Here is a 144,179-nt window from a genome sequence, read left to right as displayed (position 1 = left end):
TGCTGTGGGGATAACGTTCTCACCGCGAACGACCCCGCCAGCAGTTCCAGACAATTGATATGAAGAGAAAGCTCCTCCGGGGACCATCGTCCTCCTGTGGAGATGTCTCCACAACGCGCGCCCCAGCCCCATCGGCTGGCATCGGACTCTATCGTGACCTCCGGGAGGGAACCGAAGATCGCTCGGCCATTCCAAGCGTCGACGTGTCCCAACCACCATTGCAACTCTGTCCTCACCTCTTGCGTGAGGGGAATGCTGTCTGAATACGATAGACCCTTCTGAAGATGTCTGATCTTCAATTGTTGCAGGGCCCTGTAATGAAGCGGGCCCGGGAAAATCGCCTGGACTGAAGACGCTAGAATTCCTACCATTCTCGCCAGTGCTCTCAGGGAGACAGACTGGCTGCTCAGCAGTTTCCGGATCTCTTTCTTCAGATCCCGAAGTTTGTCCTTCGGAAGGCACAACTGGGCTATCACCAAATTCACTGTGAAACCTAGAAAATCTATAACTTGTGAAGGAACCATGACCGACTTCCTGGTGTTTATAACAAAACCCAGATCCTGCAAAATAGTCGTGGTCAGCTGGAGGTGTCGCAAGAGAGTCTGCTGACACTGGTCCACTATCAGTATGTCATCAAGGTATATGATCAGACGAATACCTCGCTCTCGGAGATACGCTACTACCGGCTTCATCACCTTGGTGAAGCACCAAGGAGCCGAGGAGAGCCCGAAAGGCAGAACCAAATATTCGTACCATCGGTCTCTCCATTTGAACTGAAGAAACCTGCGATGCGGGGGAAAAATCGGAATAGAGAGATACGCGTCTTTCAGGTCCAGCCGGACCATCCAATCCCCCACCTGCAGCAGGTCCGTTAAAAGATGGATGCCTTCCATCTTGAAATGGTTGTACGTCAGGAATTGATTGAAGTCCCTGAGATTTAAAACTAGTCTGTTTCCACCCCCTTTTTTCTGAATAACAAATATGTTGCTGCAGAAACCGTGAGGGCTGCGAATACTTGGTGCAATCGCGCGCTTCTGCAGCAAGGCCGCAATCTCTTCGTCTATAAAACTGGCCTCTAGTTGGGAAAAATGGAGAATTGGGGGTACGCTTGCCTGAACAGGACGCGAGTAAAACTCCAAGTGAAAGCCCTGAACTGTCTGTAAGACCCAAGCGTCCTGTGTAAGGTCCTCCCACCGCCCCAGGCAGTGCCGAGTCCGACTCCCCAGAGGAAGAAGGGAAGTATCTGAAAGTCTCACCTGAACTCTGCTGGTGCTTGAACTTCCCCCGGCCATCTCCAGTTTGGTATCTGTTTTTGCTGAACCTCCTACGGGAGGGGTAGAAGGTTCCTCCTCGTGTTGAGTCAAAGTCATTTCTGCCCCTTCCGAAGTCGCCTCTGTGGGGGCCAGGAGGACCTCCTCGGCCTGACGAGCGACCCCCGCCTCGTCCGGCCCTGTGAAAAACACCCTGGTTGAGAGCGCGTTTGATGCCCGACTGGGCCTTGTCCAATGCCGTAAAGGTAACGACATATTTGGAGACGTCCTTGACGAACTTGTCACCAAAAAGAAGACCTTCTGCAAGGGGTCCCGGCTCTGCGTCAGCGAGCTCCGTTAAATTCGAGTCCATCTTCATGAGCAAAGGTTTCCTTCTCTTTGCCGAGACGGCGCAGTTTGCGTTGCCCAAAAAACATATGGCTCTCTGGGCTCATCCAGCCAGCACGTCAGGATTTATGATGACCGAGGTCTCCTTGGCTACAAAGGCCATCTCTAGGATCTTTGCCAAGGGGCCGATGGCATCCAGCATTTTGTCCTGACACCCCTTCCAGGCCCTGTCCAAACCCCTCTTCGGGTCCTTGGTGAACTTCTTTAGAAAGGTGAGAAGGTTGGGGTCTATCTCCGGCGTTTCCGCCACCTGATTAGGGATTTCTGGTCTAGGGCACTCTGAGCGCAAACGATTTCTCACATCCCTAGGGAAGCCCTTACGTAAATTATCATGAATATAAGCCGTGACCGCCGAAGGCGGCATCCAGTCTTGCGATCTGGGGTGTACTATTTCCAATGGGTCAAAGGTGAAAGGTGTATGTTCCGGCGCGAGGCTCTTGGGCTGCGCCACCTTTGCCTTCTTTGGAGGGTTGCGATCTTCTGAGGTGTCGGTGTCTGCATCTGTGTTTGTACCAGTGTCCGTGTCCGTATCATGGACCCTACGCTTAGCTGTGGCCTTGGCCCCTGCGTATCAATGGTCCGCCGTGTCCGGCAAGGTAGCTAAGGCCTGCGTGTGAGGCCAAGTGGCAGTGTCCCCTGAAGGAGGACCCGAGGTGGACGCCTCGCTCTTCTTCTTAAGAGGTTTGATAAAGCCATGTCTTTTGGCAAAACCTTCTAGTTGTTGTCGTATAGGACGAAGGGCTGAGGCCAGTGCCTGTTGCACTGTCTGTGGGACAGTAGTCTCCATCGCCCTGTTAACTGAGGACTGGACCGAAGCATCCAAAGCACTAACAAGGTTGTCCTCCAAGGCAGCCGTCTGCCTGTTCCCAAATTCCTCCTCCTCATAGTACCCCTCATTAAACTGCTCTTCAGACATTCTGATGCACTGGGAATTTGCTCTAGATTGTGGTCAGACAAACCAGGTACAAGGAGGGTCAGGGGCGGGGGGGGTCAGCCCACTCAGCACACTAACTTTCACCACCTTCAACCCCCTCAGCAAAGCTGTAGTCAAGGCGGGCCAGAGACCCAGGCCACTGCAATACCTTGAGCGTGTGCGCGCTTTAAATCGGCCTTTTCCAGTATTTTACAACCTCACCAGGCGATCACTAAGGCAGAGGGATCCTTCCTAACACTCTGATGCAAAAGCGCAATTGAAACTAAAAAACGCGGTTCGCGCCGCGACGTGCAGCCCAAGCGCGACTGAATCCTACCAGAAACTAGCCCAATTCAGCGCGCTTTGGGCGCCCGTCACGGCCGAGAGCCACCCGGCCTGTATAAGCGTCAGCGGCGATCAGGGAAGCCGTCTGCGCATGCGCTAGACGCGCGAACACTACGGGGAAAACACCGGGATCAAGCAGGCTCAATGAGCAAATTAAAGGCGTCCGTCTGCCTCCGGTCAACGACCGACGCTACCCTCGCGCCTATGAAGCGCGCTCTTGCCACAATGAGGAATCGATCCACAGAACGACGGGCACAAAGGTGCTCCGCCGAAGCACCGCTACTCCCCCTGAAGAGGTAACAACCTCAGCATACCAAATGTATAACAGTGCGCAATAGAAACACAGAGGGAGTAAACAAGGTGCACTTAGCTCTGTGAGCAGCAAAGAAAGAGGAAGATGGCGGCAGGCTGAGGCCTCTTATGGACTTAGAGGGCGTGTTTATGTGTAAAGCATGATGGGATATGCAGTTTAACGTTTTACTTGAATGAAAAGCAAGCATTTTCATTGGCTGCTGTGAGCTTCTAGTAAAGATTGAGAAGCATAATCAGAAGCCTCCGGTCCTGCCATAGAATTCCATGTCCGAAGACAAAGAAGAGGCGTGATCGAGGAGAAGAATGTCCATGTCCGGCTGCCAAGCTTCGCCCCACGCGTAGAAGGGCCTGTTCCCAATGCCTCAAGTCATCACATCACGTGATGTACCATCGTCATCACGTTACGTGACGTGCATCCATTTTGTCTAAAACATCACCCGACTTTGGACATTCACGTCTATTTACCCTGCCTCGAAGGGCACAAGTGCACTCAAGAGGTCCTGTCACAGGTGAAGACTTCTGCACTCGTCATTACACACAACTGTGACAGTAATTCTGGCTGTTGTTTGGACAGGGTTCCCACTTCACTCAAACAACAACCTAATTTCTCACACTTCTGGAATAAAACGCGTGATATCTGATATTTGTACATATCCACAAACCTTCAATTGGCAGGCTGAGATAGGAATCAATACTTTGCATTTCTGTGAAGCATATTAACCGACTGGGTATCACACTTCTCTCTCTTGTGCTTTTCTCCATCTGAGATGTGAATGTGAGAGTGTGCAGCGGTATATGAGGTTAGAATGATTGTGTGTGGTTGATTACACAGGGGGCATATAATATGTCACTATTGTCAATTGCTTTCCTGTATATGCATTGTTCCTAAATATGTGTACGCATGATAGGCAAAAAGTTTTGATGTATTACAATGTTGAAGAATTGCACATTTGTATTTATAAATATTCTTTGGTCTCACAAACATGTGTTTAACTTTGCATAATTAGATTATAATTTTGTACAAATATGAATGTCTTAAACATTATTAAAAAAACAACAAAATATAAACAAAGTATCAATACTGCTCATGAAATTTCAATGAAGGACAGCCCATAGAGCTCTAGTTTGGGTAGGAGTCTGTTACAGACTTTTTCTGCATCTGCTACACATAAGTTTACTTGCCGTCTTTTTTACATAATGTAGTTTGGAGAGGTAAAAAACTGTGTATTCACTAGGTCTGTATACATTTATATAAACTCATGCATGTGTGCTTTGTATGTGTTGGCACAGTAAATGACTAAATTATATTGTTCAATCCAGGGTGTGCTAACATGTTCTGATTTCAATACGTAATCAAACAAGTGGAGTGCTGACCTTTTTGTATTGTACCTCGAGTTTGGAAATTATTTTCCAGCTTGGGAAACTTGGAAATATTCAGGATATAACACCCTTTGTACAACATTGTTCCAAATAGGGCTACTGTCTACTGTATGAAATGGAATATAGTTCACCTGTGAGTGCAACAGTATCCACCACTGTTCCCCCATTTGTGACTGGAATCTCCAACACTGCCGACAATGTTATTTTATATAGATTTCTAGGGCACATTATCACCCGGGAGAGTAACCCGGCACTGAGAAGGTGTGAGTCCAATGACTCCGACGGCTTAGTGGGACTATTAAAAGAAGGTCTTCAGCTTCTTGCTTAATTGAAGAAGTGACAAGGAGGTTCTTATGTGTAGTGGCAGTTAGTTGTATGCTTTAGGAGCAACGTAGGAAAAGGCTCGACAGCTAGAAGAATTTCTGTATGCGAGGGATGTGTGCAAGCTGGAGTTCGTACAATAAGAGGTGTCTGGAAAGTTTGTTTGTGAAAGCAGATGCAATTGTAGAGGTATACCAGGCCAGTGTTATTCAGCGCATTGAAAGCATGGGCGAGGAGTTTGATTTGTGCTAGTTTCTGAACTGGAACTAGAGTAGCTCCTTCAGGTGTGGTGGGATGGGAGTGTGGCGTGGGAGGGTAAGGGTGATTAAGCCCATCGTATTCTGCATAGTCTGCAGCCTTCTACAGTGTTTTTTGCTGATCCTGGCATAGAGAGTGTTCCCGTAGTCCAGCTTGCTTGTGACTAGGACCTGTGTGATGGTTTTCCTTGTGCTTACTGGGAGTCATTTTAAAATCATTTTTAGAATCTTCAGGGTATGAAAGCATGAGGCAGTGACTACATTGATTTGGGCAATCATGTCAAGTTTGTTATCTATGATGATACCAAAGTTCTTACTGTGTGGGTGGTGGGGGTCTTTCCCAGCAATCAATCAATCAATCAATCAGAGGAATTTATATAGCGCGCTACTCACCCGTAAGGGTCTCAAGGCGCTGAAGGGAGGGGGGGGGGGGGTCGCTACTGTTCGAACAGCCAGGTCTTGAGTTGTTTCCTGAAGGAGAGATGGTCCAGGGTCAGCCGTAGGTGGGTGGGGAGGAAGTTCCATGTCTTGGCTGCCAGGTAGGAGAAGGATATTCCTCCGACGGTGGATTTGCAGATTCGTGGGACGGAGGCGAGGGCGAGGCTGGCGGAACGGAACTGGCGGGTGGGTGTGTAGAATGTGAGTCGGCTGTTGAGGTACTCTGGGCCCGTGTCGTGGAGAGCCTTGTGTGCGTGGGTGAGGAGTCTGAACGTGATCCTCTTGTTGACGGGGAGCCAGTGCAGGTCTTTCAGGTGGGCAGAGATGTGGCTGTGGCGAGGGATGTCCAGGATGAGTCGTGCTAAGGGGTTCTGAATGCGCTGGAGTCTTTTCTGGAGTTTGGCAGTGGATCCAGCATAGAGGGTGTTCCCGTAGTCCAGACGGCTGGTGACGAGGGCCTGGGTGACCGTCTTTCTGGTCTCGGTGGGGATCCAGCAGAAGATCTTTCGGAGCATGCGCAGGGTGTTGAAGCAAGATGACGAGACGACGTTGACTTGTTTGGTCATCGTGAGGGAGGAGTCCAGGATGAAGACCAGGTTGCGTGCGTGGTCCGTTGGCTTGGGTACGGTGCCCAGGGCAGGGGGCCACCAGGAGTCGTCCCAGGTGGAGTGAGAGGATCCGAGGATGAGGACTTCCATCTTGTCTGAGTTCAGTTTCAGACGGCTGATCTTCATCCATTCCGCGACGTCAGCAATGTCCAGTCATGTCTAAGAGCTACTTTTAGATTGCCTTACAGGGACGACCCCGGTCCTAAAAATACAATACATATACAGTCTGTGCACTAAACACAGATTTGACCCTACCGTATGTGCAAAGGCTACATACCTGCAGGCCAATTCGCAAAATGTAGGCATCTAAATTTTGCTATTTCTAAAATGTACTTAAATAACTAGGTCAATAATATTTTTTGCTTAATGGCGACATGGTGTACTAATTGTGAAACTATGCTTATTTTGCTGTTTTTCAGCTAATGTGCACGGTCTGATACACAGCTTGACTGGTTACAGCACATTTGACCCTTTTTTTAAATGCCTTTATCATGTGCTACATAATAAAAAACTAGATGCGTTCGGGGTCCTTCCACCACTTACACTAAGCAGGTTTGACTAATTCTTGGACTCTGTCTGCACTCATCTGACTTGTTCTAAAACATGGTCTCTCCTTTGAGAGAGGCTTGGAAAGTGAAGCTGAAAATGCAATGCCAGGCCCAGGCGATGCGTTTTAAAATGCGAACGGGAGCTCGCCACGTGTCAATGCACCTTCATTTCATGTGGAGAAATGAGCATCACGCATGTGACATTTTGTCCCCCTGCCACGACCCGCTGTATGTCCTGCTAATGCAATCAGGGAATGACATGGCAGCTCCCAACACAGGCTAAGGAGGAACAGGGTGACCCCTTTGACAGAGTTTAACCCACAATAATTTGCTGTATTATAAACTGCAGAAGACGCCGCAAAGACATCGGCCCTTAATCCTTGAAGTGATCTCTGCCTCTCGCAAGCTGCCGTGGAAGTCTTAAATGTTCTGGGAGCCCCAGACCAGATGCACGGGGTTTAATGACCCTGGTTTCACAGGAACACGGCACCTCGCTCCAGAAGGCACGGACATTACTTCTGAAAGCAAGTTGACGCATCAGCAATTATAGCGCGCGTCCCAGAAAAGAAGGGGGGATGGTGAACGCAGGTCTGAGCTTGCTTTCTAAAATTATATTGATCGCGACAAACAGCGTCAGTGGGCGCACCGCCGACTGCTCCCGGGCCATCTGTTAAGCACTATAAATATGGCTGCCTCTGTGGAATCTGTGGAACCTGTTAAATTCACTGCTCTGCTAGCAAGTCTATTTCAACCCAAACTGTTAAGAGGATATTTTTTTTGTATTTATTAATTCTATAAATAAAGCTCAGTGTCCTACATGTAACCTCGGGAAACTGGTGCTTTAAAAGGTCTGACTGGCAAAGAATGTCTGTTCGACGTCATCCACAGTTGTAGAAATCAACCCCTTGTGTGCGCGCTCCCTCGCTTGCAAAATGCAAAGGGAAAGACCATAACGCGTGCATCTATTTACTAAGGGAGGAGAGAGTCCTTATGACATTTTGTTGATAGGTGCTTTTTTTAAAAATGGAAATGAAGTGGGATTGGTGCCAGCAGTGTTACTATTTTGTGCACTGGGAACAGACACCAGTTAATTTAATAAACCACTGAAGAGTGGTTTATTGAATATAGCACAGGTCGCCAGTTCAACAGAGGTGACTGTGGATGAAGTCTTGCGAGGTGATAATGTAAATGGGTGCTATGTTCAGCGGTTGATGTGCATGAATACATGTATGGGACTAGGCTCCAGGGTACAATTAGGTGGGGTCAGCAAGTGTAGGTGTGGGATCAGGGGCATAGCTAAAAAAAAAAAAAATATTCTGTAACTTTTTTTGTGAGCCTTTCATGTACAGCTAAATGCAAATTAAATATGAAGCAGGGTCCTTAAATGGCAAATAAATGCAGCTGAAATTTATATGTTGGAAAACTGCATCTCCCTTCTCTCACTTCACAGTAGAGAGGCCCGTTCTCTCCTTCCAACCTGTATCAACTCAACCGTTCAGGAATGGTAGTTTTTTTTCAAAATAAAAATGATGGGCCCTGTTTTGATCAAATATATAAAGCTTGAGAATGTCGTTCACTGTTCCCTTGCCCACCGAATCTCTGGCTATGTTTCAAAAATATTCTTCAGACCTAGTAGGCAGAAGCAACTCCTTTATGTCAAAAGTTATTAAAATGAAGGCACATGTTTCTCTGCCAAAGAAAGTTTAGTCAGGGCTTTAAGTGGGATGAAAAAACGGGGGGGAGGGGTCTCTCAAAGGGACGTGGCCACTAATTAGGGGCGTGGCTTTTAAACACTTGCGCTAAAAACCTTTGTTTAGTATAGTGTGCCGCCCAACTTGTATTTTGCTGTTTCTGTCATTGCATCCAGATATGTAATACAATAAGTAACATCATACCTACAACAAGTAAGGACTATTGGCTTTGTCAATGGTTATTATTTGCATAAGATAAATAAGCGGCAACTATATCTTGTTACATATAATATTGAAAAAGCTTCCAATTAAAGCCTTGGTGACCCTACCACAATGTTGCTGCTCTTGCGTTTCAGAAAGAGAAGGGAAATCCAGGCCTGTGCGCATAATCCAATAATCGTAGAGCAGAGGGCATATTTGACCCTACAGGGGAAAGCAGAGAACCGCAAACTATAGGCTGCAAAGCAGAAAGTTACCCCTGCCACGTCTTATGAATGTACTTAGCTTTCTCATGAAACAGAAGGACCAGCATCACAGCAGGTGGTCTGTAAAAGTTGTGGGCCATGGTGAGTGGCAGGACACCTCCCCCAACATTAGAAAAATTCCATCCATCACAGCATTCAAAAAGGAAGCAAAATCTTTATATATGACGAAATTTCTCCACTAAATCCTTACAGCTGAACGTCTGTCTATTAACCTGTCATGTTTGTTTCTAAGTTCACGAAAGCCGCTAATTAACCATTTATGGACTTGTATGTACGTTTTCTTGTGGGTTTATGGTTTAAGCTGCTTTATGGTAATCTATCTGTTGACTGTTATATATGTTTATATGCTTTCCTGAAGTGTAACTGTCATAAACCAGTAATGTCTTGTAATATATAAGTTTCGGATTGTTGAAATGTTCTTGTGAAGCGCTCTGACACCCTATTTAGGGTCATGTTTGCGCTATAGAAAACACTAAATAAAATAAAAAAATAAAATAAATGCCTACAACAGCAACTAAACTGAAAGCCTACTCCCAACAAGTACTGCGCTGGTGACCAACTGCATCACATGGCCACCACTGGGTGGCATAACCGCAATTCTATCTCTCCATTGGTCATAAAAGAGTAAGGACACTCAAGAGGCTGAATTCCACCATGCCCTTCTACATACCGACATATTAAAATATGGGTGCTCCTTCGGGGTGCCTCAGCCTTGGGTCTTGCATTTTCACCTCCCCCAGGAGTTATCAATACTGGGGTGATCGGTAGGGGTGGATGGAATTTGGCACCACTGCGTTACTCTTGTGAGGCAAAGTTATAGATAATTTAATATATTTTTCCTAATGATTGCCTTTGGAACAGTTTATATTATAATGGCTTAATTACCCCATTCCCTTGAGATTATAGGGTTTACCCCGTTGGGATAACTCAGTGGAATCTCATAGAGTTTTTATGTTACTCCGTGAGTTCCGCCCACCCCTAGTTTTGGGTAAGGGAATTCATTGGTATTTTGAGCCGTATCCTTAGGATTCCTTCTCAAATGTGAAATTACCAGGTGAGTCTGGAATCCTGCACTTGATTCCCTATTTATGATCAATTTTACTTGGGAGCTCCTTTTAGTAAAATGCACAGAAGCCACACTGGATCTTCTGTGTAGCCACATGCCTCATAATTCAGATGGGCCGACAATTTAGATTACTGGTCTCATCGATTGCACTTGCAATGAGGCCATTCTTTTTATTGGAAGACAAGACAAGGTCATCTGCTCCTAGAATTTCCCTGATGTTCACCCCCTTATTTTACCATTATTATACCTCTACTACAATGGCTGGTTATTAGGTTCAGTGCAAACCACGGATTTTAATCTTTTCCAAAAGAGCCTTTGAAGGGGGTGGAACGTTCACCTTCCCACAGAGGCCATCTCTTAGCCCCACCCTTTTTAACCTCGGTTTGACCACAGTAGACCATTTTATTCACACACGCCTAACCTCCCACTTTTATGCTATGAGTCCTATATTTTCAAGCATTCAGATGGTAATCTTGAGCACACAATTGGCTAAATCAGTAAATGCAAAATTTCCATCGTAGCATAAATGCAATATAAAACCCTAAAAATAAAATAATACTGACTAAGCAGAAGTCTTAAGGACTAATTTAGAGTTTGGTGGAGCAGGAACCCCTCTATTAAATTAATTGAGGTTCAACCCATTGGGATAGTGGCCAGCTAGTCATAGTGACAGCTGCCTCTCTCTGTGTAGGGTGTCACCAGATTTACCCCCTGGGACTCCCATGCACAGCATTTCCTTCAGCAGGGAAGTCCATCCATGGCCTCTACACACAGGAAGAAATCTCCTTTCATGTCAGGTCCATTGATTTTCTGTTGTTCAAGAAATACTTCAACTTTGGGAATTTGTTATTTAAAAAGGAAAAGGGTTTGTTAAGCAGTCAGAACAAATATGGCACTACTTCAGAGGTTGCTTTAAAGGCTTAGAGAAAGGTTGTGTCCCCTAAGTAGTGTGACCAGTCCTCGGCTAGGGGAGCAAAAATGAAGGACACTTTTTTCTTCTCCTAACTTGGCAAACATTATCCTTCACCCATCTACCCCAGGCCCAAGGGAAGGAAGCTGGTGATTCAGGCAACCTTCATTGCATAGACACAATATTGACAAGGCCCCTATTCTAGGTTCACCTAACTTCGTTATTTCAATACTCAAATGATTCAGAATCCAGCGGCCTTGCTTAACCCTGGCCTTTATCACCAAATTGTTATTTCCCCAATTCTTGCTGAAGTTCTGTGGCTCATCATTAGACAATGAATTTCCTTTTAAGCATAATGTATTTGCCATTGTACCAATTAGATCCTTAGCCCAATTACGTTTTCTCTTCCTTTCCACTTTACTATTCTACTTGTCTTTTAAATTCCCGTTTACTCCAGCTCTTTTTGGCCACTAAAATACAGAGAGCCTGGGTTAGTAGGTGTTCTTTCTCTTGTAGATGCTGTGGTAAATTTAAATTACCTATACTTAATTTATGCGGTAAAATTCAATAAGAATAACTCAGTCAAAAATAAGAGACAGAATCCGTGGTATTTGAGGTTTTAAAAGGGGTTTTATTCCTTAAAAAGGAATTGGTTTGAACCAGGCAATTTCATTCCATCACCACGAAGGTTCAGGAAGGGAATAGACAATACTTTATTGACAGGTTATCATATATATAGTCAATGTATTACAGTAAAGACATATGCAGGAGGCGTAACAGCTGAAAGAAACGAGATAAAGACATATGTACGTAACAGAAGGCGTGCATGAAGGCGTACACGGAGGTGTGTGCTAGACAACGTCACATGAAACGTATTACAAGTGGGTGGATCCATAAGTGAATCCTGCAGTGTCAGCAGAAAATAGGTGGCAGAGATGCGCGCGCAGCAGCATGACGTGTGATTGACGTGGAACTGGAGGGTGAAGGGGACTTGACATTTAGCCCTACATGGAGGAGACAGAAGTCTGGGGTGTCAGAACAACCTAATCCCAAATCATATCTAATATCTTGTGTTTGAGGAACTGTATTATCTAGAAGGAAAGGTCTCTCGGGCAGAGGCTATTCTATACTGGCTGCTAGTGCGTGCATATGCGACTACGTGTCTACATGAGATGTGAGGGGCCATGGGCCTACCATGGTAACGGAAGCTATGAATTACTTGCATGGAGACAGTGAGGCCGGGCCCTTTGCTCTGCAGCTGGGAAGGATGTTTTCGTAAACTACTAGACAGGAATGTATTTTCGAGGAGTGGAGCAGATAACTTGAAGGTTGAATACAGTCTTGGCAGGCAAGACAGGCCGAGCCTGGCTCAGCTCGCCGCACAGGGAGTAAGTCAAGGGTCAGGAAGCAGCAGGCTGCGGCTTTCAGAGACAGAAGGCAGAAAGAGGCTCGATGGCAGAAATCAGGGCCTAACTCGCCAGAGCTAGAAATCATGAAAGTGCACCACATAAAGACGTTGGCAAGGTACACTTAGGAACGGAATATCTGACCCATTCATGGTGGATCTGAAAGAGGACATGTTAACGTTGGACGCAAATGTATTTGCGTCTTCATAGCTGGAAGTGGAGGGAACATACATGTACTTAAAGCACGTACATGGAGCCGGTGGGGTCTACGATAGGGGACACAACTGACCATAAAATTCATATTACCTCATTCCCTCCTTGTCCCCTACGGACCCTTCATGATATATTAATCCTCATTAATCTATCAATCTGTTCATGTAACATCATTTTCTCTTCTTTCTTCTTACGGCGTTTTGAATGAGGACTTGAATGAGGAATACATGATGTGGCGCACAGGCCGCAAATCGCTGGCCCACATTGCAGACATAGGCAGCAACTGAATACTATGAGAAGGCCAATACCTAGGAAGGATAGGATTTTCCATCCCCAGGCTGACAACGTGGTCCAGAACCAACCGGACCAAGTCCAGGTGCCTGGATTCTGGTGTATCAGACTTGCAATCTTGTGAAGACGAGTAATGGCTCTATATACTGATGGCGCGTTTTCTGGAATGAAAACACAGCAGCTCGACCCGATCGGCCAGGATGACGTCAAGGACGAGACGATTTTGAAGAACAACAATCCGTATAGCAGACTGCTCCTCTGTTAATTTACCTAGGGCGGAAGTAGCTTCATTCACTACTGCTTCGAGGGTTCTGGTTAATTTTCGTATCAATTTACTATTGGAGACAGTACCTAAGTAGGGAAAGAAACCTTTATTGAAGTCTGTATATTGTTCCCATGCCGTTTCAGTGTAGTCGACAATCGGGAGATCTCTCTGTGGTCTATTGTGTACCAGATGGGTGTTTCTATGATAATCAGGAGGGGCTAGGAAAACAGGTGGCAGAAGGAATGCAATGTAACAGGTGCCATCCCAATCTAGAGGTAAGCGTATATATGCGGTATGACCACAAACGAAGTAGGAATGACGTGAAGCTTTAAACGTAGACTTGCCCTTATCACTGAATTCGATCACAGTAGTACATTTACTATGACCCAGGTGTACTGAACCATTCTTTCTGACACATAATTCACCTTTTACTGGTAGTACAGACATAGCAGGCAAGACTGGTTCGGATTCGGATTCAACATTCAAAATCATGAGGTTAAGTGTAAAATTACCTAAACCATATACTTCATTTTCTAGATCAGTTCCTGTTCTTTTGGGAAGACCCTCCTTGTCAGGGAAACATATTTTATGCAGAACTGTGTTCAGATTTCCCCATACCCAGTTGCCCTGGTAAACTGCAGAATTGGAATCTAGAGAGTTCATTAAACTAAACCATGCCCCACAGGAACCATTGTGTGTAAACGGGTACGGGAAGAGGGGCAGAACTCCCTTGTATTTCTGATAGGGAGGGAGTCGGCCACATATCCAACAATTGGTAGCATTGCTGGTCTGATGGGAATGATGTAACATACTAATGAATGTGTTGTTGCGCAGCGCAAGTCGGTAAGACAATTCATGCGGGGGTAGTTCACTGAAAGAGTGCTCGGCAGTGACATTGAAGGAAGAATGTGCACGCTTGAAAATAGGGTAGTAGATGTGTAACAATATACTCGCAGCAATAATCAGAAGACTTAGAAAAAACCTAATCAATAGTGTCACGATGCAATGGCTGTGAAGAGATTTACAATATTCACGTTTCTTGAGCTGTTTCTGTCTATCTCTCTCTCTATTGGGGTCTAGGGGATACATGTCAGAAAACTCGTTCAACCGATTCACCTAGGGGAGGACTTAAACAATTAAACTGTCTGACTTGCTAGACCTCAATTTAAGTCTGTAATTCTGGGAAGAGGTTTTCTCGACCAGGGGGAGTTTTGAGTCAGTCTGTGGAGGAGGGCCGGGCGGCTGAGAGTTCAGATCTGGAAGCAGTCCATGAAATTTCTTAATATGACTCGAGTGAAGCCAGCCCTTGCGGCCCTCGACTTTCACTGCAGTCCTTGTGGTTAAAAGTACTAATTTTGGCGTCTGCCAACGGGGCTCCAGCGGACTTCTTCGGTCGAAGTTCCTGATGAACACGTAATCGCCGGGGACCACTTCATGGGGCTTCACCTCGGTGTTGTCGGGAAAGGCTGCAGCTACCTGTGAATGACAAGATTGTAGTGCAGACATCAAGGAGGCAAGGTAATCGGTCAGCATAATACAGTCAACATCAGTGATTTTTCTAGGCAAAGGCGTCCCCCACATATTCGGTGGCCTACCAAAGACCACCTCATACGGGGATAGCCCTGTTCTGGAGTGTGCGACCATTCTTATGTAAAAGAGCGCAACTGGCAAAGCTACTATCCAGTCGACTCCTTTCTCTCTACAGATCTTGGCAAGGCGAATTTTCAGAGTCTGATTATGACGCTCCACGAGGCCTGCTGCCTCGGGATGTCGGACACAATGGAACTTCCATTGGTAGCTGAGCAGGAGAGATACTTGCTTCATTAACTCGGACGAGAATGGCTGACCGTTATCGGAGTATACGACGCGGGGCAAACCATATCTGGGGAAAAATTCACGAACCAGCTGCTTGGCAGTGGTCAGAGCAGTGTAATCTGGGACTGGATATGCTTCTGTCCAACGGGAGAGTGCACATAAAACTACGAGGACATATTTGAATCCTCGACAACGTTCCATCTGAATATAATCCATCTGGAGGACTTCAAAAGGGTGATCGGGAGGATGGAATCCACCTTGCTCTACGGGAATGCTTTTACCTGGGTTGAACTGACAACAAATCATGCAAGTACGCACTTTCTGTTTGGCTGCTGCTCGTAAATGTTTATTGAACCAGATGTTTTGAATACTGTCTAACATGGCTTTTTCTCCTAAATGTGCAGGACTGTGTACTGTGTTAATGATAACTTGAACCATAGAGTCGGGGAGAAACCATGTAGATTTTCCCTTCGTCATCCATCCCTGTTCTGTCTGGACCCCTCCTAGTTCAGCCCATTTCTTTATTTCGTCTGGTGTAGCATGTGTCTGTATGTCAATTACATCTAGGGCGGGATCCTTAACTGTCATGCAATGTGTCGGTGTCTGGACTATTGTCTTTGTCAAGACAGTTACGTGAGTCTGAGCTGTATGCTTAGCTGTTCGGTCCGCCAGATCGTTACCCTGGGAAATGATATCAGTGACTTTGGTATGTGCCTTGCACTTCATGATGGATATTGCTGTAGGCAGATGTATTGCATCTAACAGAGTTTGAATGAGGGGACCGTGCTGAATTTTGGCCCCGTGAGAAGTCAGATAACCTCTCTCTCGCCACAGGACACCGAAGTCGTGTACGACTCCGAATGCATAACGTGAATCTGTGTATATGTTAACTCTCTTGTTTTTAGCTTGAATACAGGCTTGAGTCAGAGCGATGAGCTCTGCTGCTTGAGCTGACAGGGTGTCAATACAATTTGTTTCTATGACTTCAGTTTCTGTCGTGACTGCATAAGCGGCCACTAATTCTCCTGTACTTGTTCTCATGCATGAACCATCCACATAAAGTGTCAGGTCTGGATCTGGTAATGGAGTGTCTGTCAAGTCTTGTCTGGGTTTCGTCGTAATAGTAATGACTTCAATACAATCATGTGCCAATGGATCTGTCCCACCTAATGGCAAAAGTGTAGCAGGGTTTAATGTGTTGCAACGTCTGATTTCTATGTGTGGCTGAAACAATGTCAATTCATAACCTGTCAGTCGTGCTATAGTCAAGTGCTGGGTCTGTGTTCGGTTTAAAAGAACTTCCACGGAGTGTGGAACTTGTACTGTCAACTGGTGTCCTAACCCTATAGAATCACTTTGTCTGATTGCTAGAGCTGTTGCTGCTACTGATTTCAAACACGCAGGCAGAGCCTGGGCTACTGGATCTAATGTACTAGAAAAATAAGCACATGGTTTGTGTGATCCTGCTTGTTCTTGCGTCAGCACTGACAATGCAGTACCTTCGCGTTCTGTGACAAAAAGTGTAAAAGGCTTGCTGTAACATGGTGTCGCTAAAACTGGTGCTTGACATAAGGCTTTCTTTAAGTCTTCAAAAGCTTGTGTATGTTCCTGAGTCCAAGGGAGGGCAGTCGAAGACGCTGCCTCCTGGGTTGTCAACTGTATGAGTGGTTTTGCTAGAAATGCGTACTGAGGAATCCATTGTCTGCAGTAAGAAGTGAGGCCTATAAAGGCTCGTACCTCCTTTTGTGTCTTGGGCTGTGACATGTGTACAATTAACTGAATGCGGTCGGGTGTTAGCTGTCTCTCCCCTTTGGACAGCAAGTGCCCAAGGTAAACAACTTGCTGAACACAGAATTGCAGCTTTGAAGGGGACACCTTGTGTCCCTTGTCAGCCAGGAAATGTAAAACCGTCAGTGACGCTTGTTCACATTCAGGTTCGCTGCGGGCGGTGATCAACAGATCATCGACGTACTGTAACAGGGCAGTGTTATCAGGCATGTTTATACTGTCTAGTTGTCTTTTCAGTGCTTGGCTATAGATGCTGGGGCTTTCTGTGAATCCTTGAGGTGCGCGTGCAAATTTGAAGCTTCGTCCATTTAAACAGAATCCGAAAAGGTATTGGCTTTCCGAATCAATGGGGACGCTAAAGAAGGCGTTCTTCAGGTCAATTACAGTAAAGAACGTTGCTTCGGAATCAATGGCAGTCAATAGAGATGAGATATCTGGGACCACGGGGTATTGTGGTACAATGCATTTATTTAATTCGCGCAGATCGATAACTAATCGATAAACAGGAGGTGCATTTGGATCAGTACGTTTAAGAACTGGAATGATGGGGGAATTACATACATTGGAGTCGGTTTCTACAACCACTCCTTGTGCGATGAGCTCGTCAATTATTCTCAGTAAAGCCACTACAGCATCTGGAGGTAACTTGTATTGTCGAATTCGTGGCAAGACTACTCCTGGTCTGAGTGTGACTCGATACGGTGTAATGTGCATACAACCTACATCAGTGGGGCCTTGTGCCCATAAATGTGCAGGAACATTCTGTAATCTGGGATCAATATCTCTCAACACATAGTGACCTTTAAAGTCACGTAGAAACAATCTTACTCCTTCCGGAGAACAGCAAATAACAGCTCCTAGAGCTTTCAATGTCTTTATACCTAACAAGTTTTCTGGACATGATTTCGTTAGTAATAGATCTGTAGTACGTGTCAATGGACCAACTGCAAGGGGAAGTGGTTGCGATACTTCATTAATAATAGGCTTTCCTGAAAATCCAAGGGAAACATTCTGTGAGCCTGAGAGGGGAGCCCCTGGAACCTCATCGTGACTGATAGTTGTCCTGCTTGCCCCTGTATCAATTAAAAACTTCCTGTCTTTCCCTAATACTTGACTGTGTACATAAGGACCTTCTTGATCTACAGGAACCTCAATAAGAGGCAAGCCAACTTCCCTCTCTAGGCTGTTTCATGTGTATCGCTGATAGTCGGGATAATCGTTTTGTGCATACTGGTACATCTGCTGTGTCGTATTTTGTGTTGCGGCAATGGGTTGTGGCTGTGGTACGGTCTGTACTGTCTGTTGTGAAGCTTGCATAGGCTGGATATTCTGTGGTACTTGTTGTTGAACCTGGTCCTGTCCTGGAGGACGCGGTCTCTCTTTAGTTTTACCTGTAGCTATATTGTGTTTCAAAACTGCGCAATCGTTTATATAGTGACCTGGCTGTTTACAATAGTTGCATATCCCTTTAACAGGAGCTGCCGAATTATTGGATTGTGTCATACCCTTTTTCTGACCGTCAGCTGGAACTGACTGAGCAACTAGCATTTTCATTTTCGTGTCTTTCATACGTCTTTGTTCGTGATAATGTTCTTCTCTAATTCTGTTCTGGTGGTACTGTAACATTTGTAACATTTGTGAAGGGGTATTAGCTTGCCATGTGCTCTCGACTTTCAGAACACGATTCTTAACTTGGGGCAGGGAATTTTCGACCAATTTGGATACAAAAAGATGTGGATATGACTCGCTACTTGGTTTCAGGCCACTATTAATGACAAAACATTTCTCAAATCGGGAATAAAAATCACTAGTGTCTTCATCGGGTTTCTGTTTGCAGGCTGAGATTGCATCCCAGTCTTCCTTTTTCGTTGCTAACAGACGTGGCAATACTTGTACTAACAATCCTGGTAATGCTTTAGTTTTGTCCCCGAGCCCTAGGCCCGGGGTTCTAGTATTTTCTTCGTTCTCTAATACAGCCCAATCAATCTTTGCCTCTCCCACCTCCCATTCTTTTTCCTTCAGTTTCTCGTAAATACCTGCAGGCAATAATACTTTTAATATTTTCATGATGTCAGGATAGGTGTAATCACCCATGAGTAACATGTCTTTTATTTCACGGTGAAAACCTGCTGGATCTTTGTCATGGCTGGGCACTAGTTTTTTCATTTCTAATAGTTCCATCTTTGTTATGGGCGTGTACACAAACACGAGTCTAAAGGTATTATCATCATTCTTGACTGGATGTACTTCCCGCAAGGGATTCTGTCTGTCCATATAATACATTTTTCTGTCAACGGTTGGAGCTGGATCAAACTGTGGACTCAAGAAGGCACTATATCTGTGCCGATGTTCCAGAATTATTTTAATTAAGTCGGTACCTAGACCTCTCCATCTATTCATGATTAGCTCTATTAAAATATCAGGTAGGGGACCTGGATCAGAATGTTGGCTTTTATATAATATAAGGAGGTGTTGTATCATGTATATACCAGCTAACTTCTGTTAGTCTGGAGAGAGATTCAAAAATGTTTGTGCTAATGCGTCATCATTATATTTATCAGAACTGTCAGCCCATTGTACTGCTGACCTGGCTAATTCTTGTTCATCCATAGAATTGAGTACATGGTACCCCATTCGTTCTTGAAGTATTTTATCGGTAGCCTGAAATAAGTGTTCAGGCGTCTTCGGATTTGACATGGCTGCTTGAAAAAGTCTCTTACTTTCTGGACGTACCGGACGCATTGAATTATTAAAAGGTCTTCCCTTACCTACATATGCTATCATTTCTCTAGCTGGTAACTGTAATGGCCCTGTTGTCGTTTCTTGTTGTTCCTCCTCCTCCGATAATTCAGTCTTATCTGCATCTGTTTCTCTTTCAGGCCGTGGTCTTTCATGTATATGTTCTACTGCTTTTCGGATCCTTCGGTACATATTTTCTATACTACTCTGTTTATCGTGTTTTCCGTCTGCTATATTCTGACCCCATTTGTTAAGTGCTTTCATTTCTTCCTGGTCTACACCAGGCCTATCTTGTTCTCTTATCAAGCAGTTTATGAAGAAATGTAAAATCATTTTTTGAGTGTCAACTTTCTGGTATGCCATGGCCTCGCCAATACTTTCAGGACCTTCCCCCGTTTGGACAAAATGATATATTCTGTCTAGATGATCAATCATTCCAGGTAGTAACATTAAATAGTTTGTAACTCGTCGTAGACGTACTGATGATAGCATCATTCTATCGTCTTTACCGGGTACTGGATCATATCTACAGTCTGTAAGAGGCTCTTTAAGTATGTCGTAACTCGCTGTTTGAGGTGTACGTTGTTGTGCTAGATCCCTATAAGTCAATCGGTGTGCTTGTGGCGGTGTTTGAAAACCTCCTGTCGCACCTCCTGAGGTGCCAGGTCCAAAAGGATTTGTCGGGTGCATAGTAGGGAGAATGGGTGCGGGAAGGGGTGGAGGAATCGGCGGAGGATGTGGAACGGGAGGAGGAGTTTGTTGTTGCGGAAGTGGCGGTAGATTATCTCGGGGTGGAGTGCCGTCAGCAGGTGGTGTGCATGGCGGCGGAATATTAACATATTCGGGGGCTACATCGTCTAAATAGGAAGAGAGGAAAATGTCCTTTGCGGTCTTGTGGTGTAATTTTGTCGGGAGTAATGGAGGTGGCAGGTCTTTTGGTACTTCCGGGGTGGCCTTAGGTAAACCCTCGGCCAGGAGAGGATACATACCATTCATAAGTGTGTTTCGTTGTCGGTCTACTTGTTCTGCTTTTACTCGTATACCTTCCTCAACTAATACATTTTCTCGGGCTTTGTCTGAATCTTCCCTGCTTTTCTCTGCTTTTCTGAGTGCTTTCTCTGTCCGTCTGTGTGATTCTTTACGCCATAATTCAATGGCATCTTTCTGTGACTGTCTGGCTTTCTTTTTCCATAATGCTTCTTCTACTCTCATGATGCAATCGGCATCCCATGTCCCAGCAGCGGGCCATCTCTGATTCTCTGCTAAATCTTTGGTGTAATCCACCCACAAATCGAGATATAATACGGCATCTAGGCCATGTTTGTGGTACATAAAGTACCCTGGAGTGTCCCTGGGTGGAATGGGAACAGCTTCCTCTAGTATCCCTTTTCTAGTTCCTATTTGTCTCAGTTTAGAGAATAGCGGCATGTTTCAGCCGTACTACTTAATACTGGATGCTTACTTGGACTTGGACACAATTAATACAATAAACCACGATAATGCAGATCGCACAATCACTCATACCACGACATTAAAACACATTTGAAACATTTTGAAAACGAACAATAATAATTAGAATAAAACTAACTACCTTCATACTCGATATACTGCTAAACAGTACAGATACACTGCTAAACAGTGCAGACCGTGGCTGTGTACCCAACCCCGTCTTGACCGGGCACAAATTAATGCACTCGTCTAGATGCGTCCCCAGCAACGGTACTCACCGGGAAGCACGGAACGGAAGGCCTCGGAAACTCGACACTGGACTGGACCCTGGACTCGACTGGACTCGTAACGTAGGTACTTCGGAACTTTGGAACTGGTGGGCCTCTGAATACCTCGGACTTTGCTCTCTCAGCTAGGCTCTGGTCGGGATCCTCCGCACTCCTCACCGCCTCGTCTGGGTGTCGACCGCAGCCTCAGTCACCTCCGTTGGCCTGAGGGAGATACAGGAAATCCTGCGGGTACGCGTAGTTGTCCGTCCGGCTGTGGCAGGGGACCGGGCCTGCAACGCACCTCCGGCGCGTGGGGTGGGGGAGGGGTCCCTATTCGGGCGCCAATTATGTGGTAAATTTAAATTACCTATACTTAATTTATGCGGTAAAATTCAATAAGAATAACTCAGTCAAAAATAAGAGACAGAATCCGTGGTATTTGAGGTTTTAAAAGGGGTTTTATTCCTTAAAAAGGAATTGGTTCGAACCAGGCAATTTCATTCCATCACCACGAAGGTTCAGGAAGGGAATAGACAATACTTTATTGACAGGTTATCATATATATAGTCAATGTATTACAGTAAAGACATATGCAGGAGGCGTAACAGCTGAAAGAAACGAGATAAAGACATATTACGTAACAGAAGGCGTGCATGAAGGCGTACACGGAGGTGTGTGCTAGACAACGTCACATGAAACGTATTACAAGTGGGTGGATCCATAAGTGAATCCTGCAGTGTCAGCAGAAAATAGGTGGCAGAGATGCGCGCGCAGCAGCATGACGTGTGATTGACGTGGAACTGGAGGGTGAAGGGGACTTGACATTTAGCCCTACATGGAGGAGACAGAAGTCTGGGGTGTCAGAACAACCTAATCGCAAATCATATCTTATATCTTGTGTTTGAGGAACTGTATTATCTAGAAGGAAAGGTCTCTCGGGCAGAGGCTATTCTATACTGGCTGCTAGTGCGTGCATATGCGACTACGTGTCTACATGAGATGTGAGGGGCCATGGGCCTACCATGGTAACGGAAGCTATGAGTTACTTGCATGGAGACAGTGAGGCCGGGCCCTTTGCTCTGCAGCTGGGAAGGATGTTTTCGTAAACTACTAGACAGGAATGTATTTTCGAGGAGCGGAGCAGATAACTTGAAGGTTGAATACAGTCTTGGCAGGCAAGACAGGCCGAGCCTGGCTCAGCTCGCCGCACAGGGAGTAAGTCAAGGGTCAGGAAGCAGCAGGCTGCGGCTTTCAGAGACAGAAGGCAGAAAGAGGCTCGATGGCAGAAATCAGGGCCTAACTCGCCAGAGCTAGAAATCATGAAAGTGCACCACATAAAGACGTTGGCAAGGTACACTTAGGAACGGAATATCTGACACATTCATGGTGGATCTGAAAGAGGACATGTTAACGTTGGACGCAAATGTATTTGCGTCTTCATAGCTGGAAGTGGCGGGAACATACATGTACTTAAAGCACGTACATGGAGCCGGTGGGGTCTACGATAGGGGACACAACTGACCATAAAATTCATATTACCTCAATGCCCACACTGTAAAATTGTTTTCGTCTGCCATAAGACTTCCAGAATGACCTACTCACTTCCAGAAAGTAATTGAAAGGCCCTATTTTACTCTCTGCACTAAAACTGGAATTTCTCCTTTGACTTCATTCCACCAGCACTATGGCGACCATTTTGGCTAACAGGGTTCTTTCTTAAATTTAAAATCCATCAATCAATCAACAATTAAAAGTTCATGGGAATTGCATATTCCAGTGCCTTAAAAAAGACAATATAAATAAAGTTATATATTGTTCTTGAGTTTGAGAAAGAATGTTTATGGACTCGTGAACGCAAAGAAGAAAGAAGAAAATAAGATAGAAAATTAGGGGGTTGAAAAGGGAAATGTAATTGGGCATTGTAATGTGTGCTCAGGTTGCAGGCAGCCATTAATGTTGGTAAATACACATAAAAAGCGGTCATCAAGGATTATGCAGTTTATTTCTCACTCTATTATAACAACGTCTTCAATTTAACACTTTTCAGCCATCATTATGAGTGGCTACTTCATTCCAGTTGATCAGGTTACAGCAGTTCCTAGCCCTATCAGAATACAGAGTTGCTCAGTTTCCTACAGATATTTCAACTGCAAAAGCAGCTCAATCCATGGGTCAAAGACTGGGCAAGGATGAAGACGCTGGAGGTGGAATCATCATTTCCCTTGGTAATTCTTAATTTCTTAACAGACCTTCAGGATCTAATTTGTAATGGGCTGAATTTTTTCCCACCCACACCCCCGTAGGGTTACTTATAAAACTGGCATCAGTAGCTTCAGGATAGGGAAATAGTAGTGTTAGACCTGTCAGCCTGATGGCAGTGTTCTCACAAACTTTTTGCCTTTTCCCCTCCATTTTTGCTGGATTTCATTTTTGTTGCCCGTAGATATCTGTGTACCTTACTGCTGCTAACCAGTGCTAAAGTCCATATGTTCACTTCCCTAAACATGGTAAATTGGCTTACACATTACTGGCATATTTAAGTTACCTACAAGTTCATTGTAGAGTGGTATACCATGTATCCAGGGCATGTAAATTAAATTCTACTAGTAGGCCTGCAGCATTTATTGTGGCACCCACCTAAGTAGCACCCTAAAATATAACCCAGCCTGCCAGTGCAGCCTGAATGCAGTTTTAAACTGCCAATTCGACTTTTCAATATACCTTCCTTGCCAAGACGTAAATGAACTCTCCTTTTCTACATACAAGTCCCCCTTAAGGTAGGCACTAAGTAGGCCAGAGGGCAGGGTGCATTGTAATTAAAAGGTTGGACATGTAATTTTAAGTTTTTCATGTCCTGGTTGCGAATAATTCCTAAATTCATTTTCCACTACTGTGAGGCCCACTTATTCCATAGGATAACATTGGGTTGCACTATTACATTTAATAAGTGCAAACCTTAGATTGGGAACAGGTTAGCAGTTCATATTTGATATCTATGGAATTAAAAATCCTCTTCAATGGTAAAGTTGGATATTAAATTACAATTTTGAAAATGCATCTTTTAGAAAGTTGGCATTTTTTGGCTCTTTGCCATTTGGTGCCTGTCCTGGGTCACATGACAGGGTGTAGTCGTCAGTTGGACATTGAAAATACCTCCCAGACAGTCACTCAATAGAGGGATTAGGTGTGCCCGAATTGGCCATCTGCTGGCAGGACTGGAGGTCGTCACTGGTGACAGCCCCTCTTTCACACACAGGGCTTGTCACCACTGCATTGTCCTTGCAGCCAGCTTAGAGTGGAGTCAGGAAATTCCAAGAAATTCAACATGAAACCTTTAGAAAACTCTCCTACTTCAAAGAAGGTACTAGGTATAAAAATAGGGCCCTCAGACCCACTCTTCAGTTCACTTTCTGTACCTGCAGTAGGGCTCTCAGAGGACTCCCTGCTGCTGTGGCCTGCTGTGTACTCCAAATGACTGCTTTGCTGCACGTGGAATAAGGGCTTTATTGCCTAGAGCCTGCCTTAAACTCTCAAAGGCCTGTCCTGCTGCTTGAGCCCTGCTTGTTCACCTAAACTTAGGACTACTAGAGTGATTCCAAGGGCATAACAGGCTCTGACCATCTTGAACCTGCACCTGGACCCAGCTGAGTGAGTCCTAATCAATCCAATACAAATAAGCTTTATTCGACATATAGTCATAAAAGCACATTACAGAAAACATTTTAAATATGTAGACATAAAAATGTTGTAGAAAAAGAATCCTGTTGGTGGAAAAAGTTGGTTAAAACTTCAATATACAAGTATTAAAAAAAGAAATTGTACCAATTTCATACAACTCACTTAATTTCATTACACATGATTAATATCTAATCCAAGTGAAACTATAAGGATTTGAATGACATGGAAACAATTACATTGCTGATTTGATATGTTCAAACTGATCGTTTTTCACAAGACCGATTTAGCCGGGAAAAAATATCAGCCTTATTATCCAAATTCCCCCTAGGTATTTTACAACTGCCGTTGTACTTAGTGGCAGGGTACTGATGTGCATAAGTCTTTCGGCTTCTGTACGCCTTCTAGTGCCAAGTACTTTGCATATGGGGCTCAGCCAGACCCGTCTTGGGGCTGCATAGGCAGGACGGGCAAAGAGCATATGAGCGACTGTTTCTATGTGGGTCACACATGCAGGGCACTTGTTATGCTTGAGGGAGACCAACTAGAGGTGAAAGATCTTAGAGGCAGTGAGCCTGCTCTCAACTGGAAGAACAATTTCCTGTCCAGTGGTTTGGTAATGGTATCCCAGTAGGTTTCGAGGCTAGGAATACATTTTGATTCCAAGAAGATTCCTTCCAAAGAAGCAGAATCTGTATCACTCAAAACATTATGGGTAACCATCTCCCAGTACTTTTCGTTTAGGTTCTTTTTTGAGGGGAAAGAAACCTCTGTTGGGTTCTCCCATTGCGTTTCATGCCTAAGCCCACTAGGGTATTTCTAACTCCCCTCAGCCAACCGATTTTATGGAAGCCATCAGATTTTATTACATCAAGAAAACCCGCTGCATATGATGACTATCCAGGTGTTGTCCACAATCTGCGCCAATATAGGATAGGGCGCATTATGGCAATTTCCGATATGGGGTTTATACCAAGATCATACGTTAACGGCTGTAGTGGAGTACTTTGGGGGAGGTTAGTAATGCTCCACAAGAACTTATTTTCTGAAATGCTTAGATTAGATAGGTTCTCGACCCCCATAGTTCTGCAGCATAAAGGGGAGAGCTGACAACTTTCATATCATAAACTTGGAGCACAGATCTGATTGGTTTTGTAAGTGATTTTTTATGTTCAGTACTTAGCGCTCCCGAAAGATGTCGATGCTTTAATGTAGCTATGTCAGTTTGATAATTCCTCTTTAGATCCCTCTGTATATTCACCCCCAAATATGTGAAAGCCCTTACTTGTTCTAGTGGTTGATTGTTCATTAAAATACTACCTTTAAACGTTCTGTGCGGGTTAAAAGCCATACATTTAGTTTTTGTCACATTAACTTCGAGGCCACAAGCAGAGCAGAAACCTTCAAAGATTAATAAAGCTCGCTGGAGGCCACTGGGAGTCTTTGAAATTATTAATGTGTCATCCGCAAACATTAAAATCAGAATTTTTACACTTGCTAAAGTAGGGGTGTCCGTGTTCACTGGCTGCATGCGGTCAACTATACCATTGATGAACAAAGAAAATAGGGTGGGTGCCATAGCACAACCTTGACGTACCCCTCTTTCGACTGGAAACTGTATAGTGACCCTGCCCTGTGTGCCCCATCAAATTCTATGATAATTGCCCTCATGTAGCCTCATTGTGAGGGTTAGCAACTCTTTGGGGAGACCTAGTTCGTTCAACGTGGCACACAGAGTGGAGCGGGGAACGAGGTCAAAGACTGCTCTTAGATCGACAAAGGCAGCATACAGGCTGCCTTTGCCCAGGGTCACTATATTTCAATACAGAAGGATAAAATGAAACACTTGATCAATGGTGCTAGCGTATGCTTGAAAGCCTGCTTGGAAAGGGGACAGTATGCTAATGTCTTCAATCTAAACTTGGATTTTATTCAGGATCATCCTGCCCACTATCTTTTGTATTGTGTCTATAAGGCTGATGGGTCTGTAATTCCCTGGGAGGGTTTTGCCTCCTTTTTTGTATACAGGGATCATTTCAGCCCCTTTCCAGGAGTCCGGTCTGGGGGGGCACCCTGCGCCACTGCATTAGCCACCAGTAGGATATATCTACCCCATCTTGATTTATCATGGAGGAACACATCAGCGGGAACACCATCTGCCTCCTACCACTGCTCCAAGAGCTAATAAGACACCCTTTTTATTAAAAGCCTCATCCGGATAAAATACATAGCTAGGGTATTCCCTATGTTTCTCGGTTGGACTACAAGCATATTGGGGTTTAAAATGGTTGACCCAGTCTTCCTGCGAGACGTAATTTTGTGGCTGGTCCGGTTGGCCCCCTCTGCCCCATTTTATGATGCTCCAGAATAGTTTACTGTTGTTCTGTGAGCTAGCCTCTTGAAGGTCCTGCCATCTTTGCTCATCCCATAAGTTTTTAGCTTTAAGGATGATGCTTTTATATTCTTGCCTGGCAGTGCGCACAATATCCATTTTGCCACCCTTGATTGCATTCCCAAGGAAAATTCAAGCCTGCCAGCATTCTTTGTTGTACCAGCGGCAGGATTTCAGGTGGGATTGTTTCCTTGTGTCTGGAGCACTTGACAAAATGGGATCTCATGCGAGTAAAGAATCTAGCATGTGCATGTGTTAGAAGCCCCAAGTCCCAATTAGAGGACAGGATCTGCTATATCTCTAGTATAGTGCTGTCAACATCATTGTTGATGTTGCCCAAAGTCTCAGGGTTTCAATTATGCATGACCATTTGAGCCGTCTCATGTCATTGGTAGGGACTACATCCTGAGCATGTGATTCAATCTCCCCACCATGCGGTGACTCTGACTTCCCCCATCCATGGGTTACACACAAGGGATTGTGATCACTTTCAGGGTGGTCCCTTACCGCCATATCATGAATTGTATGCAAAAATTTCAAACTAGAGAGGATATAGTCTATCCTACTCTTGCTATGCCCATTATTGAACGTGACGTGTTAGCCCCCAGTCTATCTTGGGGCATCCTGCCACTTTAAGCCCTTACCGGTAGATGCATCAAAGTTGTCATTTGCGATTCCTTATTTGCGAAAAATAAGGAATCGCAAATAAGGAATCGCAAATGGCAATGCATCAATAATTTCGCAATTTTATTGAGATTCGGTAAAAATCGCAATTTTTACCGAATCCCAATAAAATTGCGAGTTTCAAATAGCGAATTCGCAATTCCCATTCATTCCTATGGGCTGAAATGCCCATAGGAATGAATGGGAATTGCGAATTCGCAATTTGAAATCGGAATGCAACAAAGCCTTTCAAGGGTGGAGAGGGGGGTCCAAAGGACCCCCCCCTGCACCCATGAAATGCACTTTTACATTTGAGTTACATACACACATGTCCTAAGGACATGTGTGTCTGTAACGTAGACGTTTAAAAAATGCATTTTTATGCGTTTTTACACATTTTTGCAAATTACCACGAAGTTCAACTTCGTGGTAATTTGCATTTGCAATTTGTAAAATCGCAAATGTTGTGAGGATGATGCATTGCATTTAAGGAATCGCAAATTTGCGATTCCTTAAAAGCAATCGCATTTTTGGAACTCGCAAAAAATAGCGAATTTCCAAAAATGCTTGATGCATCCCAGAAATCAATTTAGGAAGTGCAAACGGCCGATTTTTGCGAATCGCACCGTTTGCACTTCCTAAAAAGGTTGATGCATCTAGGCATTAGCCCCTTTTTTATACAGATAGTATTATACTGAATGACCACTTCCGTCCAGTTTTTTACTGGGTCGAGTTCTAGTTTTGGTACTCCCCATTGTGCATCTTCTTCATCAGTAAGGTGCCATTCTGGGATGGTGAGTGGTTCAAAAGTTGAGTATAGGTCGCCCGCAATGATAATGTTAGTGTTCGTTGAGTGGAGATCAAGGAGGTTGTCCAAAGCCACTAAAACTTGGGACATGCCCCCTCTGATTCCCCTCGCATAGACATTGTAAATATTTATGTTCCCTAAGGGGCCTAGGTCTACCCTTGGCACCTGAATATCATTGCTCATAGATGGTAGTTCTTTGATGCTAAGACCTAGTTCTTGTCGAATCCATATGGTTAGGCCACCTGCTGGTCGACCTTTTGCTCCTTTAGTTGCTGGGACTTGAAAATTTAAATAACATACACAAAATTGTGGTGTCAGAAGCCAGGTCGCTTGAAAAAGACACACATCAAACCCATTAACAAAAGAAAGCCATTCAGGTGTTGTTAATTTTGTACTCAGACCTGCAATGTTCCATGACATTACTGAGCCCCTTGTAGAGGCATAGCAAATATGCAGTGAGTCGTTAGTTTCCCCTCCGAGGTTAATGCTAGGCTGATACTGGAGCTCTGGACCGCGAGTATGCAAAAATTGCATTTAGGTGATTTTTATAGATATCTTTGTAATATAAGAGCTAATAGTATTAGGACCAATACGCTGGTGTCTATCATTAGGGGCAGCTACATCATCAACACTGACAGTGCATAGCCCTTGTTCGTGTTCTCCTATCAGCCAGTCGATGCATTCTAAGGTGGAGCTTCCCACCCTGCCTGCCATCTGCTGCCCATGGGAATGGTTCACCTGGCTGCCTGGCGGGGCCCTCCTTAGCTGAATGGAAAAATACTCAGGGGGGCTAGTTCTAAACTCAAGGGCAAATAGGTTTTCAGCCAACTCCTCTCTCTGGAATGTTAGTTCAATGCAATCAGATTGTTCGGTGGTGGAAGTGAGCCTGCGCGCCTTTGAGATGTCTTCCCTAATCACGGATCAACATCCCCTAACATGGCGAAGCCAGTGGATTGCTTCGTTAGCCAAGGAGTATGCACTTTCATAGCTTCTATTTGGGGCTAATTTAGGAACATTCGGCATGTAGATTTTATTATTATTATTAGGTATTTTGCCCACATTTGGGACCCCCCTTCCTTCCCCAATATTATATTGTTGGTTTGCAGGTGGGCAGGTGTTCCTTCTCTTATTCAGTGGTGGGTACTCTCTCAACATTTCCTCTGTAGGGGGCCTTTGGCTGTTTGATATAGCGTGTGGAACTCTATTTATAGTAGGTGATGATGTAATGGATTTTTTGTGTTTAGTCACCTCACTATACAAAGTGGTAGTATTATCAGTCCACCAGCCTTTGGGGCATCCGATAGTTTTGCCTGGGCACTATTGGATCTTGATAAAACAAAGTTAATGTCTCTCAGGGTAGAATTGTGTGGAGTACGGGCCAAGCCATCTGACAGGAGACTAACCATGGTAGTTAGGTTTTCGATCAGTATCCTCATGGATCCTAACTCATCCCGCAGTGAGTACACCACCTTTACTAAGTCCTGAAGGGCTAATGTATGATTTGTAGCAGGGTCAGTGATTATTTCTGATAGTTGGTCGGGTTGCTGTGTGATACTCTACCTCTGTGTGTTTGTCAGTATGGAAAACCTATTAGAGCAGGGTACTGTGGGTTCGCAAGTATGGGGGTGGCTGCTGTCATTTGGTGGGGGACTGCCAGCACTGCCAGCCAAGAGGCTCACCTTCGCTGGGTTCGCTCCTCTATCGCCGCCACTGGCTTTTCTACCTTTCTTTTTGGTAAGGAACATGGCAGGAATGGCAGGACCCTTAGGCGGACTTTCTCTCCCCATCTCAGTTGCGTTAGGGTAGGCCAAATCCCTATCTAGATACAAACTTGGCTCAGGTAGCAACATTTCCTCGCATTCCTCTATTAAAGTATCTATTCGGGCAATCACACAATTACTGCAGAATGCTTTGTTATCCTTTTGGCCTTTTTCCCTTTACCAGATCTGCTGGCATTACTAGCACCTACTCCCCCTCCTCCACCTTCCATGGTTTTTCTTTTATCCATAACAATCTAGACCACCCTACTGTATATAAAATCTTTACAGTCAACTACACTAGTTCTCAGGCAGCAAGCAAAGTTCCTCCAAATATGTGTGCAAGTTTTACAGGCAAGGTACCTTTTGAGTCCAGGGTAAACCCACACCTTTCCCCAACTCCAGCTGGTAGATGGGAGACGAAAGAGGGGTGGCCCTGCCCTGCCTATTCCTGGCAATGACGGGCAAGGACGGGCATGTCCTGCATGTGACCTGCGCCGCTGGGGGAGAGGCAGTGCTTTAGGCGCGATGTCCGGTACCTCCGCCTCACTAGCTGCAGCTGTGTGTGCTTGCACAGCACACTGGGACCTGTAGTTCCCCTGGACGCTGACTGGTGCTGGAGGAAGGAGCTGGGTAGCGTTCACTGTTGTCCTAGGACTACAGTCCCACCAGGACAAAGAGGTAGGCAGGGGGGGCTCCCGTAGGCAGAGCGAGGCTGCAGGAAGTTAGAGTTTGCAGGCAAGTGTCCCAGCCGCAGGGGAGAGGCAGCGCTTTAAGCACGATGTCAGGTGCCTCCCCCTCACTAGCGGCAGCTGTGTGTTCTCGCACAGCACACTGGAACCTGTAGTCCCCCTGGAAGCTGACTAGTGCTGGAGGAAGGAGCTGGGTAGCGTTCACTGTTGTCCTGGGACTCCGGTCCCACCAGGACAAAGAGTCAGGCAGGGGGGGCTCCCGTAGGCAGAGCAAGGCTGCAGGAAGTTATAGTTTGCAGGCAAATGTCCTAACCTTCTCAAGTGGTGTCCCGCCAGTCTTGAACCCTTGGTGGTGCTTCTAAAGGTGCCAAGATAGCCAAAATCAAAAATTAGGGACTTATAAAATGTTTGGCTAAAGACTGCTCTGAGAACAGGGTGGAGACCTGGACCAACCTGCTCATCTATTTGCCCAATGTGCTTTTTTGGTCTGCCTGATTTTTCAGCAGCCCCCGCAACGCTATTCTCTGCAGCAGCAAATCCTGTGAAGCAGTCCTTCACTTAAGGGGTATCTGGCCTCCTTGAACTTTCACTGGTTACAGCCTCCTGCCTCATCCTGCTGGAGATTTGTGGCTTCTCAAAAATGTGACTAAATCCGAACGTAGAAATCTTCACCATAACTTCATCCAGGGCCCCCTGACAATGACGCTCCTTCCTCATAAACTGACTGCAGCCTTGACCTGTGGAACTTTTCCGTTCTCTAAACATTTTTTTTCAAGAATGTTGTTCAAGTGCTGACTAGGCCAAATCCACTCTTTGTATCTGACCGCCGTTCCATCGTGGTTGGATTTTTGTTTAGATTTCGATCCGGTATCACTCAATTTTACTCAAAAATATAAAAATTCATAGCTCCAGTTTTACTGATTGGATTTTGTGTCAAATAAAATATTTCATTATACTCTATTTTTAGATCTCGCCTGAGCCAATGCAAGCGCTGTCTGGCGAGACTTATAGTAGGGGCTGCAGAAAATGCTACCACTGTAGCGAGGAGCTTGCGGTTACGCAAGCGGGCGCACGCTTCCGCCATGGTTCATTAAGTGCATCGCTCTGTAATCACTTTCACTTTGACGGGCGCACCTGAAGGCAGGATTTGCTGTTCCCTCCGAGCAGCGTCCATGGCAAAACTGGGTCGGCAGACAGTGCTGCACTCTGTCACCCCAATTTGTTAGTGAAGGTTCATAATGGCATCTCTTTCAGGCTTTTCCCACTCTGTGAAATCGTCCAGATCTGAAGGGCCATAAATCTACGGATGGCAACAGTGCGCAATTGCGATTTTGATCAGTTTCGCTTTCACGGCTGCATCAGTGCAACTGATCAACATCGCGATTGCGCGCTGTTGTCATCCGCATGTTATTCTGACTGCACTGAGAGGTTTGAGCAAATAGGTCATGGCCATGGTGCCACTTTTCTTTTTCTTATATCACTCAGATCCATCCATGCTGGCCGGGCATTGCAGTGGTCTCATCAGCTTGCTTACATTTATGTACCAAAAATACGGGGTACGTAGCAGAGTCATCATTTCGATAGGGCAGTTGTCATTGGCTGGTTTCTGCACACCGTTGCAGCATCTGCAGCACTCTGAGCCCTCTATCTTTGACGAAGTTTAAATCCTGTTTCCCCTGTTTGTGTGTCTTTTCTTTGCCGTGGGCTGTGTGCAGAATTACACTGCCATCTGATGCCGTTAAGAAAGCGGGAAGGGGGGTAAGCTGTTGTCTGCAAATTCACAAATCCACACCTTCCCATGAATAAATTGGTTCCGCTCTTTAACACAGATTTATCATAACTCTTTCTGAGACAGAGAAACTTTCCTGGTTAGGACCAAAGCTGAGATAACTGAACGAGTTCATGCTCCATAATTTCTTGATTCTCAATTAAACCAATTCATAAAAACAAACATTTTAAAAACTATACTTGACTCTGTAGAAAGTATTTAAAATAACTGGGGTAACAGACGCAGGAAGTGAATAGAAAACAAAGTACTAATGTAACGAAATGCAACAAAAAGTGGGAACTCAGTAAATGTAAATCAAAGTACATTGCCATTTAAATGAACACTTTTTAACACTTCACCCGTGCCTGGTTCTCATGTGCTCTCATTCAGGCATATACAACAAATAATAAGGAGATGCAAGGAATGCTTGAATTATTCTCAGCCACTGGCTATTGCGCAGTCACATTCCAAGCCAAGTCTTTCACCCACTATGCCACTTTAAACTGAAACCTGCCATAAGCACATCTGTCTTGGTTCTTCTTCAGGTCCCTTACAGATAGGAACAAAGCCACCACAAACTTGTTTCGACCTTTTTAGGTATTTTCAGGGAAACATAGCTTTAGTCTTGTGGCACAGTGAGGGTGGGAGCCATCGGCTGGGCATAGCTAAATTTTCACCATACACTTTGTGGTTTCCAACTCTTTTTAACAGAACCGTTAGTTTACTTTCAAAACTAATTTAAGAGTTGTTTTTTTTACAGGTAATGAGACTTCCGAAGACAACGCGTATCCGTTGCTCTTGCTGTATTTTCACTCTAAAAATCAGGCACATTGGAAGTTGGCAGTAGCTAGGTTGAGAATGAATGGCTTACATAAGGCTAGGCAATTGCATCACTGCTGTTAAGTCTTCAATAGATTGCTTGTGGAAGATTTAAGTTTTCAGCAACATCCTATTTTATGACACTACAGTTTGCTTAATACAAAATGTAACCCGGATTGGTTTACAGCAGAACCCCAATGCTCCCTTTAAATATTAAATGTAAATACGTTATTAAAGTGCAGGCGATATTTTTTAGGACATAGTTGTATCAGCACTCATGAACCTATTTCAGAGTTGAGCTTGTCCTTAGCATGTCTTAACTTGAGGCAAGCAACACCAATTGTTTAACACTCAGACACACAATAATGCATTGTTTAAATCACTCAGAGGCATATTCATCAAGCCAGTTAAAACGCTGACAATGGCAAATCACGCACTCTATGCACTATGTGGTCCAGTTATTATGAAGAGCACTGTGAACCAGTGCAGCCGACTAGCAGATTATGGAAATCAAGCCTGATATTTTCCCAGCCTTCAACGGCACATGCAATTCAACTCAAAATAGGCATATGCTCCCCCTGTGCAATTAATGTTGTCACTCTAAGGTTCTTGATCAGGAGAAAGTATGCACTTTCTAAGATTACTAAGCGAGGGCCTTCTGGAAACTTATGGTACTGTTCGGGCTAAGTGGCTGGTATGAAGGAAGAAAGACTGATAGATTGTGTGATGAATAAAAAACTACTTGACAGTGACAAATCAGCAGGTGGCACCCATATCAGGATTAAGGAATATTTTAAAGGAGGACTTCCGTGATAAGCACTTAGTGTGACTAGATTTATGGGAAAGGCAAGACTGTCTTTAGTCAGTGCCGGTTTAAGTTACCTCAGCTTTCCTTATGGAAAAAAGTTCCACTGACAAGGCCAGCTAGGGCTACCCTGGATGTACACCCGAATATTGCCATGAGATGGGAATCAAAGCAGCTTCGATATTTGGGTGTACAGGTCGCGCGCACTACACTCCAATGCAGGTTACATGGGTAAAATCTTACAGCGATTGTGGAAGTTGATTACTTTCTGGAATACCCTTCCTCTAACTATTATTGTCTATGTTGCATATATGAAACATGCAAAAAACACAGTTGATGGACAGAATGCAGAACAATGTCTTACATTCACCCCAGTACAAATATCTGGGCCTAAATCCATCGTTTTTTTGCACTCCACACCACCCTAGGTCAGACAATGGCTATATGCATATCAGCCTTGAACCTGTGCCTCATGGGAACAGTCCAGCCCGACCTACCAAGCCCTGTCTTACCTAGACCGGAATCAAGCATCCAAGGACCAGTTTCTGGCTATCAGCCTTCTTCAGCCTGGATAGCTTGACTCCAATGATGTGGAGAGCCTGGGACTCACGTCTGAGCATACCCAGCCCACTCGGGGTGAAAATTGCAAAAAACACAGTTGATGGACAGAATGCAGAACAATGTCTTACATTCACCCCAGTACAAAGATCTCGGCCTAAAGCCATCGTTTTTTTGCACTCCACACCACCCTAGGTCAGACAATGGCTATATGCCAATCAGCCTTGACCCTGTGCCTCATGGGAACAGTCCAGCCGGAAACTACCAAGCCATGTCTTTCCTAGACCGGAATCAAGCATCCAAGGACCGGTTTCTGGCTATCAGCCTTCTCCAGCCTGGATAGCTTGACTCCAGTGATGTGGAGAGCCTGGGACTCATGTCTGAGCATACCCAGCCCACTCGGGGTGAAAATTGCAAAAAACACAGTTGATGGACAGAATGTAGAACAATGTCTTACATTCACCCCAGTACAAAGATCTGGGCCTAAATCCATCGTTTTTTGCACTCCACACCACCCTAGGTCAGACAATGGCTATATGCATATCAGCCTTGACTCTGTGCCTCATGGGAACAGTCTAGCCCGAACTACCAAGCTATGTCTTTCCTAGACCAGAATCAAGCATCCAAGGACCGGTTTCTGGCTATCAGCCTTCTTCAGCCTGGATAGCTTGACTCCAATGATGTGGGGAGCCTGGGACTCACGTCTGAGCATACCCAGCCCACTCGGGGTGAAAATTGCAAAAAACACAGTTGATGGACAGAATGCAGAACAATGTCTTACATTCACCTCAGTACAAAGATCACGGCCTAAATCCATTGTTTTTTTGCACTCCACACCACCCTAGGTCAGACAATGGCTATATGCAAATCAGCCTTGACCCTGTGCCTCATGGGAACAGTCCAGTCTGAACTACCAAGCCATGTCTTTCCTAGACCGGAATCAAGCATCCATGGACCGGCTTCTGGCTATCAGCCTTCTTCAGCCTGGATAGCTTGACTCCAGTGATGTGGAGAGCCTGGGACTCACGTCTGAGCATACCCAGCCCACTCGGGGTGAAAATTGCAAAAAACACAGTTGATGAACAGAATGCAGAACAATGTCTTACATTCGCCCCAGTACAAAGATCTGGGCCTAAATCCATCGTTTTTTTGCACTCCACACCACCCTAGGTCAGACAATGGCTATATGCAAATCAGCCTTGACCCTGTGCCTCATGGGAACAGTCTAGCCCGAACTACCAAGCCATGTCTTTCCTAGACCGGAATCAAGCATCCAAGGACCGGTTTCTGGCTATCAGCCTTCTTCAGCCTGGATAGCTTGACTCCAGTGATGTGGAGAGCCTGGGACTCACGTCTGAGCATACCCAGCCCACTTGGGGTGAAAATTGCAAAAAACACAGTTGATGGACAGAATGTAGAACAATGTCTTACATTCACCCCAGTACAAAGATCTGGGCCTAAATCCATCGTTTTTTTGCACTCCATACCACCCTAGGTCAGACAATGGTTATATGCAAATCAGCCTTGACCCTGTGCCTCATGGGAACAGTCCAGCCCGAACTACCAATCCATGTATTTCCTAGACCGGAATCAAGCATCCAAGGACCGGTTTCTGGCTATCAGCCTTCTTCAGCCTGGATAGCTTGACTCCAGTGATGTGGAGAGCCTGGGACTCACGTCTGAGCATACCCAGCCCACTCGGGGTGAAAATTGCAAAAAACACAGTTGATGGACAGAATGCAGAACAATGTCTTACATTCACCCCAGTACAAAGATCTGGGCCTAAATCCATTGTTTTTTTGCACTCCACACCACCCTAGGTCAGACAATGGCTATATGCAAATCAGCCTTGACCCTGTGCCTCATGGGAACAGTCCAGCCCGAACTTCCAAGCCATGTCTTTTCTAGACCGGAATCAAGCATCCAAGGACCGGTTTCTGGCTATCAGCCTTCTTCAGCCTGGATAGCTTGACTCCAGTGATGTGGAGAGCCTGGGACTCACGTCTGAGCATACCCAGCCCACTCGGGGTGAAAATTGCAAAAAACACAGTTGATGGACAGAATGTAGAACAATGTCTTACATTCACCCCAGTACAAAGATCTGAGCCTAAATCCATCGTTTTTTTGCACTCCATACCACCCTAGGTCAGACAATGGTTATATGCAAATCAGCCTTGACCCTGTGCCTCATGGGAACAGTCCAGCCCGAACTACCAATCCATGTATTTCCTAGACCGGAATCAAGCATCCAAGGACCGGTTTCTGGCTATCAGCCTTCTTCAGCCTGGATAGCTTGACTCCAGTGATGTGGAGAGCCTGGGACTCACGTCTGAGCATACCCAGCCCACTCGGGGTGAAAATTGCAAAAAAACACAGTTGATGGACAGAATGCAGAACAATGTCTTACATTCACCCCAGTACAAAGATCTGGGCCTAAATCCATTGTTTTTTTGCACTCCACACCACCCTAGGTCAGACAATGGCTATATGCAAATCAGCCTTGACCCTGTGCCTCATGGGAACAGTTCAGTCTGAACTACCAAGCCATGTCTTTCCTAGACCGGAATCAAGCATCCAAGGACCGGCTTCTGGCTATCAGCCTTCTTCAGCCTGGATAGCTTGACTCCAGTGATGTGGAGAGCCTGGGACTCACGTCTGAGCATACCCAGCCCACTCGGGGGGAAAATTGCAAAAAACACAGTTGATGAACAGAATGCAGAACAATGTCTTACATTCGCCCCAGTACAAAGATCTGGGCCTAAATCCATCGTTTTTTTGCACTCCACACCACCCTAGGTCAGACAATGGCTATATGCAAATCAGCCTTGACCCTGTGCCTCATGGGAACAGTCTAGCCCGAACTACCAAGCCATGTCTTTCCTAGACCGGAATCAAGCATCCAAGGACCGGTTTCTGGCTATCAGCCTTCTTCAGCCTGGATAGCTTGACTCCAGTGATGTGGAGAGCCTGGGACTCACGTCTGAGCATACCCAGCCCACTCGGGGGAAAATTGCAAAAAACACAGTTGATGGACAGAATGCAGAACAATGTCTTACATTCACCCCAGTACAAAGATCTGTGGCAGGGTATGCCCAGACGTGAGTCCCTTGCTCACTTTGCCACTGGATTCAAGCAAGCCTGGCTGAAGATGGCTGGAATGCCAGAAACCGGTCCTCAGAAGCTTGTTTCCGGTCCAGGGAAGACATGGCTTGGTTTTTTTAGCTGGACTGTTCCCATGAGGCACAGGGTCAGACTGATTTGCATATAGCCATGTCTGAACTGGGGTGGTGGAGTGGGCTAAAGAACGGTGATGGATTAAACCCAGATCTTTTGACTGGGTGTGAGTGTTTGATTGATTCAGATGCTTCGTCCATCACCACCCCCTTTTGTACTGCATATATGAAACAGGCTGAAAATGTAAAGAATGCAATGATATCTTATTCGGTTTCTATGCTACAGAGCTGTAATTTAAAATTGTATTATGGCACTCACAATGACCACTGAATAATATGCAATAGTATGTGAAAAAAATAGATGACATTTTGGTTAAAGTGTACGGTTTAATGATACGTTTATTTAGATATAGCTGGGTCTTTAATCAACCTTTACACCTTTACATAACAGTAATAATAATTCTGATTACCTTTTTGATCAAATGGCTTCTGAATTTTTTACTTTGTTGTCCTAGGATTTTCTTGATCTTTGACACACGTATTGTAATGTGAATGGTAAATCACAAAAAATGCAAGAATACCCAAAACTGTTTCTGTGTAATATGTCTTGTGAAAATATGCTTAATAAACATGAATTGTTCTTTACAGTACGTTTAAAATTAACAAACAAACCACAATGAAAACCAATAAACATAGCAATGAAATTTTTGCGAAAAACATGATAAGAGGGCAGAATTACAACGCCTCTTTGGGTAATACTTGCAGCAATGACTGGATGATGTACCTGCAGTCACACCTATAACATAATAGTGCAAGTCAAAGGTGGGATGGATCTATCTTCCCCGTGGTAAAAAAAACTAGAACATATTCTTTGTGTTAATTCGGTTTTTGTTAGGGTAGCTAAGTTGTATATAATGTTTTATTGTTTATATATAGGATGACAAATAAGGTTATAGCACTTTTTTTATTATAACTTTTCAACATACTGCACAACATTCACAATTCTCTACAAAACAGCTTAAAGAAATTAACAAAGGCAATAGCTCTGTATAAATACTTATAAGGTCCCAAAGCTGAGACCTATTGGCTATACCAATGCTTGTTCTAAATTGGTGTGGGATGTTTCTTCTGTTGTGTTTTCACATTGTTACTGTTTGTTTTCTTCATGAATAATTTTTACATTGACTGACTGCTTTTGTACCAAGCTACCAGAATGTTAAGCACATGTTACTTTAGCACCTTTTGTGGTTTACCCGTACAGGGATTGTAGCAGTTGCCGCGCAGCACAGTGTTATTTCTTTGTAAACATGCCCCTTCGTCTCTCACTCTTGGAAGACTCCCCATCCCTAAATGCCTAAAATGGAATACACAATGCAATGCACTGTTTTACCACCTACACCAAAGCAACTGAGTGCAACCATCCCTGATGTAATTGATAAGGTAGAATTCTGATATTTGCAATGGTGACACTGGTCGTCGAGCTTGCCTTCCAAAATATTAAGAAATCTGTGCTGTTATAATTCTAATCTAAGTGCTATCCTCTACTTTTGTAGAACATATTGATTCTTCTATTTTGTTTTTAAATCACTAGAGCAAACACACTGCAAGTGCACTTTGTAGGATAAACACCCTTGTTTCAAGCGAGCACTCGCTTTGTACTTGACTTCCATAATACTTACAGTATAGAGGCAGACAATTCCTTTAATTTACTTTCTAAACCCCTAGCAGCAGCACTGTCACAGGTTCAGAAGTGGATAGACAGCAAGCAAGCATCTGTGGGAATCCTGTTATAGGTCTATTTCTTAAATCATAAAACAATTTTGCTGTCAGTGTGGGACTCTTTTAAGTTCACAATGCCCTGTTTCGTGGAGACCTCTTCACGTGCTTTTTCTAAATATCAAATGCCATAAACATCATTGTTTAAGTGAATCCATGAATGTTCTTTTGAGATATTGCAATGTTAGATGCAAATCTGCTAGGCAGTGGATCAGCTATGCTTTGCTCGAAAAAAGTGCCTCCTTCAAATTCAATAATCTAGGCCTTATTATGATGGCGGTCAGGCGAGTGTTCGACCACCATCGTAGTGGGATTGAGACCACCCGGCAAGTACTCGGTGGTCCCACCCACCAGATTATGATATGACAGTCATATATATATTTTTCTACAAGCCCCAAAAGTAAAAGGGAGGTTTTAAATATCCATGCACTGTGTGCCAGGCACTATACTGTGCCTGGCACACAGTGCTTGAATGTTTGGGGGCACCGCAGGTGCACCAAGTGCCGCATAGTGAAGGCCCATGAGGGCCTATCTAGGGGCCCCCAAAGTCCCTTTCTGACAGCTTTTCCATGGCGGTAGGACCGCCATGGAAAGGCTGTGAGAAATGGAATGTAATCCTACGGCAGTGCCTTGTGCTGGCCCTGCCCCAGTGTAGGGATTACGGTCACACCACTGTCCCAACAGGCTCCTTGAGTCTGTCGGAGGCAGTGGACTTTCCTCTACCCTCTGCGCTCCAACCGCGAGCATTGTAATCTGGTGGTTAGACTGCTGTCCTAGATGTTGGGCGGACCGCCACAGATGGCCTGTCAGTGGCAGTCCACCAGACATCATAATGAAGGACTGTCTGTCTCAACTTCAGACTGTCAGATGCAACTCTGCCTTGTCAAACATATGTGCTTTCATGTTCCTTCCTGCTTATAACAGAGCACCCCATCTCAATCAAATATGAAAGTCATAATCTCGCACAAACATCTCTCCCACATCACTGGTATGAAGATGGTTGCCGGTGTTCAACAATGCAGCAGTAGTTCCCTACAATCTATACAGTCATAACTTTTAGAGTGAGACAGCATTTCAATTATTAATAATGGCCATTCAATTTGAAAGGCAATATGCAGACTCTAATTTTATCACATAGTGATTTGAGACTGTGCTTTCGAATAGTTGTCTAGAAACTTGTACGGGACATGTATGTCTACACCTGGGTGTAGGAGTAGATCTACACTGGAGTAGATTTAAAAATGTGAATTTGCCTGTGAGAATCAGACCCCCATAGTTCTTCATTTGCATATTCAAAGCAGTGTTGTCATTATGGTGTTTTTGAACACCTCTTGTTGCCGTTTGATTACTTCGGAGTATTGCTAATTGCTAGTGTCTACATACACAGGAGGAAAGTTAGAATTTAATTGATGAAGTTTCTGCCACAGTCTTATCTTGGTGAGTGTAGGCTAGCTACAAAAGTTCTGTTTTTATTCCCTTCCTAAACTGTTTGTAGCTGGTGTCTTGCTCAGTGAAGCATATTTACAAAAAAATGTTGGAGCATGGTGTTACGCCAAATTTGGCAGCACTGCACTCTGACAAATTTTTGGATTTATCAATACCATTCTGGGAAGTCCTGAAATGCTATTTTTATGATTCTCCTAGCGGCATTTATAACTTAATAACTTCAGGCCATGTTAATCTATGTGGCAGGGGATTTGCAATGGGGAAAATTACTTGGGCCATTTTTCCAACACAAGTATTTCTGCCTACTGATATATCATAACTACTGACGTATCTGTAACTCCTTGCGACATGATGTGTCATACTGCAAATATGACGCATCCATCATGTCGCAAGGAGGGTGCAATGAAAAGTGACCCATCACTGATTTCACGCAGTGATGCGTCACTTTTTATAAATGAGGCCCCCTGCCTCACCCACCCTGTGGGAGATCTTCTATCCTATCTTGAGTTTTGCACCACATTAGCAATTAGCTTCTGATGAAACTGCTTCGATTGGCAATGGCAGGAATTCTCATCAGAAATAAAGAGCAGGTTGAGCGCCACAAAGGGGCTTATAAAAACATATTTTAAATAACTCAGCTTATATCGACAGGTCCCCCCACCTTTGGAACACCGAGGGGATAATTTAAGGGTTCTGAATTTATCAAAATATTGCAGATCCTCACTTCAAAGTGCCTTAGCACAAAAGTCGATTTTAGGAAGCACTTTACTACAATGTGTCAAGTGAAATGTGCAATTTCACTAATCCCAGGGCAATTAAAATCCTTTTTTTATAAGGACTCGCCTAATAAGTACCTGACCACCCCTGGAACACCAAGGGAGACCCTGGGGCTACGAAATATAACCTCCCAATGTACGAAATATAACCTCCCAATGAAGTTTATTCATTTTTATGTGTTCCAAACACCAAAGTCGAGTTTGGGCAAAATGTGCATTTTAAAAGCAGTCCTGTAACACGGCTGCTTTTAAACTGACCTCAGGCTTCAGCAGTGCACTCATGCAAGTGCAGAAAGGCTGCTAGCCTTTAAACTGCCATGCCCTATCATTTATTGGGGACTTAAAGGTAGTTCAAATCCCTGTGCCCCATTATGTACTAGGGTTATAGGGGAGGTCATGCCAATCACTGTGGTACCCTAACCACGATTGTACCCTAGAGTATGTAGGTGTTTTCTATTTGAAGTGCCTCTTTCAGCATTGCACCGGCCCGGGCCTGATGAAGCAGAGCCCAGGGTCAGTCAGATTTAGTTACCACCAGTTCCAGTCAGCAAAATGTTGGGGGTGCCCAGGGCACAGAATGTCTTTACAACAGAAACTTGCGGCCTGAGAGCTCTGCCTTCTCTCCAATCATTTCTTCACGAATGTAGAAATATTTTTTCCAACAACTGTGGTAAGGACAAGGTGGAGAGGCTGGAAAATATGGAATATTTACTATTTGGAAGTGACTTACGGAAATATGAGTAGTTTTGCGAGGGGCTAAAGGGTCATTATTATACAAACATACACCCACAAAACAGTAAGTACTGCTGTTATAAGTTATAGCTATGCTTCTTAAGTTACTACATCCCTATATACAGATGTTACAGAGTGACGGTCTCCACTGGGTAGTTATGGTTTGGACTACACTTCCATAGGAAATTGAATTTTAGGTTTACTAATAACTTTGGCGCCATTTGATGAATCTTTGCAAAACGTTCCAAAAAAAAGGTTTCACTCATCTCAGTTACTTCATAAGAAAATTAGACATAGCTCCAGCAAAAATGGCCGATCGTTAACACATCACATTTTATTCGTTCCCCGGGAAACTGGTGCTTCCTGCCCAGGCGAGTGCGGGCCGAGAATACAAACTTAATTCCCTACTGCACTCTCCCCGCCAGTGGACACAACTGTGCTCCAAAACTATTTTTGTTTTTTAAAAGCAGCCTAGGTGCCTTTGAGGATCTTGGGCTACTTTAAGAAAAATGGTTCCATTGTTTACAACAATCACAAGGCTAGTAATCTGCTGTCCTTTTTATGTCCATTTTCCTGTGATTCTAGCCAATCACAGTGGGTCGCAAGTTTCAACCTACCCGGCAAAGATTAATTAGACAGGGTGTTCTGCAGCCCCATGAGATGCAACATTCTGTGAATTCACTTATTCATACACAGGTCTTTTTGTAAAATCTGAATGCATTTGTAAAAACCTGGTGCACAGTTTGCGACCTCTTTTTGCAGATGTAATCTTTGTACAACAGCCCCTATAATTGTTATTTCCAGACACTATTGTTTGCTCTTCAAAGGGATTTGGTTAAATCTCTGTTTCGATAGCAGACATTATTTTCAACTAAATGAAATGTAATTCTTACTGAAGGTGTTAGAAAGTCTGGAGGCAAACTAGCATCTTTTATGGCGTTTTATTTCCTTTGGAATGACCGAGATTCCGAGATATCCTCATGGAAGACGATGTTTATTGGAGCCTAGAGTCAGATTATCTTCAGTAGCACTATTTTAAGCAGTGCTGAGAGAGTACTAAAAAAGTGAGACTCGCTCAGCGTGCCAGTAATTATCTATTGGGTCGAATGCAGAGCAGATGTCATAGTAGTTAGCACATTTCAGAGACACATCCTCTCAAGGACAAAAAGGAAGTCCCAAGACATATTCACGTCATCAAGAGGTGTGAAGTACAGAATGCAAAATTATTTTCTCTCGGAAAAGAGATTACTTAGACAAACACATTCAAAGAATGCATATGTTTCACAGTGATGCTTCGTCTACACATTTTCCACGAGTAAGGTAATTACCCTGTAAAGTTGTATAGCTACATAGGTTACAAGTGAACCTCTATCACGATCTTACGTCTGAGTTATTATTCCTCTCTAAATCAGGATACTGAGGACTGTGCTTAGTTGACATGTTGAACAATGTCTCATACCCTAATTGCGGAAAGAAGCTGAATAATTTCTAATTTACAGGATCATTTAGATCCCAGCAAGCAGTGTGTCGAGATTACCAATGCAGCAAAGACCATGGGGCTCATTTATGACCCTTGCATCACTTTTGCACCACCAGTGCGTCACTTTTTGTGACGCACCAGCAGGGTAAAAAATCCACCATGTAGTGTCATATTTACATCTACCTAGATGCGTCACTCTGTTACCCCCTGCGATATATTATACCTGTGCCATGTATAATGTATTGGGCGTTCTGATGCAAGTAAGCCTCGCAGAAGTAATGCAGTGAAATATGTACATCTACCTAGATGCGTCATTCTGTAACCCCCTACGATATATTATACCTGTGCCATGTATAATGTAATGGGCGTTCTGATGAATGTAAGCTTCGTAGAAGTGATGCAGTGAAATCTATGAGATTTCACTCGGTCACTTCTAGGACTCAGATGCGTCAATATCTTATGCCTTCCTCACAGCAGCCGTAAAACTGACGCAGGCACATTTGAAATGGGACTTCCCCTTATGAAATGACCCTTTGATGGAGTTGCATCACTTTCGTGACACACTTCAGCAATGCGTCATTTTGCGCCTACAGATACGTCAGAAATACTGACGTATCTGTAACTCCTTGTGAATTGATGTGTCATACTGCAAATATGACGCATCCATTATGTCACAAGGAGGGCGCAATGAAAAAAGACACATCGCTGATTGCACTCAGCGATGCGTCACTTTTCATAAATGAGGCCCCCTGGCTCAAGCCACCCTGTGGGAGACCTTCTGTCCTACCTTGAGTTTTGCATCGCATTAGCAATTAGCTTCTGATAAAACTGCTTCTATTGGCAATGGCAGGAATTCTCATCAGAAATAAAGGACAGGTTGAGCGCCACATTGGTGCATTTTTCTTTTGTTTCTCAGAAGCACCCCCAGTTTTTTTCTGAGAATTAAAAAATAACTTTGACATGCAGAGAATAGGCTCCATGAGCATGGGGACTTTTGTTGATTTTCTCTGCAATACTCTGTTATTCCTTGCATGGCAGACCTGAGCAGAGATCCTCTGCTCGCCCCTCTCACATGAAAGGCAGCAGTATTATCAATGTTGGGCCACTTTAAAAGCTCCACCAGCAGTCAGTAACCAGTTCCTCCTCTAAGAAGACAAAGGAGTTACCGTTTGGAAAAGTAGGAGCTCTCACAAATTATACTTTGACTCAATTTTTACCAAACTCTAAATCATCCCCTTAAGATGTAATTAATTTAAAAGTTGTAAATCATTTAAAATAGTTTTCCTTGTCAAAATTCACCATACCCCACTCTCACCGCATTCATGCTGATATGGCCAATGCATTAAAAGTACTAGACAAACAACTACAGGTACCATTCAATTATTCTAGATAGGCGGCCCAATGGCTCAACCCTAAATCAAAACTGATATTGACCGTAATACTGCTAATATTTGGGCATCTAAGGGAATCAGACTAATACAAGATCTGTATGATTCCAATCATGATTTGCTCCCCTTTTCAGCCCTGGCCAGGAAACTCAACCTCACCAACCTTCACTTTTACAGTTTCCTCTTAATTAAGGTCAAACTATCTTAATTTCAGTTCGCTTCTAAAATCTACAAATTTCTATCTGATCCCCCTCTACCACAAGAATCAATTATTTGTACTAAATGGGCCAAATATTTTTCGGAGGGGGTTTGAACATATCACAGCTGACACTTGGCACGTGATTGGTAAACCTTCATTGCTTAACACAATTGGACCATCTCTCATTCAGTCAAAATTCTTCACAATGAACCTTTTACATTGGACTCCAGATCCACCTAGTCTCCATCAACCCTTGCAGAACATCACATCCTATCCATAGAGGAATAAACCAGAATAATCTTCACTCTATAACCCCAATCCAAGATAACCAGGAGCCTAGTCCAAAGAATCCTCCAAACCAGATTTTCTGCCTTCTACTAAATTGCCGTTCAGCCCCAAAACACACCTCTGACATTGCTGACCTCATCCTTAGCATGAATATGGACATAATTATCCTCACGGAAACATGACTCAAGGAATCATCCTCTCCATGCCTTGACCTTCTGGTCCCCCAAGACTTCAACATCATTAGAGTAGACAGACCTCACAAAATAGGCGGAGGCGTAGCCGGCATACATCGCTCTGACCTCACCGTCTCAAAATTTCCCGCGGAACCCCTGGACTACTGTGAATACCTTGGGATCTCTGTGAACTCACCTAGTAACCACCCCCTCAAATACATATATTCTACTATCCTCCTGGGCAAAACATAACTTTCACAAAACAACTTATGGAACTCATCACGGCAAACTCGTCCCCTCACTCGGATGACATTTTTCTGGGTGACTTCAATCTCCACTGGGAGAACAAAGTGGACAAACAGGTCTACGCCCTTAAAACCTTCCTTGCGGACCACTCCCTGATCCAAGCTATCTCAGAGCCCACTCACTCAAAAGGTGCCACGCTAGACTGGCTCATCTCCAAACTAAATACTATTGAATCGATCTTGATTACCCCTTGTACTGACCATCACATTATCACATTCTAATCCCCTCTTGTAACAAGAAAATCCTCCCACAACAAAATAAACCTAAACAATGGATAAGAGACACTAACATCAACTGGATCAAGCTAGCCTCACAATGTGAGAAGGCTCTTATCCCTACCAAAAACATAGGTGACGTCACTGCCATCACTGATCACTGTAACTCCACAATGACCAAAATATTCGACCAAGCCGCACCGCCAAAACTCAAAGGAATACCTGACAAGGACAAAAATCCATGGATCAGTGAAGCCCTGAACGAGGAGAGATGCAAACTCGGATTAACGGAATGGAAATGGAGGCTTCACTCCTCCCCCCAGTTGAAACTACTCTGAAAAGCAAGAAAATCATACAACAAACGTATTCTAAGATCAAAAAAAGACTTCTTCAAATCAGAACTAGATAATGCTAAAAATAGACCTAAAAAACTCTTCGAAATTCTGAATCAACAATCGAAGAAACTGGCCAAATCTTTACTCTTAACATCAGCCTCACAATTAAGTAGTGACGAATTTTCCTCATTCTTCACGGCAAAAACAAATTTCCTCTAACTTGAACTCAAAATAGCTGCGACCAACTTAGCCACCCCTAAGATCAGTCAAGCTAATAACTTGGTACTAAATAAGCGATCTCTTCCCAAAGACAATTCTAACTGGTCCAACTTCAATGTTATGATATTGATGATATCATCAAAATTCTAACAACTACTAAACTCAACAACCACTTCAATAATCCTGTCCCAGCAAAGTGCCTATCGCACATCTATCATAGCATAGCCCCTCTCTGAATCAAGATCATAAATGCCTCGCTCTCACAAGGTCACATCCCTTCCTGCCTAAAATCTGGTCAAGTTACTCCTATCCTAAAAAAACCGACAGCTAGCAACTCTGACCCCAACAACTTCCGACCAATATCCAACATTCCTATGCTAGCAAAGGTCCTGGAAAAATGTGTTCAACAACAATTTAACTCACACATCACAAATTTCAATTTACTGAACATACACCAATCGGGCTTCAGACCTGACCATAGTACTGAAACAGCCATCCTACATATAGTAGGCGACGCCCTCTCAGCTCTTGACCGTAATGAAACATGCCTGCTAGTTTTGCTTGACGTCTCCTCAGCCTTCGATACGGCCAACAACGACAAACTGCTAAGAAGACTAGAAAACAGGATGGGCTTTTCTGGCACAGTCCTTCTATGGTTCAAATCCTTTCTGGAAATAGAACACAATCATTAATGACCAACAAGATCCTTTCATTATCCTCACCTAACCTACTAGGAGTACCTCAAGGCTTTACCTTGTCTCCCACTCTATTCAATTTATATGTTGAACCTTTCACTGACATACAGCAGCCAAGAATCTCCTACCACATGTACGCGGATGACACCCAACTTTACATCAAAATCACCTCCATGGAAGGGTAAAATACCGTCACTCCGCATTTTTTACTCCGCATTCCTTTACTCCTCATTCCATGATAACGCAAGTACCTTTACTCCGCATTTTTTTACAACGCATGCCTTTATATATTATATGCTTTTATCACGCATGCTTTTACAACGAAAATCGTTGTAAAAGCATGATTGGTAAAAGTATATGTTTTAAGGTAAGTTGTAAGGTAAGTATATGGTTTTTGTTTGGGGTTTTGGAGTATATGTTTTTTGGGTTCAGGGGTATTTTAAGGGTGGGGTTGGGTTATGGGGTGCAGGGGTATTTAAGGGTTAAGGGGTACAGGGGTATTTTTAGTGTTCAGGGGTAGGTTTGCGTTTTGGGGTACAGGGGTATTTTTAGGGTTCAGGGGTTGTTTTGGGTTTTGGGGTACAGGGGTATTTTTTGGGTTCATGGCTGGGTTTGGGTTATGGGGTACAGGGGTATTTTTAGGGTTCAGGGGTTGTTTTGGGTTTTAGGGTACAGGGGTATTTTTAGGGTTCAGGGGTTGTTTTGGGTTTTGGGGTACAGGGGTATTTTTAGGGTTCAGGGCTGGGTTTGGGTTATGGGGTACAGGGGTATTTTTAGGGTTCAGGGGTTATTTTGGGTTTTGGGGTACAGGGGTATTTTTAGGGTTCAGGGCTGGGTTTGGGTTATGGGGTACAGGGGTATCTTTAGGGTTCAGGGGTTGTTTTGGGTTTTGGGGTACAGGGGTATTTTTAGGGTTCAGGGTTTTTTTTGGGTTTTGGGGTACAGGGGTATTTTTAGGATTCAGTGCTGGGTTTGGGTTATGGGGTAAAGGGGTATTTTTAGGGTTATGGGGTTGTTTTGGGTTTTGGGGTACAGGGGTATTTTTAGGGTTCAGTGGTTGTTTTGGGTTTTGGGGTACAGGGGTATTTTTAGGGTTCAGGGGTAGGTTTGGGTTTTGGGGTACAGGGGTATTTTTAGGGTTCAGGGGTATGTTTGGGTTTTGGGGTACAAGGGTATTTTTAGGGTTCAGGGGTAGGTTTGGGTTTTGGGGTACAGGGGTATTTTTAGGGTTCAGGGGTATGTTTGGGTTTTGGGGTACAGGGGTATCTTTAGGGTCAGGATGGGTTAGTGTTTAAGGGTGATGGTGTATTTAAAGGGACTAGGGTGGGATTCGTTTTTAGGGTGTATAGAGTAAATATTAATTAATAAAAATTAAATATATCTATATTTTTATATATATATATGTGTGTGTAATATTAATATAGATCTAAATATAATGTAATTTTAAAGAAATAATGTTTCATTTTAATTAAAAATATATATATGTGTATATATATATATAATACATATATATATATATATATATATATATATATATATATATATATATATATATATATTTTTTTTAAATAATGTACTTTTACAAAGTATATGACTTCACCACACATGCATTTGCGTTGTAATTGCATGCATAGTAAAGTCATATGCGTTGTAAAAATTTGCGGAGTTATGGCTTGAGGAGTAATGGTTTTTGTGGACTAAAAAATGCGGAGTGATGGTATGCGGGATTTTTGTTTGCGGAATGGAATCATATATTCCCCTGGAAGAGATAAAGTTAATGAATCTAGCTCTTGAAAAAAACATAGAATGGCTAACGACCAACTTCCTCAAGTTAAATGCACAAAAAACGGAATTTCTCCTAATCTCCCCCCAACAACTCCCAATAAATAAAGGAATGGACCAAAATGATCACTGCCTTGAAATGCACCCCAACGTTGGTGGACTCCACAATATCACTTGGGGGTCACACTGGATAAGAATCTTAACATGCAAGCGCATATTAACTTGATGGCTAAAAATGCCCACTTTCTCCTCAATTATATAAGAAAAATGAAGCCATTTATTGAGATCCCTGACCTCAAAACTGCAGTTCAGGCCTTAGTCATCTCAAGGCTGGAGTACCGTTGCTCCGCCCTCGCTGGACTTCTCAAAACCTCTACCGCACCTCTAAAAGCCTGTCTCAACGCCACAGCTAGACTCATTTCAGGATCAAGGAAATTCAACCACATATCGCCACACCTGAAGGCACTAAACTGGCTACCCTATGAAGCCCATATTCCCTTAAAGATTGCTTGTATTACTCATAAGGTGTTACACCGCAATACCCCGCAGTTCCTAGCCCAAAAACTGTAGGAAACAGACATTCCAGGGGCACAGATAACCAACTCCTAAAACCCGCAAGGTTCAACAAGACCAAAACCTCCAACAGAGCATTTTCTTAGAGCGGCGCCAAGAACTCGCTGCCACCATTCATCAGAAAAATCACCTCAACGTTCCTATTCAAAAAGGAAGCAAAATCATTCCTGATGAGCAAACTCCGACCGTAAATTCATCACAAATACCAAGCCAGCTGCAAACTCTATCTCGAAGATAAGACCTTTTCAATCACGATCTGACTCCCTATAGCAGAGCTGCTCTCTACTCTGCATTTATCCCCCGAACTTTATTATGTACCTGTGGTTACTTATTTTACGTTGTTTTGATCTATGAAGTTGGTAACAAATGTACATTTATTTCCCTGCTCACTTTGTAAAGCACTCTGTTACCCTGTCTTGGGTCTGGTTTGCGCTATGGAAAACTCTAAAAATAAATAAATAAAAACTGAAACTAAGAGATAATGACAAATGCTGGAATTGCAGACCTGAGGCTGGTATACATCAACACATGTTCTTTGGGTGCCACCTATTAAACTCATACTGGACGGCAGTGAAGACGCAGGTGTCAGCAATCCTTAACACTCCCATTCCTTTATCCTTCGTGATGGTAATGCTGGGCCTCTGGGCTTCCTCCACTCCACTGCCCTTAGACTCTACAGATATTGCCTTGTTGGACTTGCTCTTAAACTTTGCAGTTAAAATCATACTTACAGAATGGAAGTCTTTCCTACATCTATCATATCACACCTGGTGGGGCTCATTCATCACTCCCAAGGAGACTTTACGTACCACCGATCTCTAGTAGTGTCTGGCGGTCACTCAATAAGTACATAGAGCTAGGCTCTCATGATCCATTGACTCACTCCACTACTGAATCCTAGGATCACACTGGGGTCATGAAGCTGGCATCCCGTTCTACTCCTTCACCCTTTCCCTACCCCTTTCCCCCCTCTCCCCTTTCCTCCCTTTTATTTCCTTCTTTTCGATGACTTTTTATGTAATATAGGTGATACAATTATTGTCAAATTTCTTGATACTGCACCACATCATACTTAGTCTCACTGGTAGTGCGGCTCTTTTTGTCCCTTTGAACATATATATCCTGTTCAATCGTACTGCAGACACATCCTTCAACTATCTCCTTACCCATCTGTTTTACTTCTCTGACTATTTTCCGTTCCAACTGCTCTTTGCATTCAAACGTTTTCTCGTGTGTAACCTGTACGGCATAGATTTTGCTTGTATCTCACATATGTCTGATTGTAAGCCTTTGTTATATTCAAAACTAATACAAATATTTGAACAAAAAATAGTTTTCCTTAGTCTCCATGCCTTGTTACCTGATTCAAAACTCACAAACATTAAAGTCATCACATTAAAATGCAAATGCATTGAATGACCATTTTTACTGAATTGAAACAAACTGCTTAGAAAATTGTCAACACATGCTACATTGGCAGAAACAGATTTTTGACAACAGCAAAAACATTAATCTGCACTGCATCATTGTTACTGGATATTTACATCATTGTAGATGACAAAAGAGCCTTGGCCGAAGGTTAACTGAGAAGAAACACATCAGAGGGTAGACACCATGAGAGGTACACTCCTGCTGCAGTCCTCAAAAAAGTAGAGCATATCTAGAAGTTCACAAATTTTAGAAGCAGATGCTTTAATGGGCATCAGAGGGGATGAGAAAGATATAATGTATTAAATGTTCTGATGGGAGAAAAGAAAACATACATTTGATGATTCGTGCATCAGGGTTTAAGTTGATCTAAATTCCATATTTAAGGATATAGTTTAGTATTGTTTATATGCTAAAAGGAAGTCACCTAAAGTTGCCCTTTGGCAACCTCTCATCCTTGTTGAGGTGCTGTATGTAATTTAGTGAGTGTTAGAACGGGCATCCTTGGCGTGGTTTTCTTCACCTTTTGCCTCTTCCTCCTGTGTTTTTGTTGCTGTGGTGGATTTCGTTTTTGCTGGTTTAGATCCTTTGGGCATTTTGCCACTGCTGATCAGTGTCAAATTGCAAGTGCTCCCTGTGTAAATTGTTATTGTGATTGTTTCTTCCTGATTGGCATATTTTATTTACCAGTAGGTCCCTAGAAAAGTTCCCTAAGTGTGCCAGGGCTGATAAATCAAATGCTACTAGCGGGCTGCAGCACTGATTGTGCCAGCCACATGAGTAGCACTGAAAAGATGTATCAGGCCTGCCATCGCGGTGCCTATGTGCAGGTTGTTAACTGCCAGGTTAACTTGGCAAGTGCACCCACTTGCCAGGCCCTAACCTTCCCTTTCCTTACATATATGACACCCATATGGAAGGCCCAAGGTGGCCCCCTGGGCATGGTTTAGAGCATGTGAAAGGTAAGACTTGTGCTGAAGTGTGTAACATGTCCTGATAGTGAATTACTGCCAATTTCATTTTTCATAATTTCAAGGGTACCTGTTCCCATAGGACGGAATGGGGAGTTTGTTTATAACATGTTATAAACATAACTGGCCCTGGGAACAAGGTAGGAAAATAAAGTGTAGTATGCCTGAACTCAGAATGTTTAATTGCATCTTTTAGGTATTTTCTTGTTTAGCCACTCAGTATGCCTCTGCTAGGATATGGATTGGCTGTCTAGGTTTGGACTATCAGGGGCTGGGGAAGAGCAGTGGCTCGAGAGAGCCTGATGAGTCGGGTTGGGCTTAATAGACTTGGGCAGCATTTAGAGTAGGGGGAGGATATTTCCTTTCACCTAAACGGGCCTGGTCTGCTTTTAAAAATGCTGTCTCCACCTTCTGCCAGGAAGCTGCACCAGAGAGGAAAGAACTGGTGTTGGCTGAGCACAGGGCTTCTCTGCACAAAGTGAACAAAGGCATTTTGAGGTATAAACCCTTAAACTTTAGGCCATTCCTGGAATTCAAGGGGAACCTTTGCCACGGACAAGAGCTGGAGAGGCTGAGGAGAAGATCTGCCCCTTTGCTGTGTGCCGTGTGGGGTTGACCTGCAGTTGTGGTTTCTGCCAAGGAAAAGAGAAGGACTTTCCTGTGTGTTGTGTCCCTTGCTTGAAGGAGATCTCCAAGGGCCTATGTGTGCTGGCCTCCTGTTCTGAAGTCTCAGGGACATAAGGACATCACCCCCAGTGCACCTGAATTCTGCTGCTGTGAGTTCTGACTTGTGCCAGTTTTGGGCATCTGGAGGTTGTAGCTTCTGTTTGGGAGCTAGAAGAAAGAAGAAACTTAAAGAACTTTAGAAATCGACGCATTGATACAGCTGTTTTTCCGAGGCATTTAAACGACGCGAGAAGAATTACCATGCATCGCCGCTATGAATACAGATGCAGCACATGTCGCCATGGCAAGAATCGACGCATCGCATTGATCGCCAATGCATCCCAGATTTTCATGCATTGTACCTGTGCGGAAAGTTTTCCCAAAGCATCACCTGGGGACTGGAACCGACATGAAGAATCGATACATAACTCCCCATACGGATTGGATTCGACACAGCTCATCCTCTGTGTGCCGCAAAACTGTTGCATCACTTCCCATCTCGTTGTTTTCTGACTCCGCTGCTGTTTGGCTTGTGAATTTTGACGCATCTCCAAGTATTTCGGTGTAAAATCACGCATCCATAGTTTTCTATTGTACAAGTTCATGAAACCTTTTTTAAGTCATATTTTTAACTGTGTATGTTGGTGTTTGTCGTTTTGGTCTTGTTTAGATAAAGATACTTTATTTTTCTAAACTGGTGTGGTGTCTATTTGTGGTGTTTTCACAGTGTTACTGTGAGTGTTAGTACACATACTTTACACATTGCCTTTGGGAAAAGCCTGCCTACTCGTGCCAACATACCAAGGGGGTGAGCAGGGGCTATCTAGAGTGTGTATTCCCCTTACCCTGACTAGAAGCAAGGGCTCCTATTTGGATAAAGGTACCTACCTCTGCCAACTATATACCCCCATTTCTAACAATGAGTCACTGTGTTTTTTGCAGTTCATCACACGTAAATATTCAGCTCTTATTACTTCCCACTTTCGTGCATCATCCATATTGTATCTTTTTATGTCTTACTTTTTTTATTTCGGTTTCTTATAATTCAGGTGAGGTTTTAATTTGGATCTTTTTAGTGAAGCTGAATGAGTGAAACTTCCTCCAGGTGATTTTGCAATTCATACAACCTCTTTTGATAAAGTCATTTTTATTCAGATGGATGATTACCAAGATCAACACAATGGATAAAAAACAAAGCAATCAATTGCATTACATCTATGGTTATTATGAACAGTGACATAAATGATGACATAATTGGTCATGCTTTAGTTGACTTAGCTACTTTTTAGTTTGATTTTGCTATTGTGTTTTCTCAGAGGCGTATTCTGAAATGAAAATGTTCACCTATGCCTGCTTCTCTATAGAGGCTGAGCTAATGCTAATATACAGTAATATCTTCATTTTTACAAACCTGCCATAATGCCTTTTTGTGTCCTCTTAAATGGTGCCTTCTGGAAGCTCCATCATTATGACAAGTGATCTAATGCCTGGTGATATTCTTATTGTTGGAGCATAAACACTGTGCTGACTCGTGTACAGAAGTACATTTTTGCCTCTTGAATATTGTTTGGCTGGGTCTCCAAGGGGGGAGTGGGAGAAAGCATATTTAGTGAAATAACCCCCTATGTATAGACTTAAGCATTGATAAGGGGGTCATTTAACCAAAAAGGATGCTACGGGCCCACTAGAAGTTAAGGACCAAGGGCCTAGTCTTGTCTGGAGGGATGTCAATCAATCAATCAAAGACATTTGTAGAGCGTACTACTTACCCGGAGGGTCTCAAGGCGCTTGGGGGGGGGGGGGGGCTGCTACTGCTCGAACAGCCAGGTCTTGAGCTTCTTCCTGAAGGAGATGTGGTCTTGGGTCAGGCGCAGGTCAATCGTACTGCTCTTATTGCTAAGATATGTGCCAAGCACCTCAACCTTCTGTTTGATTGCCTCTCTTCCTCTGTGTGTCAGTGGACAGTGGGCAATCAATTTGCTAAATTGGGCCCAATAATTAGTAATCTATTTACAAAGCCTAACAGCCCAGCCAAGCATAATAGGAATTGGTCTGATTCTTCATGCAGAAAGGCTTCTGTTAATCTTCATATGGCACTGAAGGAATCACCAAGGGATAGTTGTAAGATCCAATGGTGCAAGGCAGCATATAAGGCTGCCCCGCACCAGAAGCTGAAGGTGATTTAAATAAACTACTGAGGAAAGTTAAAGTTTGCTTGTAGGCAGAAAAACTCTAGGGCTTTTTTGGCAGTTGTGAATAATTTGAGCCCAGATGGGCCCACCAAAAATTCTATCACTACTTCCATCAGCCCTGAAACATGGGTTACCCAGTTTAGTTCACTATATGCCTCTAACTGTAATTATGAAAGTCCTGAGCTTAAGGTGGTTTTCCCTCTATTGATAGAGTTTACTCCGGAAGAAGTTTGGGAGGCCATTCTTATGTCCCATCTAACATGGCTCCCGGACCAGATTGCATCCCAATCAATATATTCAAAGGATTTATTCAAATCTCTTCCGGAACTATGGCTACCTCTGTTGTTACCCAGAAACAAGGCCCAGGATACTTGTTTCCAGTCCAGGAAAGATCTGGCTTGGCAGTTCGGGCTGGACTGTTCCCATGAGGAACAGAGTCAAGACTGATTTACATATGACTGGGTCTGAACTGGGCTGGCGAAGTGAGCTAAAGAACAATGATGGATTTAACCCTGATCTGTGACTGAGGGTGAGTGTCCTAAAAGTTTCAGCGCTCCATCTATCATCCCCTTATGTTTGCTTGCTTTACCCTAAGTTGGCAGGCTATGTCCAGATGTGGGTCTCTTGCTCACTTCGCCACTGGATTCAAAAATGCCTGGCTGATGAGGGGTGTTTCTCCAAAACTGGATCCAGGATGCTGGTATCTGGTCCAGCATGACCTGCTTTGGCAGTTCACGCTGTACTGTTCTCATGTCAAGACTGTTTTACATATGGCTGGGTCTGAACTGGGGTTGCGAAGTGAGCTAAAGAACGATGATGGATTTAACCGAGATCTATGGGGTTGAGTGTCTGAAAAGATTTAGCATTCCATCCATCATTTCCTTTTGTGTGCTTACCTCTGTTGCTCCACTGTTTCTTGGTCAAGACAGGTCTGCCTGCTTCTTGGCATACTGCTATTATTGTCCCCATTTTTAAAAAGGATGCTGTCCAATTACCCAGGCTACTATCACCCAAATTCTTTGCTAGACATCACTGTGAATATTGTTGGACGGGTCATATTGCAGTGTCTCCTGTCCTGGGTCAGGGAGTCCGGCACACTGTCGAGGGTGCAGTATGGATTCAGGGAGTAGCTGGGCATGTGGAGCAATGCCTGAACTTGCACCTTCTGATCAGAAAGTTTTTCATTATCAGGCTGGGCTCCATATGTCTGGACTTTATGAACCTGTCCTGCACCTTCAACAACATAGTCTGTTCCAAGCTGTGGGAGATCCTGAACAATCATGCGGTGGAGGCTGGTCTAATGGAGCTTTTACATGCTCTATATCATGACCTTGTAAAAACTGTCAGATTTGTGCCTTTGAGGGAGTGTACAGAAAGTTTTAAATTGGGGAAGGGTGTGTGCCAGGGCTGCGTCCTTGCTCCAATTTAATTTCTTTTATATATAAATGGATTAGAAGGAGCCCTTCCTCCCCAAAAAACTGGATGTCCCTCTCATTGAGAAGAAAATAGTCCCTATGCGCCTCTATGCAGGCGATGATGTTATACTTGTAAGAACTCCCTATTTAAGGACATTGTCAGTTTTCTGGAGTCTCTTGGCCTTGCCACTAATAGGTCTAAAACATTTACTATGACTTGAGGCCTCAAGCCCAGCAACATTTACAATGACTTGAGCCCCAAGCCCTCCTTTTCAGCGCCTACCTCCAGCCCCTGATACCTGCACTGAACCATATGGAGTGCCCAATCTATAACTATGCCAACAGCACTCCAGATAGACAGCTCCCTGACTGCCCACTTAAGAATTCAAAACATTCTAAAATTTACTGTCAACTGGATGACGGCCAATTCCCTCAAAATTAATCCAGACAAGACTGAGGTATTGGCTGTCACTACCGACTCCAATCCCTGGAACGATCAATTTTGGCCACAAGAGCTCCGCACCTATCCAGCGCCGGCATTGCCCGTAAAAAGCCTGGGCATCAAAATTGATGCCAAGCTTTCCATGACCCAGCAGGTGTCGGCAATAGTAGGACCATGTGTCGGCTTGCTGAGACTGATGCGAAAACGTGCCCCCATTCTCACCTTCGCCACACTCAGACTAGTTGTATCAGCCATGATACTGTCCCGACTGGGCTGTGGCAACTACCTATATATCGGCCTCCCGGGAAAACTGCTGGCCAGATTACAGGTCATTATGAATGATGCCACCAGAGTAATTTTCAGTGTGCCTAGATGAGCTCACGCCACCCTCCTTCTACGTCAGCTGCACTGGCTTCCGGTCAGGCATAGAACAAAGTTTCAAGGCCTCTGCATTGCACATAAAACCATCTATGGTCGAGCCCTGACATATATCAAAGACCGTTTAGTCAAATACACTCCTAGCAGGGTGCTACGGTCCTCAGAGGCCAGCCTGCTGGCCTGTTCCAACTTCAACTTGTCTTCCAAAGGAGGAAGAGCCTTCTCAACCTCCATCCCCCAAATTTGGAACAACTTGCCTGAGAATGTATGTAAGGAACATGCCCTTCTCCCATTAAGGAAGAAGTTAAAGACAGTCCTTTTTTTCGGAATCCTTGGTCACAATCTGACCCATGTCATCTCCCCACGTGTTAGGGCAGGGTTCTCTCTCATAAAGCTTAAGGACCTGAAGGTGATAATGCGCTCTATATACGGCAATTACATTTTACAAGATGCATAGCGTATACCTAAAAGAATACCCTGTTGCTTCTGCCCAACAATTTTCCTATCTGGGTGTTCTCTTTGATTCCAGAAGGAATTGAGGGTGTTCCTGCAAAAGTAATGTCTCCCATAGCTATGCAAGCATGGCGGGGTTTCTGCACGGTTTGACCACATTTGGAGCAACCCTATGGCTGCCCTGCTTGAGGTGCATGGAAGCAAATGTCTCCCCATTCGCACGTATGGGGAAGACTTATGGGGTACACGAACACTGGCTTCCTCCAGGGTGAGCAAAATAGGGTGCTGAGGCATACCTCCATCCTACTCAACCTTTATTGTACATCAAGAGCTTGGGGTGGGTGTATGTGGAGAATACCCTCAAACTGGCCCCCTCGCCCTGAGGGGTGCTATTTTGGAGAATCCACATGCCAACTTTAACAGAGTGGTTATCCTTGACTGCTTAGCTAATATTAGGGGCTTGAAAATTCCTTGGTTTTAGTATATCAAGTCAGAATTAACTTAACTGGCGAGATATGACAAATTTTCTAGCCAACCGGAATGACAAAGTTGGACTTGACTTGGGATAAGAAGCCTTTCAAAGCCAGGTGCCATCACACAAGTACGGAAATTGACATGGCAACAAGTATTGCGAGGGACTATGCAAAGCTCCAAACCTCCCCTTTTTTGGATCCATACTTAGACAAGTTGGACAGCTCTAAGGATAAACTGTTTCAGACCAGATTCAGATCAGGTTTGATAAAGTGCACCTTCTTTCGACTTGGCCAGTTTGATCTTGTTAAAGTTTTACTTTGCCCATATGGCAAGTCCTTCCCCCAGAGTTTGCTAAATTTTACTTTCTTTTCCCAGTTATATAAAACCTTTACCAAACTGTTTTTCATTCCAATTTTAAGGCCAAGTGGTATTAAAAAAGAACGTGATGCTGTGGTCTAGTTGCAACAGCTACATTTTCCCTTGCTTGTGTTAATATCTGTGTCTTTTTTAAATGTGCCTTTGCAAGGAGGAAATTGATGCTATTCTAAGCAGGAGCTGGTTTTGGAGGCCAACGGCTACCTTTGCCTAATATTTTTCTCCTTGGGCTGGGCTTCTCAAGAGTAACTTGGAGGTCTTCATTCTTTCTTTAGCACTGTTTGTCTACTAAAGTGCACTTCATATTTATTGATCTTGTCCAATTATATGTTTGTTCAGGAAGGGTGTAGTCGAGGTCTCTTTAAATATGATTTTATTTTAGTGAGATTTATCATGTAATGTGTTTATGTCACTTTATTTATTCAATGCATTGTTGTTTTGTGCTCACTGTTTGAGTTTAAGTTTATTTTTATTTTGCATAGTTAATTAAAACCATTGAAATCAAATATTACAAGATTCTTAAAACATCCTTGTGTAAAACCAGTATAAAGTCAAAGAGTAAGAAATTCATTACAGTTTAAAATGATAGTTCAATGGAGCTTATTAAGACCCACATTTATACACTGACTGCTGGAAAGTGCTTTCCCAGTTTTCACTTGCTCTCATCCAGTTCGACCATTTGCTATGTTTTCCCCATGCACTCTGCTTACACAAATTGTCCACCTGGTGCTAAATGGACATCTTTAGTAAGGTTACGCTAGGTCCTTTTGTCCATCTGCCGGTCAGCCTGGGTCTGCGGATTTTGTAGAGCGTTTTTCACTATTTTTGCATTCTCTGTTCGACCACCATCAGAAATTTTACAAATCTGCAATTTAGCTTGGTGTTTGACGGATTTAGGCAGGCAAGAACCACTTGCCTTCTGGTGCAGATCTCTTTTTGCTTGAATTGTTCTTTAAGGAGCAGTTGTCACTCTTGGTGCAATCTCTTTTTTCTTGAATTGTTCTTTAAGGAGCAGTTGTCACTCTTGGTGCAGCTCTTCACATAAACAGATTACGTGAAGGATGTCGCCATTGTTGGAGTTACACAGCCTACAAGTCTCTTTTCCATATTTCCTCAGCAATGGTGGTAGGTGCCCTGTACATGGAAGGATCCCTAGTCTGTGCTTTAGGGCTTTGGGGTAACACTGATTAAAGTATATTTGTGGAGTTAATGATTTGTAAGAATTTAGAGTCATCCATGTGTTAGATCTTTTTGAAAAAGTCGTTTTATCCTCCAACAAGGAGAGTAATTTTACATTTTTCCAAACTAGTTTTTGGAAATTGCTGTGACCAAATTGTGCATCCCAAAGATCTGAGAGTTTAGTGACTTCCAAGGCTAGCTGAAGATGATTTCTCACCTGAGAGACATCCCTGTGTTCTATGTCGCCCCAAGCAGATAGTTTAACCTCTTTGCAGTGGCGTTTCTTAGTTTGTGCCAGCAGATGATGTCTGCCCCGTACCTGACTAAGAGTTGTTTTTGCAGGCCAAACTCCAATCTTATTTGAGCCGGAGATATGCAAAGCAGGAGGGAGAACATGGTTCTGTAGGCTTTAACCTGAGTACTATCCAGGTCTTTAGCTGTTTTTCCCTGCATTGCCTCACTACCGTAGGTGATTGAAGGGAGCAGTTTGGCCTAAATTACCTTCAAAAGCGGGGTCATAGTCGGGCCCATCAGTTGATTTACCAGGTTTTTCATTGTCATGGCGATCAATAAGCCTCTCCTTCTTATTTCCTGTTTCTGACGCACAAAGGATCCTTCTTTGTTGAATGTAACTCCCAAGTATTTGTACCGCTGAGAAACCAAATCTTCTCTTGTTTCTATTTGTTGTTTATTGACATTGTCCGTGTCTTGCTAAGATAAGTTATTTTCTGTGGCGTATTTCTGCATTTCAGTCAGTAGTCGTTGAAGGCCGATGTAAGTATGACTGTGCTCACTGTTGTACCCCAGATAAGGAATTGCTGTAAGTGTATTGTTCATATTGGTAATGTGAATGATTTGTACTTTTAGGGTTACTCCTTATAGCCGGAATAAAGATTTTGAACTGATATGATACAAAAGTAACTATGCAAAAACACAGGTCACTTAATTTCTGAAATTTCATCAAAGCACAAGGTATTGCTTGAAGGGTTAGCTAATTTAATTTAATTTCTGCAGTGTTAACACCAATTTACTGCATGTTTTCCTCTCCTTACTAATGCAGATGGGTTTTGTCAAATACATGGGTTTTTCCTTCTGAGAATATGTGTTGACCATGCAGAGTCCCTTACAGTGGCCACACAGCTGGGATGTGGTGATGGTATAGGCTAAAATATCCTAGTCTATTTAAGAATTTAGCAATAAAAAGTAGCAGGTGAAAAAGTAATGAGAGGCGTTTATACATGCTGTAACTGAACTTGTCAAATAATCAGACCAAAGGCTTCTTGGAAGCAAGCATATCATCTTAGAGTAGCTTCTTCTCATCATTAAGCATTGTGGGACTGGCTAAAAAAAGTGGCAGAGGATTGCACAGGTAAAACAAATTGAAATGCAGTACAGTTAAAAGTAAATAGTGTGCCTCTTACTACCATGGAAATTTCAAAACATGCGAAAGCTAGAAAAAAAATAACTCTTACAGTTTTGAGGTCTCTGCTACGTTTTCAAACACACTGTTCTGAATTGATGAGCTGTATGAATACACTGCATACTTGTGAGGATTCTTTTCTATGTATTATAAATCTCTTTTTTTGATCTCTCACCTGACATGTTTCCTGCTCCACTCCCCATCCAGCTTCCTCGGTTAGTCATTTTGTGTATATTTCTTACGGGAGGCCTGGTAGGTGCGAACTTCTGTGTTGCTCTTTTCCTTAATCACACTTTGTACTACTTCTTGTCACTGCTGTCCTACCTGATGCCCACCTCGCCACTTGCCATCCCGTTCCACCTATTAATTTTTTAATTATTTATTTATTTTACAAGGGTCCAGAGGCTGAAAAGTGATGCTCACTTCCTTTATTGTCTCTGTGTGCACTTTAATATAAAACACATTCCAAGATTATGAGCCATGCATGCGCATTGGATATGGCTAAGTGGAAAAATACACATTCACAAAGCCAATAACTTGACCTTTTATAGTAGAGTCCTATTAGCTTTGCCAGTGCTTGTTAATGAAAGCGTTGAAAGCTTTCTCTGACGATATATATACCTGCTGAATATTGTGAGAATTCAGAAAATATTGCTGCTATGGTTTTTACAAAGGTCCAGGTATAATGCAAAACAATAATTGCTGTAGTTTATGTAAAAGTGTATACAAATATACCTAGGCGATGATGATGTGGATTACTTTATTTATAACAAGACATTGATTGAGTTACTTTATGACAATTCTTTTATTTCCCTCCTCATGACTCTCCAACCACTCTCAGATAACACTAGCCTAATGGCTCATTATGACCATACGTCTGGTTGTGAAGGGGTAGGATAGTAATAGTGAATCTATTTCCTGGGCTGACAATGGATTGTGTTTCACTACCTTTTTAGGATGTTATTCACCTTGATATGTCATGCCTGTCTGCTTCCACCATGAGGCGCTGTTGACAAATGCCAGAAAAGCATTGTTGTAGCATGTAGGGAACTCTGTCTCTCTTCTTTTTTTCTGAAATTGCCCCTGAAACTTCTAAAACGTGAGTTGGAGGGTTGAAAGAATACTGTTTTGGAGTTGTGATGATGGGCAAATCATGATGGCCGCCTCCCTCTGAGCTAGCGGGGAGATCGCCCTTTATCAACTATATAAATGCTGATTAAGGCTGCTCCCTGTCCCCGGTGAATGTCTGTGACCAGCGCTTTTCAGGGCTTCATTTTGTGAGTTTTGGCAATTTCATTTTCAGGAGCCTCTTTCATTTGGTCTTCCACCAGTGAACTCTCTCAAGTATTGCCGAGTTATCATGTCAGAGGGGTGAAGCCAGTCTAAGGGAAGGGCATGGCTAGGCCTATAACACTTCCACGGCTAGTTTTAGCTGCTGCACTGCCTCATTTTACAAAGTATCATTTCTACTTGCCATCTTCTTTAAGTATTACTGAGCCTATCATAAATACAGGTTATTTCTTCATGTGGAACGGAAAAAGGTTCATATAATGGGTAACAAATGTTAACAAAATATTTCTCCTTTGCCCGTTAGGTCAAAGTTGATAAAATCCAATGAACCTTCTTTTTTCACACTACTTGACGAAATGCAAGCTCTTCGTTGTAAAACAGATAATTTTGCATCAGAAATATTAAATATACGGCTGGTCTTTATATTAAAGTGTCGTACAATGCCATTAAAAGTCAAGATCATATAGCCTAAATTGACAGTTTCCTGTCGTTAGCAGCAAAAATTCAGCCAATGAGTAAATTACTCCTCTATTTAGATAATCATAATCAGCAGTGCAACGTGCAAATATTTAATTTACCAAAAAATGTTGAAGGTAATGCAGGTGTACTTAGAAAATGTACTACCTGGTCTTTGCATTTCTTCACATTCTAGTCCTCAACAGAATCAAACTCGTCAAATGATATTTAAAGTCCTGCGTCATCATCGTCTAGTGTTAATAAAGAAGGCGGCAAAATAAATTCCACCTTTAATGGTTAATGACAATAAAATTTCCATCCACCAAGACTTTGCCAGGGAGGCTTAAAATTCAGAAAGAATTTACTGATCTTCAGCCAAGATGGAGAAGCTGTGGTTATAAGTATGGCCTGTTTGACCCTTCTACTCCGAGTATTTGGAAGGATAATTTTTCAAAGTTATTCCAGCTTCCTGAAGATCTTCGTCTCCCTCAAGATGATGAAGAGCATCCACTTCGGAGCACCTTCGGACCTCTGCTCTCACAACATCTTCAACAAAAGTGGCAACTCCATTGCCCCCAAACTGTGCCGCACTATCAACTGCTCCATCAACTCAGCCACCTGCCTGGAAGATTGAAAACAAGCAGAGATAAACACCTTGCTGAAGAAACCTAAACTGCAGGCACAGTTTTATAAAACTGCTTTTCTTCTATACATTACACCGGGCAGGATAGCTAAGTGGGGGAATGGGGCGGGGACCGTTTGTCCTCGATGCCAAGAATACTCTGCAGATCAGACTCATATGTTTGCCACCTGCACAAAACTTAATCCACTCATTCAGCAAATTCAACTCTTTGTAGGGGCGGTTTTAGAGCAAGGGATACAACTCACACCAGCCGAATTACTGTTAGGGTACAATGGAAGTACAAGGCCAGGGAGTCCATTTATCTTTGTAGCGATGACTATTTACAGAATTTGTATTGGAGCACACTGGAAAGACCCTAACCCACCCTCATTTACACAGTGGCAGGCCAGATTGCTGGCGACCTATAAACTGGAAAAGGCAATTTATGCAAAAAAAAGGGAAAAGGGCCAGAAAGAAGGGTCTCGCCCTCTGGGAAATGGGCAGATGGTACACAAAGCTGGATTAAGCCACATGCTGGCAAAAACTATTCTTTTCTTCTAACTACTTTGGAATATTATGTAGTAACTTTTTTATTAGGATATGTTTGCTGTTCTCCCTTCTTTCTTTTCTTTTTTTTGTTATTTTTATTTTATTCCGCTTGTCTTCTTTCTCGCAGATCTTATTTTATTTTCCTTTCAGTCTATTGTCTGTAAACTTGAAAGGGAACTAGTGCAAGCAAATGTTGCGAGAAGGTGCCGGGAGGGAGGGGCGTCGGGGGAGGGGGGTCCTGACAGAAATGGAGCAAAAGTATAATCTGTATATTGTTCATCATTGAAAAATAAAAAAAATAAAAAAAATAAACCTTCTGACGACCCAAAGAACCTCAAGAACTTCAGACCCATCTCTCTGCTCCCTTCCCAGCTAAGGTCATCAAGAAGGCCATCAATGCCCAACTTTTCAAATTCGTCGCAGCGAATGACATCCTGGACCTCTCCCAATCCGGCTTACGAAGCAATCACAACACAGAGACCACCCTCCTTGCCATCACAGACGATGTCCACAACCTCTTTGACCAAGGCAAAACTGGAGCCCTCATCCTCCTGGACCTTTCAGCCGCCTTTTACGCCATCTCCCTCCACACTCTATGCACAAGACTCCAGGATTCCGGTATCCACAACAAATCCTGGAATGGATCCGTTCCTTCCTCACCTGCTGAACACAGAGAGTCAGACTACCACTGTTCCACTCTGAATCCCACTCTCTTCAACATCAACATGGCCCCCTCACAGACATTTTCATGAACCATGGACTCAACATCATCTCATATGCAGATGAAACCCAGCTGATCTTTTTCCTCACCAATGAACCCACAGTCGGCAAGAACAACTTCCTCAACAGGATGAAGGCTGGCGTCACGTGGATGGAGAGCAGCTGCCTCAAGCTAAACTCAGAGAAATCTGAAGTTGTCATCCTGGGCTTCACTCCCTCGGCCTGGGTCACCTCCTGATGGCCCACAGATCTTGGATCCCCTCCACACCTATATACCACACACTAAACCTCAGCATCATCATGGACTCCTTTCTCAACATAAACCACCAGGTCAACACCGTCTCATCATCCTACACCCTACACCTGCCCAAAAAGATCTTCATGTGGATCCCCACAAAGTCCAGAAAGATGGTCACCAACGCACTCATCAGCAGCAGACTAAACTACGGCAACACACTCTACGCTAGTATCACCCAGAAACTCCTCAAGATAATGTGGAACATTCAGAACGCCTACGCCATGCTCACCCTGAATAACACATGTCACAGCCACATCGCCGGCCACCTGAGAGACTTCCACTGGCTCCCAGACAACAAAAGAATCAACCTTAAGCACCTCAGACATGCCTACAAAGTCCTACACTAAGCGGGACATGTGTGCCCCAACCACTGCCTCGCATTCTATGCACCCACCAGAGACCTCCGCTCCACCCAACTGGTCCTGGCCGCCGCCCCACATATCCACAAGACCACAGCTGGAGGGAGATCCTTCTAACTCTCAGAGAAGACCTGGAACACCCTGCCTCTCCACCGCAGAAAATCACCATCACTTCCTCAATTCAGAGAGGACTTCCAGACTTGGCTCTTTGACTGAACAACTGTGCCTTCGATGGATCAGCAGTCCCCAAGCCTTGCGCCTTGAGATCCTCACAGGTGAATAGTCATGCTTTACAAGTCACTTGATCAATTGTCTCTTCTTAGATCAACAATCCTAACTAGCTATGGAAACAAATGAGTCTGCTACTTGAGCATAAGCCTACTTTTCCAAGTTTCTTACAATTACATTTTTATGTATTATTTATGTTTATTTTGTCTATTTAGTGTTTGTCTCTTTCTTTCCCTTTTCATAGCATTTGAGCTATTTCTTATTCTCTAAGTTTCCTGGTTCCATATTTTTACCATCTTTACTTTCCCCTGTCAATTAATAATATTAATGGCATTACAATTGTTTCATTTAATGTTAAAGGTTTACCTCATCGTGTTAAATGGGTTTTAGATTACTCAGCTTGACATAAAGCAGATATATGTTTATAACAGGAGACTCATATAGACTATATTGTTTTATCCTAAATTAATAAAAAATGGTTTGGTAATATTATTTCTTCTCCTACTCTCAATTGGGTAGTGTTCCACTTATTATTGGAGATGATTTTAACCTTATAAGTGAGCCTTTACTGGAAAGAACTTCTCAAGCCAAATTTCATCCTCAAAAGGCTTACTTCGCTTTGAAAGCCTTTTTTAAAACTTTTAAATTGCTAGATATTTGGAGTTTATATCATCCAACATAAAAAAATATTTTTTAATACCCAGCATTCCTACTCTAGAATTGATTATTTACTAATATCTGGTCACTTAATACCTTCATTTTTTTTATCCTACTTTCCAGAATATTTACATTTTTGATCATGCACTTGTCTCATGCATTTTATGTAAAAACTCCTCGCAACATTCTAAGCGTCGGTGGCACATGAATACCAATGTTTTTCTTAATGAAGAAAACAAACCAAAAATGTTAACAGCAATACATGATTATTTTTCTTTCACTCCTGAAGGTTCTACTTCAATTGTAAATCAATGGGATAAATTAAAGCTTTGTTAGGGGGAAGGCAATTTCTATTATGGCACTTAATAACAAATCATTTAACTCAAGAATTAGATAAAAAAATTAAAAAATATGAACGTCTTTTTATTAGATCGAATCACATCAAATATAAGATACAATTACAAAAATGTAGTTATGATTTAAATTACATATTAAGCAACAGGGCAGCATACACTTTCAGAACGCCTTCGCCTACGCCATGCTCACCCTGATAACAAAGCTACATTTTTTTTTTATGCTAACAGATCTGGAAGATTTTTGGCCAATTATCTTTGTATTAACAAAGACAACAATCAAATTAATACTATCTGGAGTTCTAATCGTCAACTTGCTCTTTCCCATAAAGAAATATTTGATGAACTTTGTATAATAAACCACCTCCTCAGGATAGGTTACATATAGATCATTTTTTGGAGAGTTGTGGTCTACCTCAAATTTCTCCATCTGTTCGAAATATGGTAGAGTTAACAATTACATAAGCGGAAATGCATTTAGATATTAAATCTCTTAAATTACATACATCTCCAGGTCCAGATAGTATTCTTGCTGAATTGTATAAACAAAGTTCTCCTCACCTTTCACCTCATTTACTCAATCTTTATATTCACTTTAGTAATACAGGATTGCCAAGGAACCACCCTCGGGAGGATCCACTCATTCCTCGCCGGCAGAACCCAAAGAATCAGACAGCCACCCTTCCCCTCTGAACCCACGGAAATCAACTGCGGATTCCCACTGCAGAGTCCCACAGGAATCATCGCTCAGCCCAACCCTCTTAAACACCTACATGGCCTACCTCGCCACCATCGTCAGACAGCACAGCCTCAGCATAGTATCCTACGCCAATGACATCCAGCTCATCCTCTCCCTCACCAAAGATCCCACCACCGCCCGACTCAAGTTCCAGGAAGGAATGCAGGACATTGCATCCTAGATGAGAGACAACTGCCTCAAGCTTATTTTGGAGAAGACAGAAGTCCTCATCCTCGGAATCTCCCCATCAGCTTGGAACAACACCTGGTGCATGAAGATGGGAGGGAGGAGTTGCACCTGGGACCTGAATAGGGCTGTGCCTTTCCTCCACAATGCTGGATCCAACCCCTGTGGTGCATCTGATGTCCCTGGCCTGTCTTATGAAAAGGAGAGAGGAGCTGAGCAAAACAAAGAGCTCCAAAGCTCCCCTGAATCAGTTGTATCTGGTTCTCCCATATCCTGTGCTCTTACACAATTGGATGTAGCGGTGCAAATATATGGGCTGTGACCCCATGTAAATGTTCTGCTTTTGGATCCTGACCCTGCGGAGCTTGCTGCTGCTGGGGCCCATGGGGGGCTGCCATGAGGGCTTGCCTCCCTGGGCCCTGCATTGCCCCCTTAATGCATGCATGACTTTTAGGGCTTTTCCATGAATTTTCTTTATCCCAGGACCTGTAGGACTTTTACTGCAGGCTGGCGCCCTGGGAGCGCTGTGCTTATTTATTTTGTTAACCCTGAGAGTGGGAATCCCCACCTTGGGGATTCCCCCACGATGCCGGCCTTGCAGGTGCCCACCCCGCTTATTCTTATATATTACGGTGGGTGCCCACCCCACATGGCTGCTTATTATTTCTTTTTAGCGGTAGCCTACCCCGCTTATTGTTCATATTTATGGGTGCCCACCCCGCTTTTATGCCACGTTCACTTTATTTAAACATGGAGGGAACCCACCCCTCATTACCACATCTTCGATAAACTCACCGCCGTGACTGGGAGGAAGTCAGACACCGTGGTGCCTGGTGGGGGGCGGGACTTCCAGTTTTACGAGGGAAGTCCTGCACGCCACGCTGCTGAAGAGGAGGCCGGACAAGTGGTGGCGCGAGGCTCCCATGCCTGAGGGAGAGCCTCGCGGTGGCGGCCAAAGTACCAAGGAGCCCAAGGTCCCAGGAGGGGGTCCGGGTGAAGATGAGGCCTGCCGGAGTCTTGAGGGCTCCGCATGTGAAGTCTCCACAGCGGGAAGCAGAGACCGGAGCTGACAGAAAAAAAGTCTGCCCCTGCGCAGGAGCCCGGTGAGTGAGGGCTGGGCACGAGACATGGTCGCTCCAACGATGTGGGATTTGTTCTTCCCCTGTGTGGTGCCCAGTTTTGCTAAAGAGCACCTGTTCTCTCCAACAGGGGCATTATTATTTTACAGAGCTCCGTGTGGCTCCAAAGTGGCATTGTTGTTCTTACAGCCTAGATGGCTCCAACGTTGGGGCAAGTTCTTTGTTGTTATTGGTGCATGATTATTCCAGGAGCCAGTGCACTCCATGGGGGCATTATTTGTTGACAGAGCCCCGTGTGGCTAAGGGGGACTAAGGTCATGATATGTCTTACTTTTACTATTTTTACCAAGTGATGATTCTGACAGTGGCCCACGTGGCCTTGTCATGTGTAATTATTCCCCTGTAAATATTGCCCAGTGCCAATTGGCACAGTGTATATTGTGTGATTACCATCTAATGTGTTTTATGATAATACAAAGGCTATTTTTATATATAACCTTGAGTGGAGATCCTTTTGTGGTGTGCCTCTTATGTTGTTACTGTGCGTGTTGTGCAAACGTTTTACACATCGCCAACAGGATAAGCCTGACTGCTCGTGCCAAGCTACCAAGGGGGTGAGCAGGGTTTTTCTTTGGCGCGTAACTCTTTTTCCCTGACTAGAGTAGTGGTCTCTGCCTGGCTTTCGCACAAGCCTTATCCAACCAGAGATCCCCCATTTCTAACATTTCCTTTAAATGTTCATTGTACCATCTAGGAAATAGCTTGGAGGAACATGGCGGCAGGCTGACACCGGCTGCGGGAGTTCCGTCCCAGACTTGGTGATGCCGGAGAACAGAGAACGGAGAACAGAAAACGGAGAACGCCTGAGCTCATATAAGCTGCAGTTATAATTGAAAAGCGGTGAGATTGTGGAGATTATGCTTTCTAGTCTGAGAATTGCACAGTACTAACCACTCTGTACTTTTTTTTTTGTTTGAAATACCAACCCGGCGTTCCTGAGCGCTAGGACCGGGGGAGACACGGATGTGTACAGAGGTACCGACGCTGGGAGAGCCGAAGACGGAGGTCGGTGAGGAGGGAATTATCGTTTGCTGCACAAGCCAGGCGAGATTGTGGTGTAAGATCCGGTCGGCAGCTGCGAGGGCTTACCCCTGACTGGTAACGTGTGCGGTGAGCTGGTATTGTCCTCTAACTGTAAATGTGCGCTTAGTGAAGCGAGGGCAGGGGGAAGAGACTTGTGTCGTTTTTTGACACCGACAGTGGTGACTGGGCTCCTGAAGATTTTATGCAATGTGGAAGGCTCTCTCTTACCTGTTTTACTGAAGCTTCTGTGTGAACTGATTGGGTAGACTGAATAAGGAGCAAAGGGATGGACATTGTGGCTGAGCAGGCCCCCCCTATTACATCGGAAGAGTGCCCCAGTGGGCAAAAAGAACAGAGGGGGGGAGAGTAGTTAGACAGGACAGTGAGCATAGAGAAGGGGAAGCTAGGAGGAAGGGTGGGAAAGTGCAGTCAGCTCTCCCGGTAGTAAGAAACAGGTATCTTCTCTGCTCCCAACCAGAAAAGCAACAGCTCTATTCCTTTGCAAGTCGAACAGGAAGTCTGGTTCCATTGACCCCACGGCAGAAAAAGAGGGAAAAGAGGGAGAGGAGTAAAACAGAAGAGGAAAAAAAACCTAAAAGCTGTCCTAATATATGAAAACCTACCCCCTCATTAAAATCTTATTTTAAAATAATGGAGAAAGTGGTTTCCAGCTCAGATAAAGCTGTCAAGCAGATAGAAACACAGATAGAAACACAGATACTCCCTATTTTCCGCCCTAAGGCACCAGTAGTAGTTGAAAATAGGTATGCCTTGTTGTTATCTGAGCCGGAGACAGACTTAGGTTCAGGCGATCCCACACCTGTTTCGGAGGTTGAAGGGAGTTTAGAGGGGAGTCCTGCTTCTCAGTCATTATCGGAGCATAGTTCTCAGCCCCCAGCTGGATCTACTTGCAACAACGTGGCAGCAATCTCTTTGTGGGTGCAACCAAAGGAGAATGAAAGTAATCAGCTTGAGAGTCTTCTTCGGCCTTACGTGAAGATTTACTGGCAAAGTTACTACCTAAGTTTGAAATCTCTGAAGGAAACCAGAAAGAGATTGCCGAGAAATGTACTAGCCTGGAGAGTAAATTAGATGACATTTGTACTAGGACGGAGGCGCTGGAGGGAGAAGTTGCTACTCTCTCCAGGGTCTCTCAGGCTCATTCAAGAACTATAACTGAGTTGAAAGCTCAGAATAGGACACTGCAACTCGATATGGAGCGTTTGGAGATCCACGCTAGAAGGAACAATTTGAAATTCCTGAAGATACCTGAAGGGGCAGAAAATGGTGATGTGAAATCCCTGGTCTGCAAACTGTTGAGAGAGGGGGTGCTAAAAGATACACCAGATATTGATCTTGAGCGTGAGATCCAGCGGGCACACAGAGATACATTTTGGCAACATCCGGATAGGAATACCCTAAGGAAGATTTTCACACGTACACAGTAAAGGAGTTGATTCTAGGTAGGGCCCTTGTCGATCCATCTCTCCAGATTGACTCCACAAAGTACACCATTCGCACCGATGTAGGCAGAGTCACGGCACAAAGGCAGTGGGAGTTGGGGTCTCGTATGTCAGACTTGAGAAGCCAAGGAGCACATGTGATGATGAAATTCCCCGCGGCATTGAGGGTTGTATGGAGAAATAAAACGTATAATTTCACCTCCACTCAGAAGTTTGATAGTTTTTTAACTAACATGAAAGGCGCTCAACGCTAGGCATTCCTTTGCTTCTAATAGGGGCAGTAATCCTAGGGTTACATACAGTATTCTGCACCTACCCTTCTCCGCCTCCCCGTCTGGGTAAAACAAGTAAAGAAATAAATGAAATTGGGGTAAGCCAGAGGATTAGTTTAGATACCGATAATAGTAGATACACATAGGGTAGTTTGACACATAGAAATATTAGTATTAGTTTATACTGGAGCAAATAAAAAAATTTAAATAAATAACTTCTATAGTTAGTAGGGGCACAGGTATTTTTTAGAGGCAGAATTCAAGTCAGGGTTAGGGCTCGCATATGATCGCCAAGGTTCACAAGGGGGGGTTCCTTAAGGGGGGTGGTGGGGAGTGGAGAGGGGATAAAGAGAAAAATTATTCCTCATATAACCATGAAGGATAATAAGAACACAAAGCAACTTGTCAGTAGTCTTTCATAAGATATCCATCCTCATGACAAATACAACTAATAAAATTAAAATAGTAAGTTGGAATGTCAATGGGCTGAGGGAGGATAGAAAGTTTTCTAGAATTTGTGAGTTCTTGAATAAATCAAAGGCCCACATCTGCCTTTTAGAAGAAACCCATCATGAGCTGCAAGAATGTAAGGCAGCTTTTAGAAATCAAAGATGGATCCAGGATTTGCTCTGCTCTAACCAAAGTGGAAATACTGGAGGAGTGGCGATGATTATTTGTGCCAACAGTAGGATTCAAGTAGAGAAGTACGAGACTGATCGTACAGGTAGATGGTTGACTGCATCTCTAGTCATAGATAGTTCACGGTTGGCCTGTGCAGTCTCTTATGGGCCTAACCGAGATTCTCCAGAGTTTCTGGTGAGCCTGAAATCTAGTCTCTCTGATTTGAACATACCTATCATTCTGGGAGGGGATTTCAATTTGGTCTTTGATGCAACCCTAGACCACACCTCCAGGGCCATTTTTACTCCTCTACATAAATCAAAAATAGAACTCAAAAATATAATGAAAGATTTTAATCTATTAGATGTTTGGAGAATCAAAAATGGTAAAAGTAGAGATTATTTGTTTTTTAGCCATAGATACAGGCATCACTCACGAATCGACTTTTTTCTTATAGACTAAGTATTACTATCTACGGTCGATTCTACATCATACACTCCAGCCCTGTTATCGGACCACTCAATGGTAGAAGTAAGGATTAAGCTCACGCAGGGAGAGCAAGTAAGTCGGTGGACCCTTGATAGATCAATACTCCTAAAAGAGGAGGTAAAAGACGATCTCGTGAAGCAGGCTGTCGAATATTTCAGGTTTAACAGTGGCACCGCATCCGATCAAATTGTTTGGGAAGCCTTTAAGTCTTACTTGAGGAGGTTTTTTACCACTATTATGATCAAGAGAAATAATACTAGCAGAAAAGTGGATGAAGATTCTCTTTCTAAGATAAAACAAAAAGAACAGCAGCTACAGAAGGCCTCTTTTGATCAGCACACTAATCTGGCTGCCATACAGAGTGATTTAGACTGCTTAAAGGCTTAATATTAGGCTAATTTCGACAAAATAATTAAAGATAGGTGGGATGCAAGTAAACAGCAAAACTTTTTTCATGGAGAAAAATGTGGACTCCTTCTTGCTTGGAAGGCTAGGTCGGATTGGGTCAGAAACCAAATCAGAGGATTGAATATGCACAGTACAGGGACCCTATCATATGATAATGATCAGATCTCGGAAGAAGCTAAATCATTTATGCAAAATCTCTATACAGAGAATAAGGACTTTTCAACTCAAAGAGCAGTAAACTGGTTAAAATGGCTTGATGTACCACAGCTAACGGAGGCAGATAGTGCCTTTTTGAGTTCAGCCATCAAAGAGGGGGAGGTACACAATCAGATAAAAAGAATGGCAAAGTAAAAGGCAGCCGGCCCAGATGGGCTTCCCGCAGAAATATATCAGATAGACTCTGATACAGTCGTCCCTGTTCTCACGACCTTATTTCATAAAATACATCTGACAGGTGAGACCATTTCACAAACTTGGTTAGAAGCCACAGTTACTTTGATTTTGAAGCCTAACAAGGACCCTCTGATCATTGAGTCTTATAGGCCAATCTCGGTACTATGCACTGATTATAAAATTTTCGCAGGGGTTTTGGCGGCGAGATTGGCTAAAGTTATTAAATCTGTGGTACACGAGGACCAGAGGGGCTTTATGCCGGGCTATTGCTGCCATAGCCGTTGCTACAGATACGAAATCCCCTTTGACCAGTGTAGCAATCGACGCCGCTAAGGCTTTTGACCAAGTCAACTGGTCTTATCTATGGGAGGCACTATCTGGATTCGGTATTCTGATAAATTTCATATCTTTGATAAGAGCACTTCACTCTAATCCCAAGGCTAAAATTCTCGTGAATGGTCCCCTTACGGATTGGGTCCGAATATCGCGTGGTACCAGGCAGGGGTGTCCCCTCTCCCGGTTATTGTTTAATTTGTATATTGAACCTTTTGTTATCCAGTTAAGATCAGACCCTTTGATTAAACCCTTTAATATCGCAGAACTAGCCATAAAATTTGCTTTATATGCAGATGATCTTTTAATGTTCACTTCCAACCCAGAAGAGGCAATCCCCCATCTATTTGAACAGGTAGAAGCCTTTGGGAAAATTTCGGCTATAAAATAAATGAAGAAAAAACTGAGATTATGCAGTGGAATCAGGAGATGGTGTTCTCAGATGCAAAACCACGGATGAGATACCACGGAATACATCTGGCTCAGTATATTACAGAGATATCTAAAATAAATCTAGACAGAGTCTATAAGGAGGTCCGTGGTCTCTTACAGCACTGAGGTATCTTTGGGAGAGTGAATTTAATAAACATGGTTATTTTACCTAAAATCACGGTCTTGTTTAATTCAAGACCATTAATGTTTAGTCCGAAAGATATAGCTAAAATACAGGGGAAAATTGGGTCTTTCATTTGGAATACGAAATCATCTAGAATCTCCTGGAAAAAACTGAGGAGGGATTTGAAATCAGGAGGTTTAGCTTTGCCAGATATACTTATGTACTGCCATTCTTTCCATTTTAAAAATGTTAGATCAATGGCAGATAAGGCCGGCACATCATCCTTAGGCTGATTATTTCAGGCATTATTACATGGCATTCCTCAAGGGCATGAATACTTTCTGTTTAAGTTTGGCGACCCCAGGTTCTACAAGAAAGTGAGGTTAAATATTCTCGGTGCAGCTCTGAAAAATGGGATATTCCTTAGGAAAAAGCTGGGAATTCCCTATTATGCACCCCAAGCCCCGATATGGGACTCCCCAGGGACACCGGAGTGCCTTAAGGATCAATTATCATGTCCCCTTATAGTAGCCGGCATAACACACTGGCGGGATTTACAAAGCAATTTACAGCTCATGGATTGGGAATCCCTTTTTAGGCTGATAGGGGGAACCCTTACCAGGTTCAAGTGCTATCAGCTGTCAGGTTGGTGGGCCATTATACCATGGGTTTTCAATACATCTAATCCAAAGTTCGACTAAGTAAATAGAACGGGGGGATGGAAAAAAGAGGTATCCTTCTGGTACGGGCCATGAGGGAGTCAGAGGGAGTGACAGAACCAGAACTCCAAAGGTTATGGTGTGGTGCTGCGGGTTTGGATTATAACAACTTAAAGGACCTGTGGGTGGACTCCTTTGCTATGCTAAATGCAGTGGTTAAATCAGCCCCCCTCAAAAGAAATCACCTTTTCACCCTGTACAGAGTACATATATCACTTAAAAAACTAGCTAAAATTACAAGCCTCGAATGCTGCTGTCCAAGGTGCAAATTTCCTGCCGCTGATGATCTTCACATGTTTGTAGAATACCCAAGGCTCACAAATTATTGGTCTAAAATAGAAGAATTCGTGGTTGAGGTACTAGGTATACAATTTGTGATCACTCCAAGGATATTTATGTTTGGGTTAGCCTTGGAGTACCATCCCAATAACATGGCGACTAAATTTATCTTTTATGTGATGATCTTAGCAAGGCAGGAAATTTGCAGGGCCTGGAAGGATGTGAATGCCCCTATCTTTCCAGATTGCCTGTAATCTATCACATACACAAGTGAGTCTAATATGGCCTGTGATGGTACTAGCTACGATAAGACCTGGGCGGCCCTCGTGGCATGGCGGAACAGATGAGGGTATTCCAATTATTTCACCTGGGCACTGTTGGTTCTTTGTTTCCAATCCAATAAAGTGCTACCCAGTTAAAGAGGATCGGAGTGGATTAAGCAAACAGTAGCGGCTGGAGGGGTTTCCCCTTTCTCTCTCTCCTCAGGTCTTAAACATCGAAGCCGGAACGTCACGAAGTGGGAGAGAGGGAGGGGATTCCCTATCTAGAATGCCCATTGTTGGTATATGAGGAATACAAAAAAAAATGTTTATTGTACATCTGATATTCTCCCGAATAAAGAAATTATTTGGCAAAAAGATACACTTGAAGGTATCATTTTTTTCCACTCCATAAAACAATCAAAATTGTGATTCTATTCTAGACATATTAAAGAGAAATTTCTAAAATGGTCAGCTTTACATTTAACTTGGTGGGGGAAAGTTGACGCCATTAAAATGATTATTGGTCAAAAAAAATTCTATCTTCTTTTGTATTATACCTGTTCAACTTCTGCTGAAGTTTTATAAGAATTTGGACAAACATGTTTTAAAATGTATTTGAAATAATAAATCTCCTAGTTTAAGTTATTAAAATAGTAAGGGCCAGATGTAGGTAAAATAGATTTACCGATTTTTAATTACCGAATTTTACCGATTCGGTAATTAAAAATCGGTAAATCTAAGGGGTGGATATGTAGGTTTTTCCAGATGTGGAAATACCGAATCTGTAACATTCGGTATTTACTGATTCTGTAAATACAGAATCGGTATTTCCCATTGATTCCTATGGGCTTTAAAGCCCATAAGAATCAATGGGAAATACCGATTCTGTATTTACAGAATCGGTAAATACCGAATTTTGCAAGGGTGCAGGGGGTGTCACTTTGACACCCTCTGGCGCCCCAAAAATAGGCATGTGCGTCATGTGGCACACAGACATGCCCTAAGGGCATGTCTGTCTGTCACATGGCTAGGTGTGCATGCACACATGTGCATGCACACCTGAATTCGGTATTTTACCACACAATAGGATTGTGTGGTAAAATACCGATTTTGTAGGGCCTTTGGGACTCAGAAGAGCCCCACCTACATCTGAGATTTACCAAATCGGTAAAAATACTGATTCGGTAATTTACAGAATCGGTAAATTTACCGATTCGGTAAATTTACCGATTCTGTAAAATTGTGCCCCTACATGCCAATTCTTGAATACCGGTCGGTAACGGCTGAAAATACCGATTATCGGCTGTTACCGACCGATCTACATCGGGCCCTAAATTACCAAATTGCAATGGTGGTTTTGGTTAACCAGATTTTCTTAATTATCATAAAGCTTTCATTTTAAAACAAAGCCCCTTATTCTTCCAGCATACAGAGTTTACTAACTCAGCCTCATAGCTTTGTATTAAACAAAGTTTGATTTCACAATTTCCTTTACCTGCGTTGTTCACTAAGGCTAATTCAGCTACTTTGCTAAAAAGATCAGTTATATTGAAGTCTACTAAATTAATGTTACAAGATTTGGATTTGATTTTCAATCTCCGTTGTCACGTACATTAAACTTATCGCTATGGTATAACCCTATATTAAAGTTAGCTTGTCACTACAAATATTGGCAATCCTGGATTAAAGCTGGTATTTTTTATTTAAAAGATGTTTATCATAACAATGCCTTTTTAACTTTTCATGAATTATAGCAAGGATTTAAATTATGGTCACCAGATATTTATAATAAAAATCTTTTCTCATTCCATCCTTGTCTTAGTTTCTAAATAGTTTTCCTCATAGTACAACCTCTGATTTAGAATTTTATATTCATAAAATTGCTTTATCATCCCATGCTGTGCCATTGTTATATAAAAAATTAAATAATGGTGCATGGGAGAATATTGACTTTCTTACTTTTAGAATACAGAACTAGATATGTCGTTATCTCCAGATATTTGGAGAAAAATTTAGTTGAATAGTATTTCTGAATGGCTGCCTGTTTCTTTATTCCAAACAAATTGTCTATGGACTCCATTATGGTTATTTAATGCAAAACTTTTGGATTCTCCTAATTGTTGGAACTGTTCCTTGAAAATCGGATTGTTACGACATGTACTTTATGTGTGTCATATTAATAGGAAGTTTTGGAAAATTGTTAATAAATATTGAATATCTCACACAATTTATCATATAAATTATAAACTGATGTCAGCTTCACTTACTACCAAAGTATCTGTTGTTAATAGCAAACTTTTAGATTTCTTGATTACAGCAGGTTTCAAATCAATTAATGTTAATTGGAAAAATGCCTCAATACTATCAAGTCATGCATGGTAGGAGTGGGTATTTTTTTATCAGAAAAGGAGCAAATTTGACTCTATCAGGCGTAAACCACAATGCTAATAATTATCAACCATTTTGGAAACCAATTGCTGATTATATTGCATTATATCTTTAAATAGAATCTACTAATACAAATTTTTAATTTTTATAAACTTAGCCGCTCTATTAAAAATTATTTGCAATGATGAGCAAATTTAATCTCCTGTTTTCTTTCCTTTTTCTTTTCAGTACATAAGTATAATTGTTATTGAATACATTATATTGTTTTATAGCTCAGTTATTACAGAGATCTAATTTATTATGTACCTTCTCTGGTTCTCTTTTTTGTATAGTTTATTTGTATGTACTTTCCTAAATATTTAATAAAATATTTTGAACATAAAAGAATACAGTTTTGAAATATAAATGTATGGCATAGAGGAGTGCTACAGAAGACTGATCTGAGATGTCAGTTGAAAAGAGGAAGCTCACCATTAGAAAGGATGATTTATTTCTAATGGACGCTTTAGAGGAGTACTTTGGTGAGGTCGGGGAAAGAACAGGATACGCGAGTGGTGAACGATTTTAGGTTTATTCTGACAGATGAATTCCCTATAATGCATTTTTGTGCCATTAGGCAATTGCAGTCTGTTAAAAGTTAAAAGTCGCTCAATGTTAGGGCTGAAACAAGAATATTAGTTTTATTTGGGTGGAACCATAATATTTAACTTGCTTTCAATGTCAGAGCTCATTGGGTTATTTTCACGAAGAGCTTATCTTAGTGTAATTAGCTATGTCCGTGTAGTGCATGGGGTGCTCTCATATGGTCAAACATAGCTGGGTGCCTTTGCCTTTTAACTTAGGGGGAACTTTACAAGTCACTGTATAATCTATAGCATAAAGCAATTGACCTCCAGGTCAAAGCATTAGAGGACGCATAGTGAGCTAAAGGATGGATTTTGAGATACATTATGTACCTGCTCACTCTGTTTGACCTATGCCAATAGTGATGGGTATGTTTCTCTGATTCGCAGTCAAACCTTTAGTCATCCTTGAAGGTCCAAGTCTATGTCAACAGATCTCTGAATAACTCACTAAGCTGGCCACATCCCATAAACAATGTGCATCTTCACAAGACCCATCACCATGGTAGACAACCATCATATCACCACTAGTGACCACTGTAAGAAATCCACATTTTTTGCATGGTAACTCCATGGTACCTCCAGACATTTTGCCATTTTGAAAACTCTGTGTTTTCTGGACTCCACTACCCATGCTAAACAGGAATAAATTGACTGTGGTCCCCGTTTGAAAATGGTTACATTGGCCTATCCCTAACTGACAAATGTAACTTGCCTGTTGTTTCTAGTAAATGCTGTAGAAAATGAACCCAGGGCCTGCAGCACCTATTGTGCCATCCACAGAGTGGACCAGGAAAGCATGGCTTCAGGCCTACATTGCGTAGCTTGACTCATCTGTTCCCAAAAACATTTTTGACAGGCAGCAAACCCTGCTTTTAAATATTATTAATAATTCACTCCTAAGTTGTTTCCCAGAAGGTAGAGTGCTTGATATTTAAAGGTGGAACATGTGCAACATTAAAATTGGCATATTCCTTCAGTGAGTAGGCCCTAAAGGCTATTTTCACTGGCAGGGCTGTGCTGAATCTGGAAAAATGTCAAAATACGGAGCATGAGTTTTAATATGTAACTTTTGACAGGGAATGGCTACATGAGCCATCCATAGACTATTTTAATACTTATTAAAAATCTAATTTAATGGTAAAGTCATCGATAAATATTTAGGAAAGTATCTTTTAAGAAGTTACCGTTTACTTGCCTTAAACTCTGATTGGCTAATTAGTATTAACCTATTGACAGCTGGACTGCCAGGAATTGACCTTAATGATGTGTGAAAACTGCTACCAGAGCAGGAACAATGGTCTCAGAGTAAAGAGACGTTTTTCATTTGCTTGCAGGATAGGGTATGCTCAGGAACTTCACTAACTTATAAAGGAGCCTTTCCTTTTACGACCTCTTGTTGCCCCACCCAGTTGGAAGGGAGCTACCCCTAGAAATGGTTTTGCCAGATCACAGAGTATGGGACTGCTTATTTCCAAGGTCAAACCGCTGGATGGGAACACAGGGTCGGTACAAGGGAGGAAGGATTCCTCCATCTTGATTGAAGGAGGTACATTATTGAATTGTTCACAGTACTGCAAATCAGAACTGCTGCAAAATATGGTAAGGTTGCCTCATGGAACTTTTAACCCATTGCTTGTGGAAGAACAAAGTGTTACCGCCACCCACTTGCTAGTACCAACCATAAGTGTGGTACCCCAAGGCACCATCTTCAGAAGATCAGATGAAGAATGGTCCTGTTGTCTAAGACATGAAAGAAACCATGAAGGACTGGATCTGCTCCTCCCACTTGTACCTAGGACAAAAAAGGAGACTCCTAGTGTCAGTTGGGGGACATTCTGTGAGGCTACAGGGAGGCAACCACGCTCAAGAAACCTTTTTTCCTGAAATGACCAGTTTACCAATACCAATTAATATATATATAATATATATAAGCTCAAATACATTTACATTTGGACCTGGACTGGATAATGTTGGTGGATTCTGCTTGCGTGAGTCCTAGACCCTAAGTTCTGTCTCTGACTTAGAGGTGATCCTGATGGGCTGTTTTAGAATGTATGGCCTTACAAGACCTCTGGAGCTGCCAGGGAGATCTCATGGCATAGATGTCCAGTATTGATGCACCTTCCTTGAATACAGCTTCAGGCATTCCTAATTGGAGGATTTTGAGCTCCATATAAAAGACTATGACAGAAAGTAAAATCTTTGATCAAAAATTAATCCCCTTGGTCTACCCGGCCAGTGCTCCATGGTAGTCTGCCTGAAATAGAACCAAGACCACTGTAAACCATGTCCATAGACAATCATTAGTGCCTAGTCCTTTTAAGCGTTATTTCTACTTACAACTTTAAAAATGTAGATTTCCAGTTGGTATAATTTTTGTTTATTAAATATTGCTCAATTTTCCCAGGTCAGTTGTGGAATTTTAGTGTTTGAATTTTGTACTTTATTTCTGAATCACTGCTGGCTTGTTATTGCTTGGACTCAATGACCCAGACGTCCACTGGCCTAAGGCTGGGAGACGGAGAAGGAGGAGGAGGGGCTGCAGTAGTTAAATAGCACCTTCTGATATTTCAGTGCAAGTCATGCTGCTGCTCATGCTGCTAGGACTCAAAGGCCCAGAATTCCATAGGCAAAAGGATGTTTAGAGGAGAAGAAGGAGAGCTGCAGCTTTTAAATAGCACCTTCTGATCCTGCAGCACTGCACACAAGTGGGATGCAAACTGGCCCTGCCAGGGCAAATATCAGGCCACATGCATCCATCCATGGCCGAATAAGAGCATGTCACTACTCTTTTATCTGCCCAAGGAGATAGGAAAATGAAAGTTACCTTCCACAACTTTGAATGTGGACTCTCTGAAACCCAGCATACACCCCAGATCAACAATTATGTTTTTTTATGGAAGGGAGCTCTGAGTTAAGAAATCACCAAGGTTGAAGGAGATCTGGGTTTGTATATCCTGGTGCCAACTTGTTTGTCAGTGGGAAAGCTTCTTTCCCAAAACCCCGTCTCTGTTCATCTAGGCCTGGATCAAATCCTTGTGATAGTAGTACACATAGTACACATAGTGACATATTCCCAAGGACCTATCACCGAGTTAGCTGCCCTTTATCGCAGCCAAAGTGGTGATATTCACAAGCTGGTTGTAACATCCGATATCACCAGTTTTCCTGCGATAGCAGCCGCAAAATACATTGCCGCAGATGACACCAGCAACTAATGCTAATGATATGCAGAGCAGGCGTTTGCGTGCAAAAATCCACAACAACACCACTTCGCAACATTCTCATCGACCAGCCAGATCGGCAATAAGTCCCCAAAACATGCGTAAGCCGCCTTAGCAGCAGAGATTTAACACCTGCTCTTAGCTGGTGTAAAGCCGGATGACAACCTGCACCATAAATGGGAGTCCAGCCCAGAGCCACACCTGAAGAACAAAAAATACAATGGAGCTACTGATCATGCAGCTCGGACACCCAAGAGGGCCACAACACCCACTGCCACCTCCCCAGGAACCCGGGGCCCTACCCTGGGCACCCCCCTTCCTGGACAAAGATATCCTCATCAACTTTACAAAATCATGAACAAAACAATTCGCCTGATGTCGCACAATTACAACAATTAACATTCAAGTGTGGTCAGAAAAAGGAGAATCGTTCATCCATCTTTGAATTTCCAAACAAATCATTTTATTCAAATTAAACTCAAAACAACTATTTGGAAGAGTCATGGCGGGTCTTCTCTGGACAATCTGTAAGTTACAGCCTGCAAGACAAAATTCAAGGTAAGAAGGTGTGTCATGCGCTCATCAAAAGACAGAGAGAGAGAAAGAAAGGGAGCAAGAGAGAGTGAAAGGAAGAGGGGGGAGAGAGAGAGAAAGATGGAGAATGAGAGAGAAAGAGATAGAGAGAGAAAGAGAGATGAGAGGGAGAGAGAGAGAGAGACAGTGAAAGGAAGAGAGGGAGAGAGAGAGAGAGAGAGAAAGAGAAAGAGAGAGAGAGAAGGAGAGAGAAAGAGAGAGAGAAAGAGAGAGGAAGAAAGAGAGGGAGAGAGAGAGACAGTGAAAGGAAGAGAGGGAGACAGAGGGGGAAAGATAGTGCCGACACTGCTGACCCAGGCCTTACTGCTCAGTAGCTGCCACCGGTGTGTCTCCAACCATGTGCCGGTATACGCTGCAGTCCACCGGGTCCCTTATCTGAAACAGAGTCCAGATTTATGAATGGCAGAATTCATATAATTGCACACGCCATCATCATTTGCCCAAGCCTTACACACACAGGCTGCTGCACCCCAGCCCTTCCCGCTGTCCAGCGGTGATTGGACACCCCTGCGTACCCAGGCCTCAATGCTTACCTTCCTCCACCAGTGTGTCTCCAAGAGTACCAACCACGTGCCAGGGCAAGCTCCAAGCCTGGGGCCTGCGCCCTTGGCAGCCTCCACATCATGCAGCCCCAGACCGCTGGCCACCAGGTCACACACGTGATTCTTAGTCTCTGGGTTTCTGGGTCTTGATTTTGCAATGGTTGAGATCATATCAGTGCACTCGGCATCATCGCAGGCTGCACACCCGCTCAGCTCTTTAGGTGCCACTAACTCTGTGAACCACGAGCAAATACCACGTGGCAGTAGGCCCGTGTTGCCCGCTGGCTCAAGCCTACACTGCGGTCCAGCAGAGCTCACACAAGTCCCTGCCAGTCCGGACCGCCCAGGACGGTGCATCATCACAGCCTGCACACCCACTCAGCATTTAAGGTGCCCCAACCTCATTGCATGAAAGTCTCGGTCCCCTGGTACTAGGCCCATGCTGGCCACAGTGTATCCGGTGCCACCAAGTCTGTGCAACGCAAGTCATGGACCCTTTATGATTGAGTCTCATGATGCGGACGCCATTATGTCACCTCCGGCAGTGGGAAATGTGATGTGGTAGGGCACTAGGCTCTCATGCATAAATAATAATCCCCCATGGATACACCCAGATAGAGAGTGGAAATGGTGTTGAGCACGTGCGCCTGGCCCTTTTTATTGGCTGGATCACATGTCCTGTGACACCTGTGCTGGATGGGTGGGGTGTGGGTGTACACCAGCCCGCAGGGAGTGGCTGTGGCATGCTGACAACTAGACCTGTGATCAGCAGATCACTACTGGGAAGACCTGGGACATGTAGGGTTGTTGTCCCCCCCTGCAAGCATAAGCGGAGTGGGATCGCCTGGCGTGTGCCAGTCCAGCGTAGGGGAGTGAACAATGTCCACAAGGTTCTGGGCGTGGTTCCATTCTGGGCTGGGCAAGGAAGTAACTAATGCATGTGTCTCTGTTGTAGTGTTGGCGCTACTGGGACCGCAAAAAGTGATGTTGCACCCTGTGACTCAAGACCCACAACATGAGCAACATGGACAAAAGGGGGAATCACTGACCCTGCATTTATCCATACACCACACGTGAATGACCATAGACATGACACATCTGTGTGAACATGGATGTTTAATGCACATTCAGTGGAGTGTTGTAGCTGGAGCAGTACAGGGCCATGCAAACCCCACTTTACAGTGTTGGCCAGTGGAGGGCCATCCAGAGTCCTTCAGGAAATGACAAATTACCGGAAGAGTTCAGTCCACAGTTTGATTGCTGTGCCTTTGGTAACCAAACAGAATATATCAGTCCATGTTGAGGTTCAAGGTGAGTGTTGCAGAGTGTATCAGGGGACAGTGGAAGTTGATGATGCAGAGGACAGAACCAAGCAGAAACAGACCGTATGGCAGAGATGAATGCTACTGTTTTCGTCTCACCAGTAAGGCAAATTCGTCCACATCTGTGTGCTCTGCTGTTTCATGTGCCTCACATGTGGGTGGTGGTGTTCTGTTTCCAGCACTGTGTGGCAGTGACACATCAGGGGCCGGAGGTGGAATGTCTGCCGCACTGTGTGGCAATGACACTTCAGGTGGCAAAGATGTGGATGGAGTGGTAGCAGCAGCATTCATCCACGCCAGGCCTTGTGGCAGCAATGCCATGAGGAAGAACTGCAGGGCATGGAAGAACCCAGATACCTTTCGCTAGTGTGCAGAAGTGGCAGCCGCTCTTTCCACCTTTGTCCACTCCATGTTCTCCATGATCCTCCGCATGTGTCTCAACTCCCAGGTGGCACCACTGGACCCATTATGACTAGACAGTTGTTCTTGTCTCCAAGACAGGACTCCAGCAATGTGAGCCATGGATCATTGGGGAGCATGTAGTGGACTGTGGGCGTCCGTTAGGGACTGTGATTGGTCCCTGATGGTACTCAGACACCCACGTATGGCATCTAGTTTGGATGCCATATGGTCGAACCTCAACCGCACCTGTTCAGCCATCTTCTCCTGGCATGTCAACACACAGTGTTGGAAGGCCATGTGTTGCTCGTGGGGGTCCTGGGAGGCAGCCATGGTGGTGGGTGCTGCCTGCTGTGTGGTCTGTGCAGGCGGTGGTGTCTCCACGATGCAGCTGGGCTGCCCTGCTCCTGGAGGTGGGTTGACGTAGCTATCAATGAACTCTTGGAGGGTGTCGGTGTCGAAGGTGTGGAGGTCCTCTTCATCATCAGTGAAGAGAGGTTTGGTCTGCTCTGCAGGAGGTGTTGGTTTTCCCTCTGCAATGTGAAGGGGAGATGAAGTTTTCTGTTTTGAGAGGAGCTGCCTATTTGATGCGGGACAGTGGACATTTTGACACACTCACGGATGTGTGTTTGTACTTGTACATTATCAACGGACATTTCCCTGCTATGCCAAATGTGATTGACCAGTTTCTACATACAAGCGGCACCAGTTGTGTCCTCTGCTCTGCACATTTTGCAGTTTGTACCACATTGTTGTCAATGTAGATTTGCTCTACAAGTTATGTGTGTGTGCTGCATTTTGGGAGAGTCGCCCCTGCAGCTCTGATTTTGCTGTCCCTTATCCCTTTCATGCGATGTGCTTTTGACTTCTGTGCTTATACAGTGCTGAGATGCTGCATACTTGGGTACATTGGGCTCTTGGTGTGAGTTGGGAGTCTGGGCCATGGTTTGCCCACGGATGTGTTTTTGGCTTCAGGGGTTGTTTGTGCATGTGGATGTGTCAGGGTGTTACCTGCTCCTTTACGGATGTAGTCCACACTCAGCCACCTCAGTGTTGCGGCATGCACAATGTCATGATGATTGGACTGCTGCCATGCTATTCGTCATGCAGTGTCACCTGCATTGTCAGTGTTGCTCACAGACATGCCGCTTTGCTGGGTTTAACACATGTGCATGGGTTGGTTGTGAGATTGGTGGTGTGTGGGAAGGCACTTTCTGGGCACAAAGGGCCTCATTAGGATGGTGGACGGACCTGCGTCCGTCCGCCACCCCTGAGGTGGAGGGACCGTCCGCAGGGGCAGCGGCGGTCCCTCAGGTGCAATTAGGATGTGACCGCCACCCTGGTGGTCACATCCTGAATCTTTAACCTTGCGGCGGGTGCTGCTTGAAGCAGCACATGCCGCAAGGTTAAAAAAGCATGTTTTACATTTACATCCACAAAGCGGCAGGCACCGCGCGGTGCCTGCCGCTTTGTGCATGTAAATGCAGGGTGGTACCATAGGTACCCCCCATGTGTACCACCCACCCCCCCTTCATCCTGGGGGCCCACAACAGGCCCCCAAAAAAAGTACTGTATGACTTTTCATGGCGGCATTGCCGCCGCGGAAAGGCATGTCCCTATGCAAATCCTAATATGGCTGGCGGTGTCTGATAGACACTGCCACCATATTAGAGCTTTTCCACCACGGTCGGAAGGCTACTGCGGCGGAAAAGCGGTGGATGGTCTTCCTGTCCGCCGATGACCCCCCAGCCATCCTAATCTGGCGGGGGGTCTTTAGAATCACCTCAGAGGTGAATCCGCATCCTCCGGGCCGGCGCTGGCTTCCTCCGGCCCAGAGGATGCGGATTCACAGCAAACCTAATCGGCCCCATAGTCTGCGGGGGCCTACTTGCTGTTTTAAGGCGTGCTGCAGTGTGCCAAGGGAATGAGAGACATGCTCCAGAGTCTACTATTCTCTACTTAATTGTGCAAGTGTGCGATTATGCCTATCTCTCCTGTGTCCCCAGTCCGTGGTTGTTACTCAGCCAATTGCTGTTGTTTCAGGTCATGTTGAACAGTGTCCAGTCCCCCAACTACTGCCACCATCCCCACACTGATGACAGTGGACACCATTTCCTCCATCTCATCCAGCTCCTCCTGTGGCGTTGGACTCCCACCTCCAGTCTACATTGCTGCCTTTCCGTTGTTGGCGAGTTTCTGCTTGGTTTTGCACTTCACATCATTCCAGCACCTCTTGACCTCTTCCATTGTCCTCCTCAGCACTCCGACTGCATTCACCTTATCCCCGATAGACTGCCATATTCCATTTTTTGTTGCCAATGACACAGTGGAGGTGACGAACAGTAGTTGATGATGTTCTAACACCTCCTTTAACAGGATCTTGTTTCCTGCGGACTGAACGGCTTCTTTCTCTTCTTGTCCTTGCCCTTCCCTGACCCTGAGGTCCCAGGCTGGTCCTCTGTGGGGCTTGTGGGGTTCTGGTTGTCCTGTGTACTTGCTCTGGCTACCTAAATTGTGCTTCACAGTTATTTCGTTTTTTTTGTATTTTTTTTTAACTTTTATAGTGATTTTCCCTCCTGACGAGTGTAATGTAGCCCTGGTGAAGATTATAGCTGATTTTTTTTTATCGCGGTTGGGCCCATCGCACCTTTTTTCACGTTGGGGTGTACATTTTTATCGTTGTCCTGGTGACTTTATCATGGACATTTGACTCGGTGTCAGGAAAATATTGTATGTTAACGCCATGTTGTGAATAGGACGTTAAAATTGAGTTATTTTCCTGTGATAGCCGGCGATATGAAACATTGCGTTAACTTATTTTGGCAAAGATTATTGCACGTTCTTGAGAATATCCCCCATACTGGGGCCAACGTCCTGACTGTATCCGCCGAAGTTCAGCATGCAGCTATTGATGCTAACATGGATATTTTGGAACATTCTTAGAGCTACTACCTCCAGCATTTAAGAATAAAAAAGAAAGAAACCACCTCCCCAGCATCAGGGGATAATCAATTATCTGTCGATTCTAAATCTTTTAAAGAGAGACATAAAAGATCAAATGTGGGTACCTCTGAACCTATGGACCATCTATATAGCAGAAAAGTGCATTGACGCAGCGACCCAGGCTGCAGGCTGCAGGCTGCAGGCTGTGTAGACTACTCGCTATCTTTCTTTTATTAAAGTTGAGCTAATTAATAGCTTTTAAAGCGGTTTACCGCATTTTAGCGCTATGTGTATTTTAACATTATTGTTATTTCAACTACGATGTGGCTTCTGATTTTGTGATTAGTGCGAGTTCTTACCTGTCTCTCACGCTCTAGACCCCGGTCCGCCCCGGCTGAGTGCCGTTTGCGCGGAGGGTCGCCTTGCAGAGCGCCATTCACCCGCCTCCTTTCTCCACTTCCGCCCTGCCTCATACAGCGCAGGTTAGCGGTCTAGTGGTTGTTGATCGAGTTGTATAAATCCCTGAGTTTAGCGGGACAAAATTGATAGACGCAGCGACCCAGGCTGCAGGCTGTGTAGACTACTCGCTATCTTTCTTTTATTAAAGTTGAGCTAATTAATAGCTTTTAAAGCGGTTTACCGCATTTTAGCGCTATGTGTATTTTAACATTATTGTTATTTCAACTACGATGTGGCTTCTGATTTTGTGATTAGTGCGAGTTCTTACCTGTCTCTCACGCTCTAGACCCCGGTCCGCCCCGGCTGAGTGCCGTTTGCGTGGAGGGTCGCCTTGCAGAGCGCCATTCACCCGCCTCCTTTCTCCACTTCCGCCCTGCCTCATACAGCGCAGGTTAGCGGTCTAGTGGTTAAACGCCCCCTCTACATAAAATGGCGGCTTGGCGGAAGCGCAGCGGACGAGCGCAGCGGGAGCGCCGACTTCGCGCCGAAGTCAAGCCAAAGTCCTGCCCATCTGCGCCTGTCCGCGACCGGTCGCGCCCTGCGGCCTTTCACCCTGCTCTAACGCTCCGCTATTCGTCAGCGGACCTATGTTCTCTACAACATTCAGTTCCACTGCCCCCTGAGGCTATTAGGAGGGCCCAGGAGTGCGGGATTTCAACTTTTCCTTGCACGGCGATCCCTCCCTCGCCAGGATCTGTCCCCTCCCCCGTCCCTGCTGACTCCCCTTCTCCTACACCCGCCACCGGTACCCTTAAGATCCTCTACCTTAACACGCGCTCCATGGTTAAACACCAACTTGAGATCTACCGCCTATTAGATGACACCAATGTAGATATTCTCTTCCTGTCGGAGACTTGGCTGACAGAAGATTCTGTACCCGATATCCTAGCTGCTCTTCCTAACGGCTACTACATCCTACATGTCAACCGTCCTGGAGGGCAAGTTGGCGGTGGAGTCGCAGCCATTATCCGTAAAGAACACGTCTTTTCCATCTTAGATTGCACCCCTATCCCCAACTCCCAAACCCTTGTCATCCAGCTCCGCTCAATTACTACCTCTCTCATCTGTGTTCTCATGTACAGACCCCCCACCTACATGCCTTCCTTCGCTCTTTCATTCGGGGAACTCCTTTTCCAGCTTCTTATAAATCACTCCAGAATTCTCTTCCTGGGCGACTTCAATTACTGGCCCTCCGACCCCCAAGAAAGCCGACTGTCTGAACTGTTCACAGAAACCCTTACTAGCTTGAACTGTCAGCAACTGATCTCTACTTCCACTCACTGTAAGGGTCATATACTTGACCAGGTCTGGGTGGCCAACCTTGACTTTTCGCCTCCACTGATCACACCTTGTACCTGGTCAGACCATTATCTTATCTCCCTTTCTGTCGACCTTCCCAGTTTTCACCGCCCTTCGCGCCCTGCTGGCATCACGGCTCGCAACTGGAAAAATGCCAACATGACTACACTTCATTCCCTTCTGGCAGCCTCAATTCCTCCAGCTCCTGAATCTGTTTCTCACCAAGCCTCCACTCTTGAGCTTTGGCGGAAGGAAGCTGCCGACGTTGTAGCTCCTCTAAAGACTATCAAAATCCCACGCCCCCATGACGCCCAGCGATGGTTTACTGACCAGCTGAAACTTGATAAGCTAGCCCTCCGCCAGGCTGACCGTCGCTGGCGCCAGAAGTACGATCCTGCACTCAAGATTGAATTTACGACCTTACTAAATAAATACAAATCTTCCATTCTAGAGGCTAAGACGTCCTACTTTTCACGCAAAATCCTGGAGTCGGCTTCAAAAGCCAAGGACATCTTTTTAATTGTCAATGAGCTCTCCCTCCCCGATCGTATTACCCTCCCGCCCGTTCCCACCCAGGCTTTGTGTGATGAGCTCAATGCCTTTTTTCAGGACAAGATTTCCACAATTAAAAACAATATCTCTCCACCTTCTCCTTCCAAATCATTTCCCCTCCCTTCTGAAAATGCCCATAAATTCCACACCTTCCCTCCCATTTCCATCACTGAATTTCACAGCCTTCTCCATAAAGTCAGTTCTGGCTCCCCTAGGGATTGCTGCCCTCCACATATCTTTAAAGAAATCTTTAGGCTCTTCCCCGACCCCGCCCTGGCCCTTCTCAACTCCTCTTTAACATCAGGAGTTGTTCCAGAGGCTTTCAAGCAGGCCATAGTGCTACCTATTTTGAAAAAGCCCAATGCAGACCCTCTTGTGATGAGTAATTACAGACCTATTTCTCTCCTCCCTTTCTTTGGAAAGATCTTGGAGACATATGTAACCAAGTGTCTGAGTACCTTTATGGAAACTTCCTCTTTCCTTGACCCTCATCAGGCTGGTTTCCGCCCACTACATTCCACAGAGATGGTGATTGCGGCAGTAATGGACACACTTAGAACTGGTGCCGACAATAATATCCCCCAAGCCCTTGTACTGTTAGATTTGTCGGCGGCTTTTGACACGGTCGATCATACCATCTTGATCGACCGTGTCAGCAACGCCGGCATCCGCGGCGTCGCCCTTGATTGGGTTCGATCCTTCTTGCAAGGCCGTTCCCAGGCAGTCCACCTCTCCACCTTCTCTGCCCCTTTCACCCCCCTCACTTGTGGTGTTCCCCAGGGTTCAGCTCTTTCCCCTCTTCTCTTTAACCTATATATGCAACCACTCATGGCATCCCTTCATCACTCCCCAGCTACTATATATAATTATGCTGACGATTTGCAATTGATTTTCCCTCTGGACACCTCACCCTCTTCCCGTCTTATCATCCAAACCACAATGCTACTCATGTCCGATTGGATGGCTCATAGCCAACTCAAGTTGAATCCGTCTAAAACGGAACTTGTTCTGGTGGGCGGCCCTACCAACCCTTGGGATGACAACATTTGGCCCCCTTCCCTTGGCTCCCCCCCTCGCCCGGTCAGCACTGTGAAAAGCCTAGGAGTGATCATCTCTGAGGATCTATCCATGAAACCTCAGATCTCAGCAGTAACATCATCCTGCTTTTTCCAGCTGCGCAGGATCCGCAAGATCTGTAGATTTCTAACCAGAGAGGCACTCATACTAGCTATATTGGCTTTGGTCATCTCCAGGGTTGACTTCGCTAACATTTTGTATGCGGGGATCCCTGCCTACCAGCTTCAGAAACTTCAGCTAATTCAGAACCAGGCTGCCCGCCTGGTGTTTCACCAACCCAAACACCAGCATGTTTCCCCCCTCCTGAGGAGCCTTCATTGGCTCCCAGTGGCTAAACGGTGCTCTTTCAAACTCGGTTGCACCTTATTCAAATCCCTTCACAATCACGCCCCTGAGTTCATTTCTTCTAAACTCAAGCGATACCTCCCATCTCGCAATCTTCGATCCTCTGCTGAAAATCTTCTTTGCATTCCATTGAACCGCCGCAAAAAACACGGCGGCCTTCGTTTCTCTTTTTTAGGCCCCACCTTCTGGAATTCCCTCCCTTCTTCCTTTCGCCATTGTCCCACCTACGAACTGTTCCGAAAAACCTTGAAAACTTACCTCTTTAAGTCGGCCTTTGAGTAATACTTCCTGCCCCGGTTCGTCATGTCTGTTATGAGCGCCAAGAAACCGTCTCGGTGTACGTGCGCGGTACAAATTTTTTAACATAACATTAACATACCATTGATCAAGAAATAATTGAACAAATGTTCAATTAGAATAGGGACCATTGAGAGAGCTCCGTGTGGCCTGGCCTCCCAGTTTGATAAGTAGCCTGTTGCCCTGGGTGATATTGAGTGTGCACACAATCAAGTGACACAACCTTGTCCGGCTGTGGGCTCAAGTGGAGGCAGTGAGTCATCATCTTTATCAGGTGATCAGCGGAAAGTGCGAAAAGGAGCAGGAATGGAGGTGGGCATTACTTACTCAGCCTTGTCGAGAACACAGGATCCGGTTAAGCCCTCGGATGGCAATATGCCTGTCCGTAACAATCTCACTAAGCACCTTAAACCATATGGTTCACAAGTGTCCCCGTGGGCCTATAAGGATCATGTTCCAGTGAAATATCCAACAAATGTAATCATTAACCTCCCACCAAAGGTCATACAGTATGCTATGGGGCTGAAAACGTTCCTTCCCTACAGGCCAAAGCTAAGTTAAGAAACAAAGTTCTGCATTCTCTGAATAGAGGCATCAATATTATGGCCCAGATAGGTCAACACATCATCATTGAAAGGAGGGTGGGATGGATGGAGTCTGATTCAAAACCTTTTGATGGAGACTTTTTGTTCGCAAACTTTAAAATGCCTGGAGTTGAGGCTTGCGTATTGGTCCGACAGCCACAAAGTGTCTTGCCTCTGGTATTGATGTGTTGCCACAGTTTTGTTTTTTTACAACCCTGCAGTGTTTCTGTTAGTACGTATGTAGGGGGTTACAGCAGAAAGAATATGATACTCCCTTTGTGTAAGTAGATGGAGCCTCTGAACTTTCTTGCAAACTGTCATTGACAGTTTACAGAGAACAACACTGGTCAGTTCTATGATTGCATATCCTCTGGGGGGACTGGTATTGATTGTTTGGATATATTGAGCTGTAAATATAGTGGGACTTACTAATAAGAAATCAGATCCTATTTGTCTCAATTGCATTAAACAGTATCACATAGTTTCCAGGAGATGTGGAATACAGGTTCTACCTTGAACCTAAATGGATTTAAGTCCTGTCCCACGCCTTCCACTCCATCCCTTGCAGGAAGAGCTACAGGAGGTTTTCTCATTTTGATCTCTCTCTCACTCAAGGACCAGTTTAAAGAGCTTAATAAAGGCTCGCCTAACTTTCACGCGGTACAGGTTAATTTTCCTAAAGCTTTTTTAATCCTAATTAATTAGTGGGTAACCTGATAGCTTTACATGCCTTCCTGGATTTTTTGTTGAACAGTCTGCTGTCTGCGCTACTTTTTTGGTAACGGGTGATTTTAATATTCATTTATGTGAAATGGGCTTAAGGGATCCTATTAAATTTACATCTTGTCCTTTGAATATTACTTGTTTATGTATGAAACATACAACCCTTAGTGCATCAGTTCGATCTGGTTTTCTCTTTAGAGTTTTTATTTAACCAAGGGACTCTCTCGATACCTCCTATCTTCATGGAACAAGGTGTGCCACAGTAATTGACTTTATATTTGTCTACTCTTTCGTGCTCAGAAACATTTCCGGCCTAAAGTTTCTAGACACCATTTCAGTGACCATATAAAATAAATAATGCAAATTATACAGATAAATGTTCTCTGTAGATCAGGGGAGAAAAATTGAATGGGCAAGAACAACCCCTAAGGACTTCTTGGATATGCTTTGTAGCTGTTGTGACTCTGATCTTATAATATGTCTAGCAGTTGAAACTGAAGGCACAGATACCTGAAAGGTTTTTGATAGCATATCTAAAAAGCTGCACGAACTTCTGAGTAGCCCAACTCGCAACTTCTCTGGTAGTCATATACACAGCTGTTTTGATAATTCTTGTTTTAGAGCACACATGATATTACAGAAGGCGCTTAAGACTAAGCATGGGCGAATTTTGCGAATTTGCGATCCGCGATTTTGCGGATTTGCGAATTTGCGATCCGCAAAATTCACGAATTTGTGGATTTTTGTTTTTTGCGTGTTTGCGGGGTTTTTTGCGTGTTCGCAGGGTTTTTTGCGTGTTCGCAGGGATTTTTGCATCTTCGCGAGCCGCTTGCATAGCGAAGTTACCCATGCAGTCGTTTATGGGAGAGGGAGAGAGAGAGAGAGATAGATAGATAGATAGATAGATAGATAGATAGATAGATAGATAGATAGATAGATAGATAGATAGATAGATAGATAGATAGATAGATAGATAGAGAGAGAAAGAGAGGGAAAGAGAGAGAACGAGAGAAAGAAAGAGAGGCCGGATCTCTGAAGGGCCAGATTCCTGAGTTGCCCCTACAGAACATACAGCTTTTTATTTTTAGCAAAATGCATATGAAAATTGTGCTGTAAAGGTCTCTTTTAGTTTAACCCCTCCTGACAACTCAAAATGGATGTATTTGCCATCCTCTCCCTTCTTCCTGTCCTTTATATCTGTAAGTGCTTCCTGATGAGGTTTAATACCTTGGACAGGTGCCTCGTTGCCTACTTGTAACTATTCTCTGACCCTGCTTCAAGGGTCAGAGCAGGGTCAGAGAATAGTTGCAAGTAGGCAACGAGGCGCTAGGAAGCAATTAGCAGCAGGTGTCCAAGTTGAAGTTAATTTGTTTGAAACCCTTTTGTAAAAGGTTACAAAGAAATTAGGTTCAACTTTTGCACTTGCTGCTGTAACCCTTGCTTGGCTGAAAATTCGTCCCCGCTGATTCGAGGATTTTACCGCGATTTCGCGAGATTCGCGGATCGCGAAATCGCGGGAAATCCGCGAATTCGCCGGCGAAATGGATTTTACGCCCACCCTTACTTAAGACATTTGCCCAAAATAAATCATTGGCACTGTCTTGTCGCATAATCTACAAATGTGAGGTCAAAAGGTGCAAAACCATTTGAAGAAGGTCACTTGGGGCCAGTTAGAACACTAGTTGAATAGCTAAGAGCAGTCAATTGTGGGAGATTGTAAGCTCTCCTTGTTCTCTCAATCTGATAGAGGTGCTGTCTGTTCTCATATCATCGCTGACATATCGATGAGACATTTTACAGAGATTTGCTGTTGCTGATCACTGCAAGAATATCATTCTCATAGACTTTATAGAGAACCTAATCTACCATTTGTATTATCATTACTCAAGATTAGTGTCATTAGTGTCTAAGATCAGAGCCCCAGGCCCTGATGGGATTCCTTCCGATTCGCATCAAAACGAGCCAGAGATATGGGCCTATGTATTTATCCAAACACTCAATGTGGTGGTCAAGTAAGGACCTCCATATTTGTGATCAGCCTCTATTATTATTCCAGTATTTAACCACATCGCTGCTGTGGTTATTTTTCCCCTGTGCTGAAAATTGCCAATTTGCTGGTGTCATGACGAGCTCAGCTCGTCATCAGCACAGCTCAACTGTGCCTCATGACGAGCTGAGCTCGTCATGAGCATGGAAGGGGTTAAGAAAGGGAGAATCCAAAGTGTTATCATACCATTTCACTAATTGATTTTATAGTTAATATCATTTGAAGAGTGCTGCACAACACGCTCTCAAAATGGGCAGAGGAAAACCATATACTTTCAGATTTATAATATGGATTTAGGCCACATTTGAGCACCTTTAATCAATGTTTGAACCTGCACCTTATCATTAACAAGTATACAGTGACCAAACTGGCTTGGTGTAAATGGCCTTAATTGACCTTAAACGAGCATTTGACAGAGTTAATAGGATTATATTATGGAATTTGTTCTTGTTTATGGAGGTAGACCCTGATATTGTAATTTTGCGGCTGGCACAGGAACATAACAGCACTGATATATTACCATAAGGATCGCTACTGGTAAGATCCTGTTATGGCTAGTTAATTCTTTTTCATATTTAGGAGTGCAATTTGATTCTGCACAGACATGGCATGCCCTGCTTAACATCTAAAAACGTGTTTTGAGGGATATTGCTTCAGTTTCTGAATATGTTGCAGGTACTCATTTAATTCTATATATTTCTATCTAGCCAAATTTAACTCTGTATACACAATGATAGTGACATATGAGGCTATATGAATGTTTTTGCTTTCCAGATAGTTGACAACAAATACCTTAGATGTCTTTTAGGCGTGTCCCAGTGCACCCACACATTTATTGTACATCTAGAGCTAGGAGATAATTATTTATCTAATACCATAAGCCTTTGCCCACTTTTAAGATGGATTTTTATTTGGTTGTTGCCTGAGATGAACCTTAACCGGGAAATCATAAGAGACTGTTTATCCCTCAACAATTCTCTTAAAATGTCTTGCTTAAAAAACATCAAAAGCTCATTTTCTTCTAAGAGGCACACCAACTTGTTTGACAGACCCAAATTGATAAGGAAGGGGGATCCAAAATGAACTCAGAAAGCTTTCTCATCTTTCTGTCACGCTAACAGAGAAGTCCAGGAAATAACTGAACCCGCTGTCTGCGTCTGTAGATCTTTAACAACTGTTTGTACAATGGAATCCTATCTTACTCGGGTAACTAAGTGTAACCATTGTTTTTTGCTAACACAGTTCAGGTTTAATCATTTACACTGATTATTATCAATCCCAAAGGGTTGGTGTGAGGTAACCCATTCTAGACCCTGTGGCTGCAGCCTTAACCTCACCTTAGGATACACTCCATTTTATGATTTTTTGTGGTTTTTATGTTGATCCTCGAAGAACTTATATTTTGCTACTTTTTAAAAATAAATCTTTTTGACAAGTGCATCTTGTTGGTTTTACAACAGTTGAATGATGGTTTTATATGCTATTATGTTGCTTGTTTTTCGTTGCTGCAGTAGAAAATTCGATACCTTAGTGAATATCTGTAGCGATAGATGTTTTAACTTTTTTAGTCTTTTACGGATTATTTATTTATTTCAAAATAAAAATCAACTGAGATTGACTTAATTTCTGCCTGGGTAGTGCATACATAGCCCACACTTTGCTCTGATTTAAGCCTGGCTGCTCTAGTTCACATCTACCAAGGGGTGAGCTCAGGTTAATTTTAGCAACTTTGGTGTTAACCCTGACAAGTTAGTGTCAGGGTGAACATAACACCCCAAATAATAATCCTCTTTCTTACATTGGTGCTCATCTGTGGCATCCTGGACTTTTGCTGTACCACACAGTGATTGATGATGAAATTAGAAATTCCTTTTTAAATTAACAGCACCAATTGGCGTCTTGATTTTGTTATTGGAATTTGGTATTATTGGTATTATTTAGATTTTTATTTTCCCAAATCCATTCTTGTACTCAGTTTTTCACCTTAAGTCTTTAGGTAACATGGAGGTCGATCTGCCTAACATGGAGGGCCTTATCATGGCAGAACTGAGAAGCATGTGGAAGCAGAGGCTGAAGATGAGTAGGGAATCCAAGAAGGAGGATTTGAGCATTACACTCAGAACCCGGGAGGCTACAGCCCACCTCTGAGGAGAATGAGAAACAAGTTGAGGAGGAGAATGAGGATAAAGTTGTGGGGAATCTCCCCAAGAAGCGATAACCTTATGTTGTACAGAGCAGGAAGCTGTGTGTCCTCCTCCGGTTTGCCCCCATCGAGCTGGGGGACAGGAAGGCTGAGAAGGACATAATTCACAGCTCACTACCCTTGACCTTGAGGAGAAAAGTTGGCCTTGGTTGCTGAGGAGAAATGTTTAAGCAGGAACATTTACATTAGAGGTGAAAAAGTAGACTGTGGACATGGAAAAGACAAAGGCCTAGTTGGTCCATGATAGGAGCGTGCACAAAATGTGCTTCAAAGTCAAGTGATGAAGGTGGCAGTGAATCAAAAGTGCCTAGGAGAGGTAAACTTTTTGTGAGCATCCCAAAAGCCCTGGTGCCTAGTTATATAGTAGGAGATGTCACTGATAAGGGCTGTCTCAAGAGGGCCTAGGAAAACCACAACCTAAGTGGAGCACTGCGTTCAGACAACAAATGTTGTCTCAATACATTAATTAAAATAATCAAAAAAGAGTCAATTGCTCAAAGGTATTTCAATTTATCATACCATCGTGTTTGCTGCTTACCATAAGCAGTATATATCATCAATTTACATCGTTCAAACAAAAACCATTGTAAACTTGAATATAATGCGTTTTTCGAATATTCAGAAATCATTAAATGTGCAATGTCACAATCAAAAACATATAATGTAATCAGCAAATTTTTCAAAATAGAGCTCTAAATTTATGCAAGAAAGTCCCAATGCATTTCGGATTCCAAAACTGAACCCTTCCTCCTCAGGGGATAAATGTTGGAAGTTCGTTTAAAACTGGAAGTATCCAGATGTATTATCCACAGGAACCCTACAACACAATCAATAGCATTTTGATACGAGACACTGTAATTTCCCATATCACAATATCAATATACATGAATGAATTTAGAATGTGCACTCTCCTTAAGTTAAAAAGCGTGAAAAAGAACGGAATTTAATGTGAGGTAAAGTTAGTGCTAGTCAAAGTACAGAAGTACCGCCTGAATCCAATAAATTCATATGTTCTGTAACAGATGTGTCATCTATCCATAAAGTTTAGCAAATTGCTCTGGAAACAAAAATGTGCTAAACGATAGTGCCAACCAGAGACGTTGCCAGAAGTTCCTAACTGCCACTCCTCAACCATGTACGTTAACATGCATAAATGAAAACAACAGGATTCTTACCCATCAATGTACTAAACGCACACTGTTACGGTATGTAATTAAAGAAGCTCAAAGCAAGTCTGTCCCCCTAAATTAAAAAAAATACACAATGAGACTAATGTATAATCCTAATGATTTCCAAATGAACTCTAAGGCATGTGTGAACTAACCTCACCGTAAAATCTTCTAATCACCAGTCGAAAGATGATGGGATCACCGAATATTGGAGCCGCCCAAAGGTTTTCAAATTTCTGTAAAGGTAATGCGAGATGCTGTAGTGCTACGCTGTAATGTTAGAACGTGACGTTTAGTTTAAACAAAACGTGCTCATGATATGCTTACTGATTGAATTATAAAGTACAGACCCCTGACCGGATGCCGCTTTCACTATTTAGACCACCCAAAGGTTTTCAAATTTCTGTGAAGATAATGCGAGACGCTGTAGTGATGCGCTTGTAATATTAAAATGTGGCGCTTAGTTTACACAAGGCATATTCATGATGTGCTTACCAATTGGATCAGAAGTACAGACCGTCGACCGATTACCACTTCCACTTCCTCTCGCCTACGCCAAAGTGCACAAGCGCACCCAACATGCTGGGCGTATTTAAAGAAGCTGTTCAATATTGATAAATACCGAAGCTAAAAGTTACGTGCATCTCTTCGTGAAATGCAGAACATAGGTGAACATACTGAATTCCCGAATCTATCCAATGAAAGCTTTCTAGAAGCTGAAACCTCTAGCGTTGCCGAAACTATGCCATTATCAGAGCAGAACACTGTGAATGGCAGCTCCTTTTAGCCGTGATGTTAAAGCTGGGATATTGAAAAACTTTATTAATCCCGAATTTGACAACAGTCTAAAAAGTGACCGATGTAGACCAGGATCTTTAGAAACTCAATGTGCTGTTCAATTCTACATAGTAATCTAGTAAATTGTACGTATTATATATAACAATTGCAGCAAGAGTTCCCAAGTAAACCCAAGATCCCTCTTGTGGAGGCTCCTGAGTGAGAGTGTACATAACTCTGCAGCTGAATATACATAATGCTTATCCTGTGTGGTATATCCGAATGGATGCAGCTGAGTGTCAGAAACACGTACATTAAATGTGAGGAAGCATCCTTAGTATCAATAAAAGCTGAAGTGTCAGCGTGCCGAGTACAGACATGAAAAGAGAGTAATATTAAGTGAGAGTGCAAATCCTCTACAAAATCAGATCTGGTTAAATAACAGTACATATCAAAAAAACATAACATTTCGTAATGATCATTTAGCCCGCCCGGGGTCACTGTTCCTAATGTTTTTAACCAGTAAGTTTCCCTACGAGCTAGTGCAGTGTTGATATCTATACCTGAACATGTGGTGTTCTGTTCCAAAATCGTGAAGCGTAATTGTGGAATAGTGTGCGGAACCTGCAGCCAATGTGAGGCAAGAGGAGATGTGGTGTTTTGATTACGGATTCTACTTATATGCTCTATTATCCGCATTTTAATTTTGCGGCTCGTCCTCCCTACATACACCAAACCGCAAGGGCATTTGATTGCATAGATAACTTTTTCTGTTTTGCAATCTGATGTGTGTTGTAGTTTTAACTGCTTGCCTGTTTGTGGATGTGTGAACACGTTACCCAAAATTACATTACTACACTGGCCACAATGATGGCATTTTCTCATGCCTTTACGAGTCATTGTTGAGACTGTATTGTTTTATTTCAAAAGTTCCCGTAAATTCCTGGATCGATTGTGGGCAAACAGTAGTGGACCTCGAAAGAGGTTGGCAAAGTCGGGTTCATGATCGATTATCTCCCATTGTTTCCTTAATATTGCTTTAATCTGGGATGCTTGAGTGGAATACTTCAATATGCAGACTTCTCGTTGTTGATCTTGTTTTTTACTTGGTTTCAACAGTTCTTCCCTTTGTCTTAAATCAATTGCCTGTTTAGCCTTTGTGAGTATCTCAGGTGGATATTCTCTTGACTTGTATCTCATTATCTGATCTTGAAATTGTTGAGTGCAAGTGGTGGCTTCCGATGTGATCCTTTTGATTCTTGTGAATTGCGAAACCGGAAGGTGTTGTTTAAGTGATGTTGGATGTGCACTTGCAAAGTGCAGAGCATTGTTCACAAAACTGTGGGCTTCCTGTAGACTGCTGTTGCCAAACCCGTTGGTGTCTTGATTATTTCTATGTCTAGAAAATGAATTCTTTCACTTTGTATGTCATATGTAAATGGAATCCTTGGGTTTCGACCATTCAATTTCACAATACAATCTTCCAGGATTGATTTAGGGCCTTTCAACATAACTAGTATGTCATCTATGTACCTAAGAAACACTGCTGTGTGTTGTTGCCATTGTGGATCGGTTAGGATGTGGTTGTGTTAAAAATAAGCCATGAAGGTGTTTGCGTAGGAAGGGGCTCCGGGAAAGCCCATGGATGTTCCGGTTTTCTGTAAATAAAATTTATCCTGCCAAATAAAATAACTGTGGTACAAAGAAAAATGCAATAGTTCAAGTAAAAAAATTGCTTGTTCTGAAGTTAAAGGAGAATCAAGTAACTTCCATTCGACCGCCTCGAACCATTCGTTGTGGGCTATTGATGTTTACAAGGCTGCTACATCTATGGTGCACAGTAGAACATCTTCATCAAATATTTGCCGAACTGCTTCCAATTTCAATAGGCAATCTGTCGTGTCGTTGATGTACATTGTCCACGTTTGGACTAAGGGTTGTAAGAAGTAGTCCAAATAGTATCCAACTGCTTCATGAATTGAATTGCATCCAGCTACAATTGGTCGAAATGGTGGTTTCAAGCTGTCTTTATGATTTTTTAGGAAGCATATAAATATGCGGAATTCTCGATGTGTCATTGATTAGAAATTTTGCAGTGTTTTGATCGATAGTTCCATCGTTAACCGCTTTTGTAACAATGTTAGTTAAAAGGGTCATTAGCTCTTTGGTGGGATCTTGATCCAATAGAATGTAAGTATCTTGATTTAGAACATGTTGATCCACATTCATGTCATAAAAATCTATATCAAGAACAACCAAGGCTCCCCATTTGTCAGCGGGTTGGAAAATGATTGACATGTCCTGTCTGAGAGAATTCAAAATCTGTAATACCTTAGGTGTCATGTTTGAGTGTGATGTCATCTTGTACCCAATTGCTTTCAGGTCTTTCTTGACAAGATGTTCAAAAGTGTCAAGAGATTTATTTGTAATGGATGGCATGAATTTGCTCTTGGGACAAAATCGTCTTGATTCAGAGTGCTGTTCATCACTCATGGGTAATGTAGAGAATAACCACTTTAAGCGCATTTTACCCATAAACTTGAATAGCGCAATTTCCGTTTCCAGATCATTCGATGAATATGTTGGAACAAAAGAAATTCCCTTGTTTAAAACTTTTATTTCATCCCTATTCAGAGATCTTTCGGAAATGTTCATGACCAAGGACTCTACTTCTTTGGATTCCTCTGTGGTCTGCCAGACTCTGGAACTTTTTTGGGCTTTTCCCCTTTGGGTGCGACTTCTTGGACTGTTGGAATGTTATCCGGTAGTGCTTTTGACGCCTGGCCTTCCGCTAAAAAAGACGGCTGTTGATTGGATGTAGAGACCAATTTCTTCTACAGGGAATCCTTTCTGTGATTGTACTAAAGTCAAATCTTGATCTGCGACTAAACTTTCTTCGGACAAGTTTGCATTCGGTTTTTTAGAAAAACTCTTTTGTGCATAGCTCTCTGCCCAAGAGTATACCTCGTCTAATTTATAATCAATAGTATCCCTGCGAAACGTAAACATTTTCCGTTCGTGTACTTCTTTCGCATGTTTATCCAAATTCTTGTTGATATCTTCTAGTACTTTGTTCCAGTCCTCAGAATCCATTTTTTGAGAAATTTCATCCTTTAATTTATTAATGTCATAAGTCAATTCTGTAAGTATCAATGAAATTTCTTCTATGATTAGGAGAATAAAATCAAGGTAACATTTGTTCAATATTGCGTACCACCAGGACATGAACGGCTTTTTAAACTTAAATAACATAGTTTTTAGAGCAATGCACAATCCCCTCGGAATTCTCTTTACTTTGTGGTATTCAATTAAGTTTGTCGCGTGGAGGCGTTGATTTATCTCCTTTTTTAATAAATACTCTAACTGTCGTAACTGTTGTGTTGTGCTACCTGTGGAGAACCATAATCTCGAACCTCTCTGACTAATGCATATATAGATTCAGCTTCATCTGTGGTTTAAGCCTTAGTTTCTGCTTGGTTTGTGGTCAGATCTGCTATGTCTTTCCAAGACATTTTAATGTGCGGGTGGAGGTCACTATTGGGCCTGGAAGAACAAACTATGCAAGTATGAAGTGTTCCTGCACACCATATCTTTTCTAACTTAGTCCTCTAATGTATTAGAAAAGGTAAACCCATTTTAATCTCATATGCGTGCCACCACTTGAAAAGAGAGATATGACCCAACAGTCTCTCTATATGTTAAACAATCTCAAGAGGGCTGAGGAAAACCACAACATAAGTGGAGCACTGCGTTTCGACAACAAATGTTGTCTCAATATATTATTCAAAATCATCAAAAAAGAGTCAATTGCTCAAAGGCATTTCAATGTATCATACCATTGTGTTTTCTGCTTACCATAAGCAGTATATATCATCAATTTACATTGTTCAAACAAAAACCATTGTACACTTGATTATAATGTGTTTTTCGAATATTCAGAAATAATTAAATGTGCAATGTCACAATCAAAAACATATAATGCAATCAGCAAATTTTTCAAAAGAGTGCTCCAAATTTATGCAAGAAAGTTCCAATGCATTTCGGGTTCCAAAACTGAACCCTTCCTCAGGGGATAAATGTTGGAAGTTTGTTGAAACTGGAAGTATCCAGATGTATTATCCACAGGAACCCTACAACACAATCAATAGCATTTTGATACGAGAAACTGTAATTTCCCATGTCACAATATCAATATACATGAATGAATTTAGAATTTTGCACTTTAATGTGAGGTAAAGTTAGTGCTAGTCAAAGTACAAAAGTACCACCTGAAGCCAATAAATTCATATGTTCTGTAACAGATTTGTCATCTATCCATAAAGTTTAGTAAAGTGCTCTCGAAACAAAAATGTGCTAAACGATAGTGCCAACCAGAGTCGTTGCCAGAAGTTCCTAACTGCGACTCCTCAATCATGTACGTTAACATGCAGAAATGAAAACAGCAGGATTCTTACCCGTCAATGTACTAAACGCACACTCTTACGGTATATAACTAAAGAAGCTCAAAGCAAGTCTGTACCCCTAAATAAAAAATAATACACACTGAAACTAATGTATAATCCTAATGATTTCCAATCGCACTCTAATGCATGCTCGAATAAACCTCACCGTAAAATCTTCTAATCACCCTCCGAAAGATGATGGGATCACCGAATATTGGGGCCGCCCAAAGGTTTTCAAATTTCTGTCAAGGTAATGCGAGACGCTGTAGTGCTATGCTGTAATATTAGAACGTGGCGCTTAGTTTAAACAAAGCGTGCTCATGATAAGCTTACCAATTGAATTATAAAGTACAGACCGCCGACCGGTTGCCGCTTTCACTATTTAGACCACCCAAAGGTTTTCAAATTTCTGTGAAGATAATGTGTAAGGGCTGCACATCATATGAGGTGGCATTGTGTATGCATAACGCACCAGAAGGGTTCTGGGGTTTTAGACTGTGGAAGCAAATAGCTAATATTGGGAGGGGTACACCATTGGCCCTAGATGCAGCTGACCTGGTTGTGTATGCCTGCATGAAGGATGCCCTCACATGCAAATTTGGGCAAGTCCCAAAAAAAGTATTGCCTAAAGTTTAGAGACACCCAGAAGCAGTGATACCAGTCTTTGGTGGATTTTGTGGGCTTTTCTAGTGATTCACTAGATGCAGCATTAACACAAATTGCCAGAACATGACCAGATGTTGATTGTGTCACTTGTGTGTTTTTTAAATATTTTTCTACTGTGAAATGCGTTTTTTTTTCAAAATGAGACATGAGGACGCATTTTGTGCTTAAATATATGGCCTTGTGAAAGCTTTGAATTTAGTGCAATTGTGGCATCATTTTGCATACTTTTCCCCAAATTGTGCGTACCTATGCGCAAGCATATGATGCAAATTTTTCACACCCTCATAAAAATTAATTCTTGTATATAACAAGTTAAACAACAGGTTATGTCATGGTATAATGCATACAAAGACAGATGAGCAATCCACACAGACTATCTGTGCCACTACATAATCTACTGCATGTTAACAAAGCAAGCACAAGGAGATGATGGACTGAGCGCTGAAACTTTATCAGACACTCACTCCCAGTCACAGATCTGGGTTGAATCCATCTTTATTCTTTAGTTCACTTCGCAACCTCAGTTCAGACCCAGCTGTATGAAAATCAGTTTTGACCCTGTGCCTCATGGGAACAGCCCAGCCCGAACTGCCAAGCCAGGTCTTCCCTGAACCAGAAACAAGCCTCCTGATACCGGTTTCTGGGTAACACCCTTCATCAGCCAGGCTAGCTTGAATCCATGTTAACAAACCCTGAGGAATAAAAAATAGGGTGCAGACATATGAGGCAGAGAAAGAAGCAGATGGCAGGGAGATGCAGCACAAGTAGTTTGTGCAGATTTGTACAGTCCTGAATGTACATACATAGCACAATAAAACCACATCTATTGGCTTTGCCAATCTTTTATTTTCACTGCCGAGAGATGCACAAAGTTTAAAGAGCATACCCACCTTGTGTGTGCTTACTGTGCCATAGGAGTAAAGCTGTATCTCAGTAAGTAAGGCCCAACAAGCCTGGGTTGTTTGTGGTCTTGCTCACATGGGACATGGGGCATAGTTTACAGTTCACTCTGGGCTCTTCCTATTGGAGCTGAACAAAGGCTTATTTTTTTATGGTTGGTCCTTGTGAGGATTGGCATAACAAGCAAAAAATGATGAACTGGAGTACAGCTGAGAGTAAAAACTATGCCTGGCCGAAAACTGAACTGCGTAGGAGTAATCGGAGTAATTTGGGAAATTTCACATTATTCTTTAGGCACGAAATTATTGGGAATTAGTTTGCTCATTCACATAATTATGAGTAATATGGCACACAAATTCTACCAGAGGAGAACAGGGCCTGGCTGCTACTCTTCGTGTTTTGTTGCATTTAGCGTGTCTTTCTTAGTGTAAAATGCATCCACTGGTCCATTTTGAACCCAAGGGTTTATTTTGTGCTAAGAAAATAGCACTAAATGCTGGATCAGGCTCCTCGTGTAATATTGCTCAATTTCGCTGTAATTTTCACAATGACACTACAGCCAATTATGCGAGTTACACCAAACCGGTATTCACCTGTTACAACGCATTTTTTACAACGCACTACCACTACAACGCAGGCATTACAACGCATACCATTACAACGCATAGCGCTGGGGGGCGCTCTAGGATAAGAGGTAAGTTTAATTTACTATCCAACACCTTCCCTAGGGTCCACGGGGACTGGAGTTAGAATAGTAAATTATACTTACCACTATCCAGCACCCCAAAGCACTATGCGTTGTAGTGGTATGCGTTGTGAATACCGCGTTGTAATGGTATGCGGAGAAAAAGTATGCGTTGTAACGTCATACATCCCACCAAACCCGAGTAATGACAAGTAGCAGTGACTGATTAATACATTCCATTGTTTACAGGATAGTCTTTCTCAGTGGTTGCAATTGTAGCAGATGCTTGGTTAGTACCTTGCGGGTAACTGTTCTTTTATTGCTGCATTTGCTAAGGTAGTAGTTATTGTGGTTCTTCCATTACTGCTTTTGTCCCAGATTTGCTGGCCCCAGTTGTTGCCAATAGCAGCTGTGATCCCTGCAGTAGTTGCAGCAGTGGTTGCTGCTGTGTTCCCTACTGTTATGACAACTAATGGTTTCCTTGCCATAGGGGCATCTGTGGTCATTGCTGTCTTGATAGCTGCTCTTGCTGATCTTGCTGTGTGGTCCTGCTGCAGTAGTTATTGTTGCAACTGGCATACCTAATGTTTTAGGTTTTGTTATCCCTGACTTGGTGACAGCTCTGGTCCTGGATGTAGTTGCTGCTGTTATCCTTTTGTAGGAACAGCTGTAATTACTACTTTCGTTCCGGCTTTGGTTACAGCTTTAGTGGAGCCTGCTTCCTTCACAACTATTGTAGCAGCTGTTAAATATGATTGCAGATGTCATGACTAGTGTTGTATCTTCTGTTGTTGCTGTCATTTTTCCTGGTGTGGTTAGAGCTCTTCTGGCTTCTGTGCTTGCTCCCTTGGTGGTAGCTTTGTTTGATGCGCTGGCGCCTCCTGTCATTATAATTGTGGTCAATGTTGTCATTTCTGGTGTGCTTTATGCTGTGGTTGCTGCGTAAATAACTACTTTTATTGTTCTGTTGATGGTTGTTGTGGATGTTTCGGTGGCAGTTGTTGTTGCTTTCACCACAGCAGAGTTGGCAGCTGTTGTCACTGGATGGTTCCTACTTTTGTGGCAGCTTTCGTTGCTACTGTTGTCCCTTCCCTGGAGGCATCTGTGGTTGTTTCTGTGGTCACTGTTGTTGCAGCAGGTGCCATTACTGCATTAGCAACAGCGGTTGTTGCTCCAGCGGTCCCTGATATGTTGATATGTATGGCTGCACTTATAATGCCTGCTATGGCTCTGCACTAACATCAGTGGAGCACAGGGGCTTGCATTTGTCTCACTTATCATGAGCATATTCAACGCACTGTTGTGACTCGAGAATGAATAATGCAGAGTGAACTTTAACTATGTGGCACTATTTGACCTGGTATTTATTTTACTACTATTCGTCATTTTGTTTTACCATTCACTAATGATGGTGTATGCATACCAGTACCTAAAGCTGCAGCGCTGGGAGACAGGTGTTCGAGACTTAGGTTAATGTAGTTATTTTCCTTTTAGTATTAGTAATGTACAGAAATCACTCCAAATCTTCCTATACTGTGGTGTACGGCAGTTGTGCTGTGTATGACTGCCGGCCAATTATGAGTTGGGCACTCATGAATGGGGAATAACTGTTTCTGGGGGACTTTGCCCTGCAAATTTTCATCAGCGCTGATTAGAGTGGGGGTATCTTGGTTTCACGCCTTTTTGCTCCTGAAACCAGATTTTAAAAGGGGAGGTATTTGCTCATGCACTAATTGCAATCATATGAATCCTAGTACAAAAACCCATTCGCTATTTGTGCATCCTCCCTTTGGTTTGCAAACTTTCAACCTGAGAAGCCTGAAGAAGAAGACACAACATCACTTTGAATGCTATTGCAGGTGTGACCCCAGTCGTACCTTTATAAGGAACAGCAGAAGATGACTTGGTGTAAAAGCAAAGCAAGCGGCTAATGTGGCAAGTTTAACAAGGGGGATCTATAGGGCCATCAGAAGTATTTCATATAAATAGTTTATCTAAATGAAATAATATTCATCCTTTACCACAACATATTGTAGCTTTGAATATGAAATATTTAATTCTGGGTATCATCCAAGAGAAAATGAGAAAACCATTTACACCAGCTTCTATATGCTGTAATAAAAGAGAGAGAGGGAATTGATAAAAACATAATTATTGCAGTAAATGGGTTCGAGAACTATCTCATGCTTTATTAAACTCTGAGTGGAAGGGCAAATTGAGCATGGTGAACAGAGTGAAATGGCGAAGTCAGGCTAGATCAATTTATTTTCTATTTCACCATACACATAAACAGTAATCATTCCCTAGCAAGACCCAAGACATAACCTAAATAGCTTCACAGTTCTGATAATCTTTCTCAACTGTAGGGGAACTGTCCACAACTTGTATAAGATAATACATTACTTGGAGGATGTTATTCTCCTTCAATACATGATTACAGGGAACCTCCAAGTTATTTCAGTAAATAACTCTATAGTGAACATATTTGATGTTTTATTAGTGAGAAAGAAAGGAACATTATTTCCACAATACAAATCTTCCATAGATTAATCCCTGATGATGTTCAAATGATTTCTGTAATATTTACAGAGTTTTTAGATTTATATCCATTAAAATTTGGGAATATTCATTACAAAGATAATCACTTCATTTCAAAATGGAAACTGTAATTGAATGTAATGAACAGAAATCCCATTAACTCTATGGTAGCTCTAGAGGGTAACTAGGGCCATATTTATGACCGTTTTTTGCGGTTGAATACCCTTTTGCGACCAGACAGAATGGTGGTTTTATGTATCAATGCTATTTTGTGAGTCACAGACTCGCAAAATAGCACTTGCGGCTCGCTATTTGGAAGGGGCGTGCCAAGGGTGTCCCTTTCTATTAGCGAGTCCAAATGGTATGTACCATTGTTTTGCAACCGCATTTGCAGTCACAAGACACTCGCAGTTTACCACCTACTTCGAGTTGGTGGTAAACCATTCGCAAACGGGATGGACCCCTTCCTCTTTGTGAATGGGTGCAAAAATGGTCTTAAGAGCAGGCAGTGGTCCCTTGGACCACTGCCTGCCCTTAGAAAATTATTTTGCATGTATTTGCAAAAGAGAAGGGGACTCTTGTTTACCCCTTCCCAGTTGCGAATGTATTATCACCTGCTTAAGGTAGGTGGTAATTTGTGAGTGTTTCGCAACCGCAATTGTGGTCACAAAACCTTCGTACATGGCTGTGGAGTCGCTATTTGGAAGGGAACGCCCCTTCCAAATACCGAGTCGCAAAACAGTATTTTGTGAGTCGCAATTTATTTGTGAGTCGCACAATACTGTTTGTAAATGGGCCAATGGTTTTTAGCCATTTTTTAAAGACCCATTTGTGCATGCTAAAAACCGTCCTACATCTGACCCCTAATCTCCTTATGCCTACCAAAAATGAATGTGTCCGTCTGTAACATAACTGGTGCTCATGTAAAGCACTCTGATACCTTCGGGTTTATGCTACATAAAAAACTCTATAAAAAAAGTGCTAAAAGTGCATGTGCTCCCTGCTTAAAACATGGTAACATTGGTTTATCCACAATTGTCATATTTAATTTAGCTGTAAGTCCCTAGTACAGCGGTCTTCAATCTGTGGGGCCCGACCCCCAGGGGGGTCGTGGAGTCCTGGGAAGGGGGTCGCAGATTCTGCAGAGTGCAGTTCCTGGCATTGGGCTGATCGAGGGTGCTCACGGCGGAGGCCTAATTCACACCGAGGTGTGAAAAACATCAACGCCTCATTACCAAGTAAAAGGTCTTTTAAAGACCTTTCAAGTACTTGGGTGTGACTGTGTGTGTGTCCCTGTAGCTGTTTCAGCCGGGCTCACATACACGAGCTGGGGGGAGCTGGGGGGGGGGGGGGCTGGGGGAGTGGCTGTAGATTAGCCTTTTGAGTTCAATGGATGTTGCGCACCTGGAGCTGTGGGTCCCATGACACGTCGCCCGCCCCCAGCAGGGAGGCACAGAGATATGCCCTCCTGTGAGCGGGAAAGAAGAAGGACGACGACACAGAGAGATACTGATCCCCCCCCCATGAGAGAGGCACAGAAAAGGTGGGTGGATGAATGATGGGTGGATGGATGGATGTAAGGTGAAGGATGGATGGATGTGGATGGATGTAAGGCTGAAGGATGGATGGATGTGGATGGATGAAAGGCTGAAGGATGGATGGATGTGTGAAAAGGTGGTTGGATGAATGCTGGGTGGATGGATGGATGTAAGGCTGAAGGATGGATGGATGTGTGAAAAGGTGGGTGGATGAATGATGAGTGGATTTATGAATGAAAGGGTGGATGGATGAATAATGGATGTATGGATGGAAGGATGAAAGGGTGGATGGATGAAGGATAGATTGGTGAAGGATAGATGTATGGATGGAAGAATGAAAGGGTGGACGGATGAAGGATGGATGGATGAAAGAGTGGATGGATGAATGATGGATGGATGGATGTGTAAAAAGATGGGTGGATGAATGAAGGGTGAATGGATGGATGAAAGGGTGGATGGATGAATTTTTTTTATTTATTTATTTATTTATTTATTATTAATCTTATAGAGCGCGACAGCTACCCGTAAGGGTTTCCCGGCGCTGATTGACAGTAATAGCATAGTAATCCAGAAGAGGAGTTATTGGGCAAAAAGCCAGGTCTTTACGGCTTTGCGGAAGCGAAGATGACAATGCTCCACTCGTAGGTCCAGGGGAAGAGAATTCCAGAGTTTGGATCCTAGTACAGCAAAGGAACGACCACCCACTCTGGTAAGCCTAAACTTAGGCACACAGAACAGGTGTTGAGAAGAAGAGCGGAGAGAGCGTGCGGGTACATAAGGTTTGACGAGTGATTGGAGATAAGTGGGGCAACTTCGATTTTAATCTTATGCATAAAGCATAGTGCCTTAAATTTTACCCGGTTGTCAAGGTTAAGCCAATGGAGTTGCTTGATGCGTTCAGTAATTGGATCGTATTTCCGGCATCGACACAGAAGCCGTGCAGCGGCATTCTGCACTAGTTGGAGACGGCACATGACCGCCTTGGTAGCCCCCAGTTACTGTAGTCCAATCTAGAGGTCACCAGGGCCGTCACGACAGATCTCTGTGTGTCGGAAGGCAGAATCCAAAAGATTTTTCTCAGCCATCTTAGAATAGTAAAGCAGGTGGCTGCAACTTTATTAGCCTGGTCTTTCATCGATAGATCCCTATCGATAACGACCCCAAGATTTCTCGCTCGTTCCAATGGAATGGGTAAGTCGCCCATGGTCGACGGCCAGTGTCTTGAACTCCATAGATCAGGCTTGTTACCAAAGACAAGCACCTCCGTCTTGTCGCTGTTGAGCTTGAGAAAATTACGGCTCATCCAGCGGGAGATGTCACTAAGACCTGATTGCAGAGAAGAAGGTGATGAAGGGTCGGCTTGGGATAGGGAAAACACAATCTGAGAATCATCAGCGTAAGTAAAGAGATTAAAACCAGAGTGATATGCAACATGTGCTAGAGGAACAACATAAAGATTGAAGAGAAGAGGACTAAGGATAGAACCTTGGGGGACACCATGTGGAGAAAGGTAAGTGTTGGAAGTGGAGGTGTTGGAAAAAATTTGAAAAGTCCGGTCAGTGAGAAAAGACGAAAGCCAGTGCAAGGCTTTGTCACATATGCCAAAAGAGGCAAGGCTACTGAGAAGGATACTGTGCGAGACAGTATCGAAGGCTGCACTGAGGTCGAGCAATATCAGTGCAGCCGTTTCACCTCGATCCAGTAGTTGGCGAATATTCTCAGTTACTCCTAAAAGAGTGGTTTCAGTGGAGAAGCCTTGATGAAAGCCTGCTTTGTACGTAAGACCAGCAGCGATGGAGTAGTCTTTCCTCCAGATACGCTCTAGTCTTTTGCATTGGGATTTATGTAAACGGAGGGTTTCATTGTACCATGGGGCAGGAGAATTATGGACATTATTTTTCTTGTTTGTGAAAGGGAGGCAAGTATTTCTAGCCTCGGAGAGCCAGGAATTTACCGAGTTGGCAGCTGCATTCATGTTGTCTAGGTTTAGTGGGTATTTGGGCATGAGATCATACAGATTTTTATTAAAAGCTGCAATGTCCAGATTTTTCCAGACTCTCTTCTTGAGATTCATAGAAGGATTGGATGTGGTCTGTGTTTTATTATTTATTGCAGTAAATTTAACAAGATAGTGGTCAGACCAGGAAACAGGCAAGGCAGGAAGACAAGTTATTTGTGAAGAGTTAGAAAAAATAGGATCTAAGAGATGCCCACCCTTGTGGGTAGGACCCTTATTGAGTAAAATTAGATTCATAGCGGCAAGATCAGTAATGCAGTTGCCTGCTGAATTATCATTTGGGTTGTCTAAGTGTAAATTTAGGTCACCAATGATGAAGAAATTACTGGAAGAAATGAGCACAGATGCAATATAATCCAAAAATTGGGTATACCAAGAATTTACCGTGCCCGGGGGACAGTACGTTAGGAGCCCTGTAAGAGTATTATTGGGATTTAAAGTGAGCTTAAAATGCAGTGCATCACATCCGCTCAAGGTGATAGGGTCTGAGTGACACTGATATTTTTTATTAAAAATAATCGCCACACCACCCCCCGTCCTTCTAGGACGGTCATTTCGGACAATAGCATAATCAGTGGGCAACGCTTCGGCGATGTCGTGGCCGGAGCTATCATGAAGCCAGGATTCTGTGATGAATAGCGCATCCGGCGCTTCATCAATGAGTAAGTCAAAGATGTTGCGTTTGTGTTTGGGCAAAGAACGTCAATTGTGACTAAGAAATGTAAATCCAGGAAGAGAAGGAGTAGTAGTTATTTGTTGTTGACTGTTGCATAGAAGAGGAGTATTTAATAAAAATGGGCAGTCAGGGCAGTGCTGTGGAAAACGGTCGAGCATGTCAAGAGAATGCATTGCATGCGTACTGGGAGGTCTTAAATCAAGTAATTGTTTGCTGGTATATGTGTGAAGAACCATAGGATAAAAATAAGGGGTTCTGGCCCCGGGGCCCGGTTGGGCGCGGACGGGCGCAGACGGGCACGCCTTTGGCGTGCCCGCTGCGCCCGCCCGCTGCGCGGACGGGAAATGACACACATTTATACAGGAGGAGGGTGGGAGGGTCTGAAAGCCTAGACCGCGATCCCTGCACCTCCCTAAGATGGCGGCTGACCCCCGGCTCGAGCCGCGACAGCGTTAAATCGGCTGTGCGGTCCGAGGTGGGAAGCGTAAACAATGTACAAATGTGCAAAATAGCAAAGTTAAAATACAGGGGATTAAAAAACACCAATTAGAACAACATATGGAGAGACACCAATTAGCACAACATATGGAATGATGGATGTATGGATGGAAGGATGAAAGGGTGGATGGATGAAGGATAGATTGGTGAAGGATAGATGTATGGATGGAAGAATGAAAGGGTGGACGGATGAAGGATGGATGGATGAAAGGGTAGATGGATGAATGATGGATGGATGGATGTGTAAAAAGATGGGTGGATGAATGATGGGTGAATGGATGGATGAAAGGGTGGATGGATGAATGATGGATGTATGGATCGGAGGATGGAAGGGTGGATGGATGTATGAATGGATAAAAGGATGCATGGATGAATGATGGATGGATGTGTGAAAAGGTGGGGGATGAATGATGGGTGGATGGAAGGAAGGGTGGATGAATGATGGATGTAAGGATGGATGGATGTGTGAAAAGGTGGGGGGATGAATGATGGGTAGATGGATGGATGGATGAAAGGGGGGTGGATGGATGTATGGATGAAAGGGTGGATGAATGATGGATGGGAGGATGAAAGAGTGGATGGATGTATGAATGGATAAAAGGTTGCATGGATGAATGATGGATGGATGTGTGAAAAGGTGGGTGGATGAATGATGGGTGGATGGAAGGAAGGGTGGATGAGTAAAGGATGGATGGAAGGGTGGATGGATGAAGGATGGATGTATGGATGGAAGGATGAAAGGGTGGATGGATGGATGTGTGAAAGTGTGGGTGGATGAATGATGGAGGGATGTGATGAGGTCTAACAGGCGCATTTATGGTTGTCAAAAGTTGATGATGAGAACTACCAGTTTTTAGAAACTTTTGTCGGAAGGGGGTCCTTACGCCTAAAAAGGTTTTACAAGGGGGTCTCGGCATCAAAAAGTTTGAAGACCTCTGCCCTAGTACATTGCACTACATGTGTCCCAGGCTGATACATTAAATGCTACTAGTGGAACTGCAGGTATTGGTGTACAAGGGAACCCGTAAAAGTTGGCCGAGGACCTACGGGAGGAACTACGTATTTTTGTTATACAAAGGTCCTAGGTTTTGGTTGATAGTTCGAGAGAATATAATTTACACAGGCTCAAGATAAAGGCTGTGTTTTTCCTTTCTTCCAAGTCCAGCCGGACCTAGAAGTGTTTATTTTGGAAAACAATTTATAAATATAATTAAGATAGGCGAAACCAAGTCGCACATGAGTAACTGGGCACACGCCTGTACCTAGTCAGGAAAAGACAATACAGGGGAAAAGGAGAAAGAATAAACAGGCAAACAAGGAGAACGGGGTGGCTTATAATACAATGTATACAAATTTACATAAGCACAAACCCACAGTAACTGCCGTGAAAATTGCAAATCATAAAACAAGCAGTACTGCAAAACAGTCGACGAACGTTTCGATCCCTATCTCCAGAAATAGTGGGATCATCTTCAGGACTAAAATAGATTTTGCCTGATCGTTTAGAGTGAGCCTGTAGGGTTTAAACAGGAAGGAAAGAAAGGGAGATGAAAAACCATACATTTGAAAAATTATTGTCAGTCATCACTCATTTCATGCAGGGTGCAACGCGTGCACATGCAGTTGTGTGTTCCAAAGGGCACAGGTGGTTATGTGCGCATATTTGGAGTGTAGGACATACCGCTTTTGTTCATTAAAAATGTGCTCGGAGACGTGATAACCGAGTGTTTGATACGGAAAAAATGGACAAGGTGGGGGAGTGTTGGACAGGTGGGTCACAAGTAGTGTGGAGAGGACCCAATATTTTGGAGAATCTAGTTACCACGAACGAGGCACGGTGGGCTGTGCGTGGTCAAGAACACTCAAAAACGCTCTTCATTTCCTGAGCGGCCGTTGCCTAGAAAATTAATTTCAATCAACCATTTGAAAATAAGGGGTCAGAGTCAATGGAGAAATTGGTAACCATATTTACAGTTTGCCGCCTGGCACAGTGTGTGCGGCATCAGGGAGGGTATCAGTATCTGTCCAGTAGGAACAGTTCGGAGAGGGCCTAAAAAAGAATTATTTAGGTTAGAGAATATTGGGTGTGACCGTGGTGGTAAATTGTTGTGAAAAGTGGTGGGCATTTACCGTTGCAGTCCTGCGTGTCTTGCATGGACTTTGTGAGAAACTTCAGTTGAGTTGTACCTGTGAAAAAATAAACGATAAGTGGACTAGGCGAGTTAAGGAGTGAAAGTGAGGGCGGCGGGTGCACGCAGATAATTACCGTTAATTACGGTTCGTTAGGTCCATAGGTCGCTCAATGGCGTTGGCCTTTTCCGTGCGAGCCTGTATGGGAGAATTAGATAACATGAAGCATGTTGGGCTGTACCCGTGCCACGAGGGGGTCAATGGGTTGTTTCCAGTCAAGGCTTACCGTAATCTGCTCGTAGTGGGGCCGAAATGGGGTCCCGTCTGGAGGCTCAATGGCCTGGTGCTGAGTGTCTGCATGCAGCGGCGTTTTTTGTAGTCTGTGCATTGGTGATGGAAAGTGAAAATGGACTAATTCGGTGTGATAGTGTACGTTAAAAGTGAGTGCCATCTTGGAGTGGAGGAGTGAAGACCATGTGAATAATGCGGTTCTCTGTCTCACAAGGACTCAAGCTACATAAAAGACAACTGCAATTGTAGAAGATTCGTTTTCGACATAGACGATTAAAAAGCTCATTTCAGAAGACCATTATATTAGGCTTGTCCAATCCTCTGTTCTGTTGAGGCCATCCTGGATAGAGTTGAACTGTATGATGGACTTCAGCTCTTCTTTGTTGAGTAATTGTCCCATGTTGCCACCTCTTGGTGGGAGTCTTAACACTTTCAGGACAGTCCATTTCAGATCGTTATCAGAATGTTTCTGGTCCGCAAAATGTTCCACCAAAGGGGCATTCAGAGTCCCGCACCGAATGCGACTTTTGTGTTGCCCAATGCAAATTTTTACCTTCTGACTGGTTTGTCCAATGTACACTTTTTGGCATGGGCATAGGATAAGATAGATGACGTTGCAGGTGTTACAGTTGGAAAAGGAACGACATTGTACAGTAACATTGTTAAAGGTAAAGCTTTTTCCTTCCATAGTACTGTCACAATTATTACATCCACCACATTTAGCATGCCCAACAATGGGGGACAGACCCCATACATTATCCAGTGTTGCGGAAGGTAGAGAATTGGGCAAAGCGGCCCTCACAAGGTGGTCTCTGAGGTTTTTACTTTTCTTGAAAGCAAAAACTAGTTTTTCAATGGACAGGACACCGGTGTTGAGTATTGGCCAGTGCTTCAGAATTGTCTTTCTCAATTTATTGGAAATGGGTGAGAAAGTAGAGACACATGCTATGCGCTTCGATTCAGTTTTTTCTTTAGGTGTGAGTAAGGCTTCCCTAGGACAATACCAAGCACGCTTGGTAGCGTTTTTGATTAGCTTTCTAGGGTATCCCCTTTCCTTGAGTTTGGATGCTAAGGTAGCAGCTTCTCGGAAGTAATCATCTTTACAAGAGCAATTCCGTCTGATTCGCAAAAATTGCGAGTACGGGAGTGAATCGCGTAGTGCTCTTGGATGGTTACTATTGTAAGCCAAAAGGGTGTTTTTTTCGGTCGGCTTACGATAGAGACGTGTCAATAGGGAGCCTTCACAGTGATAGATTGTAAGGTCCAAAAAGGAGATTGAGTCATTATTGGTGGAAATAGTGAAAGTAAGCCCTAGGCAGTTATTGTTCAACCAATGTAAGAATTGGCACAGGCAATCGTTGCTTCCATTCCAGATGATGAAGATATCATCGACATACCTGCGCCAAAACTTTATCCCTGAGAGGAATGGATTGGAGGGATGAATGATGACATTGGTCTCTATCTCGTCCATAAAGAGTATCGCCAGATTGGGGGCAAAAATGGCGCCCATGGTGGTCCCCTTGATTTGTTCATAATAGTTGCCATTGAAGAGGAAAAAATTCCGTGTGAGGCATATTTCTAGAAGCTGGAGGATAAAGACACTTGGTACGGCATGGGGACTTGGTCGTGAGTCCAGAATCTTTTTGATCACTAGGAGTGCTGTAGTCTGCGGAATGTTGGTGTAAAGGGACTCGATGTCCATGGTGACCAAAGTTTCAGTCATTGGGTCATAAGGGTGGTTTTCGATCATATTGATCATGTGCATCGAGTCCTTTATGTAGCATTGTGTGGATGGAACAAACTCCTTCATAAAGTAGTCTACATAAGATCCCAATGGTTCTAAGATGGATCCACAGGCTGAAACAATGGGGCGGCCTGGGGGATTTTTCTCATCTTTATGCACTTTAGGCAGTATATAAATTACTGGGATTCTGGGCGTTTTGACGTTTAGGAAATTATACTCTTTTTTTGATAGGAAACCTGCTTCAAGGCCTTCTTTTGTTACTTTTTGTATGAGAATCTGTATCTCCTTTGTTGGATTGTGACTTAGTTTTTTGTAATGCTCTTTATTATCCAGTTGTCGCATTATTTCTGAGATGTATGCCGTTTTTTCTTGTAGGACGATACCACCGCCTTTGTCGGCGCTCTTAATTATGAGACTATCATTAGCTTTGAGTTGTGAGATGGCATTTTTCTCTTCCCTAGAGATGTTATAGGGAATGAACATTTTCTTATTTTGGAGGTTCTGCAGTTCCTTCAAAATAACCTTCTCGAATGTAACCACTTCAGTGGGAATCATATTAGCAGAAGGAGAGAAGATGGAAGGTGGTCGGAAGGGGGTGTTACTTATTTTTTCTGGTGTGGGATGTAACTGAAAGAAAGCCTGTAGGCGTATACGTCTAAAGAATCTCATTAACTCAGTTTGTAGATCCATGTAGTTGGGGGGTATTGTGGGTACAAATGAGAGGCCTTTCATAAGTAATGACAACTCGTCTTGTGCAAGTGTGTGTTTGGAGAGATTGAATATAGGGATACTGCCAATTCTGTCCGGGTGTGTTGATACTGTGTTTACCACTGGTAATTGTTGTTGCGAGTTCTGCGCTCGCCAGGCGAGTTTTGCCATCGTTGGGGTTTCTTGACCTTTCCGCGTTGCGGTGGGTCCTGGGCGCCTCTGGCTAAAAAAGAATTTTGGTGTAAACCGCCTCTCCTTGCGCCGCTACTGCCTTCACCGGGATCAGAACTGTCCGAGGATTCGGCTCATGTATCCGAGAATCCCACAAGGTTCTGGCGTCTGTTATAGCGGCCCCAGGGACGGCTGTTTTGAAAACGAGGGTATGTTTTGTTAATATAGAAATCCTTCTGCAGATAAGGATATGTGTTTTCTATATTATATAGTTTCACGTCTTTTTTAATTTTGTTGGACTTTTTGTTTTGCTCAATCCTGTGGAATTCAGCCACATTTTTGTCAATTTGTTCCAATAGTTTTTTAGCGTCTGCAATGGGGTCAGAATCTGTTAATTGTTTGAGGAGATCTTCAATCTCTACTTCCAAAGATTTGAGAGTTTCACTCGCGATATCAATGCCAAGGGCAAGCCAGTGGCGTGAACAGGTGGTGCCTATAAAGCTGAAGTTTTGGATATATTTGGGATTGTCAGTGAAAATTCCCGGGATGTTTCGCACCTGTAGACCTAATGGGATTACGTTGGCTTTTAGATAATCTGTTAACATTAAGATCATTAATTCTAAACGGACTTGTTTCTTTTTCAGTTTTTCTAATTGGTCTGGAATAGAGTCATTTACTGATATTGGAGCTTCTGGTGTCTCAGATAGTAATGAAGGGCGTGAGCATAGTTGTTTGAGATAATCGTCTGTGTAAAGAGGTGTATTAACTGACATGTTAGGGGACAGGTGTAGGGAGACACAATGTGGGATTTAAGAAAAGACGTGGTGTCAGGACTGGCCCGCCCCCAAGAAGAGGTGGGCAAGGGAATAGAAACCCCTTGCAATCTAGTGATTGCGCTAAGTGTAGGTATTGGTGTACAAGGGAACCCGTAAAAGTTGGCCGAGGACCTACGGGAGGAACTACGTATTTTTGTTATACAAAGGTCCTAGGTTTTGGTTGATAGTTCGAGAGAATATAATTTACACAGGCTCAAGATAAAGGCTGTGTTTTTCCTTTCTTCCAAGTCCAGCCGGACCTAGAAGTGTTTATTTTGGAAAACAATTTATAAAGATAATTAAGATAGGCGAAACCAAGTCGCACATGAGTAACTGGGCACACGCCTGTACCTAGTCAGGAAAAGACAATACAGGGGAAAAGGAGAAAGAATAAACAGGCAAACAAGGAGAACGGGGTGGCTTATAATACAATGTATACAAATTTACATAAGCACAAACCCACAGTAACTGCCGTGAAAATTGCAAATCATAAAACAAGCAGTACTGCAAAACAGTCGACGAACTTTTCGATCCCTATCTCCAGAAATAGTGGGATCATCTTCAGGACTAAAATAGATTTTGCCTGATCGTTTAGAGTGAGCCTGTAGGGTTTAAACAGGAAGGAAAGAAAGGGAGATGAAAAACCATACATTTGAAAAATTATTGTCAGTCATCACTCATTTCATGCAGGGTGCAACGCGTGCACATGCAGTTGTGTGTTCCAAAGGGCACAGGTGGTTATGTGCGCATATTTGGAGTGTAGGACATACCGCGTTTGTTCATTAAAAATGTGCTCGGAGACGTGATAACCGAGTGTTTGATACGGAAAAAATGGACAAGGTGGGGGAGTGTTGGGCAGGTGGGTCACAAGTAGTGTGGAGAGGACCCAATATTTTGGAGAATCTAGTTACCACGAACGAGGCACGGTGGGCTGTGCGTGGTCAACAACACTCAAAAACGCTCTTCAGTTCCTGAGCGGCCGATGCCTAGAAAATTAATTTCAATTAGCCATTTGAAAATAAGGGGTCAGAGTCAATGGAGAAATTGGTAACCATATTTACCGTTTGCCGCCTGGCACAGTGTGTGCGGCGTCAGGGAGGGTATCAGTATCTGTCCAGTAGGAACAGTTCGGAGAGGGCCTAAAAAAGAATTATTTAGGTCAGAGAATATTGGGTGTGACCGTGGTGGTAAATTGTTGTGAAAAGTGGTGGGCATTTACTGTTGCAGTCCTGCGTGTCTTGCATGGACTTTGTGAGAAACTTCAGTTGAGTTGTACCTGTGAAAAAATGAACGATAAGTGGACTAGGCGAGTTAAGGAGTGAAAGTGAGGGCGGCGGGTGCACGCAGATAATTACCGTTAATTACGGTTCGTTAGGTCCATAGGTCGCTCAATGGCGTTGGCCTTTTCCGTGCGAGCCTGTATGGGAGAATTAGATAACATGAAGCATGTTGGGCTATACCCGTGCCACGAGGGGGTCAATGGGTTGTTTCCAGTCAAGGCTTACCGTAATCTGCTCGTAGTGGTGCCGAAATGGGGTCCCGTTAGGAGGCTCAATGGCCTGGTGCTGAGTGTCTGCATGCAGCGGCGTTTTTTGTAGTCTGTGCATTGGTGATGGAAAGTGAAAATGGACTAATTCGGCGTGATAGTGTACGTTAAAAGTGAGTGCCATCTTGGAGTGGAGGAGTGAAGACCGTGTAAATAATGCGGTTCTCTGTCTCACAAGGACTCAAGCTACATAAAAGACAACTGCAATTGTAGAAGATTAGTTTTCGACATAGACGATTAAAAAGCTCATTTCAGAAGACCATTATATTAGGCTTGTCCAATCCTCTGTTCTGTTGAGGCCATCCTGGATAGAGTTGAACTGTATGATGGACTTCAGCTCTTCTTTGTTGAGTAATTGTCCCATGTTGCCACCTCTTGGTGGGAGCCTTAACACTTTCAGGACAGTCCATTTCAGATCGTTATCAGAATGTTTCTGGTCCGCAAAATGTTCCACCAAAGGGGCATTCAGAGTCCCGCACCGAATGCGACTTTTGTGTTGCCCAATGCGAATTTTTACCTTCTGACTGGTTTGTCCAATGTAAACTTTTTGGCATGGGCATAGGATAAGATAGATGACGTTGCAGGTGTTACAGTTGGAAAAGGAACGACATTGTACAGTAACATTGTTAAAGGTAAAGCTTTTTCCTTCCATAGTACTGTCACAATTATTACATCCACCACATTTAGCATGCCCAACAATGGGGGACAGACCCCATACATTATCCAGTGTTGCGGAAGGTAGAGAATTGGGCAAAGCGGCCCTCACAAGGTGGTCTCTGAGGTTTTTACTTTTCTTGAAAGGAAAAACTGTTTTTTCAATGGACAGGACACCGGTGTTGAGTATTGGCCAGTGCTTCAGAATTGTCTTTCTCAATTTATTGGAAATGGGTGAGAAAGTAGAGACACATGCTATGCGCTTCGATTCAGTTTTTTCTTTAGGTGTGAGTAAGGCTTCCCTAGGACAATACCAAGCACGCTTGGTAGCGTTTTTGATTAGCTTTTTAGGGTATCCCCTTTCCTTGAGTTTGGCTGCTAAGTTAGCAGCTTCTCGGAAGTAATCATCTTTACAAGAGCAATTCCGTCTGATTCGCAAAAATTGCGAGTACGGGAGTGAATCGCGTAGTGTTCTTGGATGGTTACTATTGTAAGCCAAAAGGGTGTTTTTTCGGTCGGCTTACGATAGAGACGTGTCAATAGGGAGCCTTCACAGTGATAGATTGTAAGGTCCAAAAAGGAGATTGAGTCATTATTGGTGGAAATAGTGAAAGTAAGCCCTAGGCAGTTATTGTTCAACCAATGTAAGAATTGGCACAGGCAATCGTTGCTTCCATTCCAGATGATGAAGATATCATCGATATACCTGCGCCAAAACTTTATCCCTGAGAGGAATGGATTGGAGGGATGAATGATGACATTGGTCTCTATCTCGTCCATAAAGAGTATCGCCAGATTGGGGGCAAAAATGGCGCCCATGGCGGTCCCCTTGATTTGTTCATAATAGTTGCCATTGAAGAGGAAAAAATTCCGTGTGAGGCATATTTCTAGAAGCTGGAGGATAAAGACACTTGGTACTGCATGGGGACTTGGTCGTGAGTCCAGAATCTTTTTGATCACTAGGAGTGCTGTAGTGTGAGGAATGTTGGTGTAAAGGGACTCGATGTCCATGGTGACCAAAGTTTCAGTCATTGGGTCATAAGGGTGGTTTTCGATCATATTGATCATGTGCATCGAGTCCTTTATGTAGCATTGTGTGGATGGAACAAACTCCTTCATAAAGTAGTCTACATAAGATCCCAATGGTTCTAAGATGGATCCACAGGCTGAAACAATGGGGCGGCCTGGGGGATTTTTCTCATCTTTATGCACTTTAGGCAGTGTATAAATTACTGGGATTCTGGGCGTTTTGACGTTTAGGAAATTATACTCTTTTTTTGATAGGAAACCTGCTTCAAGGCCTTCTTTTGTTACTTTTTGTATGAGAATCTGTATCTCCTTTGTTGGATTGTGACTTAGTTTTTTGTAATGCTCTTTATTATCCAGTTGTCGCATTATTTCTGAGATGTATGCCGTTTTTTCTTGTAGGACGATACCACCGCCTTTGTCGGCGCTCTTAATTATGAGACTATCATTAGCTTTGAGTTGTGAGATGGCATTTTTCTCTTCCCTAGAGATGTTATAGGGAATGAACATTTTCTTATTTTGGAGGTTCTGCAGTTCCTTCAAAATAACCTTCTCGAATGTAACCACTTCAGTGGGAATCATATTAGCAGAAGGAGAGAAGATGGAAGGTGGTCGGAAGGGGGTGTTACTTATTTTTTCTGGTGTGGGATGTAACTGAAAGAAAGCCTGTAGGCGTATACGTCTAAAGAATCTCATTAACTCAGTTTGTAGATCCATGTAGTTGGGGGGTATTGTGGGTACAAATGAGAGGCCTTTCATAAGTAATGACAACTCGTCTTGTGCAAGTGTGTGTTTGGAGAGATTGAATATAGGGATACTGCCAATTCTGTCCGGGTGTGTTGATACTGTGTTTACCACTGGTAATTGTTGTTGCGAGTTCTGCGCTCGCCAGGCGAGTTTTGCCATCGTTGGGGTTTCTTGACCTTTCCGCGTTGCGGTGGGTCCTGGGCGCCTCTGGCTAAAAAAGAATTTTGGTGTAAACCGCCTCTCCTTGCGCCGCTACTGCCTTCACCGGGATCAGAACTGTCCGAGGATTCGGCTCATGTATCCGAGAATCCCACAAGGTTCTGGCGTCTGTTATAGCGGCCCCAGGGACGGCTGTTTTGAAAACGAGGGTATGTTTTGTTAATATAGAAATCCTTCTGCAGATAAGGATATGTGTTTTCTATATTATATAGTTTCACGTCTTTTTTAATTTTGTTGGACTTTTTGTTTTGCTCAATCCTGTGGAATTCAGCCACAGTTTTGTCAATTTGTTCCAATAGTTTTTTAGCGTCTGCACTGGGGTCAGAATCTGTTAATTGTTTGAGGAGATCTGCAATCTCTACTTCCAAAGATTTGAGAGTTTCACTCGCGATATCAATGCCAAGGGCAAGCCAGTGGCGTGAACAGGTGGTGCCTATAAAGCTGAAGTTTTGGATATATTTGGGATTGTCAGTGAAAATTCCCGGGATGTTTCGCACCTGTAGACCTAATGGGATTACGTTGGCTTTTAGATAATCTGTTAACATTAAGATCATTAATTCTAAACGGACTTGTTTCTTTTTCAGTTTTTTTAATTGGTCTGGAATAGAGTCATTTTCTGATATTGGAGCTTCTGGTGTCTCAGATAGTAATGAAGGGCGTGAGCATAGTTGTTTGAGATAATCGTCTGTGTAAAGAGGTGTATTAACTGACATGTTAGGGGACAGGTGTAGGGAGACACAATGTGGGATTTAAGAAAAGACGTGGTGTCAGGACTGGCCCGCCCCCAAGAAGAGGTGGGCAAGGGAATAGAAACCCCTTGCAATCTAGTGATTGCGCTAAGTGTAGGTATTGGTGTACAAGGGAACCCGTAAAAGTTGGCCGAGGACCTACGGGAGGAACTACGTATTTTTGTTATACAAAGGTCCTAGGTTTTGGTTGATAGTTCGAGAGAATATAATTTACACAGGCTCAAGATAAAGGCTGTGTTTTTCCTTTCTTCCAAGTCCAGCCGGACCTAGAAGTGTTTATTTTGTAAAACAATTTATAAAGATAATTAAGATAGGCGAAACCAAGTCGCACATGAGTAACTGGGCACACGCCTGTACCTAGTCAGGAAAAGACAATACAGGGGAAAAGGAGAAAGAATAAACAGGCAAACAAGGAGAACGGGGTGGCTTATAATACAATGTATACAAATTTACATAAGCACAAACCCACAGTAACTGCCGTGAAAATTGCAAATCATAAAACAAGCAGTACTGCAAAACAGTCGACGAACGTTTCGATCCCTATCTCCAGAAATAGTGGGATCATCTTCAGGACTAAAATAGATTTTGCCTGATCGTTTAGAGTGAGCCTGTAGGGTTTAAACAGGAAGGAAAGAAAGGGAGATGAAAAACCATACATTTGAAAAATTATTGTCAGTCATCACTCATTTCATGCAGGGTGCAACGCGTGCACATGCAGTTGTGTGTTCCAAAGGGCACAGGTGGTTATGTGCGCATATTTGGAGTGTAGGACATACCGCGTTTGTTCATTAAAAATGTGCTCAGAGGCGTGATAACCGAGTGTTTGATACGGAAAAAATGGACAAGGTGGGGGAGTGTTGGACAGGTGGGTCACAAGTAGTGTAGAGAGGACCCAATATTTTGGAGAATCTAGTTACCACGAACGAGGCACGGTGGGCTGTGCGTGGTCAAGAACACTCAAAAACGCTCTTCAGTTCCTGAGCGGCCGATGCCTAGAAAATTAATTTCAATCAACCATTTGAAAATAAGGGGTCAGAGTCAATGGAGAAATTGGTAACCATATTTACCGTTTGCCGCCTGGCACAGTGTGTGCGGCGTCAGGGAGGGTATCAGTATCTGTCCAGTAGGAACAGTTCGGAGAGGGCCTAAAAAAGAACTATTTAGGTCAGAGAATATTGGGTGTGACCGTGGTGGTAAATTGTTGTGAAAAGTGGTGGGCATTTACTGTTGCAGTCCTGCGTGTCTTGCATGGACTTTGTGAGAAACTTCAGTTGAGTTGTACCTGTGAAAAAATGAACGATAAGTGGACTAGGCGAGTTAAGGAGTGAAAGTGAGGGCGGCGGGTGCACGCAGATAATTACCGTTAATTACGGTTCGTTAGGTCCATAGGTCGCTCAATGGCGTTGGCCTTTTCCGTGCGAGCCTGTATGGGAGAATTAGATAACATGAAGCATGTTGGGCTATACCCGTGCCACGAGGGGGTCAATGGGTTGTTTCCAGTCAAGGCTTACCGTAATCTGCTCGTAGTGGGGCCGAAATGGGGTCCCGTCGGGAGGCTCAATGGCCTGGTGCTGAGTGTCTGCATGCAGCGGCGTTTTTTGTAGTCTGTGCATTGGTGATGGAAAGTGAAAATGGACTAATTCGGCGTGATAGTGTACGTTAAAAATGAGTGCCATCTTGGAGTGGAGGAGTGAAGACCGTGTGAATAATGCGGTTCTCTGTCTCACAAGGACTCAAGCTACATAAAAGACAACTGCAATTGTAGAAGATTAGTTTTCGACATAGACGAATAAAAAGCTCATTTCAGAAGACCATTATATTAGGCTTGTCCAATCCTCTGTTCTGTTGAGGCCATCCTGGATAGAGTTGAACTGTATGATGGACTTCAGCTCTTCTTTGTTGAGTAATTGTCCCATGTTGCCACCTCTTGGTGGGAGCCTTAACACTTTCAGGACAGTCCATTTCAGATCGTTATCAGAATGTTTCTGGTCCGCAAAATGTTCCACCAAAGGGGCATTCAGAGTCCCGCACCGAATGCGACTTTTGTGTTGCCCAATGCGAATTTTTACCTTCTGACTGGTTTGTCCAATGTAAACTTTTTGGCATGGGCATAGGATAAGATAGATGACGTTGCAGGTGTTACAGTTGGAAAAGGAACGACATTGTACAGTAACATTGTTAAAGGTAAAGCTTTTTCCTTCCATAGTACTGTCACAATTATTACATCCACCACATTTAGCATGCCCAACAATGGGGGACAGACCCCATACATTATCCAGTGTTGCGGAAGGTAGAGAATTGGGCAAAGCGGCCCTCACAAGGTGGTCTCTGAGGTTTTTACTTTTCTTGAAAGCAAAAACTGTTTTTTCAATGGACAGGACACCGGTGTTGAGTATTGGCCAGTGCTTCAGAATTGTCTTTCTCAATTTATTGGAAATGGGTGAGAAAGTAGAGACACATGCTATGCGCTTCGATTCAGTTTTTTCTTTAGGTGTGAGTAAGGCTTCCCTAGGACAATACCAAGCACGCTTGGTAGCATTTTTGATTAGCTTTTTAGGGTATCCCCTTTCCTTGAGTTTGGCTGCTAAGTTAGCAGCTTCTCGGAAGTAATCATCTTTACAAGAGCAATTCCGTCTGATTCGCAAAAATTGCGAGTACGGGAGTGAATCGCGTAGTGTTCTTGGATGGTTACTATTGTAAGCCAAAAGGGTGTTTTTTCGGTCGGCTTACGATAGAGACGTGTCAATAGGGAGCCTTCACAGTGATAGATTGTAAGGTCCAAAAAGGAGATTGAGTCATTATTGGTGGAAATAGTGAAAGTAAGCCCTAGGCAGTTATTGTTCAACCAATGTAAGAATTGGCACAGGCAATCGTTGCTTCCATTCCAGATGATGAAGATATCATCGATATACCTGCGCCAAAACTTTATCCCTGAGAGGAATGGATTGGAGGGATGAATGATGACATTGGTCTCTATCTCGTCCATAAAGAGTATCGCCAGATTGGGGGCAAAAATGGCGCCCATGGCGGTCCCCTTGATTTGTTCATAATAGTTGCCATTGAAGAGGAAAAAATTCCGTGTGAGGCATATTTCTAGAAGCTGGAGGATAAAGACACTTGGTACTGCATGGGGACTTGGTCGTGAGTCCAGAATCTTTTTGATCACTAGGAGTGCTGTAGTGTGAGGAATGTTGGTGTAAAGGGACTCGATGTCCATGGTGACCAAAGTTTCAGTCATTGGGTCATAAGGGTGGTTTTCGATCATATTGATCATGTGCATCGAGTCCTTTATGTAGCATTGTGTGGATGGAACAAACTCCTTAATAAAGTATTCTACATAAGATCCCAATGGTTCTAAGATGGATCCACAGGCTGAAACAATGGGGCGGCCTGGGGGATTTTTCTCATCTTTATGCACTTTAGGCAGTGTATAAATTACTGGGATTCTGGGCGTTTTGACGTTTAGGAAATTATACTCTTTTTTTGATAGGAAACCTGCTTCAAGGCCTTCTTTTGTTACTTTTTGTATGAGAATCGGTATCTCCTTTGTTGGATTGTGACTTAGTTTTTTGTAATGCTCTTTATTATCCAGTTGTCGCATTATTTTTGAGATGTATGCCGTTTTTTCTTGTAGGACGATACCACCGCCTTTGTCGGCGCTCTTAATTATGAGACTATCATCAGCTTTGAGTTGTGAGATGGCATTTTTCTCTTCCCTAGAGATGTTATAGGGAATGAATATTTTCTTATTTTGGAGGTTCTGCAGTTCCTTCAAAATAACCTTCTCGAATGTAACCACTTCAGTGGGAATCATATTAGCAGAAGGAGAGAAGATGGAAGGTGGTCGGAAGGGGGTGTTACTTATTTTTTCTGGTGTGGGATGTAACTGAAAGAAAGCCTGTAGGCGTATACGTCTAAAGAATCTCATTAACTCAGTTTGTAGATCCATGTAGTTGGGAGGTATTGTGGGTACAAATGAGAGGCCTTTCATAAGTAATGACAACTCGTCTTGTGCAAGTGTGTGTTTGGAGAGATTGAATATAGGGATACTGCCAATTCTGTCCGGGTGTGTTGATACTGTGTTTACCACTGGTAATAGTTGTTGCGAGTTCTGCGCTCGCCAGGCGGGTTTTGCCATCGTTGGGGTTTCTTGACCTTTCCGCGTTGCGGTGGGTCCTGGGCGCCCCTGGCTAAAAAAGAATTTTGGTGTAAACCGCCTCTCCTTGCGCCGCTACTGCCTTCACCGGGATCAGAACTGTCCGAGGATTCGGCTGATGTATCCGAGAATCCCACAAGGTTCTGGCGTCTGTTATAGCGGCCCCAGGGACGGCTGTTTTGAAAACGAGGGTATGTTTTGTTAATATAGAAATCCTTCTGCAGATAAGGATATGTGTTTTCTATATTATATAGTTTCACATCTTTTTTAATTTTGTTGGATTTTTTGTTTTGCTCAATCCTGTGGAATTCAGCCACAGTTTTGTCAATTTGTTCCAATAGTTTTTTAGCGTCTGCACTGGGGTCAGAATCTGTTAATTGTTTGAGGAGATCTGCAATCTCTACTTCCAAAGATTTGAGAGTTTCACTCGCGATATCAATGCCAAGGGCAAGCCAGTGGCGTGAACAGGTGGTGCCTATAAAGCTGAAGTTTTGGATATATTTGGGATTGTCAGTGAAAATTCCCGGGATGTTTCGCACCTGTAGACCTAATGGGATTACGTTGGCTTTTAGATAATCTGTTAACATTAAGATCATTAATTCTAAACGGACTTGTTTCTTTTTCAGTTTTTTTAATTGGTCTGGAATAGAGTCATTTTCTGATATTGGAGCTTCTGGTGTCTCAGATAGTAATGAAGGGCGTGAGCATAGTTGTTTGAGATAATCGTCTGTGTAAAGAGGTGTATTAACTGACATGTTAGGGGACAGGTGTAGGGAGACACAATGTGGGATTTAAGAAAAGACGTGGTGTCAGGACTGGCCCGCCCCCAAGAAGAGGTGGGCAAGGGAATAGAAACCCCTTGCAATCTAGTGATTGCGCTAAGTGTAGGTATTGGTGTACAAGGGAACCCGTAAAAGTTGGCCGAGGACCTACGGGAGGAACTACGTATTTTTGTTATACAAAGGTCCTAGGTTTTGGTTGATAGTTCGAGAGAATATAATTTACACAGGCTCAAGATAAAGGCTGTGTTTTTCCTTTCTTCCAAGTCCAGCCGGACCTAGAAGTGTTTATTTTGGAAAACAATTTATAAAGATAAATAAGATAGGCGAAACCAAGTCGCACATGAGTAACTGGGCACACGCCTGTACCTAGTCAGGAAAAGACAATACAGGGGAAAAGGAGAAAGAATAAACAGGCAAACAAGGAGAACGGGGTGGCTTATAATACAATGTATACAAATTTACATAAGCACAAACCCACAGTAACTGCCGTGAAAATTGCAAATCATAAAACAAGCAGTACTGCAAAACAGTCGACGAACGTTTCGATCCCTATCTCCAGAAATAGTGGGATCATCTTCAGGACTAAAATAGATTTTGCCTGATCGTTTAGAGTGAGCCTGTAGGGTTTAAACAGGAAGGAAAGAAAGGGAGATGAAAAACCATACATTTGAAAAATTATTGTCAGTCATCACTCATTTCATGCAGGGTGCAACGCGTGCACATGCAGTTGTGTGTTCCAAAGGGCACAGGTGGTTATGTGCGCATATTTGGAGTGTAGGACATACCGCGTTTGTTCATTAAAAATGTGCTCGGAGGCGTGATAACCGAGTGTTTGATACGGAAAAAATGGACAAGGTGGGGGAGTGTTGGACAGGTGGGTCACAAGTAGTGTAGAGAGGACCCAATATTTTGGAGAATCTAGTTACCACGAACGAGGCACGGTGGGCTGTGCGTGGTCAAGAACACTCAAAAACGCTCTTCAGTTCCTGAGCGGCCGATGCCTAGAAAATTAATTTCAATCAACCATTTGAAAATAAGGGGTCAGAGTCAATGGAGAAATTGGTAACCATATTTACCGTTTGCCGCCTGGCACAGTGTGTGCGGCGTCAGGGAGGGTATCAGTATCTGTCCAGTAGGAACAGTTCGGAGAGGGCCTAAAAAAGAACTATTTAGGTCAGAGAATATTGGGTGTGACCGTGGTGGTAAATTGTTGTGAAAAGTGGTGGGCATTTACTGTTGCAGTCCTGCGTGTCTTGCATGGACTTTGTGAGAAACTTCAGTTGAGTTGTACCTGTGAAAAAATGAACGATAAGTGGACTAGGCGAGTTAAGGAGTGAAAGTGAGGGCGGCGGGTGCACGCAGATAATTACCGTTAATTACGGTTCGTTAGGTCCATAGGTCGCTCAATGGCGTTGGCCTTTTCCGTGCGAGCCTGTATGGGAGAATTAGATAACATGAAGCATGTTGGGCTATACCCGTGCCACGAGGGGGTCAATGGGTTGTTTCCAGTCAAGGCTTACCGTAATCTGCTCGTAGTGGGGCCGAAATGGGGTCCCGTCGGGAGGCTCAATGGCCTGGTGCTGAGTGTCTGCATGCAGCGGCGTTTTTTGTAGTCTGTGCATTGGTGATGGAAAGTGAAAATGGACTAATTCGGCGTGATAGTGTACGTTAAAAATGAGTGCCATCTTGGAGTGGAGGAGTGAAGACCGTGTGAATAATGCGGTTCTCTGTCTCACAAGGACTCAAGCTACATAAAAGACAACTGCAATTGTAGAAGATTAGTTTTCGACATAGACGAATAAAAAGCTCATTTCAGAAGACCATTATATTAGGCTTGTCCAATCCTCTGTTCTGTTGAGGCCATCCTGGATAGAGTTGAACTGTATGATGGACTTCAGCTCTTCTTTGTTGAGTAATTGTCCCATGTTGCCACCTCTTGGTGGGAGCCTTAACACTTTCAGGACAGTCCATTTCAGATCGTTATCAGAATGTTTCTGGTCCGCAAAATGTTCCACCAAAGGGGCATTCAGAGTCCCGCACCGAATGCGACTTTTGTGTTGCCCAATGCGAATTTTTACCTTCTGACTGGTTTGTCCAATGTAAACTTTTTGGCATGGGCATAGGATAAGATAGATGACGTTGCAGGTGTTACAGTTGGAAAAGGAACGACATTGTACAGTAACATTGTTAAAGGTAAAGCTTTTTCCTTCCATAGTACTGTCACAATTATTACATCCACCACATTTAGCATGCCCAACAATGGGGGACAGACCCCATACATTATCCAGTGTTGCGGAAGGTAGAGAATTGGGCAAAGCGGCCCTCACAAGGTGGTCTCTGAGGTTTTTACTTTTCTTGAAAGCAAAAACTGTTTTTTCAATGGACAGTACACCGGTGTTGAGTATTGGCCAGTGCTTCAGAATTGTCTTTCTCAATTTATTGGAAATGGGTGAGAAAGTAGAGACACATGCTATGCGCTTCGATTCAGTTTTTTCTTTAGGTGTGAGTAAGGCTTCCCTAGGACAATACCAAGCACGCTTGGTAGCGTTTTTGATTAGCTTTTTAGGGTATCCCCTTTCCTTGAGTTTGGCTGCTAAGTTAGCAGCTTCTCGGAAGTAATCATCTGTACAAGAGCAATTCCGTCTGATTCGCAAAAATTGCGAGTACGGGAGTGAATCGCGTAGTGTTCTTGGATGGTTACTATTGTAAGCCAAAAGGGTGTTTTTTCGGTCGGCTTACGATAGAGACGTGTCAATAGGGAGCCTTCACAGTGATAGATTGTAAGGTCCAAAAAGGAGATTGAGTCATTATTGGTGGAAATAGTGAAAGTAAGCCCTAGGCAGTTATTGTTCAACCAATGTAAGAATTGGCACAGGCAATCGTTGCTTCCATTCCAGATGATGAAGATATCATCGATATACCTGCGCCAAAACTTTATCCCTGAGAGGAATGGATTGGAGGGATGAATGATGACATTGGTCTCTATCTCGTCCATAAAGAGTATCGCCAGATTGGGGGCAAAAATGGCGCCCATGGCGGTCCCCTTGATTTGTTCATAATAGTTGCCATTGAAGAGGAAAAAATTCCGTGTGAGGCATATTTCTAGAAGCTGGAGGATAAAGACACTTGGTACTGCATGGGGACTTGGTCGTGAGTCCAGAATCTTTTTGATCACTAGGAGTGCTGTAGTGTGAGGAATGTTGGTGTAAAGGGACTCGATGTCCATGGTGACCAAAGTTTCAGTCATTGGGTCATAAGGGTGGTTTTCGATCATATTGATCATGTGCATCGAGTCCTTTATGTAGCATTGTGTGGATGGAACAAACTCCTTAATAAAGTAGTCTACATAAGATCCCAATGGTTCTAAGATGGATCCACAGGCTGAAACAATGGGGCGGCCTGGGGGATTTTTCTCATCTTTATGCACTTTAGGCAGTGTATAAATTACTGGGATTCTGGGCGTTTTGACGTTTAGGAAATTATACTCTTTTTTTGATAGGAAACCTGCTTCAAGGCCTTCTTTTGTTACTTTTTGTATGAGAATCTGTATCTCCTTTGTTGGATTGTGACTTAGTTTTTTGTAATGCTCTTTATTATCCAGTTGTCGCATTATTTTTGAGATGGATGCCGTTATTTCTTGTAGGACGATACCACCGCCTTTGTCGGCGCTCTTAATTATGAGACTATCATTAGCTTTGAGTTGTGAGATGGCATTTTTCTCTTCCCTGGAGATGTTATAGGGAATGAACATTTTCTTATTTTGGAGGTTCTGCAGTTCCTTCAAAATAACCTTCTTGAATGTAACCACTTCAGTGGGAATCATATTAGCAGAAGGAGAGAAGATGGAAGGTGGTTGGAAGGGGGTGTTACTTATTTTTTCTGGTGTGGGATGTAACTGAAAGAAAGCCTGTAGGCGTATACGTCTAAAGAATCTCATTAACTCAGTTTGTAGATCCATGTAGTTGGGAGGTATTGTGGGTACAAATGAGAGGCCTTTCTTAAGTAATGACAACTCGTCTTGTGCAAGTGTGTGTTTGGAGAGATTGAATATAGGGATACTGCCAATTCTGTCCGGGTGTGTTGATACTGTGTTTACCACTGGTAATAGTTGTTGCGAGTTCTGCGCTCGCCAGGCGGGTTTTGCCATCGTTGGGGTTTCTTGACCTTTCCGCGTTGCAGTGGGTCCTGGGCGCCCCTGGCTAAAAAAGAATTTTGGTGTAAACCGCCTCTCCTTGCGCCGCTACTGCCTTCACCGGGATCAGAACTGTCCGAGGATTCGGCTGATGTATCCGAGAATCCCACAAGGTTCTGGCGTCTGTTATAGCGGCCCCAGGGACGGCTGTTTTGAAAACGAGGGTATGTTTTGTTAATATAGAAATCCTTCTGCAGATAAGGATATGTGTTTTCTATATTATATAGTTTCACATCTTTTTTTAATTTTGTTGGATTTTTTGTTTTGCTCAATCCTGTGGAATTCAGCCACAGTTTTGTCAATTTGTTCCAATAGTTTTTTAGCGTCTGCACTGGGGTCAGAATCTGTTAATTGTTTGAGGAGATCTGCAATCTCTACTTCCAAAGATTTGAGAGTTTCACTCGCGATATCAATGCCAAGGGCAAGCCAGTGGCGTGAACAGGTGGTGCCTATAAAGCTGAAGTTTTGGATATATTTGGGATTGTCAGTGAAAATTCCCGGGATGTTTCGCACCTGTAGACCTAATGGGATTACGTTGGCTTTTAGATAATCTGTTAACATTAAGATCATTAATTCTAAACGGACTTGTTTCTTTTTCAGTTTTTTTAATTGGTCTGGAATAGAGTCATTTTCTGATATTGGAGCTTCTGGTGTCTCAGATAGTAATGAAGGGCGTGAGCATAGTTGTTTGAGATAATCGTCTGTGTAAAGAGGTGTATTAACTGACATGTTAGGGGACAGGTGTAGGGAGACACAATGTGGGATTTAAGAAAAGACGTGGTGTCAGGACTGGCCCGCCCCCAAGTTTTTCATCCCCCTTTCTTTCCTTCCTGTTTAAACCCTCCAGGCTCACTCTAAACGATCAGGCAAAATCTATTTTAGTCCTGAAGATGATCCCACTATTTCTGGAGATAGGGATAGAAACGTTCGTCGACTGTTTTGCAGTACTGCTTGTTTTATGATTTGCAATTTTCACGGCAGTTACTGTGGGTTTGTGCTTATGTAAATTTGTATACATTGTATTATAAGCCACCCCGTTCTCCTTGTTTGCCATGTTTATTCTTTCTCCTTTTCCCCTGTATTGTCTTTTCCTGACTAGGTACAGGCGTGTGCCCAGTTACTCATGTGCGACTTGGTTTCGCCTATCTTAATTATATTTATAAATTGTTTTCCAAAATAAACACTTCTAGGTCCGGCTGGACTTGGATGAAAGGAAAAACACAGCCTTTATCTTGAGCCTGTGTAAATTATATTCTCTCAAACTATCAACCAAAACCTAGGACCTTTGTATAACAAAAATACTAGTGGAACTGCAGCACTGATTGTGCCACCCACTGAAGTAGCCCTAAAAGATGCCTCAGGCCAGCCACTGCCGAGCCCCTGTGTGCAGTGTACACTGCCATGTAAATATAAAAAAAGCGTAAATCACACGTTCTTATATAGCGCCTTTCACCGTAAGGTCTCATGGCGCTTGCTTTTGGGAACCCGTCCTGGCCTTTCCCTGCAGGCATCCCATCGCGGTGGGGCCATAGTGGAGATTAAGCAAGCTATTGCCCAGAGTTGCAGAGTGTGAACCCACGATTCGAGTAGGCGCCAAGGCGAAAATTATCGAGTCTGTGGACATTTTGAGTTCATGGCCCTGCCGCGTCGGGGATTGAACCCTGGTCCCGGGTCTGACCGCTGCATCATTGACTGCCTCCTATAACCAGTGAGCCACACTTCTCTACTGTCCATGTCAACTTGGCTTTTAAAACAAGCCTTAAATTCTCCTTTTACTACATATAAGCAGGGTGCTGTGCAAGCAAAAGATAGAACATGTTTTTAAGATTTTCATGCCCTGGTATTGAAATACACCCAAATATGTTTTCACTACTGTACTATAGACAACCTTTCAGTGCAATAAAAATGTTTATGCTGGAAAGTCAGTCCCAAAACATCAATTTGTGGTGGCTTGAGTCACTTTTGATGACTTTGCACTAGCACAAAGTGTCAATCAATTTGGCCTAAGGGTGTTAATTATTCTAGAGCTCATAGAAAATCCAAACTCATTTGGAGAGTCACATAAGGATCCATCTTTGCTTTCCATTGGGTTATAAGATGTTCATTGTTTTGGAGGTAAATGAGTGGGTTGCCCCATATTTTCCAACACAACTTGCCTGCTGGCTGGCAAAGTTGACATAAATCCTATAGGGAGGTTCAATTTTATATAGACAACGATCAGTTCTCTTTTCACCACCAGTCAGTAGTGCCCTTGAGAAGAGTATATCTTTTCCTGGTTTCATGATTTATAAACAAGAATATTAACTTTTAACCAGTAAACACTAAGTGGCCCGGTGGTCTAGGTATTCTGAACTTCACAATCTCGAAAGATGTTTCCAATACTTGTTGATATCAGGATTTTTTTTTTCTGTCCTTCTTATTTAGCACAATATTAGGATGCCAAGTAGACCCAACAACATCATTTCTCTTCGAACCGTAGCATTTCGTTTTTTGTAAAGTGAGGAGTAGGCTCAGTTTTATCTCACAAACAAGATGAAACTACTTGTTCCCTGCCATTAGGGTTAAACATTTGAACTATTTCCAAGTAGTATCCCTTAACCTTTTCATCCCATTGTTTATTACAGAGCCAGGCAAAGTATGTGCAGCAGCCAATTTCAATTTCAATAAACTTTATTCAGTTAAAATCTATCAACCATAAAAGCAAATGTACATATACAGATTCATAGTCCAAATTCATAAAAAAACAGCAAAAGTCCAATCAAAGTTCAAAATTTCAATAAAACATCGTACTTTTCCCAACATTATTTGAACATAAAAACTAATCTCGGCTCTCTTAGTATAAACGATAAACTCATAGCAGCATTAGTGATTTTAGCGTTAGATTTAATAAACAAGGTTTTAAATAAACAATTCTAAAATTCAAGTACTGGTCACATGGAAGTCGAAAGTGCAAGGTGCTCTAGTATGCCCCTCCCATGGTCACGGGGAGACTGATTGCTGTACCAAATTCATTCAAGGCAGCAAAAATTCAATTACAGTTCAAAGTTTCATTGAAAATTTCCTAACATGATTAAACTTAAAACAAATCTCAGGCTCTCTTAGTATAAACAATAAGCTCATAGCAGCATTAACGTTTTGGGCGTTATATTTCTTGAACAATGGTTTAAGATAGGCGATTCTAAAATTCAAGTACAGGTCACGTAAAAGTAAAAAGTGCAAGGTGGTCTGCTTAGTGTGTCCATCACATGGGCATGGGGAAACTGGACGCTATTTCATTGTGGAGGATCCTTCTAAGTGGTGGACAAGACCTCGTCTCATTCTTGTTAAAACAAAACGGTGGAGGGGTCTCATGACAAGTGTTGGATAGCTTAGAAAGGTTTGCGAAACAATGGTCCTTGACTATTGATCATGGAACAAGCTTTACATGAAAAGATTTTTTGAATTTTGAAAATGCGAATTAAATCAGCATACTTAGACTCAAGCTAGATGAGGGAGATCTACATCTTATCTGAATTGGCTCTACATTAAATGAAAAAGAGCGAATATCCTGGCATATTAACAATTTCAATAACTTGTTACCACACTCTGAGAATGTACTTCTGAAGAATTTACATATTTATTTACAATTTTTATAAAACAATAATAATCAAAAAACGGCGCAAGGACTATTGAGTATAGTCAGTGAAAGAGTAAAGGGTGCTCAAGTGTTTAGAGAAGGAACAGAGGAAATTGAGTGCACAGTTTTGATATTTACAGTAGAACAAAGCGGGCAACCTTCCGCTATTGGTGGGTGCCTGTCCACACACTTGGTTGGGGGGGTGGGGGTTGGGGGAGGTTGGGGACGTATTGGGTACAGGCACAGTGGTTATAAAAGCGTCGACGTTTCGACCCTGATGCTCATGGGTTGTTCGGACCTCGGCGGCGGGTCTTCCTCAGGACAAGGGTGGGAAGGGGGGGGGTGGAAAGCTGGCTTGGCCGTGGTCCAATAAATGGTCTGGATCGGGTACCTAGAGTATAAAAGTGGGGGTTGCTATTAGGATCTTCATGAGTAAATATTTACAAGAGTGTGGTCTGAGTGTATGCTGCAGGGTACATTACCGATAATGCCGGTCAACTGAGAGTTCGATTCAAGCTTGCAGGGTATGAATCACATACAGAATATAGAAGATATTGGAACAACTACAGTTCCCATCTCCCAGGGGCAACTGACAATCAATATCAAATCTATAGTAAGGCAAGATGTTAGACTCACCTACTGTCTTGGGAAATAATACACCAAGTGGGTCAATCTGTTCTTGTTTCCAGTACCTGTTGGGGAGGAGCACATGTTCAACCCCCAGTCTTAACTACGCATTATTATGCAATCAGGGTGCATAGTAAAACTTACCAAAGGATGGTTTATAATAGGGCAGTCCTACCGGTGCCCCCACGGGCAATCCGGTGGCTAGGGGAAGATATTGCCTCTGTTTGTTGTTGTTAATAGTTAAATCACCTGGTATAGAGAAAATGACAAAGGGGTGTATCAGAAACCCTCTATTATTAAGTATTTCTCTACTAACGCGCCAATTAGCGTTCTCACTCGTGTACACCCGGTCCGTGGACTGACCGAAGGTGCACCCTCCCTATATATTGTGGGGAGCCTGCTTACCTGCGTACGTGTAATTCCTGGCCCCAGTGATCACAGGCAGCGTCTAGCAGGGACGGCATCTAGCGCGAGGAGCAGTCGCTTCTACCGGCGGGGAACAGCAGTCTTACTCGGCTGCTGCTTCCGCGTTTACAACGCATGTCACATGTGCTGATTCCAGCCAATCGGAACGCGATAGACATAGAGAACGGACCAAACTTGTTCAGGTCCAGTCTAAACGTAAACAAGGGACTGGTTGTTTCTATTCATCGTGAGCACTCTGGGCAATTGCTTACGCTCAAAACGGGAGAAAGATTCACAGAGAGAGAATACTGTGATATGCAGTGCATTAAATCGAAACATATCAAAACTGTTTTGTATTAACATAAGTTGTGATATGTTTCGATTTAATGCACTGTATATCACAGTATTCTCTCTCTGTGAATCTTTCTCCCGTTTTGAGCGCCCCTTTGTTTGCATTAATATTCCAAGGGTAAGCAATTGCCCCGAGTGCTCATGATGAATAGAAACAACCAGTCCCTTGTTTACGTTTAGACTGGACCTGAACAAGTTTGGTCCGTTCTCTATGTCTATCGCGTTCCGATTGGCTGGAATCAGCACATGTGACACGCGTTGTAAACGCGGAAGCAGCAGCCGAGTAAGACCTCTGTTCCCCGCCGGTGGAAGCGACTGCTCCTCGCGCTAGACGCCGTCCCTGCTAGACGCTGCCTGTGATCACTGGGGCCAGGAATTACACGTACGCAGGTAAGCAGGCTCCCCACAATATATAGGGAGGGTGCACCTTCGGTCAGTCCACGGACCGGGTGTACACGAGTGAGAACGCTAATTGGCGCGTTAGTAGAGAAATACTTAATAATAGAGGGTTTCTGATACACCCCTTTGTCATTTTCTCTATACCAGGTGATTTAACTATTAACAACAACAAACAGAGGCGATATCTTCCCCTAGCCACCGGATTGCCCGTGGGGGCACCGGTAGGACTGCCCTATTATAAACCATCCTTTGGTAAGTTTTACTATGCACCCTGATTGCATAATAATGCGTAGTTAAGACTGGGGGTTGAACATGTGCTCCTCCCCAACAGGTACTGGAAACAAGAACAGATTGACCCACTTGGTGTATTATTTCCCAAGACAGTAGGTGAGTCTAACATCTTGCCTTACTATAGATTTGATATTGATTGTCAGTTGCCCCTGGGAGATGGGAACTGATGTTGTTCCAATATCTTCTATATTCTGTAGGTGATTCATACCCTGCAAGCTTGAATCGAACTCTCAGTTGACCGGCATTATCGGTAATGTACCTTGCAGCATACACTCAGACCACACTCTTGTAAATATTTACTCATGAAGATCCTAATAGCAACCCCCACTTTTATACTCTAGGTACCCGATCCAGACCATTTATTGTACCACGGCCAAGCCAGCTTTCCACCCCCGCCCCCCCCCTTCCCACCCTTGTCCTGAGGAAGACCCGCCGCCGAGGTCCGAACAACCCATGAGCATCAGGGTCGAAACGTCGACGCTTTTATAACCACTGTGCCTGTACCCAATACGTCCCCAACCTCCCCCAACCCCCCCCCCAACCAAGTGTGTGGACAGGCACACACCAATAGCGGAAGGTTGCCCGCTTTGTTCTACTGTAAATATCAAAACTGTGCACTCAATTTCCTCTGTTCCTTCTCTAAACACTTGAGCATCCTTTACTCTTTCACTGACTATACTCAATAGTCCTTGCGCCGTTTTTTGATTATTATTGTTTTATAAAAATTGTAAATAAATATGTAAATTCTTCAGAAGTACATTCTCAGAGTGTGGTAACAAGTTATTGAAATTGTTAATATGCCAGGATATTCGCTCTTTTTCATTTAATGTAGAGCCAATTCAGTTAAGATGTAGATCTCCCTCATCTAGCTTGAGTCTAAGTATGCTGATTTAATTCGCATTTTCAAAATTCAAAAAATCTTTTCATGTAAAGCTTGTTCCATGATCAATAGTCAAGGACCATTGTTTCGCAAACCAATTTATACCCAGGTCCTTTGATTTGATGGGTAATACCCCATTGATTTAATGGATAGCTTAGAAAGCCATCAATATCTATATGAAGATGGTAAAGCTGGTATGTTGTTTGTTTCCCTGCTGTTCTCAGCCTGCACTCTTTCTTATGATACAGGAAGGTATTCTTTATCTCCTGTTTAGATAATCCTGTTACGTCATTTGGGTTTTCCAGGATCATCAGATTGAATAGATCTCTATAGGTGTTAACTAAATATTTAAGCCAGTGAATATTAAAACGTTTGTCCAATCGCAGGCAATCATTGATAATTGATTTCATAAATACAGTCTCCTCTTTTGACCATATTGATCTCCTCAACAGTAGGGGTCTCAGTGCGCTCAAGTCTGACAGGTAATCGAGCCCCACTTCACAGTGGATTAGTTCAGAGGATGCTGAAGCCGGTAGACATAAAAGCTTTTTTAAAAAGGAGATGTCCTCAGTTTTCAATTCTTGACTGGGGTTTTGACCCCAAACACCTGCCCCATATAGTGCAACAGAGGTGCATCTAGCTTTATAGATATATGTCATGTCTTTAATGCAGCGATCCCCCAGTTTAGATGCAAAGCTAAAGACTCCATGCACACTTGTGGTCATCTTAGCCTGGACATTAGACATTTCACAGTTCCATTTTCTGTCACTAGCAAAAAAATTGCCCTAAATAACAAAAATTGTCTACATTTTTCACTTTTTTGCCCTCTATAAAAATAGATTTCATATTCCTGGGTTTCAAACCACAGACCATTGTATATGATTTGGCTTTGTTAATCAGCAGCTTCCTCCCGTTAATAAAATCTGCAAACCCATCAATTAACCTTTGAAGGCCTACCGGTGTTCTGGATAAGAGCCCAGGGTCATCTGCATAAAGCAGGACTGGGACATCCTGGCCCTCAGCTTGAGGGGAGTCCACCTGTATCATTTTAAGAACTGCATCTACTTCATTAATAAATGAGGTAAAAAGCAATGGTGCTAAGACGCAGCCTTGGCGGATACCATGTTTTACATTAAAAGTAGGGGTGAATTTGCCCCTTTGGCCATACTGTAGTCTAGTCGATAATTTCTCACACAGCCTGGATAAAAAGCAAATGATGGGTTCTGGGGCACCGAGGTTAAGTAAAACTGCCCATAGTTTAACATGTTCCACTAAATCGAAGGCGCTGCTAAGATCAGCAAAGCATAAAAAAAGCCGTACCTGTTTAGCACATGTATATTTTCCAAATAAAGGCTCTACACTGTTCTATCGTGCCCAGCCCCTTTCTATAACCGTATTGGGCCTGTGACAATATACCATTATCCACAACTTATTATTAGATGAATCTGCAGCCAACGCAAGATTATCCCATGCCTTCTCTTGGAGTTCTCTCTTCCTCCGCATTAAGTTTGATTTATATTCTAATCTTAGTTTTTGAACTAGCGCCTTATCCCTAGGTCGACTGGAGAGTGCAAGTTTCAACTGATTCAGTGAGTCAGTACAGAAATCATTAAACCAACCCCTGATCTGCGTGTGTTTCCTGCATGGTGGTGCAGTAAATAATTTAGAAATGGAATCATTGATTGTACTAAAATTCTTGTACTAAAAATCTTAGCTGGTTCAAGCTCAATTTTTAACATCATAAATCTCATTACCGCATTCTAAGACAATATTTTTTTAAATTTCACCTGAGTGCAGCAGCTAATGCATGGAGTGACTAGTCAAGTATTAAGTGACAGCCAAGTTTAAGTTGCCCTACATTTCATAGATAGGCCGGACGCTGGCCCCCAGAAACAGGACCAGGTCACCTCATCCAGCAAATCTTGCTATTGGCTCCCAGTGGCTTGTATGACTACAATTAAGGCTACCTTTAAGGCACTTGCAATACTTATATGGAAGACATCTGCATTATTACATCTTGTGAGCCTAGGTTCTTCCCTGTAACCTCTGAAGAAAGAGTGCTAGAAAACACTTATTTTGCACTTCTGCATCTCTGCATTGGCACTCACTGTGAGAAGTTGGCCTGGCATATGCTGTCCACTATTCTAGTTGGCACCTTGCACCAATCTAAATGACCCCTTATTGATGGTAGCATAAAGACAACCTTGTAGAAAGCTATCCTATTGGTAGCTGTGGAGAGCAGCCTTCAGGCTAAGTCTTGAAGGAATTAAAGCACCTTCTTTTATCAGTCTATAATCTTGTGAATGACCAAATAAAAGGAGAACCACACCAGGTACATATATAAAATATATGTATTTATTCTAAACACAGTCATCTAGTCTATTTATGAGGCTAGAGGCAAAGTACATCAGTTAAACTTGTTTAGCACCCAGAAAATTAGCACAGCATACGTTTAGCCCTAGGGGCCTCACAAACCATATACTAAGAAAGTGGTATAAGAACCACGACTGTCATAGATACAAGGCCTAGGGCCTGTAGAACCGCTGGGGCCACCAGGAAACACCCAAGGTAGTGACACAGGGGACCCACTGGGGATGCGTGCAGTGTCTAAACATAGACGCAAATCACCATTTACTTCTACGGGGAAAGTCACGGTTTGAAAATTACAAAGGAAGGACACTTAGAAGGGGACTTGGAGCTAACCCCATTAGAACTAGGCAGTTCTGGAGTCAATATCCATGGGAGCACTGCAGTACTTGTGTTACCTCACCTAGGGAAGCCGGGTGCATAGGTGTCTTTTCGTGTCATGTTTCGTCGTCGTTTTTAAAGGCGAGCTGCAAAAAAGTGCTGCATGCGACCAAGTCGAAAGTGTCCGGATGGATCCAAGCCTGGATCGGAGTCGAGAAGAACCTGAGAGCAGAGGGGACTGAGTCTGGGTCACTAGCCAGTGACCAGGAAGGCGAAGAGAAGATGCCAACCAATGTCGGGTGCTTGCAGGTGAAGAAGGTGAAGCTTGACTCTTCAGCCACGATAACCAGGAGCTGGATTTGAGCTGTCCCTCAAAGGATGTCAAGTATTGCAGTGTTGGTTTCCAGATGAGACCCAAAAAGCCTTGGCAACAGTAACCCACGCAGAAAGCAGAGATTGGCTTTGGTGCAGACCTGGAAGGTCTGAAGGACTCACCCTTTGGAGGGGAGTCAGGGCATGTCTGGTGCAACCAGGAAAGTCCAAGAAACAGAAGAGATATCTTCGTGGGGACCCACCAGTCAACGGACCAGGGATCGTGAAGTAGCCTCAAGCGGAAATGCTAGAGGCGGGCCGACGGAACACTCGTGGAGTGTATGTCCTCAATCTTTGGTTCAAGTTGGCCCCGGGGCTTGGACTACGAGTAGCCCAATGCACAACTTCAGAAAAGCTCGGGATGTTTATGCACTTGTCCAGGAGGTCCAGTCCCACGTCTCTGGTGACGGGGTAGGATTCCAAAGTGTTTGACACCATACACAGCATTTTTCCATGCAGCCATTCCAAAGTTAGCATTTACCGCGAGGTTATCATGCACTTAAGAGTATATGGTCTGGCTGCATCACAGAACAGCTACAGAGAATAGATTCCAAAAGCTGCTGACGGGTCCTGCTCATGCATGGGCACCCTCTCAGACAAAACCAAACACTCTGCTTTCAGG

The sequence above is a fragment of the Lissotriton vulgaris genome, chromosome 3_1, assembly GCF_964263255.1.
Source record: "Lissotriton vulgaris chromosome 3_1, aLisVul1.2, whole genome shotgun sequence".
Lineage (NCBI taxonomy): Eukaryota > Metazoa > Chordata > Amphibia > Caudata > Salamandridae > Lissotriton > Lissotriton vulgaris.
Note: the sequence above shows the minus strand (reverse complement) of the source record.